The sequence below is a fragment of the Stenella coeruleoalba genome (assembly GCF_951394435.1).
Source record: "Stenella coeruleoalba genome assembly, chromosome: 14".
NCBI lineage: Eukaryota > Metazoa > Chordata > Mammalia > Artiodactyla > Delphinidae > Stenella > Stenella coeruleoalba.
Genome location: NC_137160.1, coordinates 50,263,120 through 50,406,836, shown reverse-complemented (window position 1 = coordinate 50,406,836; position 143,717 = coordinate 50,263,120). Strand labels below are relative to the sequence as shown.

General features: G+C 48.3%; 1 protein-coding gene and 1 pseudogene across 2 annotated transcripts; one reads left to right on the top strand and one right to left on the bottom strand.

Annotated features, from left to right (window-relative positions):
* Positions 1–11,713: 11,713 nt before the first annotated feature.
* LOC307197439 (large ribosomal subunit protein uL22-like) lies at positions 11,714–12,294 on the bottom strand (annotated as a pseudogene). Its single transcript has one exon. The product of its transcript is annotated as a large ribosomal subunit protein uL22-like (transcript).
* A 13,829-nt stretch (positions 12,295–26,123) lies between these two features.
* On the top strand, positions 26,124–131,668 carry CABLES1 (Cdk5 and Abl enzyme substrate 1). Its single transcript, XM_079943319.1, has 10 exons — positions 26,124–27,327; positions 67,322–67,393; positions 73,228–73,320; positions 89,692–89,769; positions 109,365–109,461; positions 111,196–111,352; positions 112,460–112,563; positions 126,658–126,764; positions 128,034–128,241; positions 130,271–131,668. The coding sequence occupies exons 1-10, from the start codon at positions 26,453–26,455 to the stop codon at positions 130,409–130,411; spliced, it is 1,932 nt and encodes a 643-aa protein (XP_079799445.1). The 5' UTR covers positions 26,124–26,452; the 3' UTR covers positions 130,412–131,668.
* Positions 131,669–143,717: the final 12,049 nt, after the last annotated feature.

Sequence of the window (143,717 nt, the reverse complement as noted above, 5' to 3'; positions counted from 1 at the left end):
GCTCAGTCTCACAAAACCGCACTCCCCTTACTTCAGAGGCTGGCCGTAGTCCCAGGTTGTCACAGGTACTTCTGACCAACAAGCTATAAATTTGGTGGTTCTTACAACCTCTTCCTCAGGTTTGATTATTCACTAGAACGGTTCATAGAACTCAGGTAAACTTTACTATTTCCGGTGTACGATAAAGACTTCAACTGAGGAACAGGCAACGGAAGAGATGCATAGGGTAAGGTATGGGGGAGGGATGCAGAGCTTCCACGCCCTTTCTGGGTCTGCTGCCCACCCCCCACCCCCACACCAAGATGTGTTCACCAACTCAGCAGCTCTCCAAAACCCATTGTTTAGGGGTTTTTATGGAGGTTTCATTGCGTAGGTGTGATCGATTAAGTCATTGACCATTGGTGGTTGAACTCCGTCTCTAACCCCTCCTTTTTCCCCGTAGGTCCATGCCTCTAACCATAGCTTGGCCTTTCTGGAGACTAGCCCCATCCTGAAGCTACCTAGGGGCCAGCCAAGAGGAGCCTAATTAGAACAAAAGAGTTCCTATCGCAGAAGACCTAAATAGACATTTCTCCAAAGAAGATACACAGATGGCCAACAAACACATGAAAAGATGCTCAAAATCACTACTCATTAGAGAAATGCGAATCAAAACTACAATGAGGTATCACCTCACACTGGACAGAATGGCCATCATCAAAAACTCTACAAACAATAAATGCTGCAGAGGGTGTGGAGGAAAGGGAACCCTCTTGCACTGCTGGTGGGAGTGTAGATTGATACAGCCACTATGGAGAACAGCATGGAGGTTCCTTAAAAAACTAAAAATAGAACTACCATATGACCCAGCAATCCCACTACTTGGTATATACCCTGAGAAAACCATAATTCAAAAAGAGTCATGTACCACAATGTTCATTGCAGCTCTATTTACAATAGCCAGGACATGGAAGCAACCTATGTGTCCATCAACAGATGAATGGAGAAAGAAGATGTGGCACATATATACAATGGAATATTACTCAGCCATAAAAAGAAACGAAATTGAGCTATTTGCAGTGAGGGGGATGGACCTAGAGTCTGTCATACAGAGTGAAGTAAGCCAGAAAGAGAAAAACAAATACCGTATGTTAACACATATATATGGAATCTAAAAAAAAAAAAAAAAGGTTCTGATGAACCTAAGGGCAGGGCAGGAATAAAGACACAGATGTAGAGAATGGACTTGAGGAAACAGGGAGGGGGAAGGGTAAACTGGGACGAAGTGAGAGAGTAGCATTGACATATATACACTACCAAATGTAAAATAGATGGCTGGTCGGAAGCAGCTGCATAGCACAGGGAGATCAGCTCGGTGCTTTGTGTCCACCTAGAGGGGTGGGATAGGGAGGGTGGGAGGGAGACACAAGAGGGAGGAGATATGGGGATATATGTATATGTATAGCTGATTCACTTTGTTATACAGCAGAAACTAACACAATATTGTAAAGCAATTATACTCCAATGAAGATGTTGAAGAAAAAATAAAAAGAGTCCCTGTCATCCAGGGAATTCCAAGGGATTTAGGAGCTCTGGGCCAGGAACGGGTAAGGAAGACCAAGTATATATTTCTTACTGTAATCACACAAGGTTTGTTACTTTTATTGATTCAGAATAGAGAGGAACAAAAGCCATAACTCCCTTCTTCTTGCTTCAATACCCCTGATCTCACGTGCAAAGCTTTCTGACAGATGAAAGCCAGCCACGAGAAATGGTTTTGTTTTAGGTGGCATTGCTTTCGAGAAGCCTCCTTCAGCTTCCCTTCCCTTCTAGCTCTTGTAAGCCAACTGTCTGTTGATTGGTCATCATGCTAAAAGCAGATCAAATACAGGTACTATAAATGGGTTAGGATGCACAGGCTTATTCAAACCCCACGTACATGGAGTTTCACTCATTTAAAGCCGCCCTTGGTCCACAGATCAAGGCTGTTTTTCTCACTGTTGCTGGTCTTCCCATTGGTCACCAGCTCCCAGGAGTTTCCCCTAGGAAACTGCCGTGGCCCTTTGGCCACAGGAAAGCGGAGTTCAGACTCTAATGGGTCCAGCAAAGTCGGGAAACCTACCTAAGGGGGACGAAGGGAGAGAAGATGCCCCTACCCTCGAATTATTTCTACAGAAACCTTGAAGTCTCCTCGCTTCCTGTTCTTCCCCTCCCCCACTCCACATTCACCAAAATGACTCATAGATTCTCACCTAAAAGTGGTTATTTCTGAATTTTACACGACAGTAACTTCTAGAGAATGTACATTCGCACATACATTTTGGGATACCTTTTTCTCAGAGTCTTTCAAATACTTCCAACTACGTGAGTTGCCTCTTCTAGGTTCTTAAGACAACGTGAATTTTAAGCTTAGGTTATCGGTCCCCGCCCCAAGTGTCAGTGAGAACTGAGAGGAACCAGAAGTGAAAGACCCTGGAACAGATGCGGGCTTTGAACCTCAGCAGGGCTGGAAACATTCCAAGAGCAGATGTCACAGTCCTTCCCCTCAAGACCTCCAAAAAAAAGCAACGTGAGAAATAAAGCAACTGTGCCGCCAAGGCCGAGCCCTCACACAACTCCAGGGGGCACCATTCATGGGAAAACAGTGTGAGAGGTCCCCTGGCGCTGTGCAGATACTGGCCTCTGAGAACAAGAATGCTGTTTTTCCACAATGTGTGTGTCGCCTGAGACACACACCACGGGGGGCTTCCTGGGAGAAGGGCTATTTCCTGTCCTGGGCACGGAAGCCGCTCCACGAATCTAAGAGGATGTGGCTGTCGGTAAATATGACTTAATTCTGTTCCTCATCCACCCAGAGCCCTCCCTGAGGACCTCCGCTTGTACTTTGGAAACAGCCCAAGCTTTGGAATGAGGAATTTTGAAGGCTGGTTCTGCTGCTCGAGGGCTGCACAGCCCTCGCTAAGTTACTCGCCCTCTCTGTGTCCGGGTTTCTCATCTGTCTGTCTGGTGAGTTAATAGTATCTAATACTTGGAGTTATCACACCCATTAAGAGAATTCTCCCTTTCCCGGTAGACTCTGGGCCTTTGTGGGTGGTGTTAGAGAGAATGGCCAAGGTAGGCTGGTTTGATTTACATGGGAAAGAACAGAGAGTTGCTAGAGAAGAAGAAGGAAAAATCCATCGGATAAAAGATGAGAAAAAGGAGAGGAGCAAAGAGCTAAAGTAGGCCAGTTTGGGGGGAAATCGGGGAGAGTGTGGAGGAAAGGAAGAGAGAGATTCATGGTTCATATACGTGAACTATATTTAGAGAGAGACAGTTGGGGGACAGTGATTATTAAACTGTCCTTTAACATTTTTTAGAGATAACTCAGTTGAATAAGCAAATAGTTTTTATCACAGAGGTTGCTGAAAACCATTTCCTTCTTCGGCTTGTCCAAGAGTGAAATAAGGATGGAAACACCCAGAAGCCTATTAAATTAATGTCCCCTCCCTGGCTCCATTCTCACCCCCAGCTATAAACACCAGCAGGTCAAGGACTGTAACACACCACACCATGACAGCTCGTGGGCATGGCTGCTGGCACAGGGAAGATGCCAATTTGATGTGTCATTGAATGTATGGTCTTCTGTGCTGTTTCCAGTTTTCAAGCCCAAAGAAGGCTGAGAGAAAATTACAGCCTCCTTTGATTTCATTGTCATGGGCCATGGGGTCCCAGGAGGTGTGATGTGGAGCTGACCACTCTCTGGGAACCTCAGAGATGAGCCATAAACCTTCTAGAAACATCTGTACAGAGCTCATTTATGTCATTCAAAGCTTCCTGAATTCAAAAGAAACCACATAAAAAGTCAGCAAAACCACTTGTGCATTTTAAGACATTTCCTGATCTCTTATACTAGCAATAATAAAATGGAAAAAAGATCCCTTGGAGCAAAGGAAATGTTTTTGGTTGTACCTGTGGGCAGGTGGTATTCTGCATTGTGAATTGACGGGTTTTTAACATTTGATGCAAGCATCTGAACACACATATTATTAAAATGTCTTCTTTTGCTCTGTTGTATAAGAGTCACTTGTTTTAGTGGTCCCCAAAGTGAAACGGGGTGGTTTTATATAGGGCTTATATTTGGAAATAGAGTCAGAGGGATTCATGAAGGCTGAATCAGTGGCGATGTTATTTTTTAGTTTCAGAGACTAAATCCCATCAAATTTCTTTGTCTGATTTTTGTGTATCCTCGTAAACCTGAGAGCCAAGTAAAGGAGAAAATCAGTAAACTTTGCTTTCCTCTTGCTATCCAACTTCTCATGCCCATTTCATGTTTACTTTGCCACAGAACGTTTTAATTCACTTAAGCTCCACCCCCACGTGCAGCGGACAGAACTAATTGTATCATCCCTTTATTTCCATCAGGAGCAAATAAAGCAAATAAAGCAAAGCACTTGTCCATGAAACTGAAATGCTCCTGATGGGGTTGCAGATGCATTTAGATTAATGAAACCCTCCACTCACAGATCCTTGCACATGACGGAGGACAGGAAACCTGACATACATTCGCCAGCTCAACAGAGCGCAAAGCGCCTATTCCCACAGTCTTAAAGATTTACTCCAGGACAAGCTGCAAATACAAACATTCACCAAAATTCCTTCCACCCTCACTCTATTCTCAGGAGAAAATGGGCTCTTGTAAATGTGTACCCATGGCACCTAGAGATATTTTCAAAGGAAATAGCCAGAACTGGCATTCCCACCCATACTGCAGGGGCAACTTCCACACCACTTAAAAGAAATAATGGTATTTTTTTCCTGGATAGAAAAGAACGCTACTGTATAAAGTTGTTTTGCTTTGTTTTGTTTTTGGTCGCACCACACAGCTTGCATTGCTTGTGGGATCTTAGTTCCCCGACCAGGGATCAAACCCGTGCCCCCTGCAATGGAAGCACAGAGTCCTAACCACTGGACCGCCAGAGAATTCCCTAGAAAGTTTAAAAACACAAAAAAAAGAGGTGAGAAAAAATAAAATCACAGAATCCTAAAATTTTTGATGTAAATCTTTCCAGGCTTCTTCTATGCATGTTTTTGATTATGGAAATATATATGATGAAAAAGAAAACAATTCTACATTTGCTTGATAAATTGAAACTTTAAATTAACTATGTAACAGGAATATGTTCCCACTTCATTAAATATTATTTCATATCAGCACTTGAAATGGCTATATAATGTTGTATCACAGGGTGGTGCTATGATTTATTTAACCAATTTAATTCCAATTGCTGGACATTAATCCCAATTTTCTGCTATTAAAATCAGTACTTCATGAAGTGTCTTTGTGTACAGATCTTGGCAAACCTCAGCAATAAATTCTTTGGCATAAATTGGGGATGTTGAAATGCCGGGTTACAAAGCATGTCCATTTTAAACATCAATTTTCAGTCTTCCTAATCATGCCAACATTGCAGATTATTTTAACAAAAATAGTTTGCCAATTTGATAAAAGAAAAATGTTACCTCAGTGTGGTTTTCCTATGAATTTCTACGATTGCTAATGAGGTTAAAGGTTTTCTTTCTTCTGTTTATTAATCACTTATATTTTTCTTTTTGTTTTGAGTATTCATATCCTTTCCCTAACTAAAAAATGTTTGTCTTTTTCTTACTGACATAGATGACCTCTTCCAATATTAAAGATAGTAACTTTTTGTTAATATACTGACAAATTTTTCCTGGCTTTCCATTTGCCTTACTTGTATTTATGATTTTTTTTAGATGTACAGAAGTGTTTCATTTTTATGCAGTAGAAACTATCAGTTTTCTCCTTTATGTTTTCTGACTTTGGCTATATAGGTTTAGAAAAGCTTTCTCTAAGTCCCACAGACTTTTGTCAAAAAATCATAATCATGACCTGTCTTGTGATAGCTTTTTCATTGTTGGGCAAGGTATAAATAGTAACTGAAGGCTGGGACCAGCTCTTATGCTTACTTCACCCTTAAATGTCCTGTATTTAGTAGATCACAATCCATTCACCAAAAACATGTTTTAATTGAGCACCTACTACATTCCAGGATTATTAAATATAGATGAGACAGACACTGGACACAACTGCTTCTTCATGAATTCCACCAGCACACATTGCATAATTAACACATGTGAACAGTGCAAAGATCAGAGCAGAAAAGCAACAGTGATGAATCCAAAAAAAGTCCCTCTCCCTTGAGAAATTTATAGTTCAGTATACCCTGGAGGAATTAAAGAGAGGTAAGATTTAAAAGAGACAGATATTTAAAAGAGACTGAAATACAAGGAAGAAAGTATAAGTACCTTGTGAGATGGGGGAAAACTCAGTGTTCACACAGTGTAAGTCAGGGAGGGTCTGTGGAGAAAGTATCATTTGAAGCGAGCCTTATAGGTTGAGATGAAGGAGACATCATTCTCTTCTTCCTGCCGTCAGAGAGAAGAGGAAGCAGGCACATTAGACTCAGTTTCCCTCTGCAGTATTAACACACAAAAAAAGGGGGGGGGTGGAATTCCCTGGTGGTCCAGTGGTTAGGACTCCGCGCTTTCACTGCAGAGGGCCCAGGTTCAACCCCTAGTCAGGGAACTAAGATCCCACAAGCTGTGTGGCCTGGCCAAAAAAAATTAAAAATAAATAAAAACCAAAATGTTAAGCAGCCAAATATGCCTGTAATCAACCCACAAAGCCTAGAGGAGGGGCTCAGTGAGGGGCTTAGGAAAAAGAGTTAGCATTTCTTTATACTGTCTTTTGCATTTACATTATGCTTATGGAATTTTTTGGTGTACGGTTTTCTTTTTTATGTAGTTAAATCTTCTTGAACAGTGTGGCAGATTATACTTCCCAAGGATGGCCGCACCAATGTATATCCCATTATATATGCTCCTCTTAGAGTGTGACCCTAACAGGCTTCATGGAAAGGTAGAGTCTGTGTTCCCTGCCTCTGTACTTGGGTAGACCTTCCTAACTGCCTCAGCCAGTAGAATGTGGCAGAAGCGCTGCTGCATGACGCCCAAGGCTAAATCCTAGATGCACTCCTAGCTGGCTCTCCTCTCTCTTGGGACACTTGGTCTCTGAACCCAGCCACCACATTTTGAGGAAGTACAGGCCACATGGAGAGGCTGGATGTAAGTGTTCTCACCAACAGCCCCAGCTAGATTCCTGGTCAACAACCAGATGAGTGAATGAGGAGTCGAGGCTCCTGCTGTGATTTACATCTTGAGATGTTTACTGTGCCTTCTGGAGACTTGATGGAGGTGAGGACTACAGGCCAGGAGTGGAAGCAGGGAGACCAGTTAGGAGGCTATAGCAATAATCCAGGACAGAGAAGATGCACTTTGGGTTTGGGTTATACCAGTAGAGTAGGTGAGAGGTAATCCTATCTGGGAAATGTTTTGAAAGTAGAGCTGATGGGGTTTGCTGATGGATGGGATGGGAGTTGGGAGAGAAAGAGAAGAGTCACTGACTATGTCTAGATTTTGAGTCTGAGCAGTTGGGTTTCAGTGTCATTTATTGAGATGAGGACACCTGAGGGAAGGGCAGCTTTGCAGGGCAGGGTAGGTCAATCGTTGCATCTGGGACATGTTCTACGAGAAGCCTGTTTGACATCCAAGTGAAAAAGCTAAATCAACAGTGGGATACGCGAGTCTAGAGCTCAGAGAGAGGCCCTAAGCTGGAGATAGAAACTTGGGAGTCATTGGCATACAGATGGTGTTGCAGATAGTACTGCTATATAACAAATGACCCCAAAACTTAGCTTAAAACAGCTATTTCATTTACCCACCAATTCGTGGGTTCGAAATTCAGGGCAGGGCACAGCAGGAATGTTTAGTTTCTACTCCACAAATCTTGGGTCTGAGCTTGGAAGACTCAGGGGTTCGAAGCAACATGATGACTGGGGCTGGAATCACCAGGAAGTGTCTTCACTCACAAATCCGGCAGTTGAAGCTGGCTGTTCACTGGGACCTCAGCAGGGGCTGTCAACTGGAACGCTTAGAGTGGCTTCTCCATGTGGCTTGGGTTTCCTTGGGGTAGCTGGACCACTTACATGGCAGCTCAGGGCTCCAAAAGTGAGTGTACCAGTGAGCAAGGTGGAACTGCACCGTCTTTCCTAACTTAGCCTTGGAAGTCATGCAGCATCGTTCCCACCTCATCCTCTGGGCTACCAGAGAGCTAGCGCTTGCCAAGACTCAAGGTGGGATGGGGAGGGTGGTGGATATAGATCCCTCCTCTCCATGGAAAGAGTGTGAAGACCACGTTGTAGAAGAGCATATGGGATGGAGATACTGTTGTGGCCAACTCTGGAAAACACAATCTGCTACAGATGGTATTGATTCAGGGCCTCTTAATTGGATGACATCACTTAGGAACTGAGTGCAGACAGAGAGAAGAGGTCCCGGAATGAACCCTAGGCCTCAACATTTAGAGACTGGGAGGAGGAGCCAGTGGGCAGAAGCAAGCCTAGAGCAAATGCTGTTTCTTGCAGGGCTGCCACTTTCTGCTGAAACTCCTTAGGGAACAGGGTCGGAACATGTTCTTGCATCACCTGCAAGCCGGGGCCAGAACCGGCCCTCCCCCAGTGGGCACTGCCTGGAGGCTCAGCTGAGCACAGCTGCTCAGGCCCCCCAAGACGATCAGGTAGTCAGTAACTCTGGGTCCTGCAGGTGCTCAATCTTCCGTAACACAAGGCAAGGTAGAGAGGGTGGTGGACTTAGACCCCTCCCCTGTAAGGAGGGGAACCCCCAACCCTAGCCAACCCACCCTTTTGGAAAACCATTTTTGCCTCTTCTTCAAGAGCTGAAGAATCCTCCAATTTACTCAATTCCAAAGAAAATTTAACATCCATACAGTAGCATCTGGATTGAGATTCATTTGACTTCAGTTTTCTCTAAGAATTAGCGGGTGAAGGTTGTCTTACATCTTGGAGAACTACCTAAACTAACAGACCACCTCCAGGGAACTACACTGCCAGAAGTTCCCTAGATGGCAGGTCCCAGGAGATAATACAAAAGAATTAAGTTCCTCTTGACAAAGACCCTGCTATAATAGTTAAACGGTCCATGTGTTGGAGTTGGGAATTCTGTTATTATATAAATGTCTTGCTGAAATGGGTCTGACCTCTACAGGGATTCAAAAAGAATGAGGCACATTCCTTTAACGTTATTTTTGCTCATGCAAACGATGCCCTATTACACCCAGTAATGCTTAACTACTAAGTTAAAAGCAAATACATAGCAATTTGGACCACTCCAGGGTCGCTCTCACTGTTTTGTGGTTTTATGTAATTCGAATATTGTATACAAGAAGACTTGACCTGGAGCAGGCAGCAAGAAATATGTAATTAGAAACACTTCCCAAGGAAATTATAGTGACAAGTGAAGGCTTGAGGATTTCCGCGGGAGCCTGGAGCTGCAGATATTCATTATAGGTACTTGGGAGGCTCAGCTGCCCTGCTGAAAACCGTGTCTAATTGCTGTGCGGCTGGATGCAGGCATGGAGGACAGCCCAGAGCCAGGAATTGTGTCTATGGCAACACGACGCTCCATTTTTAAACTTTTCATTGCGCAAGAAGAAATTGCTTAGGTTTTTTTTTTTTTTTTTTTTTTTCTCTTCTGCTCCCTCCCCATTTCAGAGTTTGTACCAGCAGGGATTACCCTCCAGGTCTAACATTTCCTGGTAGCTAATGCTAGCTGAGTTAGGTGCCTTTTGCTTTACCTCTAGCGTTAGCAGCTCCAGCGGGTCATTAATTACTGCACCAGGAAGCATTTTCCAATCAAATTATTGTTTAATCAAAACAAAAGAAAATGAATGCTTGTTGCTGTCAACAATGATCAACTCTCCCTAAGAGTCTAAAGGGGAATGCTGGAGGTTTTCCACTTACGGAGAAGTGTCCCTCTGGGAGGGAGGGTCAGTTAAGAAGGCCTTTGTCTAGATACAGTGAAGTTGCCTAAAGTACAGTTGAGAATGCTTCCCTGTGGGCGGAGAGGAAGCTGACCCCCAGGCAGGAAGACCCAGGAAGCTGATACACGCACCGTCCTGGGTCCCCAGCCCTTCTGCTTTGTTAGTGTCCGTATGACCTTGCTATTAGGCTAAATGCCCCAAATGCTTCTACGAGAGTGTCTGAGGGGAAAGACTGCTTTCTGGAGCAGTGAATAAGTGAAATCCACCTGCACGATAACAGCCACACTTCCTGAGTGCAGACAGCGTGCCCTGTGGCTTACAAACACGAGTTAGTGACCCTCGTAATTCCCCCCCACCCCTAGCACATCATTATCCCCGTTTCACAGATGGGAAGACTAAGATTCAGACAGGTTAACCTGGCCAAGATGCACAACAGCCTGGTAAACAGCAGAGCCCACACTTGATTCGTAGTCTTTCCGTCAGCACCTTCCCTCTTTATTTGCTTTTAAAATTTTATTTGCGCTAAAACACACGTAACGTAAAATCTACCGTCTTGACCGTTTTTAACTGCAGTCCAGTGGCATTACGTGCATTCACACTGTTGTGCAGCACCACCGTCATCCACCTCTAGAACGCTCTTCATCTTGCAAAACTGAAACTGTCCCCATTCAACAATAACTCCCCATCCCCCCCCTCCCCAGCCCCTGGCAACCACCATTCCACTTTCTGCCTCTGAATTTGACTTCTCTAGAGAGTGGAATCAGACAGTACCTTTCTTTTTGTGTCTGGCTTATTTCACTTAGCATGATGTCTTCAAGTTTCGTCCATGTTGTAGCATGTGCCAGAGCTTCCTTCCTTTCTAAGGCTGAATAATATTCCATTGTATGTATGTAACACGATTTTTTTTGTCCCTGCACCCATGGAAGGACACTTAGGTTGCCTCCACCTTTTGGCTATCGTGAATATGCTGCTGTGTTTAACTCCTAACCACTAAGATACATAGAGACTTGGAGAATGAGTCTTAAAGGAAGGCGCACCGCCATGGGCTGCCTGACACGCCCCAACCTGAGCAGACCAGCCAAGTACCAGGCGGCCCATCACCCACTGGAGAAGGCACCACCTCACTGGCAGGGGAAAGCGATGCACAAGGCCAAAACATCCCACAGGTTGGCCAATTGGAGAGGCACAGCTCCACGCTGGCACACCCAATGCCAGTGTGTTTCCCTGAGCCTTAGATTCTGGGGAAAACAAGGTTCTTCAAATCCAAACTGCTCAGTCCAGACTTCACTGCAGGATTCCCCACCTGGACGGAGCGTGCCCTGGGACTCCACTGGCGCACCCGCCAACCCCTGCCGACTTCTCCACTCGGTGGTTCTGAGGGCGGCTAGGAGTGAGCTGTGTTCCCTCCTGAGGTTACCACCCTAAGGTTTTTGGAAATGTGAGGAGCATTTCTGGTTGTCATAACCATCTGTCTGGGGGACACTACTGACATTTAACATGTGGAGCCAGGGACAAGAGGCGCCCTGCCATGTGTGAGGCAGTCACCCACAACAAAGAGTTGTCCTGCATCGTGAATCACTTCCAAACGTCTCATTAAAACGTATCTTGTAAGCAAAAAACCTCATTATAATCATCTGGGCCTAAAACCTAATTACGTTTTGCAAATGAACACAAAGTAATTCTGCATGGTTTTTATACGCACCAGATTTTCCAGGAATGCAACTATTGAGTAGATTGAGGGAGACTGTATTTTTTTTTTATATTGGAACTTCCCCGAGAGTTGTTCACCATTTTGGAAAATCATGGCAATGCCACTCCTAGTAGGTTTTTTTTTTTTTTTTTTTTTTTTTTTGCAGCATTTATTCCTGGGCCATAAGTTTCTGTTTCTTCAGTTTCTTCTGGGATATCTTTGTCTTCTGTGCAACCTCCTCTTCGGGTTTAGGAATCATCTGTTGTTTTTCAGGAAGGATCATCTTAGTGTGGCAGGGAGAGTTCCTGTATGGGTTGATCTGACCATGAGCTCTGTAAGTCCTGCGTGGCATCTTGGGTGCTTTGCTCACCTGGATATGCTTAATGACCAGAGAATCTACATCTAAGCCCTTAAGTTCAGCATTACTCTCTGCATTTTTGAGCATGTGCAGTAAAAGTTCAGCACTTTTTTTGGGCTACTGACCCTGTGTCCAGCCCCGCTCTTTGGCCTGGGCACACCTACCAACTCCACCATTGTAAACACACACTGGCACACATTGCTTCTGTAAAGTCACATCCTTCAGATACGTGGTGGCTTTTCAGATACGCATACCCTGAATGGCCTGGGCAGTCTCACGAGTGCTCTTAAAGTGAACACGAAGATCTGAGCCTCTTGATTGGCATGATTCTGTGGGGTTTTCTGGGTCAAGTGAATAGTGAACCATTTTTAGAGATCACCTCAGACCGCTTATCCAAAAAGGACTCCTAGCATTTGAGTTGCAAAAAATATATATAACTTTATCAATTTTATTTGAATTGCCACATTCAAAGTCCACTTTAGAGGCAAGCCCCCTCCACAGGAGGGGTCTATGTCGCCACTCACTGCCGCCCCCCACCCCCGTCTTCTGATGTAGTCCTGCCCCAGCATTTACGTGTTGAAATACATCTTCTGTTTTTATACACTTCTATTCTTTTATTTCTTCTTTTACACCCAGGACATTATATTACTTTTATTTTTAAACATTTTTTGTGTTGGTCGATTATGTTAGACCACAAATCCTGATGCAAACCTCTTGGGGGCCAGATGTGTTTCAGAATTCAGAATTCTCCAGATTTTAAGTACTAAAAGTAGTGTGGTGCACCTACAATATGTTACATAACCCTTCAGCGGGGTCTAGAACAGCATCCTGTCATCAATCACACATATTTCTACAGCAAAACGTATATACGGACACATAAGAGTGCAATGAATTACGTCTACGTGTAGCTTCAGATCAGCTCAGGGCAGGTTTTGTTGACAAAATTTTAAAAACCGATTTAGGATTTTCGAAGCATTTTGGATTCTGGATAAGCGATCGTGGCCCTCTGTTTCGCGTCTCTCACTGGGCAATAATATAATGAAGGGGGTGGTTTAAGAACGAGGCGCTGGATCTGATAGGCTGTGAGCATCTCACAGTCAGTCTTTGGAGGGGTGTGTGAGGGTCCACCTGAGGGCCTCCCTTCCCAAAGTCTCCTCTGGCTTCAAGTGAATGGGGCCTGGTTACTCTCTTTCCTGTCTGTCAGCTTCTGGACCTTTCCCAATTCACTTTGTCAGACAGCCGCCACCACACGTGATGCCCCCATGGTAACTGACAACATCTGACGGCTGCTCCAAGCAGGGCAGATAGGTGTTTTGTGAGCTCCAATCCCTCTACTCTTATGCCCAAAGGTAAGCTGTTCTCTCTGCCTGAAATCCTGCTTTATCCCCCTTGTCCTCCAGGTGAGGGATTCCTTCTTTTTTTTTTTTTTTTTGCCGTACGTGGGCCTTTCACTGTTGTGGCCTTTCCCCTTGCGGAGCACCGGCTCCGGACACGCAGGCCCAGCGGCCATGGCTCACGGGCCCAGCTGCTCTGTGGCATGTGGGATCTTCCCGGACCGGGGCACGAACCCGTGTCCCCCGCATCGGCAGGCGGACTCTCAACCACTGCACCACCAGGGAAGCCCGAGGGATTCCTTCTTAAAGCCCCGGGTTAGGGACTTCCCTGACGGTCCAGTGGTTAAGGCTCCGTGCTTCCAATGCAGGGGGCACCAGTTCAATCCCTGGTGGGGGAACTAGGATCCCACATGCCCCATGGCATGGCCAAAAAAATAAAAAATGGAAAAGATAAAGCCCCAGGTTAAATGTCATCTATTTATGGGACTTCCCCAGTTTCCCAGTGGCATTTGTCACTCCCTCAGGCGAGATTCCCGTTAACTCTCGGTATGTTCATTCATTCCAGAAACATACTTTTTTGGGTGCTTACTATGTGCCAGGGACTGGGCTAGGCTGGAGAATGTGGACCCTATATGACCTTGGATTTCCAGGTCTCCCAAGGTCCTGATCAGGGCACAAGACACTCACCAGCCTCTTGTCCTTGCCAGGGGAGCGGAGGTTCCCTCCAGCCCCTCTCCCAGAACAGTTCCGTTCCTGCAGAGACAGGAACTCCCTTTTGTAGGGCAGCTACTTAATGTGCCAAACACTCTGCAAAGTTCTGTTCTCTTCAGAAAGGGGCCACTTGTTGGTGTGCCCAGCAGACAAAGTCCCAGGATAAATGTGCTGCATCTTTCTAGAATTTTAATTTCACTCAAAGATTTGGGAGGGAGAGTTAATTAGTGTGAGGTAAGTAATGTAAAACATGATTTCTACATTAATCAATAGTGGATCTATAATAGCACGGAGCAGAATGCTAAATTAACACACGTTCTTAATTTATTATTTGAAGAGGTAATACATGTTCATGAAGCAAAATTTGAAAAGTATAAAAAGGTTTAGAATGAAAATTTACCCCTCTGTTCTCCAACCACCCAGCTTCACTCCCAGGAGGCAACCACTATGCCCAGATTCTTGGGAATCCTCCAAGAAATCATCTATACACAGTCCAAGTAAGTACCCATGTCTGTGGGTTGTTGTTGCTGTTTAGTATAATGAGCATAAAATACACACTGCCCTGCATCTTGCTGTTTTCAGATAACACTACATCTTGGAGACCTTTTCATAAATCATAGAGACTTATTTCATTCTTTCAACAGCTGCACAGTTTTTCGTTGTATGGATGTGCCAGAATTTGTTCACCAGCCCTGTGATGATTATTTCCAGTATTTTCCTACTGCAAACAACACTACAACAAATATAACCCTGAATAGTCTTCATTTGTACATGTGTTAGTATATCTGTAGGAGAGATTCCTGGAAGTAGGTCACAGGGCATATTGCACCGTCCACTTGTCCTCTGAAGAGTGCTCCCAATCCACACTACATCAGAGTATCTGTTTCCTGATCCTTTAGCCAATGCACAACAGACAACACAGCGTTCTTAAACTTTCTGACCTTAGCCAGTCTGATGGGTGAAGACTTGTATCTCATTAGAGTTTTTATTTGCTTTTATTAAATTATGAAGGGGGTTGAGTATCTTTCTTTTCTTTTCTTTTTTTTTTTTTTTTTAATGTTCAAGACCCATTTGTATTTCTTCTTCTGGGAACTGTTTCTTCATATCATTTCTCCATGTTTCTACTAGATTGTTGGCTTTTTTTTCTTATCAACATTTAGAATTTCTTTAAATATTAAGGAAGGGTCCCTTTTGCTATGTGAATTGCAAATATTTCCCTCCAGTATGTTTGTCTTTTGATTAGTTTGGTTCCCTCCGCTCCCCCCTCGCCTCATTTGTTTTACACATATATATGGTAGCTAAATTTACCTTTGCTTTTATAGCTCCTGGGTTTTAGATCATCTTTAGAAAAGCTTCTCCCCTATCTGAGGTGATTTAAGAAATATTCTCTCAGGCTTCCCTGGTGGCACAGTGGTTGAGAGTCCCTCTGCTGATGCAGGGGGCACGGGTTCGTGCCCCGGTCCGGGAAGATCCCACATGCCACGGAGCAGCTGGGCCCGTGAGCCATGGCCGCTAAGCCTGCGCGTCCAGAGCCTGTGCTCCGCAACGGGAGAGGCCACAACAGTGAGAGGCCTGCGTACCGCAAAAAAAAAAAAAAGAAATATTCTCTCATTAATTCTTTCCACGAAAAGTTTATTAAGTCCTGTCTCTGTACCAAGCGCTGCTTTAGGGGATGGAGTTGCAGTGTTGAACGAGGCAGACCATGAGGACATGTTCTGAGTTCTTTTGCTAAGGTCTTTCGCACTTTTCCTGACTACTTTTACGATTTCATTTTTTGCATTTAAATCTTTCTTCCATTGGGAATTTAATCTGCTGTAGACTGTGAGGGATCTTTTTTTTCCCCCAGCTGGCAACCCAGTCAATCCCGACATCACTGACTAAATAATTTATCTTTACTAATTTGAGATATCAGTTTTATCATATGCTAAATTCCCATAGTCAACACATTTTTATGCTAAAAACAAGACCTCAAATCAATGTCCTGCTTCCAGCTTCACCAAGGGACCCCTCAGGCTGTCAGTATCCTTTTTATTTATTTATTTATTATTATTTTTTATTTTTTGGCTGCACCGCGCGGCATGTGGGCTCTCAGTTCCCCCACCAGGGATCAAACCCGCACCCCCTGCAGTGGAAGCGTGGAGTCTTCCCCACTGGACCGCCAGGGTAGTCCCAGTCTCCTCTTTTTTTGCCTTTAGGAGCACTTGGTGGGAAGTCTGAATATCACCAATGTCTTTTTATCCTCTACTCTTCACAGTAGTAACCTCCAAGGTAGAGAGTGTATCTCCATTTCCCAAGCAAGGAAATTAGACCTAGAGATGTTACGACCCACACACCATCCATCTGCCTCTGGGAGTGAATGCCTGTTAGTTGAGAAGTCCAAGGCCAGCTCCACACAAGCTGTGCTTTCAGTCTTTCTTTGTAAATTTGAAATGGAAACCCGGAGGGTCCAGGCTCTGTAGGTTATAAAGGTTGTAAACTGTCAGAGGCCACATTTCTTGCCCAGTGGACTAGAGGAACAGAATCTGCGGAGGGAGATGATGGAGTCTGAACCAGGCACCAGAGAAGGTTAGGGGGCAAGAAAAGGCAGGCCCACATCCACGGTTCTCTGTGTACGCGGGCTCCAGCTCTATTCCTGTTTCTGTGTTCCTTGAGACTTTCCTATATCCTTAGATAAATTCTCCTTAAGCTGCTTTCACCTGGATTTCTGTCACCTACCATCAAAAGGATCCTAGAAAATGGCTGAAATGATCCCAGTCCTGGAATGGTTTGTTTCCAACAGCTTCTCTCGCGTACATCACAAAAGGGGGCCAGGATGCTGTGTCAGCTCTGAATTGTGTCTCAGAGGGCAAATGGAATGTGTAGTTATGGCCAGTGTAGGGGCTCCAGAGACCAGAGTCCTCAGCCATCCACCATGTGAGCCCATCTGTAACCAGACTGGAGGGTTGTGACAGTACAAACACAAAGCCTACTTCTCTTTCCACCTGATAAAGGTGTTATTTAGAAAAATGAGACCTTCTTACTCCTTACTTTCCCCTGGGCCCCTGTGTGAAGGTGTAGACCAGGAACTCATGCCAGAACGTAGCCAGCGTCTGACCCTCTCATCTCTTCTCCCCCCCCCCCCCCGGATACTGTTGGTTCTTTCAGGAATTACAGCTGCCCCCCAGGTTGGAAATCTGGAAGCCAGTTTCTCCTCAGTGCCTCATGCCCTTGACCATTCTTTTCCATTCTCACTGCCAATTCCAAGTGTTACCGCCTCGGGCCCAAATGGTTGTAATGGAGTCCTAACATTACTGACCCCATGCCTGTGCATGGCCTGAAATGCCCTATCTCACATGTGCACTAGAGTCCAAGTTCAAATATCACCTTCACTGTGGGGCCTCTCTGACCACCTAGGATTTGGCCTCTCCCTGTGACACAGACCTCTACCCTAAGATGTTACGGAAGGAATTATCCAGGGATCAGTTGTGTGACCAGAAGCACGACCCCATGCTTAACTTTTTTGAGCCTCTGTTTCTTCATAGGTCACATAGGATAAATAGCGGGGCTTTGGTGAGAATTCAAACTAGAAGGTAGAAATGACCATTTCAGGGCTTGCTCATAAAAGGGAACCGACCCTTGTGCCCTTTGCTCTCTTTCTCCAATTTTCACAGCAGACTGTTAACTCTTTGAGGCCTGGGATCTTGCCTTACTGGGTGCCTTGCAGAGAGCGTGGCATGAAGCAGGAGCTCAATGCACGCTGAATGAATAAATACATAAATGGAAGAATGGAGAAAAAGCCCTCTCCGATCTTAAGACTCTCTGTTCAACCCCATGTGCACCTTTGCCAAATTAATACTCCTTCAGCTTGGCTTTCGACACATGTGTCACTTATTGTTGAAAAATCATCTATGAGGACTTCCCTGGCAGTCCAGTGGTTAAGACTCCACGCTTCCACCGCAGGGGGCACGGGTTTGATCTCTGGTCTGGGAACTGAGATCCCACATGCTGAGTTGAGCAGCCAAAAACAAACAAACAAACCAGATGAAACTTTAAAAAAATTAAAAAATAAAAATCACCTATGGCTCTCTAGTGCCCATAGGTTCAAATTCTTTCCTTCAGATTCAGGGCTCCTCATGGTTCTGGCCCTACATACTGTTTTTTTGGTGTTATTTCCCATTATTCACTGCTACAGTCCTTTTAATGTAGCTGTTCTGGGACGTCTAGTCATTGCCAGCCACTTCCAAAAAGTCCTTTCCTTTCTTATCCTGTCTTTGCACCTTCATTCATACTTGATTTCCTTACTAAAGGCATCTCCTTCTCTCTGCCTAACCACCTCCTACTCATCGGGGGCAGAGAAAGCTAGTTGCTTCCTAATATCCCTAAAGAAATTGAAAAATGTTCCCCAATAATTCCACCATTTGACATTTGGACATAGTTTCTTCCAAGCTTTATTTCTATGTATTTAAAAAATATTTTAAAAAATATTCATTGGGAAGTGGTTTCTATAATGACCACCACACACTTATTTCTACTTGCATAAACAAAAAGAAGCAAATAAAAATCCCCATAATCCTACTATCCTAGCCAGTGACTTAACCCTCTGGCCACATGTACGCTTTAGGCACATATTAGAATTTAAAACAACAATTCCATTCAGTTTTTTCACAAAGTTGAGACATTGTGACCTATCTAGTTTCTACTCTATTTTATTTGGTTAGCATTATTTCAAAACACATTTTTCATGTCATTAAGAAAGCTTGGTAAACATAATTTTTTTTAAAATAGAAGCACAATATCCCATTGTTTGAGTAAACCATAATTTACTTAGTTTTTCCATTGCTCCACATTCAGGGTTTCTTTTTTCAACTTTCCTTTATTTTAAACAATGCTACGATGAATATTTTTGCGCATAAGTGTTTGACCTTGTTCCTCAATAGCTCCTTAGGATGACTGCAGTAACTACATTTCATGAGTGTTTGCCACGTACCAAGCATTAACTGCAATGTTACTGCACTGAATCCTCACAGTAATGCTACAAAAGGTAGATTATCATTCCCATTTCACAGATGAGAAAACTGAAGCACAAAGGGTAACGTGCTCAATGTGCTCAAAACCATGAGAGTGTGACCAAAATTTAACCCGGCCGGTGTGACTCCCAAGCCCACGCTCTCAGGCGTGAACTTTTTTTTTTTGCGGTACGCGGGCCTCTCACCGTTGTGGCCTCTCCCGCTGCGGAGCACAGGCTCCGGACGCGCAGGCTCAGCGGCCATGGCTCACGGGCCAACCGCTCCGCGGCATATGAGATCTTCCCGGACCGGGGCCCGAACCCGCGCCCCCTGCATCGGCAGGCGGACTCCCAACCACCGCGCCACCAGGAAGGCCCTCAGGCGTGAACTTTTTAAGGCTCTTGATACATTTGCCAAATGACTTTCCAGAAAAGTTGTTCCAGTCTACACCAGCAATATAAGAGTGTCCATCACTCTTATTTATCCTTTTATTCAAGTGATTGGTAGGCATTTGCATTTCAGTTTCTCTGGGCTGTCTCTTCATGTGGTTTGCCCATCTACCAGTGAAGGTTACCACAGACCACTAATTAGCTCAGCTAAACTTCCCAGTGGCAGGCAAAGTGGTGATATTTCCCCCAGAATCTGGCCACATTCATCCCACTCTGGTGTGAGAGTGACCTAACAAACGTAAACACTATAAAATAACATTTTTATACTGGGAGACATAGAGCCTTCTAGGCCTGTCGATTTGTGCACAGTCTAGAGGAGCTTTCACCTGGAAGCCGGCGCCATATGTAATTTGCATGTTCAGGAAATTACATAATTACATAAGAAGTGCTTTCTTCTTTGTACGTGAGATGCTTATTCATGCGTATCAGTATAATTTCAAGAAATAAAACCAGGTTAATTTCAGAGAAAATCAAGAGTTTGCTACAATTGAAGTATAAAAGTAACACAATGAAGAAAATTCATTGATTTTTCTTTAAAATGCCAATATCCTAAAAATTCTGCAATTGGATTTTGGGTGGCATTATGGGCATGAACAATCCCCTTTTGGAAGACTGAGGCCATCTCAGGGTAGCATCTGAAATGTATTCTTTTTTTTAAAACACAGTATATTTATTTACTTATTTATTATAAATTTATTTATTTGATTTTGGTTGCGTTGGGTCTTCATTGCTGCTCGCGGGCTTTCTCTAGCTGCGGTGAGCAGGGGCTACTCCTCGTTGCGGTGCGCAGGCTTCTCCTTGCGGTGGCTTCTCTTGTTGAGGAGCACGGGCTCTAGGCATGCGGGCTTCAGTAGTTGTGGCACACGGGCTTAGTTGCTCTGCGGCATGTGGGATCTTCCCGGACCAGGGCTCGAACCCATGTCCCCTGCATTGGTAGGCGGATTCTTAACCATTGCTCCACCAGGGAAGCCCTGAAATGTATTTTTCTTAACACAGTTTTGACGCCACGTTTCTTCCAGGGCAGTTAACGCCTTGGGCAGTGGAACGGGACATCCCCTGCTCACCAGTCTGGCGTGCTTCTCTGGGGTCCCTTGTATACTAGCATCAGCCACCATTCACGAGCACCCACTATGTGTTAGACAGTGGGAGGTGTTCTACACATGCCTTGGTTCTCATCTGCACAGTAACCATGCGAGGTGAACAGGATTTGCTCCAGCCTTGAGATGAAGAAGCCGAGGCCCAGCAGTCACAGGTTAGTGGGAGAGCTCGGAATCTGAAAACCCGAACCTGGGCCCACTGGCTGCACCCCTCTGGCGGAGGGCTAGTGGAATGGGCCACTTATTATGAATGCTATCCCTCCTCCTTCCCAATTGGCTGGGCTGCATCCCAGGGAGAATCTTGGTGGATCAGAAGAGTAAATGCATTTGCACTGCTGTTTTGGGGATCTACACACTAAAGACACTGTGACAGTGACGAAGGGTTACTGGCCCTTGTCTCCCCAGACTGACAGCTATCAAAATCTATTCTTGCCCTGAGCTGTTGTCCTTGAAAAATTAGTAACACACACTTACATGACTGTTTACAGTCCAATGGACATCTTCTATTGCCTACTTTTCTCAGCTTCTCATACAAGTTATAAAAGTCTGAAGGCCCTCCATTATGCTAGGCAGGTACTGCGGCCAAACGTCCTTCTTCCTCTTTCCTCCACGTAGTGTGAGGGGTCTGGAGACAGAATGATCCTGTTTGGGCGGATGACTTAACAATGTCAGGGGCTGCTGGTGCCAGTTACTGAGGGATGGGCAGGTCCTCAGACAGGAAAAGGAGACTTGGAGGATGGGATCATGGCTAGTAGCAGGAATGCCATTTCCTCTGGGCACCTTCTCCTGCGTAGGGAGAGGAGAGTGTCCTAGATGGCTGGTGCTGGGGGGCAAAAGTTGAAATAGCCCCTACTCTAGGAGGTATGCCAGGGGTTGGTTGACCCCTGTGCATATAGCTCTCTCTCTCTCTTTTAAAAATACCTGATATATTTTGGTGAAAATATTTCCATGCGTTTTTCTGCCATTAGCTTGAGGGCTCCAGGGTAGGATCATTGCTACTCACAGAACATAAGCCAGAACCTAGCATGGGATTAGCATTTAGGAAATATTGAGATGAGGACTCTAAGGAAGTCATATTCTGTAAGTTGCTCTATGTGGCTGTCTTACTCATTGAGTTTATTTCTTCGTTAAATATCCCTGAGCTTCTAGTCAAGTCACATTTAAATGTTGTATCGAGTCTCAGATGTCCTGGAGAATTAAGTAAGGAAATTAAGGTATCTATGCCAAACTGTAAAGGGGGAAACAATATCCCCCCCCCTCATCGATTTCCCTCCCCTTCTCCCAGGATAACAGAAATGATGATTAAGAGTCCCGACGGGAAGGTGAATTTCAGGGAGAACAGCTGGGGTGTTAACGACTGTCTCTTGGATATTCTCCATTTCTAGTCTTGGAAAATCTAACTTTCATTTGATTAAGGAAAGTAGCAGGTTTCTCATCGGCACTATGCCTATATTTTATGCCTATAAAAAGCAGGCAACAGCCTGCACTTTTAGGGAACATGCAATACAATAATCTGTTCTGAACTGGAGCTGACATCTGAAGCTTCTCATGGCCCTACCTGCCTGACAGTAGTGAAAACTACAAAAACCTAGAACCGAAAACATCCTGGCCTTTGTTAGGAGCACCTTCTATATTTTGCATTTTTCTAATAATAGCTACCTAAAGATACTCTGCTAGCTACATCATCATGCTGTCACTAATCCTCACAACTCTGCAAGGTAAAATATTACACTAAACCTACCTTTACAGACGAGGCAACAAACGCAAAAATTTTGTAATTTTCCCAAGCAGGAGGCCCCAGAGGTCATAAGCTTGTAAGGGCCTAAGCTGGCATCAGAACCCCTTGTTATTGCCACTTATGTCAGATGGCTTCTGATATGACTGATATCCACTGTTTTCTCTAAGCTAATTTTCAGACTTCTTGGTCTGCGGAATTATTTTTTTTAAAGGATCAGTGATTACTTGCAGGTTCTTTTTTCTTTTTTTAATTGACTCCCATGTATGTCAGTCAAAACAGTTTGTGCATGCAATTACAGTTTTCAGAATGGGTGCTTGGAATGGAGCAATATGAAAAGAAATGGAAAAAAATCAAACCTTGGCAACTGGTTTAGTAAGAATTATACTTCTAAGCTTGCAATCCATGAGGAATTTGCAGAATTTCCTCTTCGCGAACTGAACTTCTTCCTTCCTTCATTTCCCAGGTCAGCTTAAATCCTGGCTCTTGCTTGAGGCCTCCCCTCAAATGAAAAGCTCCTTTTTCACACTATGATAATATGTATAGAGCGTCCCAGTCAGATTGCTCCCTTGATCACTTAATCAGAGTCTGCCTTACCATTTTACTGAAATGTGTCCTGAGCTTTTGGTTTTCACTACTATCAGTGTCAAGGGCACAAGGGCTAAAGGTTACACTTCTTTTTATCCGTTTTGTAGCAAGATGGTGCTGTGCACATAGAAGTTGCTCAGTAATACTTGATCCATGTATAAATAGGTGAAAAATAAGTGAATTTGGAAAAATTCAGGGAGTAAGTAGATTAGGATGGTATAGTAACAAACATTATAAAAAGTACTTTAAAGTTTATAAAATGCTTCTCAAGCAACCTCATTTGTACCTCAGAATAACCCAGACGAAACTGGCTTGGAGAGGTTAAGAAACTTACTCTTGAAACCCAGATCCCCTTCCTCCAAAGCTTGTTTTACTTCCATTATAGTTGACTCTTAATTATGAATATGAGATTAAATGTGGAGACAGCCCCCCATAAAACATCCTCACCAGCAGAGGGCGCAAGAATATGTATGGGTCTTGGAGTAATATTTGCATACCGGCCCAGCCACTATTTTTTTTTAATATAAATTTATTTATTTATTTATTTTTGGCTGCGTTGGGTCTTCGTTGCTGTGTGTGGGTTTTCTCTAGTTGCGGCGCGCAGGCTTCTCACTGTGGTGGCTTCTCTTGTTGTGGAGCACCAGTTCTAAGCCTGCCGGCTCAGTAGTCAGGGCTCACGGGTTCTAGAGCGCAGGCTCAGTAGTTGTGGCGCACCGGCTTAGTTGCACCGCGGCATGTGGGATCTTCCCGGACCAGGGCTCGCACCCGTGTCCCCTGCATTGGCAGGTGGCTTCTTAACCACTGCACCACCAGGGAAGCCCCTAGCCCAGCCACTTTAAGAGCTGGTGACCTTGGGCAAATCATTTTATTTTTCTGAGCCTCATCTGTAAACTAATGATGATAATCTCCCCTCCCCCCAGCACTGCAGAGTAGTCATCAGGATTAGAAATCTTCTGTGGCTAGAACATAGTAGGTGAACTGTAAATTGTATCTCTCCTGATCCCCGTAAGAAGATCACAGGAGCGGTTTGGAGGTTAAATCGATATTAATTCTTGTTTGATGTTTTAATAAATATTTGAAATTAGTTTGCATATTTGACCCTTACAATAGCTTAAATGGGCAAAGAAATAAATATTGATGAAAAAATTTTAATACCCAACGCTGGCAAGAGTGAGGAAACCAACTGGAACAACTTTTCTGGATAGAAAGCCTTAAAAATATGGTATGTCCTTTGCCCCCAAATCCATTTAACCTAAGAAAATAATATTGGATGGTAGCAAGATTTAGCAAAACAAAGGATGTCATCATCACTCTTTATAACAGCATAAGAGGAAACAACCTAAATGTTCAATGTAGGGCACAGGCTTAATAATTATAGTGTCTCCATCAAACTGAACACCGTGCAGTCATTAAAATGATGCTATAGAAGAATATTCTAAAAGGAAGGATGATTGCAACACAGCAAGCAAAGATCGCAAGACACAAACAGCCCCCTTTAACTTCTGTTTAAAAATATACACAGGACAGAAATCAAAATTTCCATAGGAGATGCGATTGTTAGTGAAGCTTTATATTTTTCCTACTTCTCTTTGCTTACCTTATTCTTTAAATGTTCTGCAATAAACATGTATCACTTTTTTGATAAAAATAGTTTTTTCTTTTACATGTGCAGAGTTGGTGTTTTTTTTAAACACTGCCTGTCAGCACAACCAGACCAGTGGTCAAGTAAATTAAGTTAGTTGTAATAAAGTAACTTGGAAGTTTCAAGTCGTCAGTTGAAGAGAGTAATTAAAATCCTAATGAAATTACACAGCACTGGTCGCTTAGCTGCAGTAAGGCTGCTCTAAATATAGACACTGGGTTCCACTTTCTCAAAAGGCCTAAAAATGGCATAACATAAAAAATGAACAATTGTTCATGTAAAGGGCCATGTGCCATGTTTGTCCTAAACCACTGTAACCCGAACTCACCCATATCTCATCCTCCAGGCTGGCTGCATGTCTCTGGAAGGGTGTATTTGCTCTACATTACTCAATTTACTTTCTTGAACTTGAAATGGAGTGGAATTTCAATGTACAGTTACCCATTAGCTCCAAGGCTAAATTTAAACCTTTAATTAAATTAATCCCTTGATCTTAAACACATTTCTTCTCCCTCAGGAAAGTGTAGAGGGTTTCTTAGATGTCACAGAACTCAAGTCAGTGTGACAATTGTTCCTACTGCACTTGGTAAGTCACCTGAACCGCACTGGGAAATCTGCAGGCGTTTTCGGATGGCTCATGGTAACCACCCCCCACTCCAACCCCCCCAGGACAGGCGTTTGTTGGGCGTGAGGTTGGGGTACAGAATTCTGCCACCCCTCGCAGATCCAGAGCTGCAGCTTGGACAGGTACTCATCTTTACATAAGACATTGCAGGTGCCAGACGGATGTTTATGAAATAAATGACAGAAAGTAGCTGTGCATTTTGTTCCCAGTTTATATGGGAGGAAAAGAGATCATAACCCACAAAAATTTGCAAGGTGACAAGGGGAAAAGGTTGTGAGGCCATCTTAGCTTACCTTGTTCTTCATGGAAAACGGAGCACGTTTCTGGGTCGAAGTAAAAATTTATGTTGGCCTTTGCTAAGAAAGAGATGAAAAGTGACAGCACCATCAAATGGAGATGTGTCAATTAGTCTGGCCACACGTTTGATGTTCGCTCCTGGGTTCTTACGCACCCTCGGGTATGCATTTAAATCAGGGGCTGCATCCTCAGTCTGCGAATGAATGAGACACAAACTCAACGGTTAGCGACAGCTTTATGGTGGGACTGTCCACATAAGGGGTGTGTAACTATTAATAAGGATGTATTTCTCCGGGCCCAACAGCAGCGCGGGATCCAGTTAACAAGCTCGCGGGCCAAATCTCCGCGTCGCTCCAATTAATTGTCCCGCAGACCCACAACTCTCCCGGGACCACATTTTCACGCCGTGACTCATGGGGTTCTGCTCGCGCCCCCAATTCCCAGTCCAAGCGCTACGAGGAAACGTGCTACCTCCCTCACCTGGGCGCGCGCCCTGGGAGCCACCAACTCTCCCCGCAGTCGGCTCGGACTACCTGGACCGCCCGGCCGGTCCCTCGCCCCGCCACCCGCTTGGCTTTCCCTTCCTCCCCCTCTTCCTCCTCCTCCGGCCCCCCGCCTCCGGCCGCCGGCCTCCGCGGCTGCCGCCTGCGGCTTTGTTTTCCTCCCAGGTTTCATTCCCCACACGTGATACAGTGTTTTTGCAAAGAGCGCTTCGGAGCGCGAGCGCGGGGCGCGCGCACCTATAAATACGGACACCGGGGCCCGAGAGTCGGAGACCGCGGGGTCTGAGAGGGCCCGGGACCGAACCCCCAGGCTGCTGGCGGGCGGGCAGACGGCCAGCGAGCCAGCGAGCCGCGCGCGTGGGCCGGAGCGGCAGCGCCCCCCGCCCGAGCACCGAGGGGCAAGCATGGCCCGCCCGCTGGGGGGCCGGGCCGCCGCGCACGCCGCCCGCGCCCCGCGCCCTGCCCAGCCCGGGTCACCGGCGCTCGCGCCCGCCGCTTAGTACTCGGGCGCCGCTCGCTTCTCGGGGCATCGCGGAAATATCGCCGCAGACGGACACAATGGCGGCGACTGCCGCCACCACGGCCGCCACCGCCGGCAAGGCCGTCCGCAGCAGCAGCAGCAGCGCCGGCACCGTCGCCGCGGGCACCAGAAGATTGCAGCAGCCGCCACAGCAGCAGCCTCAGCCCGCGGCCGCCGCGCCGGCCCAGCCGCCGCCGCAGCCACCGCTGCCGCCGCCCGAGCCCCCCAGGAAGACGCGCATGGACCCGCGGCGCCGCCAGGCTGCCCTCTCCTTCCTCACCAACATCTCGCTGGACGGACGGCCGCCGCTGCAGGACGAGGAGTGGGCCGGCGGCGAGGAGAGCGGTGCGGCCAAGCCGGGCGCAGGCAGCGCCTGCGGCGCGAGGACGCGGCTCAGCCTGCTCGCCGCCGCCGAGCGGGGCGGTTGCGGCGCGCTCGCCGCGGCGGGCACGGCGGCGGCGTTGGCAGCTGGATCGGGCCCCTGCCATCCGCCGCCCTCGCCGCTGCCGCCCCTGGTCCCCGGCGGCCACGCGACCGTGCTCGGCCCTGGGGCGGCCCGAGGGTTCGCGAGCCCCCTGGGCGCGGGCCGGGCATCGGGGGAGCAATTGCAGCCGCCCCGGCCCGCGCCTCTCGCCGCCTGCGTTCAGCCGCAGCTGCCCGACGGGCCCGGGGGCGCCGGGCAGGAGGAGTTGGAGGAAGACGATGCCTTTACCAGCGTGCACGTGCCGGCGGCCGCCTTCTTGGGCTCCGGGACCCCCGGGAGTGGGAGCGGTAGTCGTGGCCGCCTCAACTCTTTCACTCAGGGAATCCTGCCGATCGCCTTCTCCAGGCAGACCTCGCAGAACTACTGTTCCCTGGAGCAGCCGGGCCAGGGGGTCAGCACCAGCGCCTTCGAGCAGCTGCAGAGGTCCCGGTGAGTATCCAGGACGCCACGCGCGCCTTACCTCGCGTCCCTCCCGGCCCGCTCTCTGCTGCGGGACTCGGTCGCTCCCAATTCCCGCGCCCTGCCGGATCTCTGGGCTTCTGGCGCGAATTCCAAACCACGAGGGCACGCGGAAGAGAGAAAGTCTCTAGGGAGCGTGTGTGTGTGTTCACACGTGTGTGCACGAGCCCGGCACTCACAGAGCAGCAGCACCATGCTCATGCAGTGGGTCCCGAGATAGGGCTTGCGGGAGCCCAGTGAAAAGCGGCACCAAAACCTCCCACTGCAAGGAGGAGGTCACGAGCTTCCAGAAACCCGGTCCGGACCCGGAGAAGCACTCTCCTTGCGCCAGGCAAGACTAGGCGGGGCGCAGAGTTGAGCCGTGGGTCCGGCCGGCGGCTAAGCGGCGCGTGTGAGCCGAACTTGTCGCAGACACGCCGTGAATCCCTCCTGAGAAGTTCTGCCTGCGCTCAAAGTATTCCAGTGTCCCAGGAGAACTTGGCATTTTCCTTTTGCTTTTCTAAGAGAAGGGAAGTCCTTATGTTCCCTTGAACCAGGCCTTGGTGGTGGGGGACAGGGAGAAAATAGGGCTTGAGGATCCTTTTTTCCATTCCAAGGTGAATTTGCTGAAATTAGTGGAAAGGTGGTTGTGTTCGCTTGCTTAAGTCATCTGCGGGTATCAAGCATCTTAGCAAAACCGTGAAATGTTGGACACTTGCTTATTCAGGAAATGGCTAGAGCTTGTCACTTATGTTCCAGGGACAGTCGGGGAGCTAGGTCTGCATCAGGCAGTGGGACTGGAGGTTGGGAGAGAACAGGAGTGGGGAGCCCCAAGGAAGTGCAGACCTGTTCCCTGGGAGGCTTGTTACTTAGGAAGGCCTCCTAGCCTCCCTATGGCACAGTTATTTTAACTTCCTGGGGCTTCAGTTTCCCCTTCTGGAATGGGACCTTGCCAACATGTCGCAGGCCTCAAGGTGAGAAGGGGGAACCTTTCCTGTTACAGCCTCTCTCCTGTAATGCTCATCTGAACACTTAGGCTTTTTCTGGCCTAAGTAAGAAGGTGGCCTGTTGGAAAACTTAACTTCCTCCCGCAGTGGACAGATGGGAGAGAACAAGGCAGGCTCCTGCAGAATTTTGTTCTGAGTCTGTTTCTTCCCAAGTGGTGAAATCCTGACCCTGCTTGGTATGTAGCATCCTAGCTGAGTGCACATGGGCTGCGGGCAGGGGTGTGGAGCGGTCGAATAGCTTTGTGACTGCACGGATGATTAGTGACGCTGGGCACAGGTGACAGCCTGGGCCTGGCACTTCTTGTCAGAGCACGCCTCTCCCCGTTATTGGGCCAGTGCACAGGAGGGGAGGGGAATCCCTTCCGTTCTGGATGAGTGGTTCGGACTCAGCAGTTTCTGGGCAGCTTGACATCACGCACTGGCTCTTAATGACTGTATAGTTTGAGCGTGAGCCCAGCTTGTCCAGCGGGTCAGGACAGGAGTTGTAATAAACATACATGTTATTCTAAGCCAGTGTGCAAGGTTGCCCTGCGTCTCGTAGTGGACAGATGTGTTCCCATGCTCAAAACATCTAGAAACCAAATAACTTTGTCTCCAAGAATCTCATTTCAGAGGACACGGAGGATCTTGTGTGTTGATATTTCTGATCCAAAAAACAGCCAGATTTAATCTCTGAACCTATAAATATGAACCCCTTGGGTGTTTTATTGATCCCCCCCAACACACACATTAAGATGATTAGTTGGTATAAGATGCTTCCTTAACCTGACAGCCACATTCATCTTACTACTTCGGAATTATCCATATCCAGCAACTTGACGGGCATTTAAAAAATTACATCTGCCAACAGAAATAGTGTCAAATTTAACGTGCAGAGAGGAAGTAAATGGGTAAAACAGAGATTTAAGAAAGGCCGTGAAGAGCTAGCATGGCCACTACTCATGGAGTGGCCAGGAACTTGGAATCTCCTAGGATACTTTGTTTCCTACACTGACCTGCTTGCAAGAATTTTGTCAGAAGTGTGGTGCTTTTGTGATCACTAGAGAGTACTTTCACCTGCCTAGACGAATTGTGATGTGGAGTACAGACTCATTTGAATAAGGCCCAGGCCAACTTAAAGAATGTCATTTGTTTTCCCGGTATGCCTCCCTTTAAGAAGTTCTCCTAGCCTGGTGGTTCCATATACCACTTCTCAGATGTTCTCCTGCGGTGTTGTTTTTAAATCATACTATGCTTTCCTTGGATTTGTTGCTTGCAATTTAAAGAATTCCAAACAACCTTCCTGCTCAAAAGTGAGTTCTTGGACCTTCAGAGCTCTTACAAATGCAAACCCTCAGGCCCTACTCTGGACTATTTGAGCGCAAATTTGCATTTTAACAAGATCCCCAGATGATTCACATACAAGTGAAAGTTTGGAAAGCACTGCCGTAGTTCATTGAAATCTGCCTTTTTTTTTTTTCATGAATTTGGGATTTCATATACCCGGTTTGGTATGGGTATATAAAAATCAGAATCTCCTGATCTGAAATCTTGAAACCCTTTCTTTTTTGCTACTTCCATCTGGACGCTTGTAAAACTAATCACAATTATTACTTGTACTTCCAGATCTTGAAATATGACAGGAAAATTTCTGTGCCCAGACCTTGGCGCAGATGTGTCCATGGATTGATGACTCCATCTCTGTGCTCTCGGCTGGATAGTTAACATTTATCCCAGTGAATCCTCACAGCCACTCTGTGTGTAGATTCTTTCTCAGACCCAGTGTTGGCCAGGACCTTTGAGATCCAAGCCTGGTGTCTTTCCTCCGCCACTGCGCGGTATCACTGTGCCTTGCGTGCAGTAGGCCCCAGGAGAATTTTGGAGCTGTTGGCTGTAGATGTTTGTCCGGGATACAGCAGGCCAGTCGTGCTGGTACGATTCTGCACTCCCTTTCCTCATCCTTACGTTTAGCCTTGCTACTTAACCAGTCTCCACGGAAGTGTATAGCGAACTTAGGACCACGGACCTCGTGCATGGGGCTCCAGGCCTGCCTGGAGTTTGTGCTGGGGTTTGCTCTATGGCTGGGTGTCAGAGCTGGGAAACCAAAAGGATGCCTTCTAGCTTGACATTCTGTTGTGTTCTCTGCCCGAGGAAGGTGTTAATAGGTGAAGGGGAGTGTACATGTATACGGTGTGTTTTAAGGCTTTCTTTCACTTTAAAAATTTCACCTCAGGTAGCAGCTGGCAGCGGGTTACTCCACTTCGTAGAGCTCCTGAATTGCAGAATGGAGCCCAGGTGAACAGACGTGCACCATCGGCCCTGATGAGAGGGGCCCACGGGGACCAGGGTATTAATTTAAAACGTGAGGGTTTTGCTTCTTAGAACACCCGTGTTAGCGTGTGCCTTGTGGAGACTCGGGTCTTCAGTGGAAAGAGAGCGTGTGGTGCAGAAGAGTCCCAAGCCTGGGGTTCGAATCGTGGTGCACAGCCTTGGGCAGTAAGTCAGCCCTTCCGGAGAGCCCCCCGCCTGTGTTCCAGACCCTTTCAAGTGCAGACTGAGCTTACATTTACTATCGGGGTTGGGCGGGGGGGCGACTGTGCAGGTGCTAAGTGCTGTATGTATTATGTATGTAAATGAGTTTAGAGTCACCTGGGGATCTTGAGAAAAGGCAGATTCTGATCCTGCGGGTCTGGGGGTCCCAAGTCTGCATAGTTAACTAGCTTCCTGGGAGGCAAATGGGCCGCACCTTGAAAAAGACTTTACTGGTATTATGATTGTTCCTACTCTAAGGACCAGGAAACCAGGGCTCAGAGAGATTAAGTAACCTGCTCGAGGTCACTTGCCCCTTGGGGCAGAGCTCAGGCTCACACCTCAGTGCTCTGGAGCTTCTAACCAGCCCTCCCTCTGCAGGGCCCCTCCTGGGGTGAGACCTGGACTGGTGCTGGGTCTGTGGTGTCCTCTTTACTGAAAAGAAAAACGTGAGCTCAACAGGGGATCGCCGCCAAGAGTAAGAGCGGGGGGGATGGACTTCTCTCCCCACTTTGTCACCTCCCTGCTTTGTGACTTCAGGCAAGTCACCACACTGTGTTCCAGCTGGAAGCCACCTGACCCTTCTGGATTTTAGAAGTCAGGAAAGGACTTTGACCTCCTCTGCGGTAAGCCAACCCAAGTTATTGTTGAGCCATCTTTCCAGCAACATGCATTGTGGAAGCCAAAACTGCAGTCCCGGGCCAGGCCACGCCCTGGTCAGGATGCTCACCCACAGCTCCTGCCAGGGCCTGAGGCGAGAGCCCGAGGCTCGCCCGCTGCCCCCTTCCTTGCAGTCACCGAGTTGTCATGTCGTGGGTGAACTCAGCAGGGGAAATGCATCGGAAGCCTGCCCGCTGCTGGCAAGTGCCCAGCGAGGGCAGTGAATTCAAGTGTGACCCTTTGCCCTCCAGGAAGGGTGAGGGAAGCCACAGCCTGGCTTTGCAGTGTGTCCCTGTAGCCGGGCTGGGGAGCTCCGCCTGCTGGACACTTTTCCCCAGGAAGGAGAGTTGTTAGGTAGGGAGAAGGTCAAGGGCAGGTGGCCTTTGAACACACTGGGAAGGAGCAGTAGGTGAGGCCGGGTGAGGTGACACGATGTCGATCAGGAATGCCCAGCCGGTACCCTGCCCCCCTGGGCTCTGGACCTGCCCCTGCACTGGCTGGTAACCTCGGGCAAGTCGCTTCACCACCCCCCCCACCCCAGCCTCTCCGTTTCCTTCTGGGATGAAAGCGCTGGGACAGTTGAGTGCTGTGTTCTTCCAGCCTAGTGCCCTGGGTGCCCTTGCCCTTGCGCCTGGGGATGAGTGGGTAACTGAACCTCAGTGTCAGATGCAGAGGTGGAACTACGTGTGTCCTGGGAGGCTCCAGCTGGCAGGACGTGCACTAATGAATGAAGGAATGGGTTTCCCCGGGTGTAAGGGAGAACTTTAAAAGACATGTTCAGCTGTGTTCCCTCTGGCTGGGGAGGTGTCGCAACTGGCCTGCCGGCCCCCGGCGGCCATCCAGGCTGGAAGCCAGGGCCACCACTCCTGCCTCGGAAGTGATCTGCGGTCCCCACTTCTGTTGCCTTTAAAGGGCCTTCAGGTTTACAAAGTGCTTTTGTAGATGTTGATTTCAGCCCCCAGCAGCACGGAGGGGCAGGAATCCAAGGTCACAGAGTGAGTAGAGGGTGACCCTAGGTGCTCTGATATCTGTCAGGTATGTCGCGGAGGAAATTCTAGTTTGGGGACCTAATGCCTTGTCTGATTTATTCAACAAGCATGAACATCATGAATATCAATTATGGAGCGCCCCTGTCAGTTATGGGAGGTACATACACCAGCGTGGTCCCTGTGTGTGTTGGGAGATGCAGGTAAATGGGCCGATTTTTCCGGTGATGAGAGCTTGGTTAGAGGTGAGCCTGCTGTTTGAGCCCTCACCAGGGCGGGGACACTTCACGCTCCCCACCGTGGGACCTGGCTCCGTGCCTTGATGCAGTCAGTATTTTTATTTAACTACCATGTCCCAGGTGTCGTTCCAAGCACCCTGTGGAGGTCAGGCGAGTTCACATTTATAACAGCCCTTGGACAGCACCCCTGTATCGCCCCTAGTCTGAAGCACAGACAGGTTAAGTTACTGGCCCAGGATCCCTCAGGCTGTCCGTGGGAGCTGGGTTTGAACACAGGCATTCTGGCTCCAGGGCCTGGGCCCTATAACCCGCTTGTCTCTGCTCCACTGTGGTTTGAGCCAGGCTCATAAATGCTTGTTCAACTGGCTTCAGCGGAACCGGGGTGAAGGTGGTGTACGTGACCTCGAAGGGCAGTGCTAGCCCTGCGGTTTCCTTATGTAGGTGTCTGCCTCTCTGTCCTTCAGGGAGGACCTCTGTGCGTGAGAGCCCAGGGGACAGCCCAGGGCGGACAGGATTCCCTGACTACAGCGATCCTGTCTTGCCCAGGGCCTGCCTGCACCGCCCCCCACCCTTCTCGACCACACCTAAATTCCTGTCACCTTTGTTATCTCTTCAGTGCACCTGTGCTTTCTGTGCCTTCCATCTTTCACAGGGAGGCGGAAGAGGAACAGGAGCCTGGCACCCCCAGGAATGGGGTTTGTGGCCCTAGTTCTGCCACTTACTCTGGGATGAGGTTCTCATCCATGAAATGGGAATAATAATACCACCTCCCTCCTGGGCGTGTTTCCTTTCTTCGGACCCTCTCTATTTTCTCAGCATCACGGCTTCCCCAGCCCAGGGGTTGGCAGACTATGGCCCATGGTCTGTTTATAAACAAGATTTTCTAGGACACAGCCACGCTTGTTCATCTCTGTATGGTCTTTGGGGGCCCTTGTGCCACAAGAGCAGAGTGGCGTAGTTGCGGCAGAGACCACGTGGCCTGCAGAGCCTGAGCTATTCATTCTGATTCCTTACAGAAACGCGTGAGACCTCTGCCCCCCTGCACAGGGCTCTGTCTCCAGAGATGTGGGCTGGTCGCCTTGGTCCCTCCCTGTCCTTGTCTCCTGGAGGCTCCTGGCTTCTGTTTGGACCCGCCAGCCCTTCTCCCCGGCCAACAGAGGGGCCTTTCTGAGGCCCACACCCGATCTGGGCAGTTTTAAATTCCTTGTATTTCATGTGTGGCTCTCCTGCCACCGTGGCACCCTCTCTGCTCCCCTGCACGCCTGTCATCTCCATGCTGTGCTGGCTTTGCAAAGGACACCTGGGTTCTGGCACCCACAGGCTTCTCCATGGGAAGGGTCCCCACCAGACACCCTTCCTCCCTTTTGGACCCATCACCCTGCAGAATCACCCACGCCCTCCCCCCCACCCCGCCCCGACTCCCCGCCCTGGGTATGGTACTGAGCACGCCCTCCCGGGGGGACTTCCTTACTTCCCTGGGTCTGTGTGCACCTGCCCTGGCCCCTCACTGGTTGGGGGACTTGCTGGAGACAGGCCTGAGGCTGCCCCTCACCCCAACTTTCTAGGTCTTTTATTTTCACCCAGCAGTCACTCCCGAACTTTTATTTGGTAAAGTAGCCAACCTACCACCTCCTTCCGCAGTCCTGCAGCAATGAACCTTCCTCCCTGCATGTTTCTTCCGCATCATCCACCCACCCACCCACCAACCCCACCCCACGCTCACAGCTTCTCCCTCTCCCCAGGGAGGGAAGATAGCACCTTCCTGCGTGCTGTGGGCTTCACATGCATTATTTTGTTTTATTTGTGTGGCAATCCTAAGGCACTGGGATTATACCCATTTTAGAGCTATGGACACTGAGGGTTGGAGGGGTTAAGGAAGCTGGTCTAAGGCCTCATAACTGGGATCTAGAGCTAGAATTTGAGCCCTGGTCTCCTCTAATCTGGCTTTCTGCCAGAGCCGGGGGAGTGTGCTGGACTGACTCCTATAACTCGGTAGGAACTGAGGATGAGGAATCTGAGCTGATCAGTAACTGAAATCAGTCATGGTGGGAGTATTTACACCACAGGAATCAGCCAGTTTTACAAGCCAGGGTTTTGCTTTTTTCCTTCCGGAGACCTGGTTTGTCAGCACATGTACCAGGAGCCTCACCACACGTCTCTTTGTTCCTTTGTCCCCTGGGGGGCTGTGCAAAATGTCATCATCAGAGGAAGAGTGTTGAAAACCAGACATTTTTATCAGAATTTATTATTGCACATAATTCTGTGAATTTCCCATAGGGTCACCACCACCCATTTTCCTCCTCAAAAAAAATATCTAACAACCCCCCGCCTCAAGTTTCAACCTGTGTGCAATTTAAAAACCAAACTTTTCAGACACTGGGGCTCAGACTGCTCAGTACTATCTGGAGGAATCGTAAAATCATTAGCTGTTACCCTCCTTTACAAATTGTGTAGTGTATTTTTATTTTTGTTTGGTTTTTAGAAGTCTCCGAGAACATACAATCAATCAGGGTTTCCTGGTTTTTTTCTCTTTTTGTTTGTGTTAGCATTTTGGATAATTGCACACTAGTTTATATTTAACGGGGTTGTCATTGATGTGGTTTGAGGTTTATTGCTGCACATTTGGTCACAAAAACAAAAGCTTGTAACACAGAGCATGCAAATCCTAGAAGTTTAGGACTTGGAATATTGTAATAACGTGTGTGTGCATGAAAGGGCCCAGTCTTATCCCTGATTTAAAGGCTAGGATGAGGGACTTCCCTGGCGGTCCAGTGGTTAAGACTTCGCCTTCCAGTTCAGGGGGTGTGGGTTCGGTCCCTCGTCGGGGGGCTAAGATATCCCACATGCCTCGTGGCCATAAAACCAAAACATAAAACAGAGGCAATATTGTAACAAATTCCATAAAGACTTTAAAAATGATCCACATCAAAACAAATTTTTTAATAAAAATAAAAAACATAAAGGCTAGGATGTACTTAGTATCTAAGTTTAATTTCATGACAGATAGATGACAAGCCATTCAAGAAGAGACTAATAAAATATTTGACAATGCCAAAGATTTGTGTGCCCAGCACATTGATTTTTATTTTAAAGCAGTTTACTCATTGACCCAGTGCTTTATACAGCGAAATGTCTGCTTTGATCATTTTAGGAAGGGGGTGGGAGGGTGTGAAGGACCGGAGGACAGGCAAAGTCTATAATGTTTTGCTGAAGGACTAAATTTAGCATGTCGGGGTGGGGGGATGGGCAAAATAGGTGCAGGGAATTGAGGTGCAGACTTCCATGTTTTTAAATGTCAAACCACTATGTTGTATACCTGCAACTAATACAATATTCCATGTCAACTATATTTCAATTAAAAAATAGTAAAACAAAATTGGAATGTTAGGAGGTAAATGGTTGATCTGATGTTGAAAGGTAGTTCTTGAAGTATTTTACTTTTTTATTGAGTTGAATAAAGTTTGCTCTCGGAGAGGGAGACCTGAGGAAGGAAGATGATTACAAATTCCTGGGTGATTGTGTCCGTAATTGAGGGATTCAGTTTATCCATCCTAAGACGAACATCTGATAATTAAATCCTACTTACTCGTTTGGGGCTTTACAGTTTACAAAGTGCTTTCCTATATATTAAGTCGTTTTCAAAAAGACAATGTGGTAGCTGTTTTATAGACTAGATAATCAAGACCATGAAGTGCGAGGTGACACAGCCGTGGTCACGTACCCCATACATGGCAGAGCTGGAATTTTGAAACCTGTGTTTTCTGATTCCGAGAGTTTTAAAACAAACCACGAATTCTAATGTCGTTGTATCACTTAAGAAAAGCGAAGGACTCTATTACACGCTGTAGCATTTTATTCTCCTTCCTGCCCCAAATCTTCCACTTGTATGTTAGTTAACCTCCAGAGAACAAAAATGCTAGGGCCTCATCCATTTCAGACCTATGGGCTAGAGTCAATCAAGGTCAGAATGTTAAAGTACAAAGAAATATTGTGCTATATTTTTGGCCAGTGGCGCCTTCTCGTCAAGCAAGGATTCTGATTTTCATGTGATAACCTCGAGGGACAGGCCAACAGAGAACCCTGGTTTGGGGCCTAAGTTGTGGAAAATTTTCCCAATAACAATAGCTCTCTCCAAATCACAGTTTGGTGTCACTTGCTCCTTTCCCACAGCCCTGATGCTCTGCCTCCTTCTCAGCAAATTGGGTGAACAGATTCGAGAACGGAGAGACCAGCCTTGGAGGCGGGCAACTCCGCCCCCTAGCAACACCTTTTGGGAAAACTCATTTAACCCTCTGAGCCTCAGTAGCCTCATCTGTAGGATGGGGACAATAATTCCTGCCCGTTTGGGGTGTTGTGAGCATGAAAATGAGAAGCACCTGGCAGAGGTTTGGTCCTCGGTGATTGCTTGGTAAAATTGTAGCTGTTCTGCTCCCAGTTGCCGGGTATTGCCCGCACACCGTCAGTCAAGAAGCAGTTGAGAAACTTGACAGGGTCTTCTGAGATCATCCAGGGTGGAGCTTTTGCTTGCAGACAATTCGCCGCATCGTTTCAATTTCAATTTCATGGTAAAGTAAAATCAGAGCAGCTGGGGAAAACAACACCCCCTCCGTCAGGTGCTGCATTTTGCCCCTATGTACGCTGCAAAATGACAGTCTCCGGGACAGGGAAACAAGAAGGGGCGAATTCACATGTTCAGCATCGTACCCTTTGAGCAGCACAGCAGTGAGGTTAAGAGCAACAGCTGGTCTGGCCCACACGCTGGCATGGAAGACGCTGCCCTGCCCGTTGCGGCCCACGGGAGGGGAGTGCTACCTGCCAAGACAATTCTGGAAGACGTACGTCTGCTCCCTCCCGCCCTTTGCAGAAGCCACGGCCCTCATCCTGTGGTCTGAGTGCTGCCTGCTCCTTTTCTAGGCAGGACACCCCTGGGGTGTGAGGGCTCCGGCGGGGGGACCCTCGGGGTCCCCACGGCCGTGACCCTGGAGTCGGTTGTATGCTGCTCTGGTGCCTGACTTGGCTTCCCCCGTCCCTGCTCGCAGGTCCCTCTGCACCTGGCCCCCGCCTTTGCTCTTTGAACCCCCTGGGCAGACAGAGTTGGGGCCTAAGCAGGGTCCCCAGGGTAGCCCGCGTGGGGGCTGCACTGTGGGGTCAGCGGCAGCCCACACCCCTCCGCCTGCCGGATTGTTCACACGCCCCTGTGTGAACCATCAAGTCGCTTGGTGGTTCAGGGATCAGTGAGACCAGCGCCTGCCTGCGGGGAGAGAGGAGAATTACAGGCCGAGGCAGCCCGGCTCCCTGTTTCTGCTCTGGAGCGGGCAGCTGTCCTGGCCCTGGGGCCAAGCCTGCAAGCCAGGCCGGTGAGGGCCCGGCACTGGGCACCCAGCCACGGAGGTGAACTTTATTTCAGAGGAAGGAGGGAGGCTGTTGAGCAGGGACAGGTGTGAGTACAGCTGTGTTTTGAAAGCTTGGAGGCGGGTTGGATGGAGGAGGGAGAGCAGTGCCTTTTGTGTTTAACCCTTTGGCATCTTAGTTGTCGCTTCAGAAAGATGGACTTGTGCACATCCAAAATTCTCTGTTCTGGGAGTTCGTCTATCCTTACACATAGAGAATTTTAGAAAGAGTTTTGGGGGTTCGTGGACGCTTGGAAATTTCTCCCGGAGGGAGGGAGACCAGCGAAGAAGCTGGTGTTAGGAGTCCCTCAGAGAAGTGAGGGCCTGAGTGTGCAGAGGTGCCTAACTTACCACTGTGAGGCTCGATGACCACACGGTTTTGGGCACTGCCTGTGCTCCCCGAAGTCCTTCGGGTCACCCATCTCTGCAGCTCTTGTGGTTACGGGGTTGAATAGTGTCCCCCAAAATTCACGCCCACCTGGAACCTCAGAGTGTGACCTTACTTGGAGATATAGGCTCACCTCGGAGATGCTATGGGTTCAGTTCCAGACTAGGTGGAGACGGTGAGGGGATCGTTGACTCCACTTGAGACAGAATTGACAGGACTTGTACGTTACTTGGGTGGTCCCTGCCAGCATGGAGCTCTCCATGGAGCTGGAGAGAGACTCTTGAACCGTCACCCACAAGTGTAGGGCTGCGGCTGTGGTGCGTGGACAGAGGGGAAGGCCTTGGTCCTCTCGGAGCCTGTGATGAGCACCCTGGTGGGTTTGACCTGCTTCTGATGGGGAGGGCTGGCTTCTGGAGGTGTCTAAAGGGTGCACAAGGGCTGGGAGGACTGGTGCAGACCACAGGACCAGCCTGGGCAGGGTCTCTGGTGGGAAGAAGCAGGGAGATGTGGAGAAAGTAGATGAAGGGCAGGCAGTGTGTTTGGAGGGAAGCCATAGGTGGGAGGAAATCAGTCTATCGCCGCAGTCCAGGCAGGAGATGGTGGCCACTTGGGCTGGAGTGGTGGTGATGGGGGTGGGGAGAAGGGGGCGGATTCCACAGAGATTTAGGATGCAGCAGAGTGGACTTGGCGATGGACTGGCTGTGGAAGCTGGGGGAGACAGAGGCATCGAGGGAGACCCTCCCACCGGGTTTTGAGCGTGTGGACTGATTGGATGGCAGAGCCATCTCTGTGACAGAGAGGAGGGTATTGGCACCAATGCTGTGCGTTTAAGAAACTCCCTAGAAGAAAAATGTACAGACCCGAAGATGACCCTGTTTCTTCTCATTGTCTTTTTTCCACATAATCTTGTGCCTTTACTCTCCACATAGCTCAAGGTGATATATATAGGGTCGTAAAAAACTTTTTGACCGAGAATGTGTACATTTTCTGCTTGAGAGAGATCATCTCAAGTTTTATACTCATTTCCAACTCTTTTGGTCTAAAAAGTCTAATACTACCTTTTAAGGTAAATGTTGAACATGTCAGTTTCAAAAAACAGATCCGATTTTGTTCATTTAATTTCAGTTAAAGATATATAATTTCTTTTTATTAAAGAAAAAAAATACTCTTGAGTAAGATCATGAGATCTTTTTCAAACTGTTCCTGGTTCAGCTTGTGCGTATTTGCATAATTGCCAGGTGTTGAAGTCTGAGTAATCTAGAGTGTGAAGGATAAAGATAACGTTCTCAAGAAAAAGAAAAGATACCTTTGCAAAGCTGCGTAGCAATCTGCCGCAGTAACTAAACACTACGCAGTGTCCAGTGATTCTGTGTTTGCTCTGTGGTTCACAGTGAGGCTGGGATGCAGTCTTACCATTCCAGCAGCAATCGTATCTTCTTCTCGTTTTATAGGTGGTTTTTCATAATAATGGCCTGCTTATTGAACACTAATGTTACGAGCTGCAGAGCCATGTGGAAATCGCATCACATCCCAGATCTGCTGCTTCCCCGGGTGAGACGGTAGGCAGCATCTGGAAACTCCGTGAGCCTCGGTTCTCATGTGTAAAGAGTGGGAAATATTAATAATCAGATATCTCCTAGCATGACAGCCAGGATTAAATCTCATTATTTCTCTGAAGCACTTTGTGCAGTTCTGGGCACACAGGTAGTTCTCGATAAATATCGGATGTGATGATTATATCCCAGCCACCCTGCTGGTGCCCTGCATGTCTGTAGGGGCTGACATCGCTCTGTAGATGAGAATTGAACTCTGGGGAGTTTACTTTTCTTTCCAAGGTAGAGCTCGGCAGAGCTGGAATCATATCTAACCCTGAACCGTACTCCTGCCACTGAGCTATATTGCCTTTATTAAGTGTAACATTTTATCCAAACAAGTTTTGTGTCCTTCCTGAGCAAAAAGCAGGTACTGTTTTAGGATCCAGTTGGTTTTCTTTCTTTTCTTTTTTTTTTTTTTTTGTGGTACGCGGGCCTCTCACTGTTGTGGCCTCTCCCTCGTGGAGCACAGGCTCTGGACGCACAGGCGTAGCGGCCATGGCTCACGGGCCCAGCCGCTCCGTGGCATGTGGGATCTTCCCAGACCAGGACACGAACCCGTGTCCCCCGCATCGGCAGATGGACTCTCAACCACTGCGCCACCAGGGAAGCCCCCAGTTGGTTTTCTTGACACTTGCACTGTCCAAGAATATGTTTCTGTGAGTTACCTATCCGGCCCATGTTTGACTGTGGATGTGTCAGCAGGGAGCTGCTATGTGTATATAGAGTGACTCAATGAGCTTTTTTATCTGACCCTGTTTGCTCCAAACGCAAGTGAGCAGATGAGGCCAGGCAGATTGGAAGAGATGGTAATGGTATATTTCAACCCAGTCATCAATCTAGATACACCCTCCCTGAAAGCTGTATTTCACAGAGCTGAAAAGAATTTAGCCAGTAGAGCTTTATTAAGAGGTGCAACGTTTGTTATATGTAACTTTAGTTCTTTGGAGCCAGGAAAATAACAGTCAAGACTGAAATATAAGGAAATGAGTAAAATACATGCTGGCTGGTGAAATCTGGAATTTTTTTTCAAAAGTGTATTTACATGGGAGTTCAGCTTTGATTTTATATTGTCACAAATTGATACCAGATGACTGCCTTTCAGACAGACTCCCCAGCTAATCCGAGAGTGTGAGTTGGAAAACAAATCACTGTGCCATTTGGAATGACGATTGATATTTTAGAAGTTTCGTTTTGTTTTCAAAGGGGATATAATGCATATTACAGGCCCAGCCAACAGAACTTTTATAAATGGCAATTAACAGAGGATGCCCAAGGGAGGAAGTCTCCAGTTTCTTATTATAACCCTGGCAGAAGGAATCGAGGTGACATTAGTATTGGCATCTCCCACTTGCCCTGGGAGCTAATTCAGCCTGTGTAGCCATGTCCAGAACCAGTAGCTTCATTTCTGTTCTACTTCAACCTTAGGTCAGAGGAGAAACACAAGAGCGCTGCATCTGGGGCAGCCGGCCTCTTGTGGTCTCCACAGGACCCCAGGCTCATCGGGTGACTTGCACATTTTCCCCTAGTGGCTTAAAAAAGTTGGTTTTTCGTTTTGAGTCTTTGGTCTCAGCAGCGTTCCCTTCTCCTCCAGGCCGTTTTCCTTGCTGGCGCTGGAATGACTCATAAAATGAGTCTTGAGTAGCCTGACACCTCTGCTGCGTTCCTTGAATGCTTTCTGAAAGGTGCCTCTGTGTAAGAATATATGCTGATTTTCCCATTCAAGTTGTTGGAGAGTCTCCCGGGTGACCTGACAGGGAGAGATGAGTCTAGGTCCTGGCTTCTCACCCTGGATGCCATTGTCAGACTTGGGTGAGAATCTCTCTTGGAGGCTCAGCCTGGAAAAAGGGACTGTCAGAGCCGGATGGTGGGAGGATCACAGGAGTGGCGTGGAGTAGGGTCACCTAGAACAGAGGGGCTCCACGCCCCCCAGACAGGCCTTGGTGTTTCCTACAGTAGCCGGGCCGTGGACATTCAGGTGGACGAGAGGGACCTTGAAGAGGCCCAGAGCAGCGAGGCTGCTATGGAATGAAAGGATGAGAGCCCACGACCCTGCTCACTGAGGCTAATATTGGCCAAAGGCTAACGGGCTGTGGATGGAGACCCAGGGAGGGCCAAGACTGAGCTCCAGGTACTTAAGCGTTTCCTCTTTAGAGCTCAGCTTCGTCCAAGTTAACTGCCTCTGCTCCAAGAGAGTGAATTTGTATCATAAAACTTTTAGCTTATATGGTAGTGCATAGTTATATCCTGTCAAGTGGCAGTGAACCCTGAGTGAGCTGCAAACACTGGACCATTGCTCCAGGGAAGTACCCTGCCAGCCTCTGGTCACATTTTCATCATCCAGTCAATGTATAATCTGGTTTTACGTGTGTCTCTGCTTGGAGATACCTTATTTAATATATATTGTTAATTCATTAGCATTGAACTCACGGCCAGCAGTAACTCTTGTCTAGACAAAGCTTCTCTGTCACAAGTTTTCCCCGTTGGTCACATACTAGACAGCATGTGGCCTGGGGGCCATTTTAAACAGCGAAAGTACCAACAACAAGCACGAAAGTGCACAAAATGTGGCAAGGATACAGATATATATCAGCAAGAGGGCAAATTTGCAGCTACAGAATCTGCAGATAATGAGACTTGCCTGTACTTTGTCCAGGTATAAGTACGTGCTGTGTGCTAGAGGCTTCCTAAAGCTGGCCTGTCTTGGGGCGCCGGGGGGGGTCCATTTTCTGTTTTACAGAGGCCTGCCCCATCCATTCTCATATTTATTCCTGATCACACCCTTGATTGGGGAAAGGCTGGCATTTTAGTCTTCCCTGTATTGATGAGGAAACCAAGAACCAGAGAGCAGGCTTGACTCGGGGGTCCCAGCAGAAAGTGGAGTCTGACTTTCTGGCCATTTTCTTCCCACTCTGCCGTGCAGGCACAGTTACAAGGTAGGATGAGTGCTTTAAACAGCAGAATTTGAATGCTGACATCACAGTTTAATACGGTTGAAAAAGTTATCTTCCTAAGGATTTCTCTGTGATTTAATCAGATAAAGGTGACTAAGAATGTAAATTCTGCAGCCAGACCTAGGTTTGAATCCTGGCTTTGCTACTCCCTACCTGCATGACTTCGGGCAATTTCTAAATAAAGCCTTTTCTGGCTTTTGGTTTCCTCGTTTGTAAAATACTGTATTAACACCAAGTGTGTGTGTGGTTAATGTGAGAATTCTGTGTAATTCATATTCAGGGCTTAGACCTGCTCCTGCCTTAGACCCTCTGTGCATGAGCCATGATGATTATTTAGCTGACAGGTGCTCAGAAAATGAGTGTCCGCTCATCAGCGATGGCTCTTAAATTAGGCAAATAGGAAAGGATGGTTGTAATTGCACGGCCCAGAGCCAAGAGGAGATTTTGCGATTTTCCAGTCCTTTTGCTCCATTTGGGTTATGTAGTTCAGACCTGGAAAATCTGTTTTAGAGCTTTCTGTATCCAGTTTGACTGTCAGCAGTCAGCAGATTAAAGACTTTTGTCAAGTCCCTGCCATTTTTGATGAGTGGACAGCTAATCAGACGAGCAGATATTAGCGGGCATCTGCTGGGTTTTAATAGTCCCTGACTGTGAACATTCAAGTGGTAGAAGACAAGAACATGAGATGTCACAAGGGGAGAGCATAATTAAGGCATGTAAAGAGCAAATTTCTGTGTCCCCCCAGAACCTCCATCTTTACAGCTAATCAAGTGTATTTAAAACTGCCAGAGTTTTCCTCCCCTTCCTTCTGCGACTCAGCAACTGGTACAGATGTTAGTCAAAAGCAGTCCTGTGTCCCACAGGAATGGGGAGACCATCCCAGTACCCATCAGACACGTACCTTTCTAACCAGACCCCAGGCAGCCCACCCATCTCCTTGGTAATGCCTTTCATGTCACCAGCAGAAGGTAAAAACAAAGGATGTAACATTATTTCCACATCTGGGTAATTACGGTATGGTAGTGATCTGGGAATCGATTGATTCTTTTTTTCTCTCTGGAAGCCCCACTCTTGGGCAGTCAAGTTACTTTCTGCATTTCTTCCCTCCCTCCACAGACCCGGGTCTCACAGTTGAGTGGCACAAAATTAATCTTTTGCGGGGGGACGCTTCAATTAGGAACAAGGACATAGAGCAGCAGACTATGAGAGCAATGTAGGAAATTTCTGTTTGCTTTCTAGAAACAGTTTGGAACTTTCCGGCCCTGGGGCGTGAGGTGGGACTTTCTGTTATTTGCTTATAAAAAATTGCAGAGCTAAATTCATGTTTATGTTTGTATCTAATATTACACTTTGCTTTTGCCTAACCTGCTTGCCTTTATTTTATTTTTTTAAAGATTTTTTTTTGATGTGGACCATCTTTAAAGTCTTTATTGAATTTGTTACAATATTGCTTCTGTTTTATGCTTTGGTACTTTGGCCCAGAGGCATGTGGGATCCCAGCTCCCCAACCAGGGATTGAACCCGCACCCCCTGCATTGGAAGGCGAAGTCCCAACCACTGGACCGCCAGGGAAGTCCCACCTGCTTGCCTTTATAACATAAGCTCGCCAGAGTTCTCTTGTTAGAAAACTTCTATTTTGAGGTTCCTCAAAAAACTAAAAATAGAGTTGCCATATGACCCAGCAATCCCACTCCTGAGCATATACCCAGACAAAACCATCATTCAGAAAGATACAGGCACCCCTGTGTTCATAGCAGCACTATTTACAACCGCCAAGACATGGAAACAACCTAAATGTCCATTGACAGATGAATGGATAAGGAAGATGTGATACACATACACCTACACACACACACACACACACACACACACACACACACACACAGGAATATTACTCAGCCATTAAAAAGACTGAAATAATGCTATTTGTAGCTACATGGATGGACCTAGAGATTATCATACTAAGTGAAGTAAGTCAGAAAGAGAAAGACAAATACCATATGATATCACTTATATGTGGAATCTGAAACATGACACAAACGAACATATCTATGAAACAGAAACAGACTCACAGACACAGAGAACAGACTTGTGGTTGCCAAGGAGAAGGGGGTTGTGGGAGGGAAGGATTGGGAGTTTGGGATTAGCAGATGCAAACTAGTATATATCGGATGGATAAACAGCAAGGTCGTATTGTATAGCACAGGGAACTATTATATTCAGTATCCTGTGATAAACCATAATGGAAAAGAATATATATAACTGAATCACTTTGCTGTACAGCAAAAGTTAACACAGCATTGTGAATCAACTATACTTCAATCAAATTTTTTTAAAGAGAAAGAAAACTCCTATTTCCTTAAGGGGAAAGGGCACCTTTCCTATAAGCAAGTATTTTGTGACACGTTTCAATAGACCTTTTACCCTAGATGGTTTTTTTCTATCGTATACACTTTTATCAGTGAACAAGTGATTCTTTCTTCCATGTCAGTGTTTATTCAGCGAAAGGCGTCAGTGCAAGATAGCCTGCTAAATAGATTCCGGTCAGATGATCCTGGCCGTGTGAGCTTATAAAAGACATCTGTTGAAGTTTAAAAATAAATAATTAAAACACATGCACAGACAAAAAGTTAGTTGCTCCTAGCGAGATTAGAATTGGTCTGCTGTTCCAAAGACTCTTTCTATTCTCAGAAGAATTTAGGATTTTTTTCCCCATTTTTGTCTCATCCTAAAAATCTAGGTAGAGAAAATGATAAAGGTTTGACTGGTTTTTTCAACTCATTGTAAGTTACGCCGTTTAAATGGCCTCACCAGCTGCTAGGATTCTTGTCTCCAGAGAATTGTCAGGTAATTCTTGTCTGTGGCTACTCGGAAATTATCTAAATAAAAGGAGATTCTCCCAAGTGAGGACTTTCAAAAAGATGTGTTGATTCTCAGATAGCTGTTTGGATAGGGGGTGGGTTACTAGAGAGAAACTGAGAAATGAGAAGAGACAGAGGCAGAGTTGTCCTCCAGTTTTCTTTTGCAAAACCCTCTGCCCCAGGTGCAATGCCAGGTGCACGGTGTGTGGAGCTGTGGACGGCTGTGCTGCCCTGTGCTGTCATGTGTGATGCCTTTGTGGCCTGTCCGTCTGTCCAGCGGGCCCTTCCAGGAGGGACCTCGAGCACATCTGTTGTCTGACACCATTAAACCAGAAGGCCCAACGTGTGTGGGGGAGAGGTGGGCACGCGCATCCCCCCCGCCCGCCAAATGTTCTCTGTAGGGGCCATATGTCCGCTTTGGACTTCATCCTGAGACCCCCTTGTCAGTGGAGGCCCCTTGTAAATTCGAACTGGCCTGTGGACTGTGATAAAGATCCTGCTTTGAACATTAAAATAAACCAATCAATCAATCAATAAACCACCAACTCTCACTTTACCTTCATACTTTCTCCTAAAACACTTTAGTGGTGCTTTTTGGAAATCTGTGTTTCAGAAAAGTTGTCTCTAAAGTTGTGTTAAAAATGAATGACAGGGGCCTTCCCTGGTGGTACAGTGGTTGAGAGTGCGCCTGCTGATGCAGGGGACACGGGTTCATGCCCCGGTCCGGGAGGATCCCACATGCCGTGGAGCGGCTGGGCCCGTGAGCCATGGCCGCTGAGCCTGCGCGTCCGGAGCCTGTGCTCTGCAACGGGAGAGGCCACAACAGCGAGAGGCCCGCGTACCGCAAAAAAAAAAAAAAAAAAAAATGAATGACAGGGCTTCCTTGGTGGTGCAGTGGTTAAGAACCTGCCTGCCAATGCAGGGGACACGGGTTCGAGCCCTGGTCCAGGAGGATCCCACATGCCGCGGAGCAGCTAAGCCCATGCGCCACAACTACTGAAGCCCGTGCCGCTAGAGCCCATGCTCTACAAGAGAAGCCACTGCAGTGAGAAGCCCGCTCACCATAACGAAGAGTAGCCCCCGCTCACCGCAACTAGAAAAAGCCCACACGCAGCAACAAAGACCCAAACCAACCAAAAAAAAAAAAAAAAAAAAGAATGACAGTTAAAAAGTAACCAGTACAACCATGTGTAATCCCATCACTGCTAACATTTTGGTGCACTTACTCCTAGGGTCGGGTTCTATCTTTCTTCCACCCAGGAAAAGAGGGATTTCTGCGTGCCAGAAATTGCTCCCTGCATTCATAAACCAAACCGGGTAGAGTGTAAACCCACCATAAATTTACCCTCTTATCCATTTTTAAGTGTACAGTTCAGTAGTGTTAAACATTCACATTGTTTTGCAGTTAATCTCCAGAACTCTTTTCATTTTGCAAAACTGTCAATCTATACCCATTAAACAACTCCCTACTACTCCCTCTCCCCAGCTCCTGGACACCACCATTCTACTTTGTGTCTTTATGAATTTGACTACTCTAGGTGCCCCATATAAGTGGAATCATGTAGTATTTGTCCTTTCATAACTGGCTTATTTCACTTAGCATAAAATCCTTAAGGTTCATCTATGTTGTAGCACGTGTCAAGAGTTTCCTTCCTTTTTAAGGCTGGATAATATTCCATTGTATATATATATATATATATATATACCACATTTTGTTTATCCATTCTTCCGTTCATGGACACTTGGGTTGTTTCCACCTTTTGGCTATTGTGACTAATACTGCTTTGAACATGGGTGTACATCACTCTAAAGATTTTGCTCTTCATTCCCCGCCTATCTAGAAGCAAGCTCTCATTAGAGGTGATTTACAAAAGGAAAGGGAAGGTTGGTTTGAATGCAATGATTCCTCATCAGACCTGGTGCCTGAAAGTTCACATTTCAGGGGAAATGAGTGATTTCCTGTCTGCTGGAAAGAAGCAATTCTAGGGATTTTTTGATGTGTGTGCAAGCAGCTGGCCAAGAAATCACTTAATCCAAAGACGTTTCTTATCAACCTTTTATTTCTTGCCCGTCCACCTATTTTCTTCAATAATGGTGCCAGTTGATTCTTTACTACCACCCAGAATACACAGTGCGCAGACGCACACATACATATTTATGTCTCTGTGTATAACATGAATACATGTTTCTTAAAAACTATGTATTTTTCCCCTGATAACAAAAAGGAATACCTTTGTGAAGCATTTAGAAAAAAACAAATTTAAATCACCCGTAAACCCAGAAATGACCAGTTCATGTTGTGGTGAAGGGCATGCGTGGATATGGGTGCGTTAGAATCTGTCAGTTAACGTCGGTTATGGTGTGGATATATATTCTCTCTCTCTTTTTTAATACTAGAGAACAAACTGCACATACCACTTTGGCAAGTTTCCTTTTTTCGCTCAGTAATACATTACGAACACCCCCTCTTGTCATTAAATCGCATCCTGCACATGTCTGTCGGTGGCTGCTTTTCTGGGAGCTTATTGAATTCTCTCCGTGGTGTCAGAAGTCCAGGCATCCTGCGCGTTCTCTGTGGAGCACAATTTCTTTGCTGACACAGGAGGAAGGGTGGCATTTCCCTTGTTTTAAAGTAGAAAAAGCAAGGAGTAGAAGTTATTTCTGAATGACTGAACCAGGGCGCGGGAAGCTAGAAATAGAAGCCAGATTCCCTTGCTCACTGCCTGGCGCTTGATTCACTCGACAAAACTAATCTCAAGATCACTACCAGCGGAAATTATTTTCCCTAATCTCCTGGGAGCGTGCTTTCATATTTTTATGTTTGCTTAATGGTAATTTCAATTCCACATCTATTTTTTTTTTCCACTTAAAAAACAAAAACTTTCCAGCCTTCTTTGGGAGACTTCCTGGATCTTTCCCCTCACATGTCTGGAAAAGGGGCTGCAGAACAGACAGAGCCTGGGACGGCCCCTACCGCCCCCACTGAGAATCCTCGGGCTCCGGATGGTCCAGCTGCAGGCCAGTTTTTTCAAGAAGTTGTTTGGAAGTTCAGGGTCTGTGTTATTTACCAGATGTCTTTTTTTTTTTTTGCAGTTGTATTAGCTCATTCAAAATACACTTTAGAAGGCTAGCAAGGTGCCATCCTTAGGCAACTCACATTGGGTAGATGCTGTCGGTTATAATTCGTGTAGTGTTCATTTGGGGCTGTTTTGGGGGTTTTGAGGAGCTGTTTATTTTGGCTTGTTCCAACATTCAACAGGTATTTATTAGGCACCTAATATGAGTCAGTCCTGGACTTAGGGAGCCCTGAGTCACCTAGGAGAGCCGGACAGGAAAATCCACCAGGACGGCTCAGGGCTGCGATGACAGAGCCATGTCCAGGATGCCACGGGAGCAAGGAGGGGTCTCCGTCTGCAGAGGGGGCGAGAGAGACGGAAGCGGGGAAGGGGCTGCTCCACACCAGGGCTCCAGCTGCCCACGTGTGCCCTGGGGGGCTCAGTGGGCAGCTTTGCCTCCATGGAGGGAAGGGTGTGTTTGAGGTGGGGAAGGAGACGGGCACGCAGGGGCTTGTGCCCTTCCGTTCATTCCCATGCTTAAAAACAACAGGCCGACTCCCATAAACACCGGAGCTAGGCTGGCAGCCTTCTGGGTGACACCTCTGTGTGGGCAGCTCCCAGGACCGCCTCCTTTCTTTTCACACCTGAGGCGCCTCCGGGCCACCCAGGGGGCAACCCCTGGGGCATCTGATGGGACTGATGCCAGTTTGCCCTTTCAGAGTTCAAAAAAACACACCCAGAAAATCCAGGCACAGAACTGGAACAGATACTTGCCCACCCATGTTCATAGCAGCATTATTCACAATAGCCAAAATTTGGAAGCAACCCAAGTGTCCGTCAATGGATGAAACTCAACAAAATGTGGTCTGTACTCCTATGCAAAGGAAGGAAATTCTGGCACATGCAACGGATGAATTATTATGCTCAGTGAAAAAGGACAAATACTGTATGATTCCACTTAGATGAAGTACCTGGAAGAGGCAAATCCACAGAGACACAACGGAGAATGGTGGTTTCCGGGGGGGAGGGGGGAAAGAGAGTGAGTGTTTAATGAGTGCAGAGTTTAAGTTGGAGGGTAGTCATGGTTGTACAACAGTGTGAATGCATTTAACACCACTAAATTGTACACTAAAAAATAGTTCAAATGGTAAATTTTGTTATATATATATTAGCACAATAAAAAATTTTTTTAGTGGGGGGGGAAGAAAAATCAGGGCACAGAGCAAAGCTGTGTCCAAGATGGGGCTGACAGTTGAGCCTGGAAGAAGAGCCCCCCAGCCCCCGGCCTCTCCACGCCCCCTGTGATGAGGCCCTCACCTGTACCAGAGGGCTCCCACAACAGGTGCCCACGATACGGGATCTCCACGAGGCTCCAGCCACCTGAAGACCTGATCTAATGATTAAACACATTAAGCCTAGTCTGTGAGGGGACTTCCCTGGCGGTCCAGTGGTTAGGACTAAGCGCTTCCACTGCAGGGGACACTGGTTCAATCCCTGGTCAGGGAACTAAGATCCCCACATGCATTGTGTGGCATGGCCAAAAAACAAAAGCCTAGTCTGAGAAAAACTCAGTTATTTCCAATGTGAATGGGGCCTTAGAGTTCCAAGAGTGACGCTTCCCCTACACCCAGTCCAAGGTTCCAAAGTTAATTTTTTTTTTGGAACCCACCGTTCCAACCTAGTTGGGTAAAGCTGCCTTATTTCTTTGGCAAAATAGCTTTCACTTTGAAGTAAAAGAGCTTCCTTTCAAACCTAGCAGAAACTGTTAGAGCTTCACTTCTTTTGAAACAAACGTCTGGAGAACTCATCAGAATTTGAAAGGACCATGGGGGCAGATGTCCTGTTGCTCAGATAAGTACATGAGGGGGTTTAAAGCGGCCTGTGACCTGCAGAGGCTCTCCAGAGACTCCTTTGAAACCTGTTGGTTTCCCCTAATTAGAGCCAGCCACCGTGGAGTCACAGGCAGCTGCGGGGCAGGTGGCTCCTGCCTGGGCTTGATGGTGGCCCTGATAGGACAGCCAGCCCCGTGGGAAGGAGGGATCCCTGAGCAGCCCTCCATCCCTCCCAGCTCTCCTGTGGAAGACAGCCCACTCCTTCCTCCATAATGTTGTGAGCTGCTAGTTCTGGAAGAGATCCAAGAATGATTCTCCTTTGCAAAGTGCCACCTCAGAGTGTTCAGTGTGGAAGTTGCCCTGTTCCTTATCTACCACCTCCCGGCTCTGGGGCCTTGGGCAAGTTACATACCATGTTGGAACCTCAGTTTCTCCAGCTGTGAAATGGGAGTCAGAATAGTACTCACCTTGCAGGGGCGTTGTGAGAATTAAACACAAAGATGTCTATAAAACGTAGTGAATGGACTTGAGGACACAGGGAGGGGGAAGGGTAAGCTGAGACGAAGTGAGAGAGTGGCATGGACATATATACACTACCAAACGTAAAATAGATAGCTAGTGGGAAGCAGCCGCATAGCACAGGGAGATCAGCTCGGTGCTTTGTGACCACCTAGAGGGGTGGGATAGGGAGGGTGGGAAGGAGACGCAAGAGGGAGGAGATACGGGGATACATGTATATGTATAGCTGATTCACTTTGTTATACTGCAGAAACTAACACACCAGTGTAAAGCAATTATACTCCAATAAAGATGTTAAAAAAAAAGATATCTATAAAGCCGTTAGAGTGCTTGGGATGTAATGTTCGCAGAATGATGGAGAAACAGGTGACGAGGGCCTGCCGCCTTTCAGTCTGGTCTGATGTCCTTTCCGAGAGCCTGGGTGATGTTGGAGGCGCTGTCGGAGGTGCTGTCTCAGGCGTACAGGATGGACATCAGCCTTCTTCCACACCTTCTCTATGGCCTCTGGCAGGGTGGGCAGTAGGGGTGTTTCTGGGTTCCAGGACCACATAACCAAGGCTTCTCGGGTGGCATGTGGACGGGCCTTGGGTCCCTTTATGCCCATTGTGCTTTTTATTAGTCTAACTGCAGAAGCCAGACTGCTGGGTTTTTATGAACCTGGGAAAGTGGGCTCTTGATGATTACGAGGTATTAAATCTTGGCGCCAATGTAATAGGCCCAGTCCCGCCTCCGAGTGCGCCTTGCCTGTTCTGACGCTTGACGAGCTTCAGTTTCAAAGGACACGTGTTGAAATCCAGGAACAAAATCTCCCAGGCTGAGCAGGGATCGGTCTGAGGGGCTGCTCTGCGTTGTAGAGAAACAGTGAAGACCGCCTTCTTAACCTTGATACGTTTTGGTGGCAAAGAAGGGCAGAGGTTGCTCTTGCCTTTGGAGATGAGCCAGGTGGTGTGGTACATAACTGGGGCTTTGCTAACACGTGACCTGTGCAGCTGGGCCATGCGTGGTCTCCTCACCTGGATGAGTGGTCGCCAAGGTCCGTCCCAGCACTGGCACCCTGGGAGCCTTCCCCGAGTCTCCTCGTTGCTCTCACAACACATCCATCCGTGCACTCTCCTTTTTAATCATCTCTCTGAAGGTGTCTCCCCATCAGGTTGTCCTTGAAGGCAGGGACTGAGCTCTATGCATTCTTGATCCCCCAGCACCTTGTCGTGGGTAGTTAGTAAATGGTGGATGGACGTTCGAATGCACAACAGTTGGTAGTTCAGGCGAGCTTTGTTCCAGGTGGTAGAGGGGCAGTTTCACATGTGTTGGACCTTCCCAGAGTATATGTGCAGTCTTCTCCTCTGCCCTGCATATCTTGATTCATGCCCCCATCTCTTGGTAAAGGTTTACAAAGTCCTTCTGTTTCACTTTTCTCTACTTTCCTTTCGATATATCAAAGTGTTATTATTTCTCCTGCAATCTTTAGGAATCTACCCAATTTTCAGAGAAGGCCCTCATCTCTGCTTTGGTGTTGCTTTGACTGTCATCCCTCAGCTTTTTCCAAGATTCCTGCCACCCAGTGAAACCCTAACCACCTGGGCTTGACCCCCATTGAGCAGAGCCAAAGGCTCCACAGACTCACCTTCTACACGCACCCTCAGTGGAGCTCTGGTTCCCCACGATCCCTTCAGCCTTGCCTCCCTGCCAAGTGGGGCACGGCTCAGAGCTCACTTGCATTCCAAGCTCTGGCCTGTGAGTACTTGACCAAAGTCTACAAGTTTCAGAGCTGTGTTTGCCCTGTCTGCATACTAGGTCATGACACCCAGAACAGGAACCGAGTCTTACGTTTCTTTACTCTTCTCTGCATCCCCAATACCTAGGACTGTGAATATTTGTATCTGTGCCGATGACACTGATAATGGTGACAGTGACATCTTGCTTAAAGTCACGTAATAGAGACAGAACTGGATCTAGGACTCTGCCCTGTCACCCCTGCTACCCCCGGTAGCATCATTCTTTGCCTGATAACAGTGGTTTCTAATCTTCTCTTGGGATCTCATAGATTCTCTTTTAGAAAAGAGAGAAAATGGACACACAGACACCCACCCACACACACACACACACACACACACACACACACTTTACATCTGATTTTAAAGGTGCACAGAACCCCTAAGAGGTCCAGAGACCCCAGTTTAAGGATCCTGCCCTAAAGAATGACGCCACTGAGCATCCTTAGGAAAATAAAATGGCAGCTGATTGCATTGATTTTAGTCTGTTGCTTTGTGAAAACATTGGTTGGAAATGGCATATCACCCACCTTGGAAGTTTTTAAGAATATATTATTTGTGAGCATATATGTACAATGGAACACTACTCAGCCGTAAAAGACAATGAAATTTTGCCATTTGCAACAACATGGGTGGACCTGCGGGGTATTGTGCTGAGTGAAGTAAGTCAGACAGAGAAAGACAAATACTCTATGATATCACTTATATGTGGAACCTAAAAATAAAACAAACAAATGAATATAACAAAACAGAAACAAACTCCCAGGTACAGAGAACAAACTAGTGGTTACTGATGGGAAAGAGGGGAAAACAGAGGGGCACGATAGGGGTAGGGAATTAAGAGACAAACTATCACGTATAAAATAAGTAAGTTACCAGGATATATTGTACAGCACAGGGAATATAGCCAATATTTTATAATAACTTCAAATGGAGCATAATCTATAAAAATATTGAAGCTCTGTGTTGTACACCTGAAACTAATATAATATTGTAAATCAACTATACCTCAATAAAATATTTTTCTATTAAAAAAGAATATATTATTTTCCATAATAACCACGTGGTATCACACCAAAGCCCTGGCATAAAGGGCTACTCAGACTTCTGGGTTAGACTTTCGCCAGAGTATCCAATAAGTTGAATCCACGGAACATCTAAGTAAATATTCATGTGGTTTTCCGCACAGCGCTCAGGCTGCAAACTCACTTTGGAAACCCTTCCTGAACAGCCTGGTAATTAGAACCATGGTTGCTAAATTAGGTATATGGTGAGGCCAATGTGCTAATAATATATTTTCAAAGGGCTCCAAACGAGCTGTTAAAAAATTAAACTACCCACCCAGACGCTGACAGAAGCACCTCAGAGGGTGTATTGTCTTGCTTCTTGCTTCTTGGAGGCCTGAAATTGCTCCCAGGCTCTCTCCTCTCTAGAAAACAGGATGAGCCTTTAATAAAAAGGGAGTCGTTTGCAAGTGTGTCTTGCACCAGAGGTGAGGGAAATGGGAAGTTAAGGAAGCCGAAGTCTCAGACTCCAAACAAATATGCCACCCTGATGTGTGCAGTAAGGAGGTCCCTTTTTGCCCTGCAAGGATGCAGGGAGAAAGGGGACGGACGTGTTGTCTGTCAGCAGTGTTGGTGATGCTGAGCTGGAGATGCCCGTGGGAGATGGGGGAGAAAACGAGGCCCTGGTGAAAGTGGTGAGTGTGCCCCTATCACCGCCTTCTGTGCTTACCTGGTTCCTGTTACCGAGCGCTGGAAACACCCCCTGAAAGGGCCAGCTTAAGCCACATTAGAAAGAAAAGGAGCCAGCTCTGCAGTGAGATCATCTGGGCCCTGTCCTTGCTTTCTGACCATCTGGCCCTGGCCTGGGCAGGTCAGCTAAGCTCTTAGTGTCCATAGGTCTGGTCAAAGGAAAGGAACCAGATTCATAGTTTTCATAATCGTATTATCTCAATAGAGCACTAAGGAACTCAGCGAGGGCTTTAAGGAATTCCACAAACAGTTGATTCATTTTGACTCTGTTTTTTTCTCAGAATATAGTTTCCCACATATATAGATTTTCTATATCACTTTAACAGCTTGATTGAGATAATTCATACAGTCTTCATTTAAAGTGTCCTATTCGGCAGTTTTTAGTATATTCACAAAGTTGTGCAACCATCACTACTCTCTAATTTTAGAGCATTTTCATCACCCTAAAAAGAAACCCTGTGGCCATTAGCAATCACTCCCCATTCTTCCCGCTCCCCCCACCCAACCCTAGGCAACCCCTAATCTACTTTCTGCCTCTATGGAGTTCATATAATTGGAATCATACACCATGTGGTCTTTTGTGACTCCCTTCTTTCACTTTGCATAATGTTTTCAAGGGTCATCCGTTTTATAGCATGTATCAGTACTTCATTCCTCTTTATGGCTGAAGAATATTGCATTTTATTATCCATTCATCAGTCGATGAAATTTAGGTTGTTTTCACATCTTGGCTATTGTAAATAATGCTGCTGTGAACATTCATGTACGACTTTTTGTGTGAGTATAACCTTCATGTCTCTTGGATTATGTCTAGGAATGGAATGGCCAGTCATATGGGGTAATTCTGTTTAACATTTTGAGGTATAATTTATATGTGTGTATGTTACACACTTATATACATATATAAAGTGTTTTTAAAACTGTGGAAAAGTACAAACTCAGTAGTGTTCATAGCTATCATGCTGGTGATTGTCAATACATTAATTTTGCATTAATTAACATGTTGCCACAGTAAGTCGATTCTGTGCAGCTAAGCTTCACCTGCCACATCTATTTAATTGAAGTGGGTCCTGAGACATTTAAAAACGGTTACCGTAGGCACCTACCTATCTGTATCAATTGGGATTATCTCCATACTGTACAACCAAGACCAAAAGAAATAAGCTAGATGCTGAGATTGACCTCAGACTAGAAATGTCACCATAACTTCAGATTTGCTTGTACAGCAAAATAGCTTCACTGTTCTAATAGTGATTGAGTTATACATTTGAATATAAAAAAGTTACTTATTAAATTTATAATTATTCTAATCTGTTTCATATATGGAGACTTGATACAAGATTTAGTTTAAAAAAAAACATTCTGCTGCGCAGAAGAAGTTTGACCACAGGTGATCTGGTGATCTCAGAGATCCCTCCCAGCTTTCATTTGGACCTCATTCCTGATATGGTTTGGGCCTCTGCTGGTTTGGTGAGGGGTCTCAGAATAATCCCTCAGAGCAGTGTTAATCTGACTCCCTGGAGTTAAGATCCATCCTTGCCCTTTGTGTGCCGGCTGTAGCTACAGACAGTTGTTCATGCTGTACTTAAGGATTTATTGAGCACCTACTATGACCAGGTAATGTGCCAGTCACTGAGGGGGTTTCAGAGAAGGGAAGACGTAGTTATCTCTTCAAGGTATTTGCAGTCAGGTTGGAGATACAGGGTGTAATAAGAATAAAATCAATCATTCTACAAGTATCTAGATATCAAAATTTCCACGTAATACAGTAAAGGTACGAAATGAGGTAGGAATTCAGAAAATGTCAGAGGTAGCTTCGCAGAGCAGGTGGCACCGCACTGTGCCTTAGGAAGATGGTGGCATTTGGATGAAGAGCAGGTGAAGCAGATTCTGAGTTTTCTTTTGAACTAAGATTTGGTCACCCCTGGGGCATTCCTTACCCTATAAGCCCCTTGTGAGGCCAGCGATTCAGCTGTGCCCAACCCCCGTCAGCTTTCAATAAAGGGAATAATCCTCGGCTCGAGGAGAAGCAAGGCGTTTTAAAAAGGCTTCCAGAGAGGAGTGAGATCGTTTGGGCCCCTCATTAGGAAAAGGGAGGCCGATGCTTGAAGCTGGAAAGACAAGGGACGATTAGTCTTCGTTTCCATAAGCTGCGACAGAGCGTGGGCCATGGTTAATCGGAAAAAGCAGAAAATAAAGATGGATGAAACCCCATCCGCCCCGAATTTGCTATAAACAATTGCATGCTGTTTCCGAGCTGTCAGAATCCATTTCTACTGACGGCCCTTCGGAACAGGGAAAGGTCAAGCTGGAAACCAAGGGAGAAACTCAGGGGAGCGATTATGCTGCGAGGCAGCCTCTGAAAGTTTCAGTGAAATGCCAGCGGAGAAGTAACCAGCCCCACCTGACTCTGCCATTCTGATGAAATTAGCTCCCGTTGACATCTCAGCCCTTCAAGACCGGGGAGCTGGGGAGAGGAGGTCACCTCCCGGGGCGGGGCTTGGCTTCTTCTCGTCCATCTCTAGCCTTTGTGCTGCAGACCCCATAGCACTGACTATGGACACAGAGGGCACCCATTCTGCCGTCTGACAACTTAAAAGGTCTTCAGCATGTAAAGGCATTCTTGCAAAGCAACAGTTAAGTCCTCCTAATGACTGGGAAAGAAAGGTGAGGTCACCGATGATGCTTGGGCTATTGTCAGGGTGGACTGTTTAAGAGAAGGCCCCGCCCTGAGTACAGAGAAGAGGGTCCAGGATGACCCACCCTTCCTGAAGAGGCTGGAGATGAGTGGAGGCCGAGGGTCCATCTGACACGACTCAGGTGCTTGTGAGTCTTTGGAAAGCTCAGAACCCATTGCAATCAGCCTCCGTCTAAGGAAGCGTCTCCAGCCAACTGTGCCTGCACATTGCTTCCCCACAGGTGCCCTGCAGGTGTTCCTCCTGCACCTTGCTTCCCCGCATGTGCCCTGCAGGTGTTCCTGCACCTCCGTTGTTCCCATTCAGAAGGGAACACTGTGTAAATGCACACGCAAGTGCACACACGCTTATGGGTGCACGTGTTTGTTCCATCTCACTGTGGTGCCAGGCCCCAGCCCGCCCATCTGCGTGTTCATTTGGCCTTTGGGGTCTCGCCAGCTCCTCCTGGAACTAACCTCAGCCATCTGATAGGGGCCTGTCTGGCTCCCGGCTCCTACTGGGCTCCTTCCCGGACTTTGCTTCAGGGAATTCCTCTATGTCTTGCAAAGCCTGGTGTTCCATCCTGTTCAGCTCCCATGAAGTATGTATGTCCCTCCTCGGGTCCCTCCTGAGTCCACCCTGAACCTCCCGGGCTAGTCCGGCTGCTTCCTCTCCAGGAGGTCCTCTCCCAGTTAAATCTTGACTCTCCTTCAAGCTCACTCGTGCCCTCCCCTGCCCCCCACACACTCCACACCTGGTCTGTCCTGACCTTAAACTCTGGGTCCAGGTGCTGGGTTCCCAGCCGCCCTCCTTCACCTGGCTCAGGGCACTCTTTTCACAGAAACACCTGGATTTGATTCCTTTGATTCTGGGGCCCACCCAGAACATGCGTGAGTTGGCCCCAAACTCCTTGGATTGGTTCTGTTCGATCCACAGGGCTCTTTGGTCTCCAGGATGAAGGCGATTCTTTAATTTTGAGTGGTTTTCCATTGCTCGTGTCTCCTTTCCACCCTCACCCTGCCCTGGTCTGGGCCCCACGTGTCACCCCTGTGGCTATCCAGCATGTTCTATTGCAAAGGTAATGTCGTTTGATCTCATCGGCCACACAAACCCAAAACCTTTCTGGGTCCTGATTTTCTTTTTCAACCAATACACCTGCTCTTGGTTTCTCTTCTGCACATTTGGCCCAACTTGCTCCCTCCAGCTGCAGGGCCAGGCCCTTCCCTCCGGGATGAGGCTGAGGGGGAATTAGAATGTGGCAGTGTCAACTCGTGGCTCTGGCATGGCCCCTCTATTTCCTGGGATGCCCCAGGAGACTGGGAGGTGCCTTCGGGATGGCCATGTGTGCTGTGTCTGCTCTGTCTTCTGATCTCCCCATCTAGTCCCTTTGTCAGAGGAGTTTGAACTTGTTCCCAGAGGGAATCATTGTGGATCTTCAAATTAGGGGATGACATGATGGAAAGGGTGTTTTGTAAGATCAGCAGGGCACAGTGGGCAGGGTGGAGTGGGGCATCTGAGGAGTGCAAACCTGGCCAGTCATTAAATCCTGCCAACAAGTCCGTCTCTGCACAGCCCTAAATGCTAAGATGACCTCACACCTTGGTTTTCCAGGATTTGGTGAGTCTGATGAGAACCTCGAAACAAACGTAGACTCAGGCAAGCTGAGTGTCTCTGTATTCTTTGTAAACGTTTGGAGTTGCTTTCTTTCTCTTTAAAATTTATTTGTTTATTTATTTTTGGCTGCATTGGGTCTTTGTTGATGCGCATGCGCTTTCTCTAGTTGTGGCGAGCGGGAGCGACTCTTCGTTGTGGTGTGCGGGCTTCTCGTTGCGGTGGCTTCTCTCGTTGCGGACCACAGGCTCTAGCTGCGCGAGCTTCAGTAGTTGTGGCACACGGGTCCAGTAGCTGTAGCTTGCGGGCTCTAGAGTGCAGGCTCAGTAGTTGTGGCTCATCGGCTTAGTTGCTCCGTGGCATGTGGGATCTTCCCGGACCAGGGGTCGAACCCGTGTCCCCTGCATTGGCAGGCGGATTCTTAACCACTGTGCCACCAGGGAAGTTCTTGACACACATGCGGAAACAAGAGCTCAGTATGTTTACAAATAACTGAAATGTATCTTGCTAGTAGCCCCACAGTATTATAGGTAGTTTGTTTTCTTCCTCCCTTGTGTTAATCTCTTTCACAACTGGAATTATGTTACTTGTTCAGTGTCTGTCTTCCTGACCATAAATTTAAACTCCATGAGGGAGGGATAGTGTTTATGTTTTTCACTGCTGTATTTCAGCATCCAGCTTGCTGCTTGATACTTGATATATCATTAATAAATAAATGTTTGCAAAAATAGGAAATAAATGGCTGGATATCTTTTAATGTAGAAGCAGGTCTTATTTGAACAAGCTGATTGGCAATTCTCGGCGATCCTGTGCCTGATTGTCAGCTAGAGACTCTAAAATATAGCCAGATTCAAAATCAGTTTCCTAGCATTTTGTCTGTTTCTTGATCCACGCAGCCCTTCTTTTCTTAAAGATGATCTGTTTTCCTTCCTTTACAAGGAAAATTCCATGACCACTGGGGGTGTGTGAACTGTGTCCATCTGTATTCTGCGTATGGATCTGCCTTTAGACGCATATGCTGCCACAGGGAGAGGGTTTTTTTCCTGCACAAGCACATCAGCCGTGTGCTCTTTGCTCAGTGGCATTGCAGGACCTGACTGGTCCAGGCATGGCGCTCTGCAGTCACCCCAGCCTGGTGGCCTGGCCCAGCCAGTGCGCCACTGCTATGTCAGATTCCACAGCTCTCCTCTGGGATTTCTTCCACAGTCTATCAACCAGCCGTTGCCAGGTGAGCAAGGTAGGGCCTCACTCAGTTTCAGCACCTTTGCTGCTGGATGAAGCTTTAGATTGTGGAAAGCAGAACCGAGCATGAACCTAACAAACACACCTTCAGGCTGAAGCCAAGGCCGTTTTTGCTTTCAGCCTGTAGCTTCTGTTGAGAGGGGACAGCTGACTTTTCCTTCTCATCTGTGAACACATATGTATTGGTGCAAAACAGTTTGCTTCTTCAAGGAGCACAATCTGATTTGACTTCTGCTACGGGAGCATCTGGAATCCTGGCTTTAAAATTTGCCAAATCATGACCAGAGTTATCACAACTTAGTTGCTGAATCTGGAGATCGAGCTCCTGGTGCTGTGACCTCAACAACTTGAAGCTGCGTTAGAGAAATGAAGGAAAGAACAGTGGGGATGTTAGCATTTGACTTTGAAGCCTGGTATTTGAAAACGAGAATTTTCACAAATACTCAGAAGCTTTTGACACTCAGAAGCTGTATCAGTGAAAGTACGGTTCTTAGATACATAGTGGTTCTTCTCTTTAGGGCTTCTTGAAGTAGTGAGCTTCCCCTCGTACGTGAGATATACGAACCGGGGGATGGGATCTTATGACATTTTGCAAAGGGATTTCCTAACTGCTCAAAAGGCCAGCTCTGCTTTCTAGGTTAGTGACCCTCACACCTTTTCTTGCTGGGCCCTGATTGGGACCTTGGAAGCTTTGTGACTCTGAGTCAGAAAAGGAGGCTGAGGGATGAAGACTCCCGTGGTCTCTAGGTTGAAGTGGGACTGCTTGCTGTCCAGCCCTGATTCCTTGCCTGCAGTACCTCTTTTACCTGAGGTAGTGAGATAGTCCTCCAGCCCCCAGAAAGGTCTCGGGCCACCATTCCCGCATCTGCACCTCAGCGTGGGGAAGGCTGCTGGACCTGCGGGCATCAGACCAAGCCTTGGCGGTGAGCTTGGAGCCCTGATCCTACCGGTGGTCCTCGATCCCATTCTTCCCTAGCTGGTGTTGCAAGCAAGCAAGCACAGCCCCTCTGTGCTCACTGCTCCTCACTTGCTGGTCCAGAGCCAGAGAACAGGGTACCCAGCCCCGGGGGCTGCTTCCCAGCCTGGAAGGACCCCGGACTCTCTCTTGACAGCTGTCTCTCTGAGATCCCATCCTTATATCTTGCTCAGACACTGCACACGTCACCAACAGTGGAGCCAGATTCCAGCTTCACCCCATGGCGGGTTGGTCTTCCTTGTTGCCTTTGGTTTTAAAAAAGCAAATTCTTCTTGTCTTTTTCATAGTTTCAGACACACACACACACACACACACACATATTTATAAGTTGATGTGGAAATAGGAACAAGTCAAAAAAGGACATACACTAAACTCTTAGAAGGTGCTCTTTGGGCCCTGGGGTTGGCAGGTCATTTCCTCAGTTTCTACTTTATATGTTTCCTAATTTGAATTTTTTTTTAAACAGTGGAACATAGTACTCTTATAGTCACAAAAGCAGGGGGGAAAAATCCATTTGGAAAGATGAATGTTTAATAAACTCAAACAGAAGAAATCCATTTTAAACGGATCATGCCTTCTGCCTATGAACTGCCGAGCTGTGCTGGGGGCCCTGGCCCTTCTGCCCACCCAGTCACCCCAGCCCTGCAGGATGAGGGTCTTCTGCCTCCCTCTTCTTCCCGCTGTAGTGAGACAATGGGAAGCTTTCTGAGGATGATTTCTGGGCTCCTGGTGATCAGGTTGGGACCTTGTGTATTGAATAGAGAAGAGCCAGTAGTAATTGTGTATAGAAAAGCATTGAGTGGAAGGTCTGGTGCTCTCTGGGAAAATCCCAAACAGCCACCGGCAGATGGTGGACTTCATTAGTTTATTCAACCGGCCCTGATCGAGTCCCTGCTGTTTACTGAGCATCTTCCATCCCTGGGGCTATGCAGGTGAGGAGAGCCTGAGCAGCTCACTGGCTGGAGTGGTCAGTTTTGTCTGGGGGAGGGAGGTGACGTGGTCAGTGGGAGCAGGACCCAAGTAACACAGCAAATAAATTACAAGTCTGGGGGCTTCCCTGGTGGCGCAGTGGCTGGGAGTCCACCTGCTGATGCAGGGGACACGGGTTTGTGTCCCGGTCCGGGAAGATTCCACATGCCGCGGAGCAGCTGGGCCCGTGAGCCATGGCCGCTGAGCCTGTGCGTCCGGAGCCTGTGCTCCGCGATGGGAGAGGCCACAACAGTGAGAGGCCTGCGTACCGCAAAAAAAAAAAAAAAAAAAAAAAATATTACAAGTCTGTGGGTGTCTCGTGGCTGTAAGTTATTTTTATGATTGGAGGTTTTGTTTGTTTGGGGTTTTTTTGGTCATAATAACTGTTGGAACAGATCTGAAGTAATTATGACCTCAGCTGGCCCATCCCCTGTGTAACTGAGGGATCCGTGAGGCCCTCATTCCCTCACGTCTGTGAAGAGGTAACCCTGCCCTCCAGCGGCCTGACAGCCAGGAAGGGGACTCCATCCATGGGGGGAACCACACAGCTAAATTGCCTTTTTGTGAGGGTAGGAATGGTTGGCCCAGATGGTCAGGGTCCCTTCTTGCTCCCAAAGCTTGTGTTTTTCCCCCAGAGATTATTAATGTTCCCTGGGTGGAGAGCATTGATCCAACTCGACCTACTTGTTTGACACCAGTGCTGAGGCTGGGGGTCACCTTCTTTATCCCAGCTTGGTCCTAAATCACCGTCCTAAACCCTGGGCCCAGCTGGAGCTAGGATGACCCTGCCCCAGCCTCACTGGTCAGCAGGGACATTAGTGAGCCCAGAGTCCACTCTGGTGAGGCTCTGCTGCCGTAATTCCCACTGTGACCAGCCCTGGGTCCCAGGACCACTCAGTGACTTACACCACAATCAACCATTAGCCCTAATGATAAGTGGATTAATTTGGTCCAAGTAGGTATATCCAGATAGGCAACCTTGTCATGGATTAGAATTTCCTTGCCTAGGCAGAGTCCAACATTCAAAGGGTAGTATTCTAAAATGAGTCTGGGGGCTTTAGGGAGGCTGACTTACATATGAGCGTTGAATGTGAACCACATCGGCCTCAGAAGTGTTGGTGGCCAGTATGGAAGGGCCCAAATTATAATTGTCAGACAAGATGGGGAACCCTGAATTCTGAGGACTCAATCTTGCATTTAGTGATTTCGACGTATAACACTTGGGCTCTTCCTGAATGTCTTCTTGGTTAATAAGGGGGCATGCTGTTTTGGCCCAAGGCTAAGTATTCCTCATCAGTCATTAAAATATTGAAAGACTTCTGCTTGTTAACTGTGCCCAATGGTAAGGAGTCTGCACAGTAATGGACTTGGTTTATGAGGCAGATAACGGGGTGAAAAGTGCCTGGTGAAGGTGGGCCACCCGCCCTTAGCCTTCCCTTCCACTGTGGGCTTTCTGAAGATAGAAGGTAAGGGGAAAGGTTACTACACAGCTTGGAAGGATTTAGCGGGGTGGCAGGGGCAGAGATGAGCTACCACCACAGGGCAGGCCCTCGTGGCAGGAAGGGCAGGCATCGCATCTTCGTTTTTCTGGTACCATATGACGGTTTCTTTACAATGATCCGTGGTAGTTCTTTCCAAGCTCTATATGTGCATCTCAAAGAATATATTGCTTAGTTCTGTTCATGAAGAAGGGAAGCACACATCTGCTGAACTTAAAGGAACAGGTGGGCATTTGGGTTTTGAATTTTTTTCCCTCTAAGGAATCCAGACCTTAAGTGCCTCTGTGTGTATGAGAGGGAGAGAATCTATACCTGTTCAACTCATGAAGAGAATATCAAATGTACTGGCTTTTCGAAAACAAATCCTTATAAATATGTAGAAAGATGTATTCTAATTTGATTATTTTCCAAATAGCATCTGTCTTTTCCAGCATAGGAATTGCCGGATGTGGGTTTTAGATGGGGGAATTGTCAGATTGTGTGCTTTTATGAATTGACCTCGTTTTCTAGGGTGCACCCCCTGGTTTGAATGTTGGACGGGAGCCTGTGGGCCCCAGGGCGCCTGGCAGAGCCTCATGTGTCCTCCGTGTGTTCATTTGGACACATTTTCAGCTGGAGGGCTGGCCATGCTCTTCTTGGGGTGGGAAAGGGAGACAGCCTCAAATGCCAGAGGAGCTTGAGGGGTTGTTAATGGAATTCCCTGCTGGTGGTCCCATGGATTCCCCCTTGAATATGAGCTCCTTGAGGACAAGAGTTAAGCCGGGATCAGCTTTGTGGTCCCAGCAGGCCAGGCTTGGTCGGGTGGGTGGGCAGAAAAGGATGCACCTGCCTGGCCTTTGCTGCGGCCTTGGTTGTATCTTCACTGCCCAAGGGGCCAACCACAGAGCTTCCCAGGGGACCTCTGATACGATAACTGAAGGAAGGGAGAGCTTGAAGCTGCACAGTTGCTGCAGTCACCTCGGCTGCAGATTGAGCCAAATGTTAAATGTCTGTTTACCTGTCACCTGAAAATGCAGAGGTGACAGGTGCCTCTGCGTTCGCCTGCAGAGGAAGGCTCAAAGTTTGACAGGATTTGTTGGGATTTTCAGGATCTGAAACCCATGCATTTATTTCTGCCTGGGACTATGTTATGTCTAATGACAATTTAGGGGTGCATACTTAAATTAATATTTCACTTTTGATTTAAAAACTCAGAAGAGGGACTTCCCTGACAGTCCAGTGGTTATGACTCCGCGCTTCCACTGCAGGGGGTGAGGGTTTGATCCCTGGTCGGGGAGTTAAGATCCCACATGCTTCATGGTGCAGCGAAAAAAAGAAAAAAAATGAAAAACGAAACTCAGAACATTATCCGCAGATAAACAGAGTAAATATCATTTTAACCACAGCTGCAGAGGAGACATTGGTATTAAGTAAAAACAGTGCACGGAGGCCTGGGGCTCTAATTTTACAGGTGGCCAGTGCCTCAGCGAAGGTGACACCGAGTTAGTTCTGCTTCGAAGGGGGTGTAGGGGTGGAAGGAGCACGTGTCACAGGTTGGTGACCTCACCACTGGCAGGGGTTGGAGGAGCGGCCAGAGCTGGGACAGCCAGGCTGACCCCAGTCATTTGAGCGGGGAGGGCATCAGGTCAGGCTGCAGCCCCAGTGGAGGAAACTGGAGTAACAATCAAAATCCCAGGAGCTCCTGGTCATTAACTGTCCCGTGCCAAGGACTTCATGTCTCTCTGTTTCTTACTTACTCTCATTTTCCCATGTCATAGGTGAGGAAACTGGGGCTCCAGGATTAAGGAGTTTTCTAAGGTCCCAGAGCCTCCAGACTCCAGGGCGGAAATCGGAGTCTGTCTGACCCAGCACACATGTAGCATCATACCGTCCCTTGGATGGGGAGCATGGGACACCTATATCTGAGAGCTACACTGGATGGGAGTGTGACTAACTGGGGGTTTGTCCCCGTCCCAGCCTGGGACTCCGTCCCAGCCAGACCTGGCACCTAGAGGGGCTGTGCCTCACGACGGCCTGGACACTTCCTTCAAAGCCACAGCCGCCAGGTGTTGTCACAGGGGTCCTGGCGTGATGAGTCCCTGGACTTAGGGGGCTGCACAGGCGAGTCCTACTTACTCATGAATTGGCCACCTCTCAAATCCCCACCTATAAAATCAGTTCCCCACCCCCTCAGGTAAGACCAGTGTCTCCCTGGTCTGACTGACTGCTGGAACTCTAACAATACCATATTACAGAAGTGGAAGTTTAGCATAAGTTAATTAGAGTAAACTGCAGATCTTGCAGAAGGTCAGTGTGTCATGAAGACAGTGAAGGTGATGTTGGAGAGCTCCTGGGTCTCACATGTGGACAAACGAGGCTCACTGGAGAGAGAAGCAGGGAGGTGTGTGCTGAGTGTTTTAGAAAGGATTTGACTGTCAAAACATGAAGACAGGCTCTGAGAAAATTGATGAAGCCCTCGAATGGTTTGCAAAAATGACCCTTCTGATTGTCTTATTAAAAATAAAACACGAAGCAAAAAGGTATCAGTGTGGTTGGTCAGAAAAAGTACACACAGAACAAAGCAAAAAACATTCGTTTCATTTTTTTATTCTTTAGAACAAATTAGAACATGGTTATAATTGCATGTTCTTAACCTAACTGTTATCAAATGAACACAAAATAGACATAGTCTTGTAATTTTAATCTCATTTTTTTCCCAAGGTAAAGACCCAATCAGATATTTTTCTGTCCACACCACCCTTCTGCCAAATCATTTACTATGAAGTGATGGCCCTTGTTCACATGGATTTGCTATAAAATTACCAACCACCATCCCGCCTGGTCTCAATTAACTAGGACCCATTCTTATTTCAGTCTGACAAAAGAAACTAGATTGAGGAGGTTTGGGCAGGTGGTTTGTAGTTCTTTAGCAGATGGAAAGAGTTTGTGTTTTGCCTCATCACGCCCTGATATATATTCTCCCCGGTCTCAGAGAAATTCTCCCAGGGGAATAAGGTCTGCCTTGTTTCTAGTTGCTTTCGAACTTATGGCCCAGAGACCATAAGTTTTTCCTTGCCTCCTAATGATTTTGAGATTTTATTTAGTACGGTTTTAATGTTTAATATTTATCAGCTAAAGCTGGTTCAGACCACTGAGATCTGAATACTTAACAGTACTATCTAATGCTTTAGAAAAAGTGCACACAGTACCAAAGTTATACACTATCAGAGGCACCTTGTCTTTTGTTGGTTTTAAGCAGCATAAAAAGTATCCATCACTTCCCTAATCACCAGAGCAGCCCTACAACCAGGGAAAAAGCTCAGGATTCAGCAAGGCAAGGTGGGCTTGGCATTCAGGGTACAGGCTGGGAACACGGCAGCCTCTTAAAACACCTTTTGCCTGATTTTTTTCTTAGTGGACTTTATTTTTTTAGAACAGTTTTAGCTTTATAGAAATGCCTGATCCATTTCACAATGCAGTTTTAACTCCTAGATTTTTTTTTCCCTCTCTCTGCAGGCGTCGCCTCATCTCCCAGAGATCGTCCTTGGAGACCCTGGAAGATATTGAGGAGAACGCTCCTCTACGGAGGTAAGTTTTTGGGTTGCATTTATGTGTGTGTGAATGGCCTGCAATACAAGGTGGCGGCCAAAGTTTGAATTTTTTTTTTTTTAGTTTTTGATCTACAAAATTAAATTCTAAAAATGACCATCAGATCCCCAGACTCTGTTTGGAAACCCCAGCCCTTTGGAACATTAGAACTAGAACACTATGAAATCCCAATTATGCATCAGAATAGCCCAGTTTGCATGTGAATTCAGGTGCGGTTACCTGTTCCTCTTGAAAATTGCTGCTTAATGAAGAAGAGCGCGTCACTTGCCCCGGCTTTCTCAGGCACGGGGACACAGTAATCACAGTCCCTGACTTCATTAGCAGGTGCCACGATGGTCCTCCAAAGCCAGGTGCTGGGAAACTCAGGTAGGTCCGCTGTGAGTGCTCCCTTGGGGCTGAAAGCATTCCATTTCTCCCTCCGGATTAGAAAAGTGCTTTCGAAGCATCTTTTTCCCGGTGACAGCAGTTGCTGAGCTGTGCTGGGCCTCTGACTGGCAGCTCTCCTTCCTCTAATCTGCGCCTCGGTCCACCTGGCCCCCCTGGAGTTCAGGAGACACACACTGCGTCCCCTGCAGCCCTCACGGCAGCCCCAGCTGAGCTGGCTGTGCAGGAGGAGCTGAGGCAAGACGGGACCTTGTGGGACGCTGCGGCTTTACAGGAATGCATGGCAGGGGCAGAGCCGAGGGAGGGTGTGTGCTCTCATGCCCTCGCACCAGCTCCTGCGGGAACGCCCATCTGCACCCTTCATGCATACTTTGGCTGCTGGCAGGGATTGGGAGTCACTGGCTCCTCCCTTTGAGCCTGGGAGGATGCTGAGGTGGAGGGAGGCGTCTCCCCCTGGAGCGGGCTCCTTCCCTGCCTGGAGTTTCACCCCCAGGTCACGGGTCTTGTCCACAGACCACCTGGATAAAGGGTGGAGCATAGACAGGCCAGGCCTGGGATCTGATTGGAAGCATCAGTGACTGTGAATCTCATCACCGACATCATTCCAAAGAGAAAGTCAGGGCCAGACAGTCCGATTTCCACTTTGGAAGTCTTTTTGAAAACACACATAGCCTCTGGGACCGTCTTAGGCTGATGGTGTGTAGCTGTGTGATCCACATGGCCTGGGTACAAGTGTTCTTCTGTCCGTCTCTATTAAGTGGCCCAAAGTAATCAGCGAGCGTCAGGGAGAAACGTTCTCAGGTGGCACCGAGTGGCTTTGGCATTTGAGTACAGTTGATGCTAATCAATGAACAGAACTGCAAAGGCCCTGGAGTTTGGAGAGGATGCAAGGGGCCGTGGTCGTTCGAGCAATGTGGTAGCTGTGACCAAGGAAACCAGGTTAAAAAAAGGTCACAGGCTCTAAAATGTCACCTCGGGGATTCCAGGTGGTAAAGGGGGGCCAGAGAAGGAACTGGGTGCTGTGTTCCTGGTCATGGGCCCCATCACCCCTGTACCCTCCTTTCAGAGTCTGCCCAGGCTGGTCCTCTACCCCTCAGTCCTGTGATAGCACAAATGGGCAGAGTAAAAATGGCTTCTCTGCCTTAACTGTAACTTCATCCAACCCTTACTTACAGAATGCTATACTTAATTTTCAACAAATCTTGTGTAAATATAAAGTTTAAAAAGTAAGTCTGAAACCAAGGGAGTTGGCAGTTTAAGAAGTCCTTATTTTCCCTAATGGACTTTTTTTTAATTGAAAAATTTCTGATATTTACTGCAGAAGCAAACTTACAGACATACAAAACAAATTTATGGTTACCAAAGGAAAGGGGGCGGGGGAAGGATAAATTAGGAGTTTGGGATTAGCAGATACAAACTAATTACTATTATAAAATAAACAACAAGGTCCTATTGTATAGCACAAGGAACTGTATTCAATATTCTGTAATAAACCATAATGGAAAAGGATATATATATATATATATATTTATGTAACTGAATCACTTTACTGTACACCAGAAATTAACACAAAGCTGTAAATCAATTATACTTCAATAAAGAATTCTGATACTTACTTAGAAACTTACTTGTTCCTAAGAAATAAAAATAGCAGAAGGGGCATTAGTTTGGGAGTCAGGGGACTTGAATTCTTGGCCTGATTCTTCTACCAACTGGTTATGTGGCTTTGGAAATTCATTTACCTACTCTGGGACCTCGGTTTTCCCACCTGTAAAATGGGAGGGGCAGATCAGCTGATCTCTGTCCTTTCCAGCTCCCCGATTCTGTGAAATGAATGTACCAGTAATGGTGCTGAAGTGTTTTGGGAACTGCGGGGGCGGAAGGCTATTAGCCCAACTTGCTTTTAAACTCAGCACCTAGAACAAACGGCTCCAAGGCATCTATTAAAAACCTTTTGCATAATTAAGTGTATCCCATAATCAGTGCTAACAAGAAAGAGCCAATCTTTCATTAAATTAGTTTTCAGTTTAATTCTATCCTAATTTAATTTTACATCACTTAAAATGTATGGTTTTAAATGGGTATTTTTACACGTCAGTGCAGATGGCTTTGAAATTAATTCCTTCTTTGCTTAACCTGCCATAACCTGAGTGCTTAGTCTTCCAGTTTCCTTGGCAATTGTTGTTAATGCCACAATTCTCTGAAAGCGTTTCTTAGGTGGGGGGTGGTGGAGGCTGAAGGCTTAAAAAAACACAAGACAACAAACAACTTGCTGATCAAAGGGCTGTATCAGTAGCATATGCAGTTAGAATTGGATGCTGGTATCGAAAGAAAGCACCTCTGTTATCTGTTTAAAAGTCTTGCCTTTCTCTTGCACATCACAGGTTAGTTTCCTGTATCCACCTTGAACTCCAAGGACTGAGCATTTGCAATGAGAGGCTTTAGACTGGGGTTTTCCACTTTGCCTGGTGGTTACCTGGTATCCCAGAAATAAGGACCCCTAGGATGCCTCTGTTAGATGTCCAGAAAGACCTCAGTTCAGCTGCAGCAAATGCGGCAGCCGTCACCACCTGCCCCAGTTCCCAGCCTGTCTCAGTTGATGTGTGCGGGCTGCCGTGCCATTAAGTAATTTCTGGTGCCGAAAGGCACCTGTGCCCCTTTTGCCAACTTCCGGTTTCAGCAGAAGGCTGGGAGATTTTGTGCCCAAACCTGAGCGTAACAGCACCTCTTTCTGCAGGTGTGGAGGCAGGGAGCAGCTTAGGGTCTTAGGAAGGTATCCTCACAGTCTAGCTCTTAGCCCACTGCCCTCAGACTGGGGGACCCAGGAAGCTCTGCATTTTGGGGGGAAGCTGGGTAAGGATGTGAGGATGCTCCTGAACAACGGTCCAGCAACCAATGATAGCACACATTTATGCCTTCAAGGATTCTCCTGTCTCCAGTGACTACATAGTTCTAGAACCTTCTGCGTGTGTGAGAGAGACAATTGGGGACCTTGGGTGGCCTGCAGACTCTAACAGTCATTCTGGAGGTAGAACAGAGGCAGTCTGAGGTGCTGGGTCTGCTTCCAGAGAGCTGCCCCAGGAAGGCTGAGTGAGGCTGAATCTTCTTGGACCCCAAGAAGGCTGAATCTGGGTTCGGAGGCTTGGAGTAGGGAGCGGGATTAGTGGGTGATTTTCCCTATTCAAACCCTTCCTGAGGTCCACAGGAAGCATCTACAAAATGCCCTCAGGCAGGGTTCTGCATGTCTTTTTTTTTTTTTTTATATACTATTTATTTTTGGCTGTGTTGGGTCTTCGTTGCTGAGCACGGGCTTTCTCTAGCTGCAGCGAGCGGGGCTACTCTTCGTTGTGGTGCGCGGGCTTCTCATTGCGGTGGCTTCTCTTGTTGTGGAGCACGGGCCCTAGGCGCGTGGGCTTCAGTAGCTGTGGCACGCAGGCTCAGTAGTTGTGGTGCAGGGGCTTAGTTGCTCCACGGCATGTGGGGTCTTCCCGGACCAGAGCTCAAACCCGTGTCCCCTGCGTTGGCAGGCAGATTCCTAACCGCTGCGCCGCCAGGGAAGTCCCTCTGCACGTCTTTAAAAGAATCTATTTAAAACCAAGAATTCAGGACCCTTAATAAGGGCTGTGGTTTTCAGAATACAGGAGGCAAACTAACAAAATATGCACCCTTTGTAGTTAAAGGTTTTAATAATAATCACACACTTGAAATGTGTATATTAATGTGTGTACATACGTATGAATGTGAATATTTGTATTTGAACGTGTCACTTGACACTGTATGAAGCTCTTGTAGAAATCATCACGTTTAATCCTCACAACATTTCCAGGGAGGGATCTGAAATATTACTAGTGATAGGTCACTAGGGCTGGTAGTGAGTTTGTGGTGGATGCTGGGAGGGCCACTCAGGCTGTGGCCATGTGCTGTGAACCCTGCTCCGGTGGAATGGACATGACTGACAGGGAGGCTTCCTTCCTCTAGATCCAAGGCCCAGGGAGCCCCGTTTCCCTGATGAAAGCCACCAGATACCTGCTACCATGTCTTTGCTTTGATCTGCACTCATTCACTTTACTATATTTTTTTTTCAAGTTAAATTACATTTTGAGGTGCTGTTTCTTAAGAGAAAAAAAATAATTTTCAGCACTGTCTGGGAAAGGGCTTGTAGGAAGGCTGGCCCTTACTTGAGGGCAGGTAAGGGGGTTTGGGAGCTGTGCACCTAGCCTAGCCCAGGGCTATCCCCCAATTTCCCTTGAAGGGGGGGAGCCCTTGGAGGAGAGTAAAGGTTCAAGCTGCTAGGCAGGTCTGTGATGCTGCCCATTCCCTAATCCTTTGCCACCAATGGGCCCCCACACCCCACCTGCCCTCAACTGTACCTCCTCGTTGGGTCATCTTGTTATTCTCTTACCTGAAGCCTCAAAGTTCAGAAGTGAATGAACTCGGGTGATGGCCTGGACCTTAGTGTGGTTTGGGGAAGCCGGGCACTGCTTCTCTGGAACTCACTCTCTGAAGCATAAGGTCTCAGGCACCCATGATGCCGGGAGCCAGCCATCGGGGTCCATGGTCGGAAAGGTAAACAAAAATATTTGGTAGCAAAAACCCAACTAGAAAAGTCATTGCTCCCTTTCTCAATACAACACCAAACTTCAGATTCTCAGTTGCTGGGATTTTTGCTTTTTTCCTAGTTGTTATTGCAGTTGTATATCTTAGAATTTGCCAGGTACCTTTGAAAAAATATACAGAAATAAGATCTTTTCAGCCTGTGGTCTGTTCTGTTATTCCTGTAGTGCAAACACATGTTGTATATTCTAGGAAAAATTAATTGGAATCCAAGTCAATTTGTTCAACAAATATTTATTTAAAATTTATCTTTAAAAAAAAAAACCAACAGCCACTAGCTGGGTCTCAGTCTCTGATTCTCATTCAAAGTAAAGCTGCGACTTCCAGGCAGAGACAAGTTAAATGTTGAGGCAATAGTCCAGGTAATTCAGGGCAGAGTCCTGCTACAGAAGAAAAACTATTCGGGGTTGTTTTTAAACTGAATTTTCCAGTGTTTTTTTCCCCTCTGGATTCTTTAAATTTACAGTTTTCTGTTCCCATTACCTGTGTTGATACAGGAGGATTCTTTTTAAGATGACAGGAACAAATAATGTTGTTGGAATTCGTGTAGGTTATGTTATTGTAACTGATGACAGTAGTTTTCATTAGCTGGCTCTTCAGAGACCCATATAAATTATTATCAGTATTATCGAGGAAGTTGTCTGTCATTGGGTTTTTTTTTTTTAAAGCTTCCTTGCTTCCAGCCATATAGTCCTCATTATCCTTGGGGTTACTCAAACCATTTGAGTCTGGTCTTTCCTTCCTGTCTTTGTGTGGAGATGTCTCAGCTGTCCACGGGCAACTGACTGTGTTTTCGAAATGGCTTTATTTTTCAGATGTCGTACTCTCTCAGGTTCGCCCAGACCAAAGAACTTTAAGAAGATTCATTTTATCAAGAATATGCGGCAACACGATACCAGGAATGGCAGGTATCATACTAACAAAAGCTGCCCCCATCCTGCTGTAGGAGGGGGTGGGTCCAGTGGGGAAGGGAAGAGGGGACCCTTTGAATGGCCAGACCTCACAGAGTGAAGCCCGCTGTTGAGATGAACAGCATCTCATGTAACCCTCCCTAACAGACTACTATTTCCACCCGACTCCTGCCAGAATCATCCATAGAAGTTTATAGAAAATACTGCTCTCTAATGGCAACCAAAGGCTTAGTTTTTTAGACTAACTAAAACTGAATTTTTTTTTTTTTTTTTTTTTTTTTTGGCGGTACGCGGGCCTCTCACTGTTGTGGCCTCTCCCGTTGCGGAGCACAGGCTCCAGACGCGCAGGCTCAGCGGCCATGGCTCACGGGCCCAGCCGCTCCGCGGCATGTGGGATCCTCCCAGACCGGGGCACAAACCCGTGTCCCCTGCATCGGCAGGCGGACTCTCAACCACTGTGCCACCAGGGAAGCCCTAAAACTGAATTTTTAATAGTACTGAAATATATTTTTATTAGGAAATTTTGAACAGAAAAACAGTTGAGTTTTTTGGGTGTTTTTTTTTTTGTTGTTTCTTTTTCCGCTTTTTTGGGTTTTGTTTTCTTTTTTCACCAGGGCTCTGTGCTCTGGTCAGTCAATATCCTGCCAGATCTGCGCCTGAAGTCGGGTTTGGCTCTCTGTTGATTTTCATTAAGAGGGGAGAATCACGACTTGGCCAGCAGATTCTCCCTGGGCGCCAATTCAGATTCCTGGGCCTGCTGACGTACGTCTAGAGCATGTGTTTCTCCAGCAAAGAGTTGCTCTTTTGGAAAGGGCTGTTAAATGAAAATGATGGTTAAATGTATATGACCTTGGTGTTAAAACCTTCCTGGTGACAAGTGGATGTGAATCCTTGTTGCCGGCATTGCTTGTAATTGAATGGCGAAGCCCATTCATGGCAGCCTCACAGTAACGCTGGGAACAGGGCTGCAAGCCCTCTTGGGGTCCCCTGATGCTCTGTGCTCCTGGGGGTGGCTCTTCTCCACCAACCTGTGACCTGGATCATAGTTAGAGACGCATCCCAGAGCAGAGTTCCTGTCCCAAGACCATTTCGTTTGATCTCCTCCTGATGTACAGAAGCTCATATGGGCCCCACTAATAATCTCTAATCTATACCAGATGAAAACTGCTAAAAAGTTAGACTCATGGCATGATTAAGGCCCAGCATTACTATAATTTGGTGTAAAATACACTGTACAACCTGAATAACTAACAATTACAGTATTTAAAGACTTGTTTTCTTCAAGTTTTTAAACCTCACTTGAATAGAGAACATAGCTATTCAACGTTTTAGAATGGCCAAATTGAACTCTCCCATCAAATAATTTTATGTCCTCAGTATGTATTCCTATTTTAAGTACAGAGCTTTCAGTTAAAATGAACCCAACTGTCATCTGTGAACTAGAATACCCTGAGTCTCTTTCTCTCACCCTGACTCTCACTGTCACAATTATTGTGCCTTATTCATTTCACCGCCGTGTTTTTCTTTTCTTTTGTGGCTCTTACTGAATCCAGACCTTACTTATGCCCTTTTTAGTATAATTATTCATCATTTATGTATGTTGGTGTTTTTGTCCATAATCTCTTGAACCATAAAATAAACACAGAAAGCCTCGACTTCCTAAATAAAATCAGTGGCAAAACCAAAAAGGGGCCAAATTAATGGTATTCCCCACTTCTCAATGCTGTTGAGGACACAAAGTCAGATAATCAATCACCTGGCATGGTTTGTAGTGAGAGGATGCAGTTGATAAAAGATTTGGACCAATGGGATCACCAGTGTATAGTATATTCCGAAGCCACCTTCCCCGGCACACCCTTGACCCTGGAACAACGTCAACAGTCCAGAAAGCATGCGGTTGCTGGCAGTTCTGCTGGGGAATTTTCAGAGGGAACCAGGAGGGACTGTTAGCTTATCTGGAGATCTAAGAAATGGGCTTTAGGGCAGAAAAGCAAGCTCTCAGCACGGGCTATATATAATATAGGCAGTGGTGACAGCCGGTTGTACCTGCGTAGGTGAGAACTGCTTTTTCGGTGCCAGAGAAGATGAAAGGCCTAGAGATGCTCTCCTTCCTCCCTCTGGTTGATTTATTAGCAGGGATGGACTGTTCTCAGACAGATGAAAGAAAAACTCAGGAGGGCACCAGGAAGAAACTATGATTTCTGAGGTGACAGAGGAAATTGTGGTCAGGAGCTGATGAATGGGGGGGAGGGGACCCACCGCAGCCGGGCAGCAGGCGTGAGGTCGTCCTGCTGGAGGTGGCCTGGGACGGGGATGAGCTCAGAGCTGCGGTGGTGGGTAGCAGGGGGCCTGGACATGCTCTCGGGAGGGAGGGGCCGGGGCGATGCCTGGGGGTCTCCGATGCTCCCACTTCGGGCGTGCGGGGTACACACACAACACCACACCAAAGGGGGCCTTCCTGCAGCCCACATGGGAGCCACTTGACTCGGGTTTGCCTGCCGTGTTGGGAGGAAAGAGGCTTTACTGAGAAGCCTGGAGATGTTCACTAAAGCACTTCAAAGGTCTGGACTGAGAACAGAGTGGCCTGAGCACTGGTGCGTCCGCCTCTTCCTGTGCCGGGGAAGACAGACTGAAAGGGGGCCTGCTTAGCCCCCCAGGCCCGTGGGAGGCATCCTCCCAGCTGGGCAGGCTTGCCCCTACTCCAGCCCCGACTTCTGCCCGCTCACAGCTCTGCCCAGCTCCGGAGTCTCCTTGTGACCTCCGGGCAGCACAGACCAGCCTCCTGGACAGCAGGCTGAACCCAGGGCCCGCTCCCTGTTCTGGACCCGAAGACCTTGGTGCTGAGGTTCCCCCGCCTCCAAGCCTGCTGACCATGGGGCACTGGCGTCAAGGGGAACTTGGGCTCCGGTCTCAGCAAGGACTAGAGCGCGGCGTGGGAAATGAGTAGAGCATCTGTTATAAGGTTCTAGCCTGACCTGACTGAGAGTTTTAAGCAAATTTTTGAGATAGAAAGGGAAAAAAAATATTAAAACTGAGAAGCAAATACAATAAAAGACAATACTTGTGTCACTGAAGAAACAAAACGTCCAAGTTAACCTCATGATCCGTAATATCAAGGTAGCTACTTAGAAGTAAACCTTGGGGCCCCAGCCGGTCCGTGCTCACCCACTTCATTCTGTGACATTAGACCAAGTCCAACGGCACGAGAAGCAGAGGTGAGCCTCTTCCTTAGAAGGTGTGGCTCCGATGGAGGATGGAGCCCACTTTAAGTGAGAACCGTCTTCCTCTGTCTGGAATCGGTGCATTCTATGAGGCTGGCACTGGGGACCAGCCAGAAGGCTTTGCGTCGGATCAAGAGCGGAGAACCATGCTGAGAGCGTGTGGGACTCTGGCTGCAGACCCTCAGGCGGGAGGAGCGAAGAAGGACAGAGCCTGGACACAGACTACAAATTCCATGGTGGGAGCTTTAGCTCCGCTGTTAGAACCAGATGACATGATGGGTTCCTCCCTGGCTGGCAGGTGTTTCATCTCCCATCAGGTGGGGCAGGTGGTGAGGGAGCTGTCACCCTCTAGGTCTACTTCTGCCTAAATCGAAGACGGGCTGGTGATGGGGAGGCCTTGTTGGACTTGATAGTCATGAAAAGAAAGCAATGCTTGTCTGGGTTTTAGGAAGACAGATCTCAGAAGGTTCAGACTGAGAAGTGGATTCTTGTGGCTGCATCCATATTGCCAAAAGGGATTCTAAAATTAAGAGTAACATAAAGTGATGATGGGTAACATTTAGTGAGTGCTTCCTGGGTACCAGGCTCGAAGTACCTCATAGGCTTTGTTTCACTCACTCATCTCAATGGGTATTTGTTGAGTAAATTAAGGCAGAGACCTTCTATTTTATGTTTCTTCCAGTTTTATTGAGCTATAATTGACTTACAGCGCTGTATAAGTTTAAGGTGTACAGCATAATCATGTGACTTATACGCATCATGAAATGGTTACCCCAGTAAGTTTAGGAAACATCCATCATCTCATATAGATTCAAAGTAAAAGAAAAAGCAAAAACGTGTTTTTTTCTTTGTGATGAGACCTCCCAGGGTCCACCGTTAACAACTTTCATACGTAACACATGGCAGTGTTAATTATATTTATCATGTTGTACATTTCATCCCTAGTACTTACTTATCTCATAACTGGAAGTGTGTACCTTTTGACTGCCTTCACCCAACTCCCCCTCTCTCCATCCCCTGGAGAGACCTTTTAAATGAGTTCAGTCTTCAGGACTATATTTGGAGGGATGGAGAGACTTTAGAAATACAAATAATCCTTGAAACAACCTCATGAGGAAGGTATTACTGCTGTTGTATTGGGCAGAATAATGTCCCCCAAAGATGTCACTGTCCTATTCTCAGGACCCGTGGCTAGGTCAGGTACATGGCAAGGGGGACTTAAAGTTGCAGATGGAGTTGAGATCGCTGATCAGCTGCCCTTAAAATAGCAGCAGGATTATCCTGGACTGTCTGGGTGGGCCCGGTGTAATCACAAAGGTCCTTAAAAGCAGAAGAGGGAGGCAGGAGAGTCAGTGTTGGAGTGATGTGATGTGAGAAGGACTCAACTGCCCATTGCTGGCTTTGAAGGCTGAGGAAGGGGCCAGGAACCAAGGGCTGCGGCAGCCCCAAAGCTGGAAAAGGCAAGAAAACAGATTCTCCTTTCAAGCCTCCAGTGGGAAGTGGCTCCAGACACCTTGATTTTAGCCCCATGAGACCCATTTCAGAGTTCTGACGTCCAGAATTGTAAGATAATTTTGTGTTGATTTAAGACCCTAACTTTGTCGCAATTTATCACTGCAGCCATAGGAAACTAAAACACTCATCATTTCAGTTTACAAAGGAGGAAACTAGAGCACGTGGCTAGAAGGTGGGGGGTGGAGTCCAGATTCAGACATCAGATTCCGAGTTGGAACCCTCATATGTTGCTGGTGGGAATGTAAAATGGTGCAGCCACTATGGAAAACAATTTGGCAGCTCCTCCAAAAGTTAAACCTAAAGTTACCATATGACCCAGCAATTCCACTGGCAGGTGTACCTAAAAAATTGAAAAGAGGAATTCAAACAGGTACTTTCACATCAATGTTCGTGGTATTATCATTCACAATAGCCCAAAGGTGGAAACAACCCAAGTGTCCATCAACGGATTGTGGATAAACAAAAGTGGTATATACATACAGAGGAATATTATTCAACCGTAAAAAAGAATGAACTACTGATACCTGCTACAATGTGTATGAATCCTGAGAAACATTATGCTGTTTGAAATAAGCCAGACACGGGACTTCCCTGGTGACGCAGTGGTTAAGAATCCACCTGCCAATGTAGGGGACACAGGTTCAAGCCCTGGTCCGGGAAGATCCCACATGCTGCGGAGGAACTAAGCCCGTGCGCCACAACTACTGGGGCTGCGCTCTAGAGCCCGTGAGCCACAACTACTTAGCCTGAGTGCCGCAACTACCGAGCCCACACGCTTAGAGCCGGTGCTCCACAACAAGAGAAGCCACTGCAATGAGAAGCCTGCACATCGCAACGAAGAGTAGCCCCCGCTCGTCACAGCTAGAGAAAGCCCGCACACAGCAATGAAGACCCAACGCAGCCAAAAATAAATAAATTTATAAAAAAAAAAAAAAAAGGAAATAAGCCAGACCCAAAGGGCCAAACACAATATATGACTCCATTTATACGAACTATCCAGAATAGTAAATCCCTAGAGGCAGGAAGTCGACTAGAGGTTACCAGGGCCTGGGGGAAGGGGGACAGCGTTTCTGTTTGGGGCAGTGGAAAAGTTTTGGAAACAGATAGTGGTGATGATTGCGCAACATCGTGCGCGTACTTGATGATACAAACTCGTACACCTATAAGTGGTTAAATGGCATATTTTATATTACATATATTTTGCCATAATAAAATAAAATAAAACACCAGTGATAGCCATGGGGCTTTTAAAACCATATTCAGAAGAGGGAGGAAAGGGATGGTAAACTTCTTGGGGTTGATGGTACAAGGACAGAGCAGATGTCAGCTGCTGGGCTAGCATCAGCATCTTTAACAAGTAGACCTGTGAAGAAATGTAGACTGAACAAAGCAAGGTGCTGGGCACACAGGAGGTCCTCAGCAAGTGTTTGTGGAATAAATGAGTGGAGAGGCCTTACATTTTGAATGTTTCAGTCTTCAGGACTAGATCAGGGAATGGAAAGAATTTAGAAATAAAAATGATCTTTAAAGTGCCGGGGAGAATAAAAGAAGTTCTGAGTTGAATGCCAGGCACACATTGCCTTTAAAAAGTGATAAAGAGGGACTTCCCTGGTGGCACATTGGTTAAGAATCTGCCTGCCGATACAGGGGTCGGGGGTTTCATCCCTGGTCCAGGAAGATCCCACATGCCGCGGAGCAACTAAGCCCGTGTGCCACAATTAATGAGCCTGTGCTCTAGAGCCTGTGAGCCACAACTACTGAGCCGCGTGCCACAACTACTGAAGCCTGTGTGCCTAGAGCCCGTGCTCCACAACAGGAGAAGCCACCGCAGTGAGAAGCCCACACACCACAATGAAGAGTAGCCCCCGCTCCCCACAACTATGGGAAGCCAACAGGCAGCAATGAACACAGCCAAAAAAAAAAAAAAAGTCAAAAAGAGACTGAGGTGGTAGCAGAGGATAAGTTCTAATAATTGTAAACCAGCAAGCCTAGAGCTGATTGCTGGCAGAGTTCTGGAATGGACTGTTAAGCAGATGGTTTGTGAGCTTTTAGAAAAGAATGGAAGTGGCCACAGCCAACATGGCTTCACTGAGAAAGAGTCATGTTAACTTCATGTCCTTATTGATGGAATAACTAGGCTAGTAAATTAGAGGACCTCCACGTTGACATTTCTTGATTTCAGCAGAACATTAGACTGTTCCATATTACGGCATCTCTCAGGGATGCTGGGTGACTGTGCAGCTGGAGAGCCTGCAGGCAGCTGAAGTGTGTTAGCCAAGCTTCGTCAGCCTGAAGGGAGCTTGGGAGGAAGAGCACGTGGTATGCCCTTGAGCATCATCTCCTCTGCAGCGTGAAGGCCAGTCAGCCTCGTGGTGGCCCACGTGGAAGACCAAAAGCAGGAGGAGACTGTGTTATAGCGGAGAACGAAGGCTCGGTTCCTTCAACGGCTCCCCGAGGTTAAACTTAGCAGGGATAAATGTAACAGAGGTAGATGATCAATTACAGGACAGGGTACAGACTTTTCAGAGGTTCATGTGAAAAATATCTCGGAATTTAGGTTTTAAACAGTGTGCTCCATAGAGGCTAACGATGTGAGGTCACCACAGAGTGAGCTGACGTAGCTCGTCCTGATAGAAGGAGATAGCATCCCAGAAATGTATCACTTTTGCACCCAGCCAGGGTCAGTCGCATCTGTCGAGCGAGCTTCGATCTGCACGAGTGTCACGTTTTAGGACACTGGATTTGTATTAGGACGGCCCCATTGTTGGACTAGGATTTTCCAAGCCCCCCTCCCCACGGAGGGTAGGGGGCATGGCACATAGCCAATGGGAATAACCATTCCGCCTCATTCCATTGAACCGCCTACGTGTAAATAGCCATTTTTCTGGAAGGAGACAAGTGCATCTGGATAGACGGCACCTAAGAAAGCAGTCCCTTAACTATGAAGAACGCAGTGATAGCCTGTGTTCAGTCTTTCCAGCGCCTAGGTGCTGACCTCTGCTCTGCACTGGGACTCTTTTAAGTGATGAGATGTATCTGTGCGTAAAGCCGTGATCCTGTCTCATGGAGTTACAGGCCAGTCGGGGAGGCAGATGATAGACAAGTAAGTGTGTCTTACCAGAGATGGGATAGATGTGCTCTGGAGGAAAACTGAAGCTGCTGAGGTGGGGGCAGGGCATGTGCTGGGGCAAGACTCCACTGATGGAGAGACCTTTGAGCAGACGTGGGGAGGAGGTGAGGGAGCCAGCCCCGTGTGGTCCCAGCGGGGAAGAGCGTTCAGGGTAGATGGACAGTTGCAGAGGTGCTGAGGCCGGAACGCAAGGGCTGTGCCTGGGGAGCCATAGGAAAGCCGTGTGGGTGGAAGAGAGGGAGAGAGGAGGGAGAGATGCACCCTGAGGAGTCCTGGGAGGGTGAATCGTGAAGATGTCCGCTTTCACCGTGAGTGAGATGGGAGCTGTGGAGGGTGCTAGGCAGACGACTGCCGTGCTCTGGCTTGGCTTTGATCAGGAGAACTCTGGCCAACCAAAAATCAAGGACAAGCATCACGGGTCTTCTTTTTTTGTTTTTTTTTTTGTTTTTTTTTTTAAGTCTTTATTGAATTTGTTACAATACTGCCTCTGTTCTATGCCTTGGTTTTTTTGGCCCCGAGGCACGTGGGATCTCAGCTCCCCGACCAGGGATTGAACCCGCACGCCTTGCATTGGAAGGCGAAGTCTTCACCACTGGACCGCCAAGGAAGTCCCATAGATCTTCTTTGGTAACCTTATTCTTATAGAAAATTAGAGGGGGTGTGCGTATAGTGTATTGTCTTCTAAAAGTGAATTCATTTTGATACGAAGTTCAGAAATGACCTGAGTTCTTTCAAAAACTGTTCACACATGTATAAGCAAACCCTTTGTCACGACAGAGAGGAGTCCAGGACCCCCTGCCTTAGCGTCTGGAGGGGGCCATTGAACATCCTGAGGATGGTGGTTGGGGACTGGGAACTGCCGCTTGGTTAGTAGAGAAGAGCCAGTCACCATTCACACTGATCTGCATCTTCACAGGGGGCACCGGGGGCCCCCGAGTCTCCTGGGTTAACCGGAAGTAAAGACAGATCTCGGCCCTCGGGGAGGAGACACCCTTGAAAATGACAACCGTTATGAGGCTAGCTAGTGCCAACAGAGAGCTGATTGCTGGCCAGGTAGATCTGGGTCATCAGAATGGAAGGTGAGCATGAAGACTGAAGACTAGCCACCGGCCAAAGACACATTATGTCCTGTGACCCTCATGGTCCTGTTAGGACAGGACCCTTCCTCTGGGCGCTTGTCTTTGAGAGCAGTGGAAGACAAGAGCTCTGGTTTCAAGTGGACATCACCCTCCCTCAGGCATTACTTTGCATCCTTTTGAAGTCATCTGGTTTTCGAATGTCTGCCTTGAGCACAAGCGATGGCTGCCACTTGCACCGGAAGTGCCCCCTCCTGGGTCTGCCGTGAGAATCACTGCGTTCTGAACAGGCAGAGAAGTGCTCTTTGCAGTGAGTGGACTGGTCTGTCTCATCCCTTGACAGGAGTGTTCAGAGACTTAAAAAGATTTCAGATAATGGACAGAGCATCGAGCTCGAGGGCTGTCTCTTTAAAGGGTGAACTCAGTAGGAAAAACAAAAATATAAAAGATTCCCGCAGCTTTTATCTACTATGTAAAGTAAGATAGTTAAAAAAAAAAAAAGTACAGTAACTGAAGTCAAGTTGTAACCTTTCATTTTTGTATTGAAAATTTTGGAGGGAACTGGGCGAATGGGTCATAACTGAATTACAACCTCGTTTGTCATCTCATCAGTTCCGATCTGTCAGCTTAGTTTAGTTTGAAAAATGAGTTGGAGGAAGTGGCACGTTCCAAAAAACAAAACAGCTAGTTACCAACTCTGGACGGGCCTTCTAGAAAGAAGAAATATGTCATCGCCTTTTCTCTCTCCGTGCAATTCGATAGATGTCAGGCATCTTCTGTGAGGTTCCCTGAAACACCTCCCTCTTCCCAAGCACGCATTTCTACTCCCAGAACTTTTATTTTTTTCTTTTTGGCTGTGCCACGCGGCTTATAGGATCTCAGTTCCCCGACCAGGGATTGAACCCAGGCCACAGCAGTGAAAGCCCAGAATCCTAACCACTAGGCCACCAGGGAACCACCCCCCCACCCCCAGAACTTTTGTTCTTTATTAAAAGACTAGAACCCTCCGTCCCCCCAGCAGCAGGAGGCTGGCAGGGAAGCATCTTTGTCAGTATCATCATCGGTGTTCCTAACCGATTGTCAGCAAAACCTCAGTCCTGAAGGACAGCGAGTGGATAGACTTGAAGGAGCCTCAATAACCCCCACACCTCACTGAGACTCCTGGGCACAGCCTGTTCTGTCACCGAAGTGGCCCCCAGAGCTGCTCTCAAACATGACTGCCCCATTGACTGTCCTCTGCTTCTTCCCTGGTGCCACAGGGGGAAGGAGGACCTGGGCTGTAGACCCGGGGTCCATAGGCAGGGTTTATTACGGTTTTACTATCTGTACCTCTTTAAGGAGCACGGAGGGCATGCTGGCTTTTTCTGTGACTCTGCACGAGGCTTTTGAGAGAAATTATTTTCAGTCATAAGCGCCTGTGCTTGGGGCTTCTCCTGTGCGATGTGCTGTGCAGAAAAGTGCTCGGCCTGGGAATGCGTGTTGCTTCTTTTCAACCAGTTTGATTTACAGGAAATAAAATGAGACACAGAAAAAAAAAGGTTGAGAGGTTGGAGAGAACCTTCCCTTGGTGGTTCAGTTTTGACTCTCTGCTTGACGAGAGGGCCTGGGAGCCGGGGGGAGTCCAGACCTTGGTCCCCACCAGTGGTCCACAGCAGTCTTTAGAAGAAAACCATCATTAGGGCCAGTAGATGGGCGGGGCTGGGGCCACGCTTAGGACACACTTAGGACCAGTGCTGTCCTGGAAGAGCAAGGATGAGAGGGCTCCAGAGGGGACTTCTAACCTCGGTGACACCACGCTCAGCTTGTTTTCCTCCTTCCTACCTCCCTGCTATGGGCTGGATGGTATCCTTTCAGAATTCTTATGCTGAGCCCCAGCCCTCTGTACCTCATCATGAGACCTTATTTGGAAATAGAGTCGTGGCAGATGTAATTAACTGGTTAAGATGAGATTGCGCTGCAGCAAAGGAGACCATAAACAAGACGAAAAGACAGCCCTCAGGATGGGAGAAAATATTTGCAAATGAAGCAACTGATAAAGGATTTATCTCCAAAATTTACAAGCAGCTCATGCAGCTCAATATCAAAAAACCAAACAACCCAATGCAAAAATGGGCAGAAGACCTAAAGAGACATTTCTCCAAAGAAGATATACAGATTGCCAACAAACACATGAAAGGATGCTCAACATCACTAACCATTAGAGAAATGCAAATCAAAACTACAGTGAGGTATCACCTCACACCAGTCAGAATGGCCATCATCAAAAAATCTACAAACAATAAATGCTGGGGAGGGTGTGGAGAAAAGGGAACACTCTTGCACTGTTGGTGGGAATGTAAATTGATACAGCCACTGTGGAGAACAGTATGGAGGTTCCTTAAAAAACTAAAAATAGAACTACCATACGACCCAGCAATCCCACTACTGGGCATACACCCTGAGAAAACCATAATTCAAAAAGAGTCATGTACCACAGTGTCCATTGCAGCTCTATTTACAATAGCCAGGACATGGAAGCAACCTAAGTGTCCATCGACAGATGAACGGATAAAGAAGATGTGGCACATATATACAATGGAATATTACTCAGCCATAAAAAGAAACGAAATTGAGATATTTGTAGTGAGGTGGATGGGCCTAGAGTCCAGTCATACAGAGTAAGTCAGAAAGAGAAAAACAAATACTGTATGCTAACACATATATATGGAATCTAAAAAAAAAAATAAAAAGAAATAAAAAGAAAGGTTCTGAAGAACCTAGGGGTGGGACAGGGATAAAGGCGCAGACATAGAGAATGGACTTGAGGACGTGGGGAGGGGGAAGGGTAAGCTGGGACGAAGTGAGAGAGTGGCATGGACATATATACACTACCAAATGTAAAACAGATAGCTAGTGGGAAGCAGCCGCATAGCACAGGGAGATCAGCTCGGTGCTTTGTGACCACCTAGAGGGGTGGGATAGGGAGGGTGGGAGGGAGACGCAAGAGGGAGGGGATATGGGGATATATGTATATGTATAGCTGATTCATTTTGTTATAAAGCAGAAACTAACACACTATTTTAAAGCAATTATACTCCAATAAAGATGTTAAAAAAAAAAAAAGATGAGATTGTGCTGGAGCAAGGTGGCCCCTGATCTAATCACTGGTGTCCCTATAAAAGGGGGAAACTTGGAGACAGACATGCACATGGGGAGACGCCATGCGGCCTTGTGAGGGCTGGGGTTATGCTCTCTAAGCCAAGGAGCTCCCGGAAGCTGGGATAGGTGCCAGGAACAGGGCCTGCCCTCAGGGAGAGAACCTGGCCCTCCACACCTTGGCCTCTGGAAGCCTGAGATGACTGATTTCTGTTGTGGGAGCCGTTGCCACAGAGCTAGGTGCATGGCACCTTGTTACGGCAGCCCTGGCAAACGCCACATTCCCTCAGTCTCTCACTGCAGTCGTGCGCTCTGCTGCCTGTCCTCTCCCTGTCCCCTCTCCTCACTGCACCTTGGGGGCACTCACCCAGCAGAGGCTCCGTCACCATCGCCATCCTAACCATGCCTGGCCCCCTGAGCCCCAGGTCCAGATCTGCTGAATTATTTACAGTAATCGCTTGGTCAAGGGAAGAGGTTAGTAAATGCTGGAAAAAATACCCACAGAAATGACATACGTAGTTCAAACCCCACACTTTCATTTCAGGCATGTTGGCGATCGCCCATTCCACAGGTTTGTGATGCCAGGTCTTTCTTTGCCTTTGGGGCTCACGGAGCAGACTCTGTCTGTGTCACTGACCTCACGCTATCATCGTTCCCACCTGTTGCTTCCATGTCCAGATGGAACTTCTTTAAAGTGACCCAAGAAACTAAGTGTAGAATCCTTTTGGATTTTTACAATTCTTTCTTATCTTTTATAGACGTCTTGCCCATACCTATTTCAACTGCAGGAGTTTTTTTGTTTTTGTTTTTAGTGATTTGCCTTGTTTGAAAATATTTTAAAGCACTGTGTTATTTTTTATAGAAACAGTGTTTCTCCTTTTTTTGATTTTCATATGTCATTAGTTTGTGCAATCTTTAATGAACAAAGTATAACTAACAAATACAGCTGGCAGAAACAGGTGGAGGGCATCCAGACCTGATCTTAGCAAGTATATGACTCAGTGTGGGTGTTCTAGAGAGCAGCCTACCAGCCTGAGCTTTGGGTGTGCTGTGAGTGTTGGTCAAAGTGATTTATGGAGGGGAGTGGAGACCCTGATGGGTTAGGCAAGGGAAGTCAGTGAAGAGTTTTACAGCACCTGTGTTCCTCAAATAGGCCTTCCACTCCTCCTCCCAGCCTTGACTCATACCAATCCCTCTGCCAACGTATCTTCTCCTTGTAGCCTGTTGTCCCTTCTCCCTAAGGTCTCAGTTTAGCCATCACTTCCTCCAGGAAGCCCACCTAGCTTCCCTCAAGCTAGATTAACTGTCCCTCCGATGTGCGCTAGCGCCCTCTAGTCCCCAGTCAGAGAACTGACACCCCTGCATAACTACCTCCCACCCAACACCATAAGCTTTGTGAGGATGAGCCCTTGTCTGTGTCATGCATCAGCGGGTCCCCAGCACCTAGCACCATGTCTGGCATGAGTGGGTGCTCCAAAAATATTTGTGGAAGGAAGGGAGGAGGAGAGGAAGATCCTATAACTTGTTTCTCAGGAATCTTCCACCCCTCCCTGGATTGTAGGATAAGGTACACCTTAGCAGGCAGTGGAGGCCTGCACTGTCGTCATAGTAACATTAGCAGTAATGGAAGTGGTCGTGGAAGTGGTGGCGGCGTTGGCAGTCATGCTGAGAAGAGTAACTCCAATGCCTGCCTCTGTCACCACGTGGCCTTCTTCTCTCTGTATTCTTCTAGAAATCTCCAAATCTCTCTCCTTATGAAATCCAGTCATTGGATCTAAGGCCCACCCTGATATATTATGGCCTCTTCCTAAGTGATCACATCCACAGTGACCCTATTTCCAAATAAGGCCACATCCACACATTCTAGAGATTAGGACTTCAATACGTATTTTGGGGGAACACGATTGAAACCACAATACCAGCATTTTAAAGTATGCTCTCTCTTGCTTCTTGAGCACAGAGGGAATGAAATACAGAATTTGAGAATACGTCTCCACATGTGCATCCAGTACCCAACATGCACCCCTGGCTGGTGGACGCTCCTGAGCTGTGTTCATGTATCAGTGTGCTCACCCACCATTGTTGCAACTGTGATTTTCTTTGCTCTGACTTTCGAAGTTCTTTGCATGTTTTTAATGTCCTTAAGTGAATATTATTGCTATAATAGAATATTCTACCTGGAAGCGATCAAAACTTCCCACAGCCAACAGAGACTCCGCAGGGTTCTGGGAATAGAACAAGAAGCCAGTTTTTGGCATAAGAGAGAACACTTAAGGATCCCGGATGGCGTTAGACGTTGCCTGGTCAGACACTGTCAGCACAGGGCCAAAGGGTTGGAAGCAGTGCCTCTGTGTACGTGTTACACCTTTGTGACAGGCCACACGTGTCGGCCTTCAGCTGTCCTTTCTCGACCTTTCACCTTAGCAGGCCTGTGTATTTTAGCATAGAGGTCTGAAGAGGTTCTGAACCCACAGACTCTGGTGGGAAAACTTACCTCTACCCAAGAAGGCAGTTCCCAGTAACAAATCATGAATACTTATTGAGCGTGTATTATTGGCCCTGTCCTGGGGGCTCTCCCATATAGGGACTCACTTGCTCTTTACAACATTCCCATAAGAGATCTACTCACTTTATCCCATTGTTTTAGATGAGGAAACTAAAGAATTAGTGGGCTGCTTGAGGTTATACAAAGGTGACAGAGCTGGTATTTGAAGCTGGGAATGTAGCTTTGGTCCTGCCTTCCCAGGGATGGGCACTCAGGTGCTGCTCTGAAGCCCAACCTTGCCCAGACTGTGTTTCTGGAGGGGCTTCCGTGTACGAAACCCTCAACTCGTCCTCTAGAAGAGAGCAGCAAATGTTTAGCAGCACTTTGTGATCAGGGTGCTCCTGGAAGTGGAAATAAGGAGTAGAGGCAGCACCCGAAAGAGAATGAGTAACTCAGTGAAAGGGGAGGAAATGCTTCCTGGGGAGGTGACTCGTGAGCTGGGTTTTGAAGATTAAATAGGAGTTCATCCAGCGTACCTAGTAAGACACAACAGTCAGAAGAAATAGCATGCAAAGGACAGAGATATGAAACAACAGGTTTTTTTTTAAGGTATGGGTGGGGACTTCCCTGGCTGTCCAGTGGTTAAGACTCCATGCTTCCACTGCAGGGGGCACGGGTTCAATCCCTGGTCAGGGAACTAGGATCCTGCATGCATGCCACACAGCCAAAAAGAAAAGTCCCCACCAGGGACCTTATGAAAAAAGTTTTTTAAAGGTGGGGTACTGCAAGTACTTTAGCATGGATGAGTGATAAAATGCAGAGACAAATATCATGTGTGTTGAGACCAGAGAGACAGAAAGAGCCAGAAAACAAAGGGCCTGGTTTGCCTGCCAGAGAAGCTGACTTAATCCTGAGCATGTAAGCAATTTAATATCATAGTTTTAACACAAGGTCAGAATACCCAAACCTTGATGCTGTTAGTACTACTGCTTTTTTCCCCTGGTTTTATTTTTATAATTATTGAGGGAAAAGATGACAAAAGTCAGTCAGCTCCATATCTGATGTGTGTTACTGTGGTGCTAAAGGATCTTGGTTTTTAATCTCCTCCACTTTTTCTCCAATTTTTCATCAGCAGTTCTCTTTGGCAAGTTATTCTCAGATGCCAAGATAAGTACTTTTGAGAGGTTTTTTTTTAACGTTTTCTTAAGTGCCTTTGATTGCATAAGAGCGTCATGGAGAACTGTTTCCAGTAGTATCTTTATAGCAGGAATGGAGGCTAAGACTGATTATGTAATTTTCCCCTCGGTTTATTCTCAGAACCTAACACGCTGCCAGCATATGAAAAACCCTAATGATCACAGTGGCATCTGAGTGTCTTTCCTGCTCATGGTTTCTGGCACTATTGCTCTTGCATTGTTTACTGCAAAGTAGAAATTGATTGTTTAAATGTGGCATGACGGTTCACCCAGCATTGGGCACCCCGGACCCATAGCTCCGTCTGCTCCGTCTTGTATAATACATGCGGCCCACAGCCAGCCTCTCTCACCAGAGAATGGATTCACATGTGCTCCTTGGAGACCCTCGCCAGTCTCACCATGTTAAAATTCGGATGAGGAGAGGCCGGGTAATTGTGCTGCGCTGAGGTTGCATTTTGCAAGGGGAGCAGAATACCATCTGTCAGAGGAGGTGGCGGGAGGGCGCAAATACTGCTGTGAATTCTGTGAATGCTTAATTGCTATAGATTTTTAAAATTTATTTGAGGCTTTGCATTTAGTGTGTTTGTTATTTGTTCTTTTTTTTTTTTAGAATAGTCCTTATCAGTGGCAGAAGATCCTTCTGTAGTATATTTTCAGTGCTGCCGTACCGCGACAGTGCCCAAGTTGGGTATGTATATGCACGCTTGCTTTGTGGTTCTCTGGGTGAAAACTTCTGACACCATGTGTATAATGTGACCACCCTTTCCATTTCAAAGAACTTGTTTTGCTTTGACACTGCAAATTTGGTATTTGTAAACTTGAAAGAAAAAGAAGTTCCACTTTCTTTTCAGCCAGGAAGCTTCCCTGTTATTGGTGTGTGTGTGTGCGTGTGTGTGTACGCGCGCATGTGTGCCCTTACCATTTGCCTGCTGTTTCTAAACATGCATTTTGTCACTTCGTACAATTCTGTAAAGCAAGAGCAATCTGGGGCCCACCCATCTCTCAGGGCCTCATCGACTTTTGGAGAAAGGCAGCTCAGGAAAGGAATCAGACAAACCACGTGGCCATCCTGCCTCCTTGCGTTGTGGGCTTGCAGCTATACACTGACCAGCAAGCCTCACAAAGCAACGTGGTATCAGGAGCAGACCTGTGTGACTCGCCACAGGCCGGAGGACTGCACACTGCTGTAGGTCAACAAGCCCCTTCTTTGTTCTAAAAAGAAGTAAGTGAGGCTCTGACCTGGCAAAGCCCCCCCTCCTCATTCCACATGCCCGAACTCTGTGCTGTTTCTCCATCTGAATCTGACTCCTTTGCCCCCTCACCTGGTCACTGCATCCGCTATTTGTGGTCAGGGAGCTGCTGGTATTTAGGGCAGGATGGTTCCCTGCGTAGGATGCCAGAAGCATTGTGAGATGTCAGCTCTGGTTTCTGCAAACTAAATGCTGATATTGCCTTCTGGTCATTGCAGCAATGACACCCAAACACTGCCATTTATTCCTCTCCCACCACCTTCCATGGGCTCTGCCTGGTCATCCCCGTTCACCATGACTTTCCCTTCCCCCCTGCAGACCTGTCAGACTTTCAGCCTGTTAAACTCACCACGGTCCTTATTTTTACTCTACACTGTAAGCTCCATGGGACAGAACATCGGGCATCTTTATTCATGGAATGCTGACTCAGTCATTTATTAGATGTGTGCCTTAAAAAGCAATAATAATCTTACTGTTTATTGAGCACTTACTTTGTGCCAGTCCTCTTCATTATCTGCATTCTCACGACAACCCTACAAAGTAGGTGCTCTAAAACATGTAACAGCAAATCCTGCAGCTCTGAGGTTTGTAGGACCATCTGGGTGTGGCCAGCGGGCTGCCCTTAAGAGACTTCTACTCTACTGAGTAGAAGGGGAAGAAAGAAAGGTTTTCTTTATCTTTTCAACCTGCTGTGGTCCTGGGTCTGGCCACCCCTGAGAGCAGGCTTATTTCTTGGGTCAGTAGCTTATACCAGCTCACAGACCTATGTGTGACCCAGAAGGCCAGTTCATTGATCTAATTACAAGTAATGGCCCCAGGGCTCAGAATGTTTGAGTGTGACTAGCCTGTAAGTGCACTTCCAGGAGATCTGAATCATCAGTCTGTCTGCAAGTACATCTTCTCACAGCGAGGACCTGCCTGGACACTGTGACGCCAGCCTTATTTTTCCGGGCTTTCTGTGCCCACCTTTCTGATGAACGTATTCTGTCCTTAGCTATGTTCCATGTATTCATTTATTGAGGGCTTACTGTGTGACTAGGTCCTGGAGGTAAAGGTAGGGAAAGATGGATCTGGTTCCTGCCCTCCTGGAACTTACAACCAAGAGGGAAGACACATCAAAATTTGACATATGATTAATAACCACCTTTAATAATGGCTAAGAGTATTCAGTCAGGTGACTGCCAAGTCTTCCTATCCAAGGACTCATTCTGTTTCTTTAACACAATCTGGCTTCTCCATATTTTCATCTTTGAAGCGTTCATGTTAGTTTCATTCTTGAAAGATGATCTTATTTCCAAGTCCTGGGGTCCCCTCACTATGGTGTCCAAGTGCCTATCTCCATTTTATAGATAAAACCACTGATCCTCAAGACTTAACGTCCCAAACGTCAACTTTGGGCCAGAATGGGAATTTTTAAAAAATAAATTTCAGGTGTGCAGCATTACAGTTCAATATCTGAGTGATCACCCCCATGAGTCTAGTCACCGTCCATACATTTCACCCCTTTACCCATTTCCATCACCCCCCAGCCACCTCCTCCTCTGGTAACCACTAGTCTGATCTCTGTAGCTATGAGTTTGTTTTTGTTTTATTTTGTTTGTTCATTTGTTTTGTTTTGTTTCGTTTTGATTCCACATATGAGTGAAGTCATATGATATTTGTCTCTCTCCATCTGACTTATTTCACTTGGCATAATAACTTCAAGGTTCATGTTGTCACAAATCACAGGGTTTTTTATGACTGAATAGTATTCGTGTGTGCGCGTACGCGCATATAGGTGCCACGTCTTTATCCGTTCGTCCATCATTGGACATTTAGGTTGCTTCCATATCTTGGCTATTGTAAGTAATGCTGCAGTGAACATAGGAGTGCATATATCTTTTTGAATTAACATTTTCATGTTCTTCAGATAATACCCAGAAGTGTAATTGCTGGGTCATATGGTAGTTCTATTCTTAATATTTTTAGGAACCTCCATACAGTTTTCCATGGTGGCTGCACCAGTTTACATTTCCACCAACAGTGGAAAAGGCAAGGGTTCTCTTTTCTCCAATCCTCTCCAACATTTGTTATTCCGTGTATTTTTGATAATAGCTGTTCTAACAGGTATGAGGTGATATCTCATTTTGCTTTTGATTTGTATTTCCCTAGTAATTAGTGACGTTGAGCACATTTTCATGTGCCTGTTGGCCATCTGTATGTCTTTGGGAAAATGTCTATTCATATCCTCTGCCCATTTTAATCAGGTTTTTTTTTTTTTGTGGTTGGATTGTATGAGTTCTTTATATATTTTGTCAGAACCGGAATTTGAACCTGAGTCTGTCCAGCCTAGGGCTTCCCGTGACTCTCTCTGGCCAACAGGTGAGACAAACTCTGTATTCACAGAAACCCGTCTGTGCAGTGGGGCTTTTATGATAACCGCCTCCCAGAAGTTAACTGAGGCTCTCTGGGTGCCTGGGATGCAGCACAGCGCCTGGCACACAGAGGCAGGTGGGGTACCCGGATTTCTTACAGCAAAAGAAATGCGGGGCTTCGTGTGGAGAACTTAGAGACTTAACAATTTTTCACTTGGGCAAATCACTTACCTTCTGTGAGCCTGTGCTTGGTCCTCTCTAGAACGAGGATGGAAGGTTACTACCTGTGTCGTTAATTTGGAGATCACTGCATTTTATGCAAAGCCCATAGGGATGCGTTGTAAGTAAAATTACCTGGGAAGAGATCACCCAGAGTATCTCTGTTTGACATCCCTGTGGAAATAAGTGGCCCTCACATTTTGAACACCTCAGGGAAGTGCTAGCTGGCAGCCAGGATGCGGGGAAGTGCGGCCTGTCAGAGCCCAGGTCTCCTCCCCACTGCTGGGAAGCCCTCGTGGGTTTCAGGAGGATATATCATAGGACCTGTCAGCTATTCTGCCCGATGGCTCAGATAGAGAAGCAAAACCAGGGTGTGGGATCACAGAACGTAACCTTTTACATCCTAGACATGAATAAACTCAAACACACTAATTCTTCAAATTTTGTAGATGAGGAAACCATGGTGCAGAAGGGTTAATTTTCTGTAACAAAACACATAATCAGGTCCTTCATAATACCTAACAGAGAAAAGAGCATGCCTGTTTCTGCAGCATATCCTCCTTAAGTTCTCACATAAGAAACTCTGAACAGAATTCAAAATATTGTAAATTAGTGGCAGGGTTAAGAAGCATTCTTCTTACGTATCAAATAGATAAACAACAAAGACCTACTGTATAGCACAGGGAACTATGTTCAACGTCTTCTAATACCTATAATGGAAAAGAATCGGGAAAAGAATATATATATATATATATATCTGAATCATTTTGCTGTATACCTGAAGGTAACACAATATTGTAAATGAACTATACTTCAATTTTAAAAATGTAAAAGGAAAAGCATCCTGCTTTTTAAACTTTTTTGATGAGCAGACATCCTATTTATGAATATCTGCCGCATCATAATTATGAGTTTTTCAAACTAATTATTGGGAAACAGCTGTGTTCAAATAATAAAAAATATTTATCCTAGTAAATTATACACATATATATTTTAAAGTAAGATAGTCTGTGTACCTAGTAGCTAATGCCTTTCCACTGTGGAAAATTCCTTTGCTTTTATGCTCAAGTTCTCTCTGTGGCCAGGACGTGAGTCTTAGAATTTCAGGGCTGGAAAGGGCTCTAGAGATGACATGGTATGGCCTCCGTGCATCATAGCTCAGGCCTCTGGGGCCACGGGGGGATGAGACACACACTGACAGCAAACCCGGCAGCGCCAGAGCTCAGGACTCCGGCCACCCTGGCCTGCTGACATTGTGGTTTCCAGCTCCCGTGTTTCCGTTGTCGTTACACACGCGTGTGGACTAGGCCACATGTGCCGGATTATTCCAGATAAGCACAAACCCCCCGCTGAAGGGGACAATGTACAGTTCCAACTTCACCGTAAGAAAGTTTTAAAAACAGGAAACTCAAAAGTTCATCCACTGTGTACTTGAACCTCCCTTACATGGAAAGCATCTATCAGGATGGCCTTATCTCTTTCCGGTTTTGTTTTCTGGCTTCTTGTGCTGTGCTGGAGCTTCCCAAGTCCTGCCCTCATATCTTGGTTCACCCTCCCTGCCACCCTGACCCCAAAGCTTTGTACTTGGCTTTAAACTGAACTGAATACTTATTTTGGCTCCCAACATCAGGTGACCAAAGCGGACAGGACAGTGTTAGGAGAGGTTTTACCATCCATCCATTCATTCTTGCATTCATGCATTTGGTCATTTCTTCTGCCCCTAGTGAGTGTGAGGCCCTCCTGGAGGCTGGGAGGGTGCAGGGGTGAGTAAGACCTGTTCTCCAGGAGCTTATTATTGAACAAGGAAGCCAGACATGTGAACTGCCAGACCAAGACAACTGGGGAGCCCCAAAGAGGCGCTAGAGAGTGCTTTGCCCCCAAATCTTTATCAACATCCACGTTTACAATAAATCTACAATCTTCAGTAAGAGCCAGATGTTTGCTCTGTAAAGTCTCTTCAGCCCCGCCTACACCTCCAAGTACATTGCCATCCCTGCCCGCCTTCCATGTAGACATTCAGGTGCTAACACTGCACAGCAGACTTCATTCATTCACCGCAAGAACTCTGTTGAACCTACTGTGTTCTAGGCAGTATCCAGGGATACAGTGCTGAACAAGAAAATGCCTCTTTTCCCATAGAGCTCACCGTCTAATGGTAGGAGACAGAAACAAGCGGGTAAACAAACTAACCGTCAAGCCAAAGAGCAAACAGTTGAGTCCTGCGCAATGTACAGCTGGAGCACAGAGGGAAGAGTTGGGTGAATTCGGACAGAGGGATCGGGGAGTGCCCCCCACAGAAGGTGGTGCTTCAGCTAGATTGCAAGTGTGAGGTGTCAGAGAGGTGGGAAGGGTATTCCAGCCTCAGCATTGACTCCCAAGGATGTTCGAGGCCACTCTGGCTCATGAACTTCCGGGCAGGGTCTCTATAATGCCTGACCTGTTGAGAGAATTCCATAAGGCGCCATCCCAGCTGTAATTCCATTGCTGAGGACACTGCAGGGTTCAGGCCTGTGTAGTGAGGGGAGGGGGAAGGAGTGGGGACAGAAAGAAGGGAGCTGTGCTGAGAGGCCTGGTCCTGGGACATCACTGTCACAGACCCACCACCAAGCCTTCCCTGGGGTGTCAGTTGCCTCGCTGTCCAATGGGGAGGTTTGACTACACTCTCCAAAGATCCTGCCAGCTCAGAATGCTTGCCTCTGTGTTCGCATCCTCGTCTGCTTTGCCAACGTGGAAGCTGTAAGTCTGGCTGAACAAGGAGTTTATGAATGAAACGTACTGTTCACGTTCCCCATCCACCAACCATCAGCTGCTTTTAGACCTCACATCTGAATAATTATTCTCTATGCAGGTTTTTAAATGTACAGACCTAGTGACGTTCTGCAGTCTTATTTGGTACGTTCTATCCTGGTATGGGCTAAAAGGATAGGTACGAACGCAACCCAGAGTTGAGAGCAGTGTGAAAGGTTTGGGGTCATTTTGCACGCTACCAGACTTATCAAAGCTGACAATAGGCTTATTCACAAAGTGATTTCCAGAGCTTCTGCTTGAAGCAGACCCCTCTCATTGCTTACCAACTACAGCAGTCTCCACACTGTTCTTCCCTGCCCTGATTTACAGGTACAGCTATCTGAGAAAAGAGCGTACTTCCTTAGGATTAGCTGATTGTGTAGTCAAATATTGCGTGAACATAGCAAATGCAGGTAATAACATAAGCTGAAAGGTAAATAATGCTTCCAGTGTTCCAGGCACTGTTCTGAGCTTTATAAACATTTGCTCATTTAATTTCCACAACAACCTCAGAAGGCAGATTTTCCAGTTATCATTTTACAGGTGCAGAGTCTGGGGCAGAGGGAAGCAGGGCTGCAGCAGCAGAGGGAGGAGGTAGGCAGGCAGGCTGGCTGCAGGCGCTGCTTTGGGGCCAGCTGACCCCCCCCAGAGGCCATCCCGAAAGCGCTAATGCCCAGTGGATTCCCTGCAGCATCACTGCTTTGGGGCTGGGCTTGCTGGCTCAGGACCGGTGACACGCGGGCTTCACTGGCTGACAGATGTGCACTGGGTGACGCGGAGCTCTGTCATGTGCCGCAGGAAGACCCCCTCCTGGGGACCCGGTGGCCATGGTGCTGGGTGGTGGCTTTGGAGGGTGCCCATTTACACTGCAGCCTGGGCTCCTCCTGCGCAAACCCCAGGCATCTCTGGGTGGAGTCTTGGGTGGAAAGTCATCTGTGTAATTCTCCCACGTGGGTATTTGTCAGCTGTAGAACAGGAAGGCATATGGTGGGGTGCGGGGCAGGGAGGGTAGGCACGTTCTCCAGGTGTCAACACCGTGCAGACACCCGGGCCGCGTGTGGGCGTCACCGGCTCGCGACCTTGATGGGCTGCTGGCTCACGTCTCCCCAGACCTTCCCAGCCACGCCCAGGTCACCCCACAGGCCCACCAGGAAGCAGTTCCGGGACAGGTAAGGGTCTTCTACTGTCTTCATACTATGCATAGAAAAGGCTTCTCTGAGAAACTGTGCCGAACAGTTACATTAGAGGATTATTATTCGCAGCACCAGATACGTCTTTACTTTACAAAAGGCTTGATGACAGGGCTTTTGACGATTAAGAGCTTTGTTTCTTTTTTTTTTTTTTTTTTTTTGCGGCACGCAGGCCTCTCACTGTTGTGGCCCCTCCCATTGCGGAGCACAGGCTCCGGACCAAGGCACGAACCGGTGTCCCCTGCATCGGCAGCCGGACTCTCAACCACTGCGCCACCAGGGAAGCCCTGTTTCTTTCTTGATACGCTTTCTTATTTTATTTCTTCAAATAGCATTGGATCTGCGGAGTTTGCTCACGCACAGCACTTCAGGAAGTCTTCCATTAGATGAAATAAGATGCTTCTAATCACTATCCATTGTCCCCGCTCTTTCACTTTAGGATTTCAGAGTCGTGCCTGTTGCCTGAACCCACAGGGGCGGTGATGGGCATGGAGGGGCAGAGCGCAGGGTCGGGTACACTCAGACAGCAGGATCATTGCTGACGATTGGGGTGGGAGGGAGTGGAGTTAGGATAATTCACAGAATGTCCAGGAATGACAGAGAAACCAGTATAGACGCCCAGGAACAACCCAGTGGGAGGCCGTGCAGCCAGGACAAACATGCAGCCCAGTCCGGGGCTCCTCCTGTGGAAACGCTGCTGTTGACACCTCCACCTGATGCCCGACGGACGCCCTGATCTCCCCGTGTGTTACTCACTTCTGTCTCCCGGCTTCACCGAGTGTTCCCATGCCAGAGCCGGGGTCACCCGCGGGGGTATGGGAAATGCAGTTGTCAGCCTTCCTGGGACTTGTGAGCCAGCCTTGGCCTCTGCCACTGTGACTCCCTGCAGAATCCACCTGCCCCCGAACTGGACCTGGGGAGGCCACCAAGGGACTCCAACCCCCAGCCCAGCATCAGCCCTGGGAGGGAGACCTCCGGGAGGCGAGGATCCATTGGAAGGGTCCTCAGAGGGTCCCCTCCCTCCCCGCACCATGCTTCCCTGAAAGGAGACACGTTCTAATCAGACTCCACGGATAACTAAACCCCAGGACTCTGAGCTCAGCCACAAGCAGCACCACCAACCTGCAGCCCTCCAGCCGGGACCAAACCCGGACCTCTCCTCCAGGCCGCTTGCTCAGGCACCCCTCCCCAGGTCCTACCCCCCTCCCAGGCCCCGCAGGAGTCCACTCATGTTCTGTGGGGCCTTTGCTTAGGCCTGTCATAGCGCTCACACAGGTATTTAACCTCTTTGTAGCTTGTCCTCACCCCCCTGAGGACGTGACTCTGTCTTAGTCCAACAGCCGTCTCCACAGTGCTCAGTGCACAGTACTCCTTCCTGTGATGCTTGTTGAATGAACAAGTAGACGTGGTGTTTCTGAGGACTGTCCCCAGGCTATTAAAAGTGGCTAGTTTTTTGAAGATACATCACTGCCCCGGCAAATGACGGCCACACCCTCTGCATCAGCAGGAGCAAGGGCTGTTTCCCAGGAGCCCTCAGCCCGGTACCTCGTCCCTGCGGCATCTCCACAGACGTGGTGCTGGACAGTCAGAAGGAAGGGCCTGGACGGTGCTAACAAGGATGCTCTGACGTGGACCTCAGAACCCTGCTTGCCTGCGAGTCACTGTCACACCCGCAGTGAAAGTTGCTAAGCCCGGTGACGACAACAGAGGGCTTCCAGCTGCACCCGCGTGCAGGTGCCGAGCCCCATCAAGGTCCCCCAGCCCTACCTGCCCCGCCAGGTGTCTCTCCCACGTCCGCCTCACAGCCTGGACGGCACCACCAGCCAGGCACGCAGTGCTCCTTCAGAGTCGCTCACAGATGCTGCACTCTGCATGTTAAACCCCAGAGCACCGAGGCCTTTTGCGGAGGTCACGCCTGGCTTCTACGGTCTCTGCCAACCTCGGAGTTCCCTGGCTTTCAGCGGCTGGCTTACCCGGCCCTCAGTCAACTCAGGTTGCCGGAACGTCTCAGAACCGGCATCATGTGATCACAGTGTAAGTAGCAGCCCCACTTTGAGCAGAGCAACACGTGATTTTCCTTTCACGTTTCCTGCTTTCGCTTATGGCAAGGGACACACTTTGGATTGAATCTATCGTAGCGTTAGAGGGCCGTTTTCCCAGGTCAGTGCTGGGCAGGGGGACCTTCATCCCATCACTGGAGCCCCGCTCCACATCTGGGGGATGAACCGAAGCCTCTGCCTTGGTCCTTCTCACCACCACCCACGCGCATGCACGTGCACAACCTGGTCCTCGCTGCCCTGCCCTTTCTGTGGCCCAGCGTGGCCGTCTGTGCTCAGGTGCACGCGTTGGGAAGATGACGGGATTTACTGGCATGCTTAGATTGAAGAGGAGCTACAGGCTGTGCTCACTCCTGTCAGATAACCAGCACTTGAGCCCACAGTCCCACGAATCATTACCAGGGATGGATTGCCTTTCAAAACAGCAGGCCTACTGGCTGACCTCGATGAGCAGAAGCCACTTCCGCGGGCGTGGAAGTCCTTCCTGGACGTAAGGGCATCGCAACTTCTCCTCGGGGTGTCTCCCAGCTAATTCATTAAAGGACATCCGGCACGGACCATTTGCCAGCTAACGCCCGTTCATGTGAGCTCATTGACAGGGGGCACTCTTTAGCTCCGAAGATAGACTTTTAGAGCTAGAAGGAACTCGGAGACTGTCTAGTCCTGTGGTTTGCAGACTTTTTCTTTTTTCGCTGAAAAAAACCGTTCTTCTAACACAGGTTTACACAGAACACCAGTCAATAAAACCCCTAACATCAGAGTTATTCCAGAAAAGTGGGAGTGGGGATGAGAAGCCCACTCATGTCCACTCTGTCCCTCATGGCCCCATCAGTGCAACCACAGTCCTTATCCATCCCTGAAGCCAGGGAGCCGTCGGCATGGGAGAGAGCTGGCTCAGACAGGATCCTTTGTCCCAGCAAATTAACTAACCTTTCTGGTCCCAGGCTTACTCACCTATAAAATCGGCTATAATGTCAACCTCAGAATTCTGAGAACATTAACTAGAAAATTAGGTATGAACGTTCTGATCACCCTGCCAGCCTGTTAGTAGATACTCATTAAATGTTAACTTTGGTCACATGTTTGTCTGGTCACAGAGCCACTTGATCAGTCTTTCTAGGTGACATGGCAAATCTCAATCCTGTTCATGGTGAGGTAGCCAGTGAGTGTTTCTACAAACAAAAGGGATTCATCTGCAGCTCTGCTTTTTACTTGGTCTTTGCGTTGTTTTCCTCAATGGTACATGCTTATTTTTAAAAATCTGGAAAGTACATAAAAATAAGAGGAAGACTAAAAATTACTGAGCCTCACCTCAAAGGCATCATTAACATGTTGGTCTATTTCCTTCCAGTCTTTTTTTTACCCCCCTAGTGCAGGGGCTTATAGGGAATATGACAAGATGATTGTTTTGTTTTGATCTTTCTTGCTAGTGCTAAGAGGCCCTGCCAAACCCCACCTTTCAAAACAAGCGATTAGAAGCTGGTTGCTGAGAAGAGGAACAGATGTTGCCTGCCTTTTTCACTATAACTGAAACATCAAACCTTCCATAGCTGTAAACACTCTTCTCAGATTAAGCTTGTAAATTATGCCATTTTCTGGGAAGAGTCCCAGCCTTAAACCAGCTCCTCTTCTCTCAACCAGTTGCCAAGGCCTGTCTGAGCCTCGTTGCCTTTTATCCACATTAGTCATTGCCTTCTCTTTTCTAGCGTGGATTTGTGGTTTGGCTTGGCGACCCTCCACTTACGAAATGAATTGCAAGCAAGATGCTCGACTTTCCTAAGTAGGCAAACCCCACTTGATCAACAGCTCATCCACACCTCTAAGACCACTGCGCCTTCTCCGGCTCTCGGCCCTCACCCCATCATCCTCTGGGCTGCCGTGCCATCACCATGGGACCAGGAGTGGAAAATCTGGGAGCTGTAAAGGAATCTATGAGTTCAGAAGTAGAGAGAGCGAGAGGAAATTGTGAAAAAATAGGAACAGCTTGGAAGGAAGGATCCTGAGAAGGAAAAGGAGGCTCAGAGAGGGAGGTGGAAATAAGGCAAACTTGACCTCTTTTAAAATGTTATGGAGGGTCAGCCCCAAACCGGGAAACCACGAGACAAGCCCAACTTTCTCTTATTTCTTCGCCCTCTTACCCCCTCTGACCTGCTACTCCTGCAACCACAGCTCTTGATGGTACTCTTGGGCTAGTGCAGTTACATTGTAGGCCAAAAGGGCATTGTGTGGGCTAATGGCCATTCATAACATCGTGTCAGTGGGAAGTGCATTCTGAGTTCCAGAGGAGCGACTCATAAGCTTTCGGATAACAACCCACTGCTGAGCGGGAGATGCAGGCATTGTATTGAGGACCAGCCCCAGGACTGTGCATAACGAGAGTGACGTGGGTGCCCACACGTTCTTATTTCCCGAAACATATGGACATCAGTAAGCATTTCTGTATGTACGGATCCAAACAAAAGGAATTAGGAATGAACCCAGTTAACCTGTGATTCGAGGCTATGTAAAATAACCAAGCTAGTGATTTCAGCAAAAAACAGTTTCTGAGACGTGTGTGGGTACAGACCCATTCAGATAACCACACCTGATTGAAAGTCACTGGGTTAGTTTTATTATAAATGTATCAGAGACCATGTGATAAAGAAAATGGCGTCCCAGTGGAGCACAAGGTATCTCAGGGGGCGTGTTTTAAAATAGCAGCTTCCACATGGTGTTTGTGTCCTTAGCTTTTTGGCATTGGGGCATTTCAGATGAGGTCATCCTCTTGGGTCCATTTCCTGAGTTGATTATTTGGTGACACAGAGAACAGCTTCTTCTATTTTTAGAGAGGGCCTCTAAGCCTAAATGCTGCCTGCCTGGCTCCCAGCCCATCCCCCCCTTCCTCCCCACCCATTTTCCCAAAAGACATCTCTTTTCGTTGTGGAAAATTGCACATTCACAAATTGTGTTTCTTTCCTCACACCAAGCATATTTCCACACAGAGACAGATTCAGGAATGAGCTCATGGATGAATCATGCTATTACCCCGCTGTTTATAGGAGCTGCCTTTAGACAAAGATTTTGGTGTAAGCTGTGTTACGGTCCCTTCATTGTCTGCCAGTTACCGAAGCCGGGTAGAGGGATGGTTTATCAATGAAGTGCTGAGTGTGAGAGGGGCTGGGCTTCTGGACTAAAAGCTGCTTGGATTTCACTTTTTCCTGTCATTCCTGGGCCTTGTTCCATCGACTGAACTGTGATATTATAATGTTCTGCTCTGATACAAGGAAGCAGACCCAATCCAAGATGGCAGCTGTACAGTATCTGAGGAAGCGACAGTTAGGACCACTTAGACTGTGATAAATGCTGTGTGGTTGAGTTCCAGTGGACGTATGATCTCTTAATTAAAATGAGCTCACAAGTGGTATTTTCTTTCCTAATCCAGCTTTCAAGCTTTGCTTTCTTTACAGCAAATCTCTCTTTTTTTTTTTTTTTTTAGGATGCAGAAATCCTGTTAATATTTAACTGGCTTTTTTTGTTGAATTTTTGAATTTTATTTTATTTATTTTTTTATACAGCAGGTTCTCATTAGTTATCTATTTTATACATATTAGTGTATATGTGTCGTTCCCAATTAACTGGCTTTTAAATTATTTACACATCAAAGTGCTCAACCTATTGTGATTCTTTAAAGAGCAGGTGTCCAGTGGAGCTCCGGGCTGGCATTCCAAGGTCTTGACCTTGGGCCTCCACGAGAGGAATGATTAGGGACAGAAGTAAGGCCATCCCCACCTTGGAAGCAGAAAACCCTGGAAACTAGTTAATTGATCACACACACACTTGTTCCATCTACTTCCCAGGGGTTAAGTGTTTGAATCTTTTTTTTTTTCTTTTTTAAGTAAGAGGAATTTTGGTTCATTGCTCCCTAAGGAAAGTTCCTTAGCTTGAATTTCTTGTTATCTCATAGGGAATTTTATTTGATCAGTTCCACGCATTATGGCTCAGTGAGCTTTAAAAAAAGGAAACGCAAGATCATTTTGCCTATTACACAAGGTGAAATCAGGAGTTAGCCATTGTGTGATGAATAGCGACCTGGGTAACCCCCTTTGGGCACCAGGATATCTAGACTGGCCATCTGCTTGGACCGGATGACTTCACAACTGTGAAATCATGTACATTCACTTTATGCCGTGGGAGCCGAAACTAAGAGGTCCGGGGGTTTCCAGCCATGAAGCTACAGGCTTTCAGGAGAGCTGCATTAAATGACTTCCAGTGCTGTCCTGTGAAGGATGGGTTTACACCCCCAAAAAGAACCAACCTACATTTCTGCTCCTTGCTTAAGGGTACAACTGCTGATTGGCTGTGTCCCCAAATGCGTTTTCATCTTCTGTTTTAATCTCCCCGCAATCGTCTGCGAGCCCCTCCCCCATCCCCCCTTGAACCGCTGCCATCCACTCCCCAACCCATCGGCCACATGTTGTAAAAAAAATCTTTGAGCTGAGTTTTCAAAGCATGTTTATTGCCTACAGCCTCTGCAAAAGTTAACAGACTTGAAGAGAATGAGAAATGAGCTCTTGTACCTAAATAAGTCGGAGCTGTAGCATCCCCCAGGCCTGTGGAAGAGAAGGAATCAGACCTTTGCATTGTCCAGTTTCTTAACTAGTGGTCTGTTAGTGCGTCTGCCCAAATGAGATTTTCTCCTATGATCTGACTGACCATGTTTGTCTCTGAGCGCAAGCTATAGCATTTAAACCTTAATGCATACAGTTTTGGACAATATCCACATCTGGTATTTGAACTTGCCTTGATTCTATTTTCAGAATAAATGAATTAATTTATTTATTATAAATTAATTAATTAATTATAAATCAATTAATAAATAAATTAATATTTGAACTCTAGAGGTATCTGGGAAAAGATAATCTTCTTGGCTTTTCAAAGAAATAGAAAAGTCCAACTTCAGTTTGCTTTTAATTACTTTCAGCTGTAGTTCTATTCTCCAGCTCAACCTCTCGGTACTGGAGGGTTAATGCTGGCATTTGAGCCAAAGAGATATTTCTATTTTCATACACCATTTTAATGAGAATTCAAAAGGATCATCTTAGAAAACATCAAGATTTTATCACTACTCCTCTGGGACTTCTGCTTAATTCTTTTCTCACTGGCGACTCTCTTTGGATGAACCAGCAACACCATTCAGAATTCCCTTCTGTGGTTGACTTCAACCCTTGGCTCCCAAAACAGTGGGGCATCAAGGACCACGGGTCTTTTGCTTGCTTGACACTTACATGTAAGTCCTGAGCAGTTACTTTGTCTGTAAATTAGGTGTCACGATGTGAAGTTACAGTTTATGTAAGTCAAACAGACGACAGCAATTTCGTATGGTTCTTGTTAATGTACTCATCCCTCAGTATCCACGGGGAGTTGGTTCCAGGACCCCCGGTGGAACCAGAATCCACGGATATTCAAGTCCCTTATATAAAATGGCACAGTATTTGTATACATCCCCTTGCATACTTTGAATCATCTCTAGGTTACTTAGACTACCTAATACAATGTAGATGCTATGTCAATAGTTACCAGCATAGGGCAAATTCAAGTTTTGCTTTTTGGAACTTTCTGGAATTTTTTTCCAAATGTTTTTGATCCGAGGTTGGTTGAATCTATGGATGTAGAACCTGCGGATACGGAGGGCCAACTGTATACGTTTCAGCAACTCTTATGAGAGCACTTAGCTAAGGCACCTCGAGAAGTTGGTCAGTCTCTTTTGAAAGAAGTATTTTTTATATCCTAAGAGTCTCAATATATACAATTCAAAAGCTGTTAAAAGAGACCGACATTATGGAAATAGATTTGATGTGTTTCATTTTCCGTGCATACGTGGCTGTGTAAGTGGACGTGTGTACGTGGGCACTCTTAATTCAATGCCGCCAAAACGGCAGCCCCGAAGTTAGTAACAACCCCTTCCTGAATCTGAGGCAGAAAAAATGGAAAAGTGTGCCCTCAGCTGCCACCAGGAAGCAGTCAATTTTCTAGAGCAGTTATGATATTTATAACCAGGTCAGTGAAGTTTCTGAAATGCGAGTGTAGCCAACACAGACGCACCAGCTTTGGTGTACAAGAAATGCAGCATTTTTTTTTTAGTTTATGTAATATAAATAATATCAACTCCCTTCTACAAGGCTGGAGGGCAATTCAGACTTAATGATCACTGGGCACCCCCTTCTCCCCTCCAGGATGCACAAAGGACCTGAAATGCTGTGAACTTGGGGAGCACTGTCGCTCATTGTTCATTGGTGTGCTCTGGCTCCATCCACAGGGTCCTGCTTCTGTCCCCCCGCCCACTCTGGGTCTCTTCTGTGAGCTGGGGCCTGGGATGGAGACATCCCCAGAGGCAATGGGAAGAAAGTGGCCAGGCCACTGCAAAAAGGCTGACTTATTAGTCCAGTCCAGTAGCCACATGTGGCTATTTAAATTTTAACTAAAATTACCCAAAATTAACAATTCAGTTTCTCAGTCAACTGGTCACACTGCAAGGGCTCCGTTGCCACATGGGGCTCGTGGTTGCCCTGCAGGACAGCTCAGATGGAGGAGATTCCCTCACTGTGGGAGTTGCTGTTGGGCTATAATAAGCAGTGTGTGTTTTCTCAGTAGCCGGTGAGCGTGGATGCAGTATTCTCCTGGCTTCTCTTCTTTCTCGGCATGCCGTAGTTATTTAGAAAGTAGAAAGATACAAGCGAAGCACCAGCGGGAAGGGTGGCTGCAAGAAGCAGAAGGGCACAGTAATTCTCGAAAGATGAGTGCCCGCAGTCACGGGTAGTGGAGTTTCGCCCGTCACGCTTTCTCTTCCGTGTGGTCCAAAGTGTCCAGGAGCTGTTTGGACAGTCTAAGAATCCCTGTTCCTTTAAATGGGACTTGGGGTCTGTCTCACGGAGAGGAGTCTTGCATTTCATGTGTGCACAGGAAGTATAACTTTTCCTATGGCTCCATTTCCCACGGGGGAGGAGTGAAACAGAAGAGTGTGGAGTGAAGGTGGCTGGTTTGGTTCTGCGAACTGGGATGTGTGCGTCCAGTATCGAGGGGCCGGCTGGCAAAGGCGAAGGCAAAGCTGCCCCAGGGAAGCAGTGAGCCTGGGAGCAAACTGAGACAGATGCAAAGGGGCACGATGGAAAACCACCACCTTCTGTGCTGTCTTTATGAACCAGCAAAGAGTCAGACTAGCTCCGTTCAGTAAAGCACTTCTTTAAGCATCTTCACACATCAGACACGAAGTAGACAGCATACAGACATGGATTGAGACTCTGTACCTGCCTGTGGCCAGCTCTCCATCCAGGAGCGCTCTTGTTTTTTAATTTGTATTTTGTATTGGAGCATAGTTGTCTAACAATATTGTATTAGTTTCAGGTGTACCGCAGGGTGATTCAGTTATACATATACATGTATCTATTCTTTTTCAACAGGAGCACTCTTAATAGGGACCTATTTTAATACTCCTTATTTATTTTGGTCTTCTCATCCCATAAAAATGTTCCCTGCTTTTGTATTAGTTTCAGTCCTAAATGACATTCTCCATCTGGGTGAAGTGGAAACAAGGAGACAGTTCTTTGGGAGCTGGGAATTTGAGGCACGTGCTTGCTGGGTTAGGCTTTGGAAAAGCAGTAAGTCCGCAGAAGCACGCCGTGGGTCCTTTAACCAAAGGCCAGGCTCTGCTTCTTTGTACCAGCTCAGCCCCTGGTCTTCCGCCGTTGGGCCTCTCCATCCTTTCCCACCACTGCTATTTTTGCCTCCATGTCTTGTCGGGTTCTTGCTCTGAAGGCATTTCCCTTTTTAGCTGCCCTGGTGCAGTCATCGTCTCCATCCTTAATTGCTTGAGGAAGTCTTTTGAGAGCTGCCCCGATGGCTCATGTAGGAGGTGAGGCAGCTGGGCACGTGGTCTCTGGGTACCTGAGGTCCTGAGGTTCTGGTGGCCTTGCTGAGCCCTGCTCTGCTCCAGCCCACCTGGTCCTTCCAGGTTTGGATTTGAGGCCAATAACTGGAAAACAGGTCTCTCTGTTGGCATGGCATGTTCATAAAGTGATATGACTCACATCAGCCTGGACCTCAGAGCCCTTGGTGGGTGTGGCCCCAGCAGAGGAGGCCCCTGCGGGAGAACTCAGACACATCCCGGGAGCGCTTCTGTTGCTCAGAACATCTTAGGGGCTCTCGAGGGGGTGATTTGCACCTTCTAACGAAGTATTTGCAATTCTGTGGGTTACTGTCCTGTTCGGTACTGTCCTTAAGGAGTGAGTTTGATGTTTGGAATACCTGAAGTCATTTACAGTGAAATCTGGTCAGTTGAGGTAGCGAGACACTGATTCAACTAGTAAGTGTTCAAGGTTTTAAAAAATATTATAGGGCTTCCCTGGTGGCGCAGTGGTTGAGAGTCCTCCTGCCGATGCAGGGGACACGGGTTCGTGCCCCGGTCCGGGAAGATCCCACATGCCGCGGAGCGGCTGGGCCCTTGAGCCATGGCCGCTGAGCCTGTGCGTCCGGAGCCTGTGCTCCGCAGCGGGAGAGGCCACAGCAGTGAGAGGCCTGCGTACCGCAAAAAATAAATAAATAAATAAATAAAATTTAAAAATTATATATACACACCCAAACACACATACATACACACGCACTGTATAGATACATGTAAAGTTTGAAGACTGGAATGGGTTGGTTGTTTTTTGTTGTCATTGTTGTTTTCTCCATGACGTTAGTGTTCATTCCAAAAGGGGTTCCAGAGAAATCCTGAGCTTGACACGACCTTGGCCTCCCAAGGAGACTACCTTAGAAAATATTGTACTTATTAGATGCAGGTCTTGGGTGTTTCTTACGGAAACTAATCAGATAGGATTAGGGAGTGAGTTCACGCATGGGACGCCCATAGACAAGGATGACTGCTCAACAAAGTGAGAGAATACTTTCCTCCTTAGAAGGTGGGAGGGGGCGGCCTCTCGTCTCTTCCCCGCCTCTCACCCGGCTCCCTTTCTCTCTTTCCACGATTCCTTCACCTTTGGCCTGGAGAGTCTTGCCTTTACATTTTGTTCATTCTTGCTTAGGTTGTAGGAGACACCCCTGAATGGGGTGCCTCCCTCCAGCCCACACGGCAAGATGCTGCCAGCCTGGGGCAGCTTTGACTGATAAGCACCGTGTGGTAGAGCCAAGCTGAAGAGAGAGCTTCCAAACGTAGCTGCAATTTGGAATCACCTGGGGAGCGTTTAAAACTCCTGCCACCCACGTCCAACTGAATCAGAGTGAATGTCTGGGGATGGGAGCCAGACACAGTACAGGCGTACCTCGTTTTGTTGTGCTTCACAGATACTGCGTTTTTGTGGGGTTTTTTTTTCACAAATTGAAGGTTTGTGGCAACCTTGCATTGTCAGATGATGGTGAGCATTTTTTAGCAATATTTTTTAATTAAGGTATGTACATTGTTTTTTTAGACATAATGCTATTTCACACTTAATGGACTACAGCATACTGTAAACATAATTTTTATAAGCACTGGGAGACCAAAAAATTCATGTGACTCGCTTTATTGCAATATTTGCATTGCAGGGGTGATCTGGAACTGAACCCGCAGTATCTCTGAGCCTGTAGTTTGTCAAAGTTCCCAGGTGATTCTAACATGCAGCGAAAGTCTGAGAACTACTGTAAGCGGGGGGATTGTCCATGGAAATGTGAGCAGTTACCCCTGAGCAGAGGCACAGCCAGCCCGAGGCCACGTGCTGCACAAGATACAGCGTTAGATGCAAAACCGGTCTCTACAGCCCACTGTTAGGGTGACCTCGGTGAGCTGTCTACCTGCTCTGGGTTCTTTTTTCTCATCTGTAAAATAGGAAAATAATTGCAATGCCTGTCTGATAGGATGATTTTAAAGAATGAAGTGGAGGATGTGTGAAAGTCTTTGTAAATTGTGAAGTGCTCTATAAATGCTTGCTGTTAACACCAGAGATTATTCTTTTATCATTGTCTAAGTGGCCTGGCAAGGAAGCTGGGGTGGCTATTGTGGCCTTAATTCCTTCGTTACTAGTAGTAAAGCTGAGAACTCTTTAGGGTAAGAATTTCTTTCTCCCATCTAATGGGGGGTGGCAGGGAGAGCTGGTCTCCCCCCGGCTTCCGGTTAGCCGACCAGCTAAGAGCCAATGACCTTGCCGAGCGGGAAGGGACATCGGTAATCCATTGGCTTCTGAGCCTGACTCTCGTCTTCAGGCTCTCTGTTCGATCGGATTTCGTTTATTTCAAAGTGGGTAGAACTACCTACCCACAGAGTGTCGCTGAGAAGGAGGGACAAAGAGGGGGTCTCATCTGGCAGGGCTCTCTGTCATTTTTGCAAGTGTGACTGTAGTGTCCCGTCAGGAGACATCTCCGTGGCTCCTTTGGGTGCAAGCAGAACCATTTTTATCCTCGGCTTGTCCCCCCCCAGGGATTTGAAATTGGATGGAGGGAGACAGTCAGCAGGAGCGGTGAGCCTGAAAGAGATCATTGGCCTGGAAGGCGTGGAGCTGGGCGCTGACGGGAAGGTAAGGCTGCCTGGCTTCCAGGCCACCAGCTTTTTCGACAGACACAAGGGTCAGGAAGCAGAGGCTGTGTGATGGACCACGAGCTGCGCTCGTGCTGGTTAACCCGATGTGGGACACGTTTCTGGGTGCGTGACGCCAGCCTGTCCCCGATCCCGGGTGTGCACGTGGGTTAAATAGCAGCACAGCTATTTCGCCACTAATGCTGGTCCTGACCAGTTCAGTCACCCGCTCTTATCCTCAGGGGATATGTTCCAAGACCCCCCGTGGATGCCTAAAACCTTGGGTGGTACAGAACCCTATGTATACCATATTTTCCCCTATACATGCATACCAATAAGAAAGTTTAATTTATAAATTAGGCACAGTAAGAGAATATCCGAATTGCCAGCACCACTACTTTTGTGCTTTGGGGCCACTATTAAGTGAAATAAGGGTCACTGGAACACAAGCCCTGTGGTACCATGATAGTCAATCGGATAACCGAGATGGCTACTCAGTGACGAAGGGATGGGATCAGCTGGACAGAGGGATGATTCGCATCCTGGGCAGGTCGGTGCTAGATTTCATCATGCTACTCTGAGTGGCGCACAATGTAAAGCTCGTGAATTGTCTGTTTCTGGAATTTTCCATTTAATATTTTTGGACCATGAGTAACTGAAATTGTGGGTAAGGGGAGACTACTTTGTCACACACACACACACACACACACACACACACACACACGCATGCGCACACACAGGTGCACGTTCCAGGATGGAGTGGCGGGTGGTTTGAACATGCATTGACGGTGGTGACGGCAGGCAGCAATCCCACTACTAGACAGTGTTTTTTGCTCCCCGTGGTCCTGAGAGGCTAGGAGTCCCTCAGCCTGAGAGAGTGACCACCGAGCAGGGGGCTGTCACATCCCACTTTCATCCACAATTCACTGAGCTGCTAGGTTGAAGTCTAAGGAGGGAAGGTTGAAATATGAACCTGACCTTTTTGTGCCGGATGCAGGCAGTCTTTGTAAACACTCCCAAAGCCTGTTTATGGAGACGACGCAAGTGTGTCTTTGGGGAAGTCGTCCAGTGTAGCTTGCTTGTAGGTAAAGCTGCTGGGGCAGCAAACGACCTACCCGTCACCCCTCCCGCAGAACAGCTGGTCACCCCCGTGCCCAAATGACATCGGCCTTGAGCTCACGTGTCGGGGTGTATGAGCCGTGTTTCTCCAAGTGGCTGAAAAGAAAAACACGTGTTGCCTCTTCATTCCTGAAGGTTGAGTGTTCACAGAGGAAGGAGGGAGGATGAAGTGAGAGGAGCATCATAGACACAGCATCTGCCAGAGGACCATGGGAGGGCACAGCCCCTTATCCGAGACTCTTTGGACCCGATATTCTAGAATTCTGCACTTGGTGGATTAGAAAAAGTACCACGATGTATGCCTCTCGTGTTAGACAGCATCCTAGCAGCTTCCGCGATAGTACCTTGTTATCAGACACACTAATATCTCTGCCCCATAACATGAATATTCACGCCAAGTGGGATAAATTAAAACTACAGATGGCCTCTAGTCAGTCCAGTTTAGGTTTTGGCACAAACGAGTGCCAAACAAATTTCATTTTTCGGACCTTGGATTTTAGAATTGCAGCGATGAGAATATGGACGTGAACCTGGCGTGGCAACGCAGCTTGGTCAGAACGCAAACCTAACACTGCCCGGGGTTAATCACCGGCCCGTTTTTGTCTTCACCTTTTAGACTGTTTCTTATACCCAGTTTCTGTTACCCACGAACGCCTTTGGAGCGCGGAGAAACACCTTAGACTCCATGTCCGCCTTCTCCCAGCTCCGTACCCTGAGCCACCGCAGCCTCTCCATCGGCCGGGCGAGCAGCACCCAGGGGAGTCTCGACGCAGGTAAGCTGGGGCCTGGCTGGTCTGGGTAGCTTGCAGCAGGAGGTGCCTTGGTGGACAGTGTGGCTCGGGTCTCCCTGTGCACATTGGAAGACAGGTGCCCTGGAGTGTGAGCTCATCCTGCAGGGGACGGGACTTTTGGGCAAGCCGATTGCGGGCCAGGCAGGCTCACAACCCTGCCGAGGGGCGAGCTCTTTAACGAGGGGCCTCAGTCGCCAGCCCCTGAGCTCCCACGAGGAGACATGCCCAGGCCGCCTTGCAGAGGTGGCTAGACTCCCCGGCTTCTCTCCACCACTCTGCTGCTCATCTCTCCAAGTACCTGGTTCTTGCCTACATTCTCCTAGTCCTCAGGTTTGGCCTTTCTTCAAATAATTGGGCCATACACGTACCATCAGGCGTGAGAACTTCCTCTGTGATTCTCACGGCGGGTGAGCTTACTCGGCTGCTGGCAGAAGACTTGCATGCTTCCAGCTTGGCCTGTCCAAGCCTTTGTGAGAATCCACACAGGCAGAAAAACGCTTTATGAGGCGGGATTATTTCCACTGTCAGAGAAATTCCAGGTGAACACGGAGCTCCTTAGGCCTGTCCAGGTGCTGAGTTCAGAAGCACTGTGCTGACGTGCCACCCCTGGTCACTGACGGCTGTTTGCACCGGTAGCTGCTCTGGTTTGCGTTCAGTCAGACCGCATAGCCTGCCCGGAACCATTCACACCAAACGTGCTTCTCACATGCAATAACTGGAGGCTCATTTGATCTGCAGGTTTAGAAAATGAGCCTTTTCCGTGCCACGTTTTAGAATCTGTGAGTGTTCACGGCATCTTTCATGCTCGTGAGGTTCTGTGCTCTCCCGGGTCAGGGAGATTAATACGTAATTGTTTTAAATGGAAAAAACGGCAGAGAGTGTGAAGTGTTTGGTGAACCCCCCTGCCGGGGCATACACTTCACCGGCGTGCAGAGACGCCTGCTGACGGTCAGAGCGAGCAGTGTGACTCTGAGCTCAGTGACCTGAAGCCACCCTTTCTTCAGTGTAACTTTGTACCAGGCGTTCACCCGGCTGCTTCTGCTTCAGGACGTCCCGGGCCTTAGTCATCATTTTGCGTGTGATCCTCAGGTAGCGACCTGGGAGAGTTTATGGACTATGACCCGAATCTCCTGGACGACCCCCAGTGGCCTTGCGGCAAGCACAAACGAGTTCTGATCTTTCCTTCGTACATGGTGAGTGGCGGTGGCGGGGTGGCAGGGGAGCTGACCCCCTCAGCCTCCTCGGAGAACTTGGAGGTGCCTTGCTCATCCTAATGGCCAGTGGTTCTTCCTGGGGTTGGGGGCTTGTTCAGACACTGCTCTGCCTGGTTCTTCTCGAGGACCTCCCCCATTCGCCGCCACGTGTGGGTCACTCAGGGAAGGACCAGCATCACATCCAGGGTTCTTCCGGCCACCTGGCCCAGGTACAGCACTTCAGAGGGCTTGAGGAGGCTGGATTGCCGGCAGCTATGAGAGCTGGTTGCAGGTTGCAGCTTCACCTCTGAGGGTATGTTTGTCCATGGACCCCACTAGGTAGGGCATCACCAATCATGCCCGTCGCCGGCAGCGCTGAGTTCAAGTTCAGCTGTTTGGAGTTCCTCGGTGACCGTAGGCCTCTGCACACACTCTGAGCAAACATTTGGCACTGGGTTCTGGATGACAGGATCATCTCCTGGGAAAGTGAAAGTAGGACAGTGTGGGTGTTAAATGCAAAACCTTTCCTTGCTGTTTTTATTTCACGGGCTTTTCCTCTTTTTCCCTTTGTGTCATTTGGTTTCTACTTTTGGCAGACCACCGTTTCCCACCACTCTGGCCGCTGTTTCTCCAGACACCAGTGGGGTCTGACAGGGTCTTGTGTACTTTCACTGGGCAGACTTGTCCTGACTTGGATGTGGGCAGAGCCTGGGCTGCTATGGGGTTGTGGGAGCCGGGCTTTTAGAGAAACCCACCGCGCCAGGCCTGCCACGCACACCATCAGGTAGAGAGCACCGACCCAGGATGTCCCCACCGCCGCCCTGCCGGGCCCGGAGGGGCGAGCGCAGCTGAAAACGTCCTACTCTGGTTCCCTTGCTCCTCCCCTGCTGGCTGATGTCAGAAGCCCTGGCCCCAGGAGTGAGCAGGGGGTCCTTTTTCTGTTCCAGGCTCCTGTGTCTGCAAAGACCAGAGTGGGACCCCACCCCATGCACTAACTCTAAGCTTAGCATTCTCGGCGGTGAGACCCCCCCCCCCGCCGCCCCAACTCCCCAGCTTCTCTTCTCACGGAGCATCTGGCAAGTAGCTGACGTCAGAGAAACACCAGGCAGAACTCAGGCCCTCACTGCTCACTTTCAATGTATATCCTCTTGTAATTGGGCAGATAGCTCAGAGATCATTCTAAAATGCCACACTGAGGGACTTCCCTGGTGGTCCAGTGGTTCAGAATCTGCCTTCCAATGCAGGGGACGCGGGTTCGATCCCTGGTCTGGGAACGAAGATCCCACATGCCGCGGGGCACCTGAGCCCGCACTCCAGCAACTAATGAGCCCGTGTACCGCAACTACAGAGCCCACGCGCTCTGGAGCCCGTGCACCACAATTAGAGAGAAGCCTGCGCGCCGGAACGAAAGATCCTGCATGCCACAACTAAGACCCGACGCGGCCAAAATTAAAATAAATAAATAAATATTTTAGGGGCTTCCCTGGTGGCGCAGTTGTTAAGAGTCCGCCTGCCAATGCAGGGGACACAGGTTCGAGCCCTTGTCCGGGAAGATCCCACATGCGGCGGAGCAACTAAGCCCGTGCACCACAACTACTGAGCCTGCGTTCTAGAGCCCGCGAGCCACAACTACTAAAGCCCACACGCCTAGAGTCCATGCTCCGCAACGAGAGAAGCCACTGCAATGAGAAGCCCGTGCACCACAACGAAGAGTAGACCCCGCTCGCCGCAGCTAGAGAAAGCCCGCACGCAGCCACGGAGGCCCAGTGCAGCCAAAAATAAATAAATAAGATAAATAAATTAAATATCATTAAAAAATAATAATAATAAATAAGTAAATAAATATTTTAAAACATAAAATAAAATAAAATGCCACATTGAATCAGAATGAATCGCCAAAGGCATTTTGTTTAAAATTGCCCTGTCTCCTCTCTCTCCTGTCCTTATTCTCCAACTCCTAACACAGAAAGCAAAACCAGAGCCATATAGAGTTATTTTTTTTCTGCCTGTGACCTGTTAGATTATTTACTTCTTTCTAAAAACGAGGGCTTGTCCGTATCAGCTGGCCCATAATAAGTGTCCGATAAATGACCAGAATCCTTACCCTGATGTCATGGAGGGAGCAACTGAAAGTTCGTGACTTGTGTAACAGTAAGGGTTCTTCATGTTGTTCACTGCTTTATTTATTAAGGTTCACTTTATTAAGTAATTTGGGCAGGAAACTGTGGCTCGGGGAGTCTGAGTGAGGCTGTCAGAGTTGACAGACAGGAAGTGAGGGGCTGAGGCTAGAACCCTGGGCTTAACACTCTTCCTACTGTGCCTCTGAATCCACGTCCCTCATCAGCCAGTGGCAGAACCCCCCTCAGGGTAAAACGTGAAGATGATTCTCTGGGCCAACAGTTTAACAGATTTCTAGGTAACCAAGAGAATAAGAAGGTGCACTGTTTTTGATTGGCGTTGGGGTTTGGAGGGGAGCTCTTCTGTAGTCATGTTACGTCTGGTGATCACATCGACCTCTCCTTTTATAGGCCTGGTGTCTGGCTGGTGTGGCTCTGATTTTTTTTTTTTTTTTCTTTAAATGATTTAATTGTGAGCTTCGAGGTTCTGGGCTGTAGTCTACATGTGCACACCTGTGCAGACGGATCATTCCCCAGCTCCACCAGACAGTGCGCTAGACGACCTGCCAGGTCAGTGTGTGTGTCCTACCCTCCTCGTTTTATCGTCCCAAGTGGGTCATTTTTCAGTTCACTACATTGAATCTGTAGCCTGTGCTTCCTGTAACCGTCCATTTTTTGGAGAATGAAATTGCTCGTGAACTGCATTTGCCTGTAGGTCAGCTTCATAAGACCTACATCTCCTTCTGCTCTGGCCACAGATATTGGTACTTTGATAAAACGTGGGCCGTCCACTTTTCAGCCCTGACGTGCATGTCATGGTTACAAACTGCCTCAGACTGGCTTCCAGGAGACTTCCTCTCTAGAAGCAGACGTGGCTTCCGGGGCTGTTTCACATGCATTTTGGCACTGAACTTGCAAGAGCAAGAGTAGGGGGTTTGGCTTTGGTTTGCTTGCTTTATCTTGTGTTGGGTACTAGGTATAGAATTTGTCCATCTAACCAGTATTGACCGAGGCCCTACTATGTGCCAGGCGAGGTGCTTCCTTATACAGTGGAGGACAAACCAGCCACCAACCCTATTCTCGACCTTAGAGTGGAGAAGTCAGACAGCAGACAGTACACAAGTCACTGTAGTGAGGAGGGTAAGGAAGGAGTCATCTTAGAAAAGTGGTGAAGAATGACAAGGAGGGTTAGGGGTTGGAGGTGGGCCTCAAGGAAGGCTCCCCTGAAGACATGAAAAGGTGAACGCTGAGGGGAGAGAGGCCTGCCAGGCCCTGGGAGGATGGCCCCATGTGCAAGAGCCTGAAGTGTGCAAGAGGTTGATCTTGTGTAAAATGGATATTTTTAACAGTAACAGTCACTGCCCTTTATACACACACACACACACACACACACACACACACACACACGCACGCACGCACGCACGCACACACGGAAGTCAATAGAATGACGATCCTGACCAATTTTCTGCGCTAACTTGACCCCGTGCTCAGGGAGCTGCCCTTGTCAGTAGGCGCCGGCTACTAAGGTGGACAGAGGGAGCTACAGGGTCATCTAATCCAGGTGTTAAAGGCCCTCTTTGAGGGTCTGGGGCACATCTTGGCCTGTAGGTGGGTAGGAAGAGCTGACGCAGTGACACAGCTTGGAGCGTTCCTGCTGCGGGGTGAACCCTCATGGTGGGCAGGGCTCCCCCTGCAGGCGGACTCAGCCCTGTGAGAAGCCTGTGCAGCCCCGCTCCTTCCTCCCCCTCCCCGGCTCCCTGCTGTGGAAGTTGGGGAAGGGAACCAGCAAGTCCCTCACAGGCTGACTGTCTGAGCAGCGCCACACACCTCCCTAAATATCAACCTCCAAGGCCTCTGGGGTCCTGCTGCCTTATGCCTGTCCCCGCGAGGCCCCCAGGGCAGTTTAATTTCGGCCAGCCAAGCAGAGGCCCAGATCTGAGAATGAGGGACTGTTGTCCTGGGTTTTGGGGTATCCTATACCTGTGGAATTTCAGGGTCTGAGGTGTTGGTGTGGCCTTTACAGAATCAAGCAAGCTTTACAGTGATGAGCTGTAGTCCTTCTACCCCATCAAATCCTGCAGCAGCCTTTTTTTTATTTTAAAGATTTTTTTGATGTGGACCAATTTTTTTTTAAGTCTTTATTGAATTTGTTACAATATTGCTTCTGCTTTATATTTTGGTTTTATGGCCGGGAGGCATGTGAGATCTTAGCTCCCCAACCAGGGATCGAACCCGCACCCCCTGCATTGGAAGGCGAAGTCTTAACCACTGGACCACCAGGGAAGTCCTGCCATTTTTTTCTCTTTTCATATTAAGGTATAACATAGCTAATCAAATGTACCAATTTTAAGTGTATAGTTCCATGAATTTTGTATCCTCCACTTGGACCAAAATGTAGGACACTTCTATCCCCTTAGAAAGTTCCCTCCTTTCAATCGTGTTCCGCTTCATACCCCCTCCCAGCAAAGGCAACTACTGTTCTGACTTTTGTCACCAAAGATTGGTTTTGCCTTTACTGGAACTTCATATGAACGGAATTGTGTACTGTGTTTTTTTTAATCCATCTTCATTCACACAACTTAGTATCTGTAAGATTCACTCATGTTGCATGTGTCAGTAGTTTTCTGGGTTTTTTTTAATTGCTGAGTAGGATTCCATTGTATGGATATACCATGATTTATTTACCCGTTCTCCTATTGATGGACATTTGCGCTGTTTCCAACTTACGGATATTATGAATATTGCTGCTATGAACGTTCCCATACAAGTCTTTTTGTGGATATACATTTTCATTTCTCTTGGATAAATACCTAGGAGCGGGCTTTCTGAGTCAGTGGAGGTGATGTTTACCAGCCAGGATGTAGTTGAAGGTATATTTTCGTTCATGTTTGTTCTCAGTAGAAGATAAAAAAGCCAGTCATTGCCACTGCTGGGATGTGCCTTTTAGTGGGAGGGTTCCAGAGCTGAACATTCCCCTGAAGCTCAGAAAGAAGGCTGTTATTTACAGAGTTTAAGTGGAACCCTTTGAAACTGACGTTGCATTTGTAGTTACAGTTGTATTTTTTAACTTTGATCCAAGCAAGTCACTCCCACTATTAGCCATTGTGAAAGGGCAAAGGAGAGGTTTGAACGAAAAAAAAAAGAAATCCTGGTGCAGATGTGGAAATCAAATTGCAGCTGGCCCCGTGGTTTTGGCCTTACGGTTTCTAGAAGGTGACCACGAAACATGAAAGTATGTCGAGCCTCCTGGCTACATGCAGGTTCTTGTAGGGCCTGAACTTCATATGGTTTCTCAATGCAGTGAGGGGGGCCAGAGGCCTCCCACTAGAACCGGTGCTTCCTGCCCTGTGCCTCCTGGCCTATAATTAAAGTTTCACTAGAGAGCGGTTATTTATCATTAGAACCTGGCAGCTGAAGTCGGTAGTGGTTTTCCCCCCCTTGTGGGTGTGGAGAGCAATTAAGAGGAGAAAATAAGAGAACTGACTGAGATAATGCCAACAAAATTAACGTTCTATGAAGGGATTTCTGGACCCTTTTCCTTTCTCAGGAAGAAAGCCCTCTCGAACTGTATTGACAACAGAAAGAAAGCCGACTTTGTGATATCTGTAGCTATCTCGATCTCGAGAGGATGTCTCTTGGATTGATCTCCGTGATACAGTGCCTGTTCTTTTATTTACTTAATATTACAATCTAAGGACTCATAGAAAAGCCCCTCCTTCCGTTTCAGCGTCTCCCCAGGGTTGTGGGAATATATCTTAGAACTTAATTTTTCAGGACAGTGTGAGACGCTGAGCAGGAGGGAATAGAAGACAGTAAAGGAAGATTAATCCAGGCTTCCGTGAGATTGGATTCTGCTTTCCCTCCATATCTCTTTTTCACTGAAAGCTGTCTGGATGACATGGGCACTTACCTGTCTGCAGGTGGATTTATTGAGATGCTAAAGTAGCTTGAGCCCAGGGGCCCCTCCCTCGCAATGCTCTTTCCAGGCCCCCAGGTTTCCAGATGCCTGAAGCTTATTCAGTTCGGGAGACCCTCTTTAAGAAAAGTAGTTCAGCGTTACAGAAACACCATTGCTGGGCCTCTCTGGAGATTCGAAGGGGCCCTGGAACTTCCCTGCCAGGCGCCTTCACAAACGCTGAGCAGTGGGGCTTTGAGACCTGCCAGCTTTTGATGTAAGTGTAAAAATAAAATGGCTTATTGCATCGTGGTGGGTTTTGTTTTCTGTTTTGGGTTTGGGTTTTGGGATTTGGGGTTTTTTTGGTATCAGTTTTATTAGATGAAATTCACATATCATACAATTCACCTCTTTTAAAGTGTACAATTCAATGGTTTTTAGTATATTCACAAAATTGTGCAACCATGACCACAGTCAATTTCAGGACATTTTCGTCATCCTCAAAAAGAGGCCCCCATACCCTTAAGAACCCACCCATCCTGTAAGCCCTAGGCAACCACCAGTGTACTTTCTGTCTCTATAGACTTGCCTATTGTGGACATTTCATGAAGATGGAATCATACGCTATATGGTCTTTTGCGTCTGACCTCTTTCATTTAGCATAATGCTTTCAAGGTTTATCCATGTGGTAGCATGCATCAGTATTGTGGGGGGTTTTAATCGTTTTTTTCTTGTAAAAATAATATGAAACGAAACTTTGCTTTCCATTTCAACCAAAAGGTAGCATCTGCTCCTGTTCTATGTATTTGTCTCAAATTTTTGATTATCACTCTGTGGTTTTTAACATGACACTGCACACGCAGTTCATCAGCTCGTGCTCTGAGACCACCCTTTAAGAAACATGCTAAAAGTGCATCTAAATACTATCTGGATGTGTGTGATCTCAGGGCCACGTCCACCCACTGTTATCTCAGGGGGGTGGAAACACTACTCCAGAAGTTCCTGTAGTACCAGGGAAACACTCGACACATGTCTGAAACCGTGAACGTGCTTTGCACAGCTGGCCAGTCCACATGGTGGTGTAATCCTGACACAAACGCGGCTTTCCCTGGGTGCCTCTCCTCGATTGCAAGCCATCTCATTTCAGTGAGAGAACCTGAAGAGCTGCTCGCCTAAGGGAAGGGGCACAGGTTAGACCCAGGGTCCTGTGTTTGGAATCCGATGGGTAGAAATAGCAACAAATGCAGCCCCAGGCCGAGTGGTCTGTGCACTCCTTCCCGTAGTTTCCTTGTGATTTACAGCCCTCTCAGGAAAAAGGAATAAACATAGAACAGCCGAAGCGCGCAGCTGTGTGTGGTGAGATAGATTTCATCAAGGGCCGCGGCTCTGCTTTCCTTAACGAGCAGGTCACGTGTGCTTTCCGCTGCCCAGCTGGGCTCGGAGCCCCGTGGATGTCAGGCAAGTGCAGTGGAGGCTGGCTGTTGGCACCGGAAAGAGCTGCAGACATCACTGCCTTGTATCCTCCGTTTCACAGGCCAGGTAAGCGAGGCTTAGAGAGGCCGCACACCTGCCCTGAGCTCCCTGCAGCCTCCTGGGTTTCAGGTAGCCCTGCCGCTGGAAGCTGGCTCCTCTGAAATGTTCCTGCCCCCCAGGGGCCCCTCTGACCCAGAGGGGAGCAGCAGCAGAGTCGACAGCAAGCTCACATCAGTTCAGAGCTGCTCTAAGAGTCCCTAGGGAGATGTGAGCCCTGGAGGTGGGGACGAAAGGAAGGAGAGCCTTAACAGGCCCCGAGTGGAAGCACCTTTTATGTTGTTTCTGTGGGAATCAGACCATCAACCTGTCAGCTCTGAGCCCCTCGTTCTCCTCTAGCACTGTTACTAGGGTGCACGCACCCCCAGCACACACCTGCTGCCTCCCGCCCTCTCCTGTTGCACCCCAACCCCACCCTGGGAGGCCTTCCCTTTAGGGCATCCTGGTGGTGCCCTGGGCCAGAATGGGACCCAAGGTCAGCTCTGTGGAGGCTCCCTCCCTTCTCTCATGATGAGTCCAAGCCTTTGTTTGGGTAAAAAGCAAAGGGTGTCTCGGCGGCGCAGTAGACTCTTCCAGCTGGAGAACTAGGTTGTGGTCTTACCGTCGTTTCCTGTTATCTCAGAAGGGCTGTGTGGCGTCAGCCCCCATGCTGGGCCTTTCCTAACTCTGCCTGCCTCTCTGGCGGGGCAGGCCGGGCAGGGCTCCTTTCTGAATTGCATCTCCTGGACCTTCTGCGTTTTGTTCGAATGGTCTCCTGCTCCCAGCTGACCTTCCTTCTTCTTTCTGCAGCTGTGCACACACAGCTTCCCTGTAGCCAGGCAGCTGCGAGAAAGTGCATTTAAGTGATCTCTCGCTCCACCCCACCCTGCGAATCACAGGCGCCAGGGATGGAGCTGCCCATCCCTCATGCAGCTGGGCCCAGCTGTTGGCCACTGCTGGGGCCGCAAGGACCCCTGCACTTGGCACATCCCGTGGCCTGGAATTTAGTGGCACTGAGCACAGTGGTCACCCGGTCTGTACCAGACCAGTAGGGGACCACAGCCCATTTATTGGCACTTTGATTCATAGGGACGCACGCGCACTGGCAAAACCCAGCCGTTGTGAGCCTTTGTAAACGGTGCAGTTAGATTGATAGGGGACCTGGAACAAAGCATGGGCCTCCCGTTTCATTCATTCTCTCTCGAGCCAGAACGAATGGGTGGCGGGGGCCCACTGTGACCCGCGCCTGCAGCTCAGCCTCCCGGTACTGCCACCTCGGCTCACCCTCCGTCACTGGAAAGAGGACAACTGTCTCTCGGGGTTGGGGAGGGAGGGAGGGAGGTCCAGCCTCTAAAGGATGTCGTAAGGCTCCCTCGAGACAGATAGGACCATGCAGAGGAGTCGTGGCTGCTGTGCTCCAGAAAGTGTTTCCTAGAGGGAACCAGAGCTGACGGCAGTGAGGACTGTCATCCCTCTGGAATCTACCTGAAGGGTCGTCCTGGGCTCAGGGCTGTTCTTCCCATACTTGGCGCCTGGCCGATCTGAAGCAGCAGGGTCCAGGTGCAGCGTGCGTGCAAGGCCCTGTCTGAGCAAGGGCCTGGGAGCAGATTGTCGCCTTGGGGGGTCCACCCATTCAGCCACCCTGATCACGTGCCCCGAGCAGCTGAGCACGAGCAGCCCGTACGTCTGGTGCCCTGCAGCCACCATCATAAAGCACGTGACGGAGAAGCCGGATGCAGAAATGGAGGCACAGAGAGTTCAGGCCGCCTGCACTAGTGCCCAGATGCTGAGTGGTCGAGCTGGGGTCTAAACCCAGGCATCTGGCTCCAGAGTCTGGATCCTCCCCACTGAGCTGCAGCTCAGAGAAGCAGAGATGAGAGCAAGAGTGAGCCAGAGCCATCTGGAGGTGGAGGAGGTGGGGGCAGAAGAGATGTGCTCCCTCAGACCAAGGTCAAGGCCAGAACCAGCTGCCTGGGGCAGAGCGGGGCCTCACAGGCAGGGGCGACGCTGCATCCGGCCCGGGATGGAGGGCTGAGATCAGAGTACAGCGAGGCTGCACAGCAGCTCCGTCACAAGCGACACCACTGCTGTGGGTGGAGTTGTGTCCCCCAAGAAGATTGGCTCAAGTCCTAACCCCAGTGTCTGAGGATGTGACCTTATTTGGCAGTGGGGTGTTCGCAGAGGTAAATTAGTTAAGATGAGGTCGTACTGGAGCAACGTGGGCCCTAGCCCGATAGGACTGGTGTCCTTCTAAGAAGACAGAGACACAGAGAGAAGAAGGCCATGTGAACACAGACACGGAGAGAGTACTGTGTGGAGGCAGGGGTTGGAATGATGCATGTGCAAGCCAGGGACCACCTGGGACTACCAGACGCTGGGAAGAAGCAAGGGAGAGTTTCAGAGAGACCGTGGCCCTGCTGATGCCTTGATCTTGGATTTCCAGCATACAGAACTGTGAGACAATAAATTTCTGTTGTTGAAGACGTGAAGTCTATGATACTTTGTCACAGCAGCCACTGGACACTGATACAACCACTTTTGTGTTCTGAGGCACTCAGACTGACATCCGAGATTTGCCACCATCCTCCTGCCGTCTTGAATCTTTGCAGCATTTCTTTGCCCCAGAAGCCAACCTACCTCACCCCCCAAAATATATGTAAGCAAGTGAACTAGAATGACTGTTATTGGGCACCTGCATCAGGTCCAGGCATAGCAAGCCTTCAGCAGTCAGCACGCACAGCCTCTTTCCCCGGATGCCCTTGGATTTCCTGACGCTGCAAACCCCTAGGAATGCGGGCCCAGCTGGCTTGTGTCCATCCTGTACCTTCCCCAGTGGAGCCACCCTCCCTCTGCCACACCGCCCTGGAGGACAGGGCTGCTGGCCACTTGGAGGTCAGGAAATGGGGGGCCTTGACAGAAAGATGGAAGTTTGCAGAGACTATCTCACCCCCAAAATGTACTATATCTAGTTGAGGAAAGACAGTAGCCAGGTGATGGCCAAATAGATCAGTAAATGGAGGATCAGGCTGCCAGCCAGTCTTCTGCCCGGTGCGGGGAGCAGTCACCAGGACATGGTCCTGTGGCTGGAAACCCCTCACAGAAGGCATCACAGGGTGCCACCTCTGCACCTCCAGGTGGCAGAGCTGGGGTTCAGAGGAATTCTGCCACTTAGAACGTGAACTTGAGGGCTTGGCCACGTGCAGCCCTCGCTGGGGGCCAGGTGCTGAGCCAAGGGTCTCATAGCATCAGCTCACTGGCCCTCCTTCTCCACCCCTCTCCAGGGTCCAGCATGGAAACAAATATAGCTCTCCACTCCTCCTGCTGCCAGGAAAAGTAGGTCCCAGCTCCGTATCCCAAGAGCTAGGATGAGGCTACTCATAAAAATAAGAGTCTCTCCTGCAAGGTCTGGGCTTGGGGGTGGCCAGAGCCCTCCTTGCCCCACCTCCAGGGCTGCAAGCTGAGCTGGGTTGTTGGTGCTCACGGGGCCCTTCTAAAGCTAGGACTGGTCAGGAAGTGGCGTGGGAGGACCCCAGTGCGGTGAACTGATGACATCGGTGCCTTTAGGGGAAGCAGAGCTCTGCCCTATCCCACATCCCCCCAGTAAGGTCCTGTTACAGTCGCAGTAAATGCCATCAGTGAAAACAGCGTGTGCGTAAGTTATGGTTCAGTTACGAAGCACAGCATCCACTCGAGCTAGTTTAAGAAGAAAGGCATTTTCTTCCAGGGCACCAAACAGCGTATAGAGTCACTGGGGAGGCTGGCGAAACAGCCTAGGTTGGGGTTTCCGGAATGATCCCAAAACCACACTGCAGAACCAGGTCACTAGGGGCATCTGCACTGGCTGTCAGCTCTGGATGTGACAGTATTGCCCCCTCCATGGTCAGGAAGCTGCCACTGCTGCTGGATCCAGACCCATGCTGCCTTGCTGTGGTCTACACCCGCAAAATGGAAACTGGGACTCTAGGGCTCCTGTGGTGACTCTTCTTGGTGGCAGAAACAACAGAAGCCCAGCCTCTGCTTCAGCTCTGCTTTCTGACACCAGCGCATGGGATAGGAAGAACTGGAATTGTATTTGGAATCCTAGCTGCAAAGGAGTCGGGGAGTACAGCAAGGCATCCCAGAAGGGGGTTGGCTATCCAAGCCATAGTGTATAGTGAAGGTGAATCACTGGGGTTTAGGGAAGATGATCCTACAGAAGTGGCATTGCAGCCTAGGCAAGGAGGATCTGATTCTCATAAAAATCACCTGGGCAAGATCACGGTGCAGAGAGCACGTTGCCAGGACACATGGCAGCTACCAGATGGGTGTGTCCTGGGTCAGCTGAGGGACAGCCTTCCTGATTGGGCTGGAAAGACCACAGCTCCGAGGCGGAAGTCACGCCATTGCACCCACCGAGTCCACCTCCACCCAGAAGTGGAAAAGCTCTGCACAAGCTTGGTGGAATCGTGTGCGTTAAAAGGACTGTGGTTTGCCTTTCTTAGCCAGAGAAGCAAAGAAGGTCCCGCCGAGATCAGTGTGAATTTGGACGTGCAGGCTCTTTGCCTGCTCTTGGTTATAAAAGTGACACCAGAGACATTCCATGTGCCTGTTCTGAAACCGTGTCCAAGCAAACGTCTTCTGAATGGGGGTGTTCACAGAAAGCCACCAACTTTTGTTAGAGCTGCTGAGGAGACCTTGGACGTGTCTTCTGGAAAAGGCCAGGCACTCGCCTGAGAAGAGGCTGGCGGTAGCTGTCCACGGGAACCGGCCTTCTCATCACGGTGTGTGGTTTCTTCTTTCTCTGGCTTTGCCTGACAAAGGTTACTGCCCGTAACCAGCCAGGAGGGGCATCCCACGTTGTTGCAGCCCTTGGAAAGTATGTTCCTGAGGAGGTGGGGTAAGAGTACTCTGGTGAGATCCAGCCAGACTGAGTTGTTTTGTTTTTTTTTAATTTGGAGTATAGTTGATTTACAACGTTGTATTAGTGTCAGGTGTACAGCAAAGAGAATCAGTTATGTGTATACCTGTATCCACTCTTTTTTAAATTTTCCCGTATAGGCCATTACAGAGTATTGAGTAGAGTTCCCTGTGCTATACAGCAGGTCCTTATTAGTTATCTTTTATATATATAGTAGTGTGTATATGTCAATCCCAGTCTCCCAATTTATCCCTCCCCACTAGACTGAGTTTAATTCAGAGTTAATAGTGTAAGGCACAGAGAAGGAAGGGAGATCAGGGCACGCAGAGAGAGCTCGAAGGAGCCGGTCTTTCAGGATGAATGGAATTGGGAAGGGCAAGGGGAGGAGGAGGAACTCAGGATTCATGGGACTGTTAATAATAGCCAACATTACATACCTACAGTGGAATATTACCCAGCCTTAGAAAGGGAGGGAATTCTAAAACATGCTACAACATGGATAAACCTTGAGGACATTATGCGTGGTGAAATAAGCCAGACACAGAAGGACAAATACTGTGTGATTCCACTTCTATGAGGAGTAGTCAAATTCAGAGAGACAGAAAATAGAATGGTGGTTTTCAGGAGGAGCTGGGGGGAGAGAATGGGGAGTTAGCGTTTAATCGGGACAGAGTTTCAGATTTGCAAGATGACAGCAGTTCTAGAGGTGGATGGTGGTAATGGTTGTACGATATGGTGAATGTACTTAATGCCACTGAACTGCACACTTAAAAACAGTAAAAATGGGCTTCCCTGGTGGCGCAGTGGTTAAGAATCTGCCTGCCAATGCAGGGGACACGGGGTAGAGCCCTGGTCCCGGAAGATCCCACATGCCGTGGAGCAACTAAGCCCGTGCGCCACAACTCCTGAGCCTGTGCTCTAGAGCCCGCGAGCCACAACTGCTGAAGCCCACATGCTTACAGCCTGCGCTCTGCAACAAGAGAAGCCACCGATGAGAAGCCCACGCAACGCAACGAAGAGTAGTCCCGGTTCGCCACAACTAGAGAAAGCCTGCGCGCAGCAACAAAGACCCAACACAGCCAAAAATTAATTAATTAATTAATTATTTTTTTAAAAAGGTAAAAATGGTCAATTTTATGTCATGGGTATTTTCCCACAATTAAAAAAATAAAAAACCAGTAGCCAACATTTATTGAGCACTTGCTGTATACCAAGCACCGCACAGAGCACTTCTGACGTAGTTCTCCAAATAGCCATATGAGGCAGGCGCCGTTGCTGTTTGCATTTTACAGATGTGGAATCTGAAGTTTGAGGTCATTAAATAAATACACCTCTCACAGCCAGATGACTTATGATGGTCGTGAGGATTGTACCCAGATCTGCGAGGGTCCAGATATCACACTCTGTGAACAACAGGCTGAAACACGGGCACTAAGAGGCACAGACTCCTGACGATTTCTAAGTGTTGCCCTGCTGATGGACGGGGTTTGGCTTCCGTCCACCTGCAGAGGCCCTGCCCGCCAGGCTCCTGCCTCCAGCAGAGCCCTTGAGGTGGCCCTCATCTGAGTTCCCTGTTGCTGGTGGTGCAGGGTGTTAGAAGTTGGCTCTAACTTGCACACGATTATACCCATGACCAGTATTTTAAGGAGTGAGCTGTGTCACCCCATCTGTTTCAGACCACGGTGATCGACTACGTGAAGCCCTCGGATCTCAAGAAGGACATGAATGAGACCTTCAAGGAGAAGTTTCCTCACATTAAGTTAACACTCAGCAAAATAAGGAGGTATGTGGGGATGAACACCCACCTGAACTTTCCCCCGGGCCCCTCTCCCGGCACGCACTGAGCTCGTGCTTTGTACGGGGAGTCTTCTATTGTTCTGGGGAAGTGAAACATGGTCACATTCAGCTAAAAGAGGCTCGTCCGGTGCTGGCTGACCGGTGCCCAGATGTGAGTGAGCCCAGGCAGGCAGGACAGAGGCAGAGCCCTTGACACAAGCTGACAAGGATCTGGAGTGCGGTTCCTTATGAAAGAATCATTTCATACTATCTGTGGCTTACAGTTCAGTAAGATTTATGTTATGGAAAACTGAGAATAGGAAACATTCAGTTCCCTGCGTTCTCAAATGCAGGCAAAACAGAACAGAATTGGTATCAGAGGGTTTGAGATAACTCTTTACCCACAACCGTCTGCCCAGAGGTGACAGCCAAGCCCTATATGTAAGCAGTCAGCAAAACGGCCAAAGCAAAATCAGGCCCAAATTTCCCCTGCAGCTGATTGGATCGACCTTGTGGTGACCCACATCTTCCGGCCCAGTAATCGAGAGGACTGGCCCTGCTGGGCTGGAGAGAAGCTGACTTGTGTTGTGTCTGAGTGCCAGGACAGCAAGGTTTCAGGGCATGTGTGCGTGTGTGTGTAGTCATGGAGGCTAGGCTATACACAGTGTTGGAACACGTGCCGGCATTCATACGTTTATGTACGAACGTAATTCACACATAAATGTAATTCAGGGTTATGCCCAATCCTGATTTGATTCTCGCACGTTCCTAGCCAAAGAGGTGAGAAAAATTAAGTGTTCGTATTTTGTCTGTTGGTTGGGCAGCTTTCCTAAGTAGGCTGTTTGCTGCACTCTTAGTCTAACCCCTCTTCGGCCATAGTTAGTGGCCATAAGCGATCTTCGGCAGAGCTGATGCCAAGTACCTAATTTATCCGAGTAACTGTCTCTCTGGAATGACCTTAGTTTCCCTCTGTCACTGTGGGCAGCTCTACTCCTAGTTTCCGGACCCTCACCTAGCCACTTGGGCTCAACATGGTCCCATCTGGACGTGGTCTGTACAGCTTGACCAACAGAGAAGGGCTTGAAGTCCCAGCGACTTAAGTCTGTTGGCCACATATAACGTAACTTTCTCACTCATAGGGATTTAATCCCATTCCACGTCGCCCTTCTGGAAATGAAAGAGAAAATGCTTTCAAGACAGGGCAGTCTTTTTCTTTGGGGTCACCCGAAACTCCAAGTTCTGATAAGACTCTTCCCTCCCTCCCGTCTTTTTCTAGCCTGAAGCGAGAGATGCGGAAGCTTGCCCAGGAGGACTGTGGCCTCGAGGAGCCCACGGTGGCCATGGCATTTGTCTACTTTGAGAAGCTCGCCCTCAAGGGAAAGCTAAACAAACACAACCGGAAGCTTTGTGCCGGGGCGTGCGTGCTCTTAGCAGCCAAAATTGGAAGCGACCTCAAAAAACATGAAGTCAAGCATTTAATTGACGTAAGTGGGCTGAATTCTGATTGGCTGGTGGGGGGGGCGGGGCATGCGCTCCAGGCCAGCGCTGGTCTCAGAAGAGCCTGGTTGGTGACCCAGCCCGGGAGACTTCCGAGCCTTAGTACCAGCTAAGGGGCCAGGGCTGTGAGGTTGGCCCTTCCACAGCAGATGTCAGACCCCACATCTCGGGCTGTCTTAGAACGGAGGGATGGGCCACTCTGATGAGACTGAAGATCCCCAGTATTGGGTCTGGCCATAAAATACGCTTTCAGGCACCATGAGGGTGAGCTTATTCTCCAAGCCCCAGAAGCCACTGTAATAGCCAGGGGTCTTGCGGATGGTGTGACCTGCAGAACATCCGTCAGACACACCTTGGCTTCCTGTGGCCTCGGCTGCTTTGGGGAAGGGCGTGGGCCTGGCTGAGTGGTATCTCCTTCCTTTTAAAATAGAGCTCCTTGGGGTTCCCTGGTTGTCCAGTGGTTCAGACTCTGTGCTCCCAATGCAGGGGGCCCAAGTTCAATCCCTGGTCAGGGAACCAGATCACACATGCCGCAACTAAAGACCCAGTGTAGCCAAATAAATAAATAATTTTAAAAAATAAAAATTAAAGTAGAGCCCCTTAAGGCAAGGAAACACTGATCTTCTTGGACAGATACAAGAATGCCTGTTTTTAAAATTCAGTGTATTCTGGGAATTCCCTGGCAGTCCAGTGGTTAGGACTCCGCACTTTCACTGCCAAGGGCCTGGGCTCAATCCCTGGTCAGAGAACTAAGATCCCACAAGCTGCGCGGCGCAGACAAAAAAAAAAAAAAAAATCAGTGTATTCATAGAAAACTTGAGATACAATAAAGCCAACAGATCAGGAGATTCCTCAGAATTTCCTACCTTTTTAAGGCTGAATAATGTTCCACTGCATGTATACACCACATTTCGTTTATCCATTCATCCATCCATGGAAGAAATGGTACAGAATCGTCTAATTTGTGTAGTAAGCACTTTTAGGACCATGATTTGGATACCAAATCTGAGCTGAGAATCAATAGGTTTACGTAGATAATAGCTGAACTAATGAATCTTTACACGTGTGCTGTTACACACACTTCATAGTTGAGAAATATATCATCCAGCAACGCTGATAGCACCAATGCAGGATATGAGTAACGATCGGACAGGCCGTCTGCAGTAGCAATTAACTGAACGCGAGATCCCAGCCCAGTTATAATCTGAAAGTAGTCGCCGACTACTCTGCTGTTGAGATTTTTTGTGTTTTTAATTAAGCCAAAAGCTAGGTTTAAGCCAAAGCAGAATGTACTCTAGCAAAGATGAGGCCCTTCCTACCCACGCTCACCCTGATTGTTCTCCATTCCTACTCCGGCAGCAGCTGGACCAAGAGGCAGTGCAGGAGGGAAGCCCCTGGGCGTGGGCTCAGCCCAGTCAGATCCACACAGGCCGTGTAATGCTCTGAAAGTGAGGCAGCCTCGCCAGGACTTGGTCCTTGAGCATAAAATGCAAGGACCAAACTACACATGACCAGCTCCCCCAATCCTAAACCTTCCACGTGGATATTGCTGTTATAGGTGATTTGCTATGGTTTTAGTCTTACCTCTAAGCCTGAATAACCTCGTTGTAACAGGTACAGTTTGGGTCTCAGCTGAGTCTGACTCTCAGCATTTCAATTTGCTGCCCATGTCACCTTAGACAAATTCTTAACCTCTTGACCCCATTTACCCATCTGTAAAATGGAGATAAATGTAACACTGATCGTGTAAGATTATCAAGAGATTCATGAAGTCACGGGATGTATCTCAGGCTCCCGGCAGACTGTGGGTCCTCAGGGAGGTAGGAGTCCTTTTCCATCAGGACTGAGAGCAGGAAACACAGCTGATGCCTCCGTTTCTTCCTCCACAGTCTTGCCCATAACGGGTTTCTCTGTAAACACTCTCTGGCTGATGGATACAGAGGTTACACGTGGAGAAAACCTAGGATTTTTATTTCAAAGCTAAAAGGCTTTTGGTTTCCTTTATTTCTGTTGCAGAAGCTGGAAGAGAAGTTCCGGCTGAATAGACGAGAACTGATTGCCTTTGAGTTCCCAGTGTTGGTGGCCTTGGAATTTGCCCTTCATCTGCCGGAGCACGAAGTCATGCCCCACTACAGACGCCTGGTCCAGAGCTCCTAGCACAGGCCTCCTAGCAGGGCCGGGACCACTTCCCCTGAGCTCACTGGGGCAGCGCGTACTACTGGAAATACAAAAATAGAACTCAACACAGCAAACTTTTCTCCACTCGACATGTTTTTGTGTAGAAGCAGTACCAGAAACTTTTCAGGGAGTCTTCCATCTGGCCAGCCGAGATGGGCTGTGAACCATTTACTGCTCAGCCAGGAAGGGGAGACCCGAGCAGAAGATGGCTCTCCCAGCTCCCCACTCACCAGATTTCCTAGCTGGCCTCACCCAGACTTCCTCGCGACCACACGCAGACCTGGCAGGCGTGGTCCAGGGCCTTCTCTCCAGCCCTGTTCCAACTCGGAGTGCAAAGTTCTAGAGCAGATTGGGGAAGAGAATTTGCAGAAGTTGGGAGAGAGCTTCTAAAAGATACCCTCAGTGTGTCAAAAGAGCGTGCCAATCTATTTTTGTATCCGCTGTTGGAAGTGCACTTTCCTCTGGAGCGTGTGGCTGAGTGTGAGTGTGTTTGAGAGATGTCACATCAGGCCTCCACCCGCAGAGCCAGCCCCACCCTCTGCAGAACAGACCTCAGCCTGGGGTCAGGAGCCAGGCTGACCCTCGGCAATTATTTCTACCTAATCTCTGGATAACAGTCACTCTGTCCGTACCAGGTGGACAGCTTCTGCCCTTAGAAAATGACATTGTTTCTGTTACTGCTCCTACCACCCATGGGACAAAGACAAGCTCTCACTCGGATGGGCTGCGTGGAAAGGTGTGGCATGTGACGTTCTATACCTTTCCGCCATCGCGTCCTGCGTGTACACGAACCTTCACACTTTCCCCGCTGTGGAGATGGCGGGGTCGGGCTCCGTGTGTGTATTCCTGTGCTCTATGTTAGAGTGCATCACAGGCACATTTATTGTGCTACCTATGTATCTACCTGTCTATATAAAGTGTTTTATAAAATCCAGATTAGGGGTAAGACGCATGATGGGTGTTTTGAGGTTTTTGACAGTTGGGACAAACCGTATCTTGACTGAGGCTGAGTCAATCGAAGAGGCAACAGCTCTTAGCATCACCGTGTCCCCAGGGCTGTCAGTGCAGAGTTTTCGTTGCTACTTGTACCGATTCACGGGGACGACCTGCATGGAGACACCTCATCGCTCTGTGCCCTCGTAGCTGCCGGAGAGAGGCGCCCATTGTGGTTCAGCAGACGGAAGGAAGCCTGTGGCCCTGTAAAGAGAGAATTAAAAGATTTTATTGTTTCTATATCCACGTATGTGTATGTGTAGACGTGTGACGTCTCACCAATCACCCTCGCCCTGCATTACAGTTCCTCTGCCACCATCCCCGCCTCGGTTTGACACACAGATTCGGAGCTTTGCAATCACCCCAGAGAAGGGGCGACGGGGTACCGGGCTTTAGTCAGCAGAGCTTGAAAGAATCTGACAGTCACAGGTTGGAGGAATTCAAGGAGTGGCCAGGGGGAGAGCAAACAGGACCCAGAGTAACAGAGTTTAGTCATAAATATTTTGCTAACAAATTTCCTTAGCTGGATTCAGTTGTGAGATGATTTTGTTGAGGGGTATGAGGAACGCGATCTCTTGGGCTTGATAGATTAACTACTATTTCTGGGACACCTACTGTTTATGAGGCAAATTGGGAAAGAAACAGGAAGTGTTCAGAATGTCTCCATCACCTGAATATAACCCGCCCTTGACCTTCCTCTGCTGGTGTCTGTCACCTGCTTCTCCCTGATGAGCCCTCTCGTTCCCAGCCCACTCAGCTCCCCGGTGAGGACCTGGTGGGTGGAAAGCCTCTCAGAGATGCGAGGCCACTGGCATCTAGAAATTGTAGCTCCCTGCCACCCATCTGCCTTGAGTCTCCCGCCAAGCTCAGGGGATATCCTGTAGGTGACACGGGCCACCGGCCCAGATGTGCAGAGGGCAACACCCTGCATCCTGCCTGTGTCTTAAAACCAGGCTCAGGTTCTTGGGTTTGGGGCAGTTTGGTTTGGGGCATTTATGAGGTGGACTTAAGAAGTTGTGGGTCCATTTTGTTAAGACAATTTAAACATCTGTTTTGACCTGTGGGTTTGTTAAGTGGGGAGTTTATGGGTTTTAATTCAGTTGGGAAGGAGGCTGAGAATGAAAGATTCTGTCCAGAGCTCTCCTTTACCTTGTGCATCACATGAGCTTTCCGAAGGAAAAGGGGAATGAGGCGGCGGCCAGGGCTCCAAGGTCACTGCCGGCGCCTCCTGGAATGTGGTGACTGCCAGTCGCTTCCCAGACTCGGGCTTTGGCAAGGAGTCGTGGAGGCAGCCTGTGCCTGTGTGGAGAGAAGGCGGCCGCTCAGCAGACTGTTCTAGAAGACCCCGAGGCTCTGCCCTTCCACCGTCCACCACAGCGGCAGGCTTGGACCCCTTGCAAGCCCTGCTCCCTCTTGGGCTGCCTGAAGGCTCTGCAGTTCTCAAGGCCAAGGGTCTGGGGAAGCCCACGCTCCTCGGGATGGCAGGAGCCGCCCCACCTGACTTGGTTTCCCCAGACTGGCCTGGCGGACCGGGGGTGTCTCTCCTCTGGTGCCCTGACTGTGAGGTCAGGTTAGAGATGGAAAGCAAGGAGCAGCCGGCCTGGTGGCAGCTGCCCTGTCCCCAAGCAGTGGGCCCGCTGTGCGCCCTGCCCGGGCAGGATCAGTCCCCATCCCCCAAAGGCCTGGAGGCCTCAGGCCAGCGACAGTAGAGGTCACTCCTTTCCCTTCTTTCCCCCCAATCAAACCTGCATTAAAGCAGGAAATCCACACCAAAGGCAAAGCTGTTTGTTTTCCTTGGTTTTTTTCTCCTGACCCAAACTTCCTCTCTTCTTTTGGCGGCCCACCCAGCACACCCATTCTGGGCCTCCCCGTACTCCGCACAGACCACTGCGCGCCACGGGCCCCTCCGTTCCCGCAGCAGCACACAGGTCTGTTCATCGCCCTACCACTGAACTCTTTCTTAGACGTTTCCGGTTCCGTGCAGAACGGCCGGCCTTCTTGCCTCCGTTGCAATCTGCCTGTGCCGAGGAGGGGTAGGCTGGAACAAAGCAATGTGAGCCAGGTAGTTTTGTTACCTGTTCGTTGTTTTCTCTGTGTGGGGCAGAGCGTCCCAGGGCTCCCCTGCCCCAGGGACAGCCTGAGTTCATCTCCTAGGAGCTGTCAGGACGGTTTGGTTAAGCACATTGCTGGCCAGGTCCCAGCAGGGCCAGGTAGAGTGTTGAGGACCGGACGAGGGAGGAAACATCAAGGCTATATATTTGGAGTCGCATATTGTAAGCACCAACTTGAAAGCGTCTTCCAGGAGTGCAAGTGCAAGGCAGAACAAGGCAAAAAGCTATAAAAGAAGAAAATAATAATTCAAGGGCATGGTCCTCTCACTGTCAAGGCAGGGAGTGCTCGCTCTGACAGCCCCCATTGCACAAAGGGCCATGCAGACTTCTAAAGAGATATTCCAGAAAGTCTTCAAACACTGAGCTGGCTGAACCCTGAAGACACACCTGGCAAGGATGGTACTTACCCGTGTACCGTCTCCCGCTACCATCTTGCTACTCAAAGTGTGGTCTGAGGACCAGCAGAGTTGGCATCCCCTGGGGTCTAGTTACAAATGCAGAATCTGCATCTCAACAAGATTCTGTGGACATTTGTATGCATTAAAATCTGAGAGGTATTATTCCTCCAATACGCATAGGAAATAAATTTTCTGTCTGAAAAAAGATACTACTCATGTATAAAGTTGTCTAAAACAGGAACTGTAGATTTTCTTTTTAATCTAGTGGGAAGAGTGGCATTGTTTTACTTTTTTTACAAATCTCTGTAATGTCTTTTTTTTTTTATTTTATTTATTTATTATTTTTGGCTGCGTTGGGTCTTCATTGCTGCGCGCGGGCTTTCTCTAGTTGCAGTGAGTGGGCGGCTACTCTTCATTGCGGTGCACGGGCTTCTCACTGTGGCGGCTTCTCTTGTCGCGGCGCAAGGGCCCTAGGCATGCGGGCTTCAGTAGTCGTGGCTCGCAGGCTCAGTAGTTGTGGCGCACGGGCTTAGCTGCTCCGCGGCACGTGGGATCTTCCCGGAGCAGGGCTCGAACCTGTGTCCCCTGCATTGGCAGGCAGATTCTTAACCACTGTGACACCAGGGAAGTCCTGTAGATGGTTTTTAACACCAAAAAGAACAGTGCCAGTCTCTCACTGAAAGGTAGTTTTGACAGTTGTTTACCTAACTGCCTCATCTAACATTTTTGTGGATGCACATGGCCAGAAAGATTTAAATTGGATAAAGGTACAGTTAACCGATAGGAGGTCCCAGCGCAGAGCTGGCTTATAGTGATCGCTTCATCCGGTGTTGACTAAGGTCACTGCCTGGATGAGGCCTGTATCTCAGCTTCTCGGGTCCATGCCCAGGTGGAGAGTTGCGACAGTGGAGGGTCAGAGCCGTGGTGGGTGCTGGAGCATGAGCCCCCTCTACCAGAGCTGGAGAGCTGTACAGTCATGACCTTGGGACATCATGATGAACAGATCTCCAGTTTGATTCCAGATTGACCTTCATTGAGGTCCACGTAGCATTTTATAAAATGTGTCTTACCCTGTGTTCTGTGGGTGACGGCAAGGACTCCATGGGTCTCCCCTGAGATGCTTCAAGAGGTTGGAGAGAGACCACTGGAAGTGGAAGGCACCCTCTCCAGGTGCCGTGATACTGTTCTCCAGAAGGAGCCCCAACAGTGGGGATGCTCCAGGGGCAGGACAGACTCCCCGAATGGACCTGGAATGGATGAGCCCAAGGCAACAGGGTTGGAAACCGCCACTCAGGAATCAGCCTGGCACACTGGTGACAAGGTGGGCAAGTTAGAGCAATTGTTTGGTCCAGTGAGTGAAGATCAAGAAGACAGGAGGAAATCAAGGAGACTCCTTACTGGGGCACCTGGACAGATTGGTGAGAAGCCAGAGACAGAAATCCATCGCCCTATCCCTCAGCGCCCAGCACAGTGCCTAGCACATGGAATTTACCAAATATTGCTTGGGTTGAATAAACCATCACAAAACAATCACCACACTGGGCGGGTAGTTCTCTGCAGCTCTCAGTTCTCTCCTCGGGTCCCACTCAGGTTCCACCCCGCAGACCACACTACCCAGGTCCCCTTGCCCTCCGGCTGCCGAAGAGGTTCTGACAAGGAGAGACACTGAGGGAGAGTGACAGCAGGAGGAAAACCAGGTCCAGGGAGGTGTTCCACAGTCAGCCCCCACCCCACCCAAAGGACCCTGCTCGTCCCCGGGTCTCACCACCGCTTCCTGGTCCCTTAACCTGTCCACGCCTCCATAAATAGTTTCCTCACTGAACTCACTTCACTTGGCACTGCTGGTGCCAAGCCCGCCTGACACATCCAGCTGGCAGAGTAGAGGACAGGGTGTCCCATCAAGGATGGCCTATCGAGGGCTGCCTATACTTCCAAAGCATTCTGGAAAGCAGGAGGACATGGATGGGAAAGCTCAAGAAGATCACATATCGCTTAAAAAAAGGCATTTTGGGCGCTTCCCTGGTGGCCCAGTGGTTGAGAGCCCGCCTGCCGATGCAGGGGACACGGGTTCGTGTCCCGGTCCAGGAAGATCCCACATGCCGCAGAGCGGCTGGGCCCGTGAGCCATGGCCGCTGAGCCTGCGCGTCCGGAGCCTGTGCTCTGTGATGGGAGAGGCCACAACAGTGAGAGGCCCACGTACCGCAAAAAAAAAGGCGTTTTAGCTACAGTGAACCTGACCCCGAACAGCCCTCCTCAGGGCACTGGTGGTATCCAGTCCCCCTCTGCCAACTGGGCTTTCCCTGGGGACCTCGGATTCTTGGTGGTTTTCTAATGAGGGGCTTCTGAACAGGAGCGCATCGTAAATGATGACCAGCAAGAAAATTCGGGGGTCCAGCGGGGAGGCTGATGGCATCTCTGCCGGAACCACTCACTCTATATATTTTTTTACTGGCTTAAGAAAAAGGAAGCAGATCCCCTTTGAGGCGTGTCTGGAAGTCCCTGGGGAAAACTACAGACTGTTTTATGAGATTCTAAACCAGGTGCAATTTTTTCCTAAGGCACCTGCCTTCTCCCATGAAACCAATTTTCATTTTTATTTGCAAAATATAAACAAGACACAAGTGGAATAGATTCCTTTCCCCTCTCCTTATGTATTGGAGAGAGGGGAGGAAGCGGTTTTCAAGGGAAGACTGCGGGCAAGAGATTTTTCTGGGAAGAGCATTCAGCCAGAAGCAGGGGGGCCCAGAGCGAGAAGGATGATTTTCAGTAGCAGCCCATGGGGAGCCCAGAGGCAGTGACCTTGGGAGAGGCGGGCACAGAAAGGAAGGAGGGGGCTCCGGGGCCGGCAGACCGGGTGACCTCAAGCCAGCCACTGAAGGGTGCTGGCCTCCTAAGGGGGTCTTAATACCTCCCATCAGAGGGGTTCTGGAGGATCAAGTGAGATGCTACAGTAGACACCTGTAGGTGTTCCATAAATGGACATAGTTAGTTTTATAACTGAACTTCACTGAGTTAGCAAAGAATTTAAGTGAAAACTCCTGCTCTATAGAGGAGGCTATTGGAGCACAGCTATGGCATCTAGGACCAGATGGGGAAGGTACAGTAACTCAGGGTCTAGGCGACCCGGGGTCTCCATGGAGTGCACAGCTGTGCAGCGGTGAGCAGGTGCTGGGTGGCAGGCTGGAATCCAGCCGTAGCTTCACCCACCAAGTAGTGTCCATGGCGCAAGCCTGGAGGAAAGGACACCTTTCTGACTGTTGTGCTCAGAAGATGACGTTCTGCCAGGCAGCTGGAGAAAGGCGGGTCTGCCCCTGATCCTTCAGAGGAGCTGGGTGGTAGGAGGGCAGGGAACAGAGGGTAGGGGTAGAGGGAATGCCGGGACCCCTACGAGCCCAATGAGATGAGCCCCGTCCCATGGGGCAGATGGCTGCTGGAGCCTTGTGGTGCAGCTGGGTGATGTGACCCCTCAGAGGACCAGTAGGCCATGTTATCTATGGTCAGGGGTGCAGACGGTGAATGAGCTCCCTAGAGACCCGGAGGAAATGGAACGGCCTCTGTGCAGGGCAAGCAGGGGTGGTCAGGGCTGCCGTGCAGAGAGGCAAGGACCTAACTGCCTGGGCCCCAGCCAGGAAGGGAAGAGGGTGGTGGAGAGGCCAGAGCATGGTGGTTATGGAGGAGTGGTACAGGGTGCAGGGACCCAGCTCTCGAACAATCTTTACCTGGCGGAGGCTGGGCAGGTGGTCACCTCTTGGAAGGGGGTCAGTATAAGGAGTTTGGCGAGGCCTATTAACACCTGGGAGTCCTATTTCACCTTGACTCCCCGATACTCTCCTGGGACCTCTCCCCCTTCCCTCACAAGGTCACTTTCCTGCAGGCTAAACTTGGGGAAAGACAAGGACACCAGGGGCCTGAAGCCAGACACGGGCACAGATGTTTCCAAGGAAGGGCCTTCTGCTCAATGAACCCCCAAAGCAAAGCCGACGTTGCTCTTGGCCTCTGGGTCACTTTCGTCCAGAGTTCCAGGCCACCCACCAACTTGGCCCTAGTCAGACCAGACCAGCCCTGGGCTGCAGAGCTTGGAGTGAGAGGCTGGGAAGGGCTGAGACCACCTGCCCTGGCCTGTGATGGACCCTAGACTTGAGGAGTTCGGATCTCAGGAGACTCGGAGAGATGACAAGGAAGTGTCCTTCCGCAGCGATCCTCCAAGTGCCCTGATTCCATTTCCTGCTCCCAGCCCGTTTCTTTGGGTCCAGCTGGAAGTCTCCTGATTCCCATGGCATTTCACTCATTTACTCTCCGCCACCCAGTCCAAGGGAGTCGCCATGGCTCCTTTCGTGTCCCCACGGCTGGGCAGACACTGGTGCCGGCTGCCCCTTGGCGACCCAGCACCTGGGAGAGGTGGCAGATGGGCTCTGGGTGCCTTGCTGCTCCAAATTACCCCCAAATGCTGCCCCCAGGAGCTCGACGGGGAGACGATGAGGCCCCCGTGGCATCCAGGCTTTGGCGTAGTGAGCCCTGCTTCCCAGGGAGCCTGCAGTCGGGTTGCAGGGCTAAGGAATGAGTGGGAGGGGAGGGAATGGCCTGAGCAAGCAGAGAAGGGTTTTTCTGAGAAGCGTAGTCGTGAACGGGAGGAAGGAGCGAGGGCAGAAGCTCGAGGCTGAGAACCAAAACGTTCTACCCACGCTCAGCCTAGGTGAGGGAAGTGAAACCACACCTTACTGCCCACCCAGAGTCTTCTACTATCTTCAGTAGCATTTCTTTACTCTTGGGGGGACTGTGCTCCCAAGCAAATAGTGTTTACCACGCAAACTTCCCCCAAGACAACTCTTCCGTGAAAAGCATCTCCAGTGTGTGTGCCTGAAGATTCTTTGAACCCCTCACCTTGCCGTCTCCACCCATCCTGGACCGTGGTGTTGTGATTGTTACCTGATCCTAACTCCCCACACTGAGATACAGTACTCACTTCAAACCAAAATGCTGACCTTGTCTTCCTGGCTTTGAAATCCAAGCGGTGCTGTCCTCCCCTCCCTGCCAGGGCGGCAGCAATGCCCTCGGCTTTGTCTCATCGGGAGGTGTGTTGGTCATACTCGGCGAGCCAGCTTACGACAGCGAGGTTAAAGAAAGACGTCAAGGTCGACGTTTTGCGTCCTCGTTTTCTTGTTGTGTTGAAAGACTTGAGGGTATTTAAAGCCAGCTGAGAGGGATAAGTTCAAATAACCAAGAGAGGGCAGGTCCTGAGGAGGCAGGAGGGGCTGGAATCAAAATGAGCAGAGGCGAGGGAGTCATGTGAAGTTGGAGAGGAAAGACTCCTCAATTGGGAAAAGCAGGGGAGAGACGTGCCCAGGTGAGCAGGTTTGTCCAGATGAGATCGGGAAGGTGACTGTTCTCCTCTGACAGCTTCCATTTTCCCTTTAAGTGGCGGGGCCCACCCAAACGGGAAGGAGGAGGGCAAGGAGGGGATGGGGCTTGAAGAGAGCGAAAACGTTTGGAATAGTTGTAGAGACGGGGAAAGTGAACCAGCCTGAGAAATGATCGTTTCCATAGAGCAGGGAGCCGTTTGAGGTTGGTGCTTTTGAACGTGTAGAGAAGGTAATCTGCGCTGTTCTGTGACTTCCTGGAGGAACGAATGAATGCACGAGGGCTTCTGGGTAACAGCATGTTCCACGTGCTAAGAGATCTTAAAGTCACTTCACCTCGTTGTCACACTCCATTTGCTCGGACACCCCAAGTCCCCTGCCGCAGAAAGCCAACTGCTAGGGAGAGTCCCAGATGATGATAAGGGTCAACATAACACTTACGGCTTATGATGTGCTGGGTGCCGGGGTACGCAGCATACCTTCATCAACGGTCTGTGTGTGGTTCCCGTACATATACATATGTACATACATGTGTGGTGAATGTGTGTTTACACATACATATCGTATAGACATATATAACTTTTTCCTGTGTAAGTCTGCAAACCTACGAGGTTTCAGGTTCTAGATTACCTTTCCCACTGTAAAGAACTGGGGCTCCGTGGGGTTCCTCAACTCCAGCCCAGAACCCCCTGCCCAACAGAGGCAGCCATGCACCCCCCTGACCAAGGGGGCTGGGAAAGACCACGCAGGAAAGGCAAGTAGAGAAGTCTCGATAATGAAGAATCAGCTTCAGAATGAAAGTAAAGAATGAAAATAAACTCCGTGCCTGAGGACAAGGTGGAGTTTACTGTCTGGTGCGCTCCTGCTGGGGGCGAAGTTGATGGAAGGCAACCTGAGAGTCCCCGGGGGTGAGACACAGAACAACAAGCCGCCAGTCCTTGCCCCTGCTGGCCCTTTCCCTTCCCCCCTCCCTCTTCCCCGCCGCCTTGGGTCTCTGCAGGCCCTCAAGCCTCTTGAGGCCGCCTCCTCACCTCAAGGCCCGCTTCTGCCCCTGCCCACGGGCCCCCAGGTGCTGTCCCCAGGGTGCCAAAGGGCCAAAGCAGCACTGCGCTCTCAAGGAAGTGAGAGCGAACCCTCTCTCTCCCCCTCAGGGTCACCTTTGACCCCACGGCTCACGGCCCCCAGGGTCCTGGAGAACACCTCTTTGATTTATGCCCGGAGTAGCCCTCTCACCTCAGGCCGTGAAAACATGAGTCCCTGAGGCAGGTGTGAGCTAGTGTGTGAGTGTGTGAAAGAGCATGTGTGTGAGTGTGTGTGTGTGAGGCTGTGGAGGCTGCAGGGAGGAGCAGCAGAGGGTGGAAACGGAAATATTCTGCATTTTCCCCATCATCTCCTTTACCTCATTGACTCACAGACAAGCTGCCTACAGACCTCAGGCCCCACTGGGTGTTCTGACCCCACTGGGCTGGCCTGATTCCAGCCCACCTCAAGCCAGGGCCTCTGCTATTAAGGCTCAGCTTATTTATGGAGCTTTTGACCTAAAACTGGGCGGGCCCCTTGGGGCTGCTCAAGGAATGTGGACCCTGCCCTCTGGGGGTCGGTTAGACAAACCTGAGGCTCACAGTGACCTCGATGCTCCCCGTCCAACTGGAGCGAGCGCAGCCAGGGGCGCAGAGCGGGTGGTGAGAACAGCTGGGCCCAAAAGGCGGAAAGGAAAATGCAGGGTGGGGCATCCTCACAGCCCCTGTTCAGTGTGGTCAGGAAGACTGATTTGTGTGTTTCTTGTTGTTGTTGTTTTTTGCGGTACGCGGGCCTCTCACTGCTGTGGCCTACTCACTGTTGTGGCCTCTCCCGTTGCGAGCCGCTCCACGGCATGTGGGATCTTCCCAGACCGGGGCACGAACCCGTGTCCCCTGCATCGGCAGGCGGACTCTCAACCACTGCGCCATCAGGGAATCCCCTGATATGTATGTTTTCTTTGGGGATTTGATGGGGACAGGGGCTCCCCAAGGCCAAGGTCACATAACCCGACACTTGCAGGTCAAAGGAAGGGGGATGGGAATTAAAGAAAGCACATATCCCTGGTGGGCTGCTTTTCAGGTGTCTGGAAACAAAACTTTTGGTAAGAATAAAGGCCTGAGGGACTTTCCTAGTGGTGCAGCGGTGAAGACTCCATGCTCCCCGTGCAGGGGCCCCAGGGTCCATCTCTGGTCAGGGAACTAGATCCCACATGCATGCTGCAACTAAGAGTTCACATGCCGCAACTAAGGAGCCCAAGTGCTGCAACTAACACCCAGCGCAACCAAAAAATAAGAAGAATAAAGGGCTGAGAGGCACAAAAGGACAAATACTGGTTGGCCCCAAAGTTCATTCGGATGTTACAGGAAAACCCAAACAAACTTTTTGGCCAATGAAATATATGATTCCACTCAAATGATGTACCTAGAACAGGCAAATCCATAAACACAGCACCTAGAATAGAGGTTACCAGGGGCTGGGGGCTGGGACGCCGGGGAGTAGAGGGAATGGGGAGTTATTATTTAATGGGTGCTGAATTTCTATTTGAGATTTTTTTAAGTTCTGGAAATGGACAGTGGTGATGGTGTACAACACTGTTAATGTACTTAATGCTACTGAATTGTACACTTAAAAATGGTTTAAAATGATAAATTTTACCTTATGCATCTTTTACCACAATTTTAAAAATTAGAAAAAGAGTAAAGGGCTGAGGGGGCAAGAGAAGCTGTGGGGGAGGACAGGAGGCCCGGGCAGGGTGGAGCCCCGGACTGAGGAGGAGGACGTTCGAGGGGCGACTTTGACTCCTGCACTTTGACTCAGGGTGCATTCCACCGCGGACACTGCAGAGTTCTTTCCCTGCTATGAATAGCTCAGTCCCAGTGCTGTCACTTGAAGGGATTTGGAATACAGGACTTGGTTGTTCCCTAGCTGGCGCATCCCACGAGGGCAGCCCCATAACTAGCCGGTCCCTTCCTGCCCAGTGCCCCATCCTCCCTCCCTTCTCTATTGCAGCCTGGTGCCTGTGGGACCCACACAGTCCGCTGCAGCTCTAGTCCCTCCTTTCCGGGAGTGGCAGCCAAAGACACAGGGCTGTCTGTCACTATCGCTACGGGAATCGTAACACCATGCAGGACCCACGGTGCTCAGGACAGGTGGAGTCTTTCAAAAGGTCCTGCTCTGCTTTTCTTCCCTTTTCTTCTCCTCTGTACCAATAGGCTATTGACACAATATTGCTGCAAATCAAATCACCCCAAATCATAGTGGAGCAAACTAACGAATATTTATTATTTCTCATGAGCCTTGGGGTCGGCTGGCCTGAGCCTAGTGCATCCAATATTGACCCGGCTTGTTTATGTGACTGCTGTCAGCTGAGGGCATCTGGTCTAGGACAGCCTCAGCTGGGAGGACTTAGCTCTGTTCCACGTGGTCTCTCATCCTCCAGTAGACTAGTCCGGGCTTGTTCTCATGATGGAAGCAGTCAAAGAAAACGTGCGTCAGGTAGAGTTAAACAGGCAAGGAAAACTTTATTCAAGACTCCTGCAATAGGGGTCCAGACGATTGTAATAGGAGATAAAAATTGAATGCAACTGTGAACACAACAGAAGCAGCTGGGGATTTATAGCCAATGGGCAGGGTGAGAGAGTCAGTGGATGGAAAAATACCAAGAGGAACTTGGTTAGGTACCAAGTGGAGGGAGGGGGCATTCTTGCTAAACTGGCTTGGCAGGATTCTTGCTGAACTGGTCAAGAAGAGGGCTCAGAGAAGTCTAAGAACACAAGTGGAGGTGTCTGAGACTTCTCAAGGCCTTAACCCAAAATTGGCAGTGTCACTTTCACTGCATTTATCAGCCAGAGCTCAGATCCAAGCAGTGGGGAAATGGCTCCATCGCATTGCAAATGGCCTGGGCACTGGGAAGGGTGGAACGCTGGGGCCATCTCTGCTGCTCTCTTCATGGGAAGGCCCTCTTCTATGACCAGGACCATCAGATAGAATGTAAAGCCCCCCATGCTCCCTGTGTCCTGACTTAGATGATCACCAAGCTGAGCATGGAAGGCTTACCTGCACTCAAACGGACAGACTAGCAGATGCCAGAATTGGAACCCAGGCAACCCAGGGACTTGTGTACCGATGAGGTTCTCGAGACCAAAAGAAGTCAAAGAGAATAAGACGGGAACCCGATGACTACAATGTGTGTATGTCAGAGACTTGCTCTTAGGATAAAGCAAAAGTCTGGTCATCAGAAGTAAATGGAACATCACACCGGGCCTAGAACTAGGATTTTGTAGAAAATGTGGTCTTAATACTAATGAGGGCTATTGCTCCTTGGACATCCAACAAATGCTAAATGCTATACATTTATTCGTGTTTCATCTTTAATACAGCCCTGGTATTATAACCTCCTTTTTTT

Coding starts and splice junctions, on each gene's coding strand:
- CABLES1 (XM_079943319.1), top strand. CDS start 26,453: ATGGCGGCGACTGCCGCCACCACGGCCGCCACCGCCGGCAAGGCCGTC. Junction 73,321..89,691: donor CACGATACCAGGAATGGCAG/GTATCATACTAA, acceptor TTTTTTTTTTAG/AATAGTCCTTATCAGTGGCA. Junction 112,564..126,657: donor TGATCTTTCCTTCGTACATG/GTGAGTGGCGGT, acceptor CATCTGTTTCAG/ACCACGGTGATCGACTACGT.